At 41.7% G+C, this 109,291-nt stretch overlaps 3 protein-coding genes across 4 annotated transcripts; all 3 read left to right on the forward strand.

Annotated features, from left to right (window-relative positions):
* Positions 1-34,293: 34,293 nt before the first annotated feature.
* Positions 34,294-48,274, forward strand: MCM2 (minichromosome maintenance complex component 2). Its single transcript, XM_031956218.1, has 16 exons — positions 34,294-34,458; positions 36,132-36,376; positions 37,203-37,378; positions 37,805-38,065; positions 38,663-38,882; positions 39,320-39,527; positions 40,504-40,638; positions 41,082-41,273; positions 42,827-42,920; positions 43,328-43,578; positions 43,728-43,854; positions 44,782-44,894; positions 45,654-45,902; positions 46,615-46,797; positions 47,070-47,225; positions 47,335-48,274. The coding sequence occupies exons 1-16, from the start codon at positions 34,453-34,455 to the stop codon at positions 47,443-47,445; spliced, it is 2,727 nt and encodes a 908-aa protein (XP_031812078.1). The 5' UTR covers positions 34,294-34,452; the 3' UTR covers positions 47,446-48,274.
* Positions 48,275-49,311: 1,037 nt separating this feature from the next.
* Positions 49,312-86,151, forward strand: PODXL2 (podocalyxin like 2). Of its 2 annotated transcripts, XM_031956227.1 has the most exons (9): positions 49,312-49,512; positions 58,169-58,402; positions 69,374-69,652; positions 76,406-77,226; positions 77,593-77,667; positions 79,717-79,873; positions 80,986-81,047; positions 83,284-83,463; positions 84,700-86,151. In XM_031956227.1, exons 2-9 carry the CDS (start codon positions 58,237-58,239, stop codon positions 84,910-84,912), a joined length of 1,953 nt encoding a protein of 650 aa, XP_031812087.1. In that variant the 5' UTR covers positions 49,312-49,512; positions 58,169-58,236; the 3' UTR covers positions 84,913-86,151. The 2 variants fall into 2 exon arrangements, with proteins under 2 accessions (XP_031812087.1, XP_031812093.1); XM_031956233.1 differs by lacking the exon at positions 58,169-58,402 and having other exon boundaries at positions 49,318-49,512.
* Positions 86,152-95,830: 9,679 nt separating this feature from the next.
* On the forward strand, positions 95,831-108,921 carry ABTB1 (ankyrin repeat and BTB domain containing 1). Its single transcript, XM_003762485.4, has 12 exons — positions 95,831-96,294; positions 100,003-100,065; positions 100,963-101,018; positions 101,439-101,583; positions 102,110-102,269; positions 102,601-102,646; positions 103,264-103,380; positions 103,497-103,615; positions 103,774-103,872; positions 104,340-104,507; positions 107,101-107,301; positions 107,484-108,921. Exons 1-12 carry the CDS (start codon positions 96,239-96,241, stop codon positions 107,688-107,690), a joined length of 1,437 nt encoding a protein of 478 aa, XP_003762533.1. The 5' UTR covers positions 95,831-96,238; the 3' UTR covers positions 107,691-108,921.
* Positions 108,922-109,291: the final 370 nt, after the last annotated feature.

Below are 109,291 nucleotides of genomic sequence, written 5' to 3' on the forward strand. Positions count from 1 at the left end.
TCAGTTGTTCAGGGCCGATCATTTTATGCCATTGCCATTGCTGGAGCTGTGCACAGTGAGCTTCCTGTTCTTCTCGCTCATTTTGTATCAGTTCATATAGGTCTTGCCATATTTTGATTTTTGCTTTGTCTTTTTTAAACTGTTCCCACTCACATGCATACATATATTGTATTTAACTTATACTTTAACATATTTAACATGTATTGGTCAACCTGCCATGGGGGGAGGGAGGAAGGAGGTTGGAGAAGGAGGGGAAAAGTTGGAACAAAAGGTTTTGCAACTGTCAATGCTGAAAAATTACCCATGCATATAACTTGTAAATAAAAAGCTATAATGAAAAGAAAATAAACTGTTCCCACTCATCATTTTTTATAGTATTCCATCACAATCATACACTGAAACTTGTTCAGCCATTCCCTAATTGATGGGCAACCCCTCAGTTTCCATTTCTTCACTGCCATAAAAATCTGGTCTAGTGAGAATTCACCTAGAGTGCCTATTTCTTAAGAACCAAGAACTTCCCTATGAGTACTCACTGCGCTTCTGCTTTCTGGATTTCAGAGTTGAAAGAAACTTCCGAGGACATGAAGGAAACAAAGTACTATTGAAAAGTTATAAGATTTAGCGCAAAGCAGCTTTTACACCACAGAATGTCAGTTTGTCCAACTCCCTTAATTTAAAGATGAGTAAATTGAGACCCAGAGAGCAAAAGCAATTGTCTAAGGTGTCAGGATAAAAATATAAGAACAAGGATCAAACCAGATCTGAGACCCTAGTGAAAGGTATAATTATCCCACAGAGTGAGGAGTTGCAGAGAAATAGAGCTGTGAAGGAATTTCCAGAAAAGGACAAAGGGAAATCCCTCTGATGCTAATCAGGAAAGCCCATCAGAAAGGATTAGTCATTAGGAGGCACTGAGAGTCAAAAGATAATTTGGTAGGAAATCTGCCTCAAGGTACTTTCTCTAAACAGGGATTTCTGCATGCATGGGAGCTTTGCCTTCACTTTCCCATCACAGACTACGGGTATCACATACAGCTAACCCTTCTTTTTGTGCCCCAGTCATGTAGGATTCTGGACAGTGTGGGTGAAAAACACCTGTCCCTCTCAACTCTCCCCCTTCACCCCATTTCTCCCACGTCCAATTCAACCATGTCACTGCTTCCAATGTGCCTGCTCAAATTCTCCTTCTCTCCTTTACAGACTTCTCTTTATGTTTGACCTTGACTGCAGACAAATGATATACTGGAGAGAATGTTAGAGCTGGCTTCAAACTCCACCTTAGATACTTACTAACAGTATGTCTCCGTTTCCTCAGCTATAAAATAAGGAGAAACAATAGCACTCTACCTTGAAAGGTTGTTGTGAGGATCAAATGATACAATGTCTCTAAAGCTTTGTACAGTGCCTGGAACACAATAGGAAATTAATAAATGTTTGTTTCCTTCCTATATGTTAAATGAGAGGGTTGGTCTTAAAGGCTTTCAAGTTTTCTTCAAGTTTTAAATCTCCAGTTTTAGGAACCTAAGCTCTTTCCCTCCTTTGACTCCAACACCTTCCAGCAACACGCTTCCCTGGACTACATTCCTTCTATTACTAAATGCATTTTCTTTCACATCCTCTGACTCATTCCTTTACTGTTGGGGAGTTGGAATATCCCTTGTTTCCCATTACCATTTCTAGACTTCTCCTTCAGACACTTGCTAGCTGTGTGACCCTGGGCAAATCACTAACCCTGGTTGCCTCAGTTCCCTCATCTGTAAAATTAGCTGGAGAAGGAAATGGTAAAGCACTTCAGTATCTTTGCCAAGAAAACCCCCCAAATGGGATCACAACTGAGTTGGACACTGCTGAAAATGATGTGAATTCTAAACCAGCTTTTGTTGTTAGCATAGAATAAAGTGAAGATGACAAAAATCAGCTCATATGAGCTCCATCGTTCATCCATCCATCCTGTCTCCCACCTCTGAGACTATCATGATTTGCCTGATCAATCACACCTGGCTCCACCTTTATCCTCCTTAGCTTCTCCCAAACTTCTCTTCTTACTCCCTAGACTCTGCCCCCAATCACCTATCCCCTGAGACTTTTAAAAATCATTTTCCCCAAAAGCACAATATTGCTTAACCACTATCATTATGCTTGATGATATTTAGTTAAGTTCACGAACTATTTCACATAAGAAATGGGAAACCTTTGTAACTTGTGATAGATGTCTATGACTTGATTTCTTCATGTCAATTGAACTATTATGCTCTCCCAAATCTACTTCATATTTCCATTTCATATTATCACTTTAAAATGAGTGGACAACAAGAAATGCTTAATAAATGTTTGTTGATTATTAACTGACCTACATCATTCCACTTTACCCACAGACAAAGAGGGCCATACCCTTGATTCCCCCATATGTGTCACACTTGTCAACAATCCTGAAATTCTTTTAATCAGTTACTACCTCTCATGTGGTTTTATCTTTTCCTATGCCTTATTCCTTTATAATCTTTGGAAATTCAAAAATATAAATGAAAATGGCAGGGCTCAGACAAATCTGGGGCTAAAAACATTCCAGGCAAAGTAACATATTCACAGACTAATTGATTATAGTAAGTTGAGCAAGTACTTTGCACTGCTCTGCCTAGAGACAGAAAGTTTGCTCATGAAAAAGGCAGTTTCCCTGAGTCTAATCTACCTGCAGCTCTTTAAAGGAATGCCAAGTTCTAAAAGTGAGCTTAGAATCCTGATTACACAGCTGTCTAAACTATGCTTTCACCTTTTCTTCTCTCATTTGTCAGTCACTTGTACTCTGGCTTCCAAATACATTACCCAACTGCAACTGTTCTAAAAATTACCAGTGTTCTCTTTTTTCATTTTCATTTTATTTTTCAATTAATAAGCATTTTTCTCTCTCCCACTCCAAAACTTAAAAGAAAAAAGAAAAACCCATATAAAATATAAATATATATATATATAAACACACACACACCTACATGTACTCTATGTGTGTGTGTGTGTGTGTGTGTATAATCAAGTAAAACAAATTCTCACCAATGATGATGGAATCTCTTGTTTATTTATAAAGAGGACCAGTGACATCACAGGGTAATGCCTTGACTTACCCATGAATACGGTTTAAGTGATCTCCTCTTAATTGTCAGATCCGATGGCCTTTTCTCATTTGGTACCTTTCTTGACATCTCTATATTTGTCACTGCTGACTGATCTTTCTTCCTGTATACTCTTTTCATCTCTCTGCTGGTTCTTCCCCTGCAGGTCCACCTATATATTCTCACTCCTTTGCTAGGTCATCAGCCATATCCTTTCTTATAATTGTGAATATACCCCAAGACTCTGTCCTGCTCTCCTTTCCCATTCTTTGTACATTTTCTCACTTGTTAACCTCATCAGCTCCCATGGATTTTAATGATCATCTCTATGCAGATGACTCTTAGATCTATGTAGCCAGTCCAACTCTCTGTCCTCAGCTCCAGGACACTGGACCTTGAGTCAGAAAGATCTGAATTCAAGTCCTACTTCAAATCTTTACTAGCTATATGATCCAGGCAAGATGCTCTACCTCTCTCAGCCTCAATTTCATCATCTATAAAGTGTGGATCATAACACCTATTTCGTCAAATTAATATAGGAAATAGTTGATGTAATATATGTAAAGAAACTTGAAAACATTAAAACTCTATATCAATGTTAGCTATTTTTATTATGTGATTATTATTATTACCATCACAAACTATTAAACATTTTGAACTGAGCATCTCAAGCACATGTCTAAAACAGAACTCACCATCTTACACAAATACACACACATTTCTTTAGAACTTTTTTCTTTATTAATTGTTTTTTTCTAGTTATCATGTATATTAACTTTTAAAATACACACTTCTTTATGAATCATGTTGCAAAAGAAAAATCAGAACAAAAAGAAAAAATCATGAGAGAAAGAAAAAAAAGAGAGAGAGAGAGATTAAGTCTCTTTAGTTCTTTTTCTGGATGCAGATGTCATTTTTCTATCCACTGAGAAGAACCAAATCTTTCATAGTTGATCATCCCATAACTTTGCTGTTACTGTGTATGATGTATTACTGGTTCTGATTGTTTTGCTCAACATCAGTTCATGTACATCATTCCAGGCCTTTTAAAAATCAATTTGTTCATCATTTTTTATAGAACAATAATATTACATTATTTTCATGTACCACAACTTGTTCAGTCATTCCCCAATTGATGGGCATCTACCCATTTTCCAATTCTTTGCCACCACAAAAAGAGCTGCTACAAACATTTTTCCACAAGTCCTTTCCCCTCCTTTATGATTTCCTTGGGTTACAGACCCAGTAGTGGCACTGCTGAGTCAAAGGATATGTCCTTTGGACATAGTTCCAAATTGTTCTCCAGAATGGTTGAATCATTTTCCAACTCCATCAAAAATGCATTAGTGTCCCAGTTTTCCCACATCCCCTCTGATATTTATCATTATCTTTTCCTATCATCTTAACCAACCTGAGAAGTATGAAATGGTTCCTCAGAGTTGTGTTTCTCTATGGTGTTTCCTTCTTTTCTCAAACATGATGGTTCTCTGGGAGCAGGTTTCTCGGGGAGGTTCTAGAGGCAGCCTTCTTTTCAGTTTAGTTCAAAGTAATAATCACCTCAAATGCAGTCAGGAGTTAAAATCCAATCTTTGATTGTCTCTTCCAAAATAGCACGGTAAGCTTTCCTTGATTCTGAGAACTCTTGTTGCTTGTCCTTTGTCTCTGCCAGCTTCAGCCTCCAGCTCTCTATAAATCTTGGTTCTCCTCTTTTCCACCGACTGACTCCACTGACTCAGCTCCTTTTATGCTCTTTTAGAGGTGTAAACTCAAAGGCTGACTCCTCCTCCGAGAGTGGGATTATGGGAGGTGTAACTTGTGAATCTCCCGGATTTGTGAACTTTTAATGTGTGAGCTCTAATGTGTAAACTCTTTTAAAGGTGTGATCTCTAATATGTGAACCAATTACATAAGCATTGTTTCTATCAACTCTAATGAGTTGTAAGGATTCTAACATTTCTCTCTAGTCAATAGTGATTTGGAGAATTTTTTCATATGAATATAGTTGGTTTTCATTTCATTATCTGAAAATTATTTGTTCATATCCTTTGACCATTTATCAATTTTGGAATGACTTATATTCTTATAAATTTGGCACAGTTCTTTACATATTTTAGAAATGAGATCTTTATCAGAAATACTGGCTGTAAAAATTTTTTCCCCAGCTTTGTACTTTGCTTTTATTCTTGTTTGTGTTGTTTTTGATTGTGCAAAGACTTCTTAATTTAATGTAACCAAAGTTATCCATTTTGCATTGCATAATGTTCTCTAGTTCTTCTTTGGTCAAAAATTCCTCCCTTTTCCAAAGATCTGATAGGTAAATTATCCCTTGCCCTCCTAATTTACTTATGCCATCACCCTTTGCCTAAATCATGTCCCCATTTTGACCTTATTTTGGTATGAGGTGTGCTGAATTTCTGACACATTATTTTTCAGTTTTCTTAGTTCCTCCACATTATTTCTGTGAAATAATGAGTTCTTGTTCCAGAAGATGGAGTTTGGGAGTTTATCAAATGTTAAATTACTATAGTCATTGATTATTGTGTCATATGTATCCAACCTATCCCACTGATCCACCACTCTGTTTCTTACCCAATACCAATGGTTTTGATGGCTGCTGCTTTATAATATAGTTTTAGGTTTAGTACTGCTAAGCCACTGTCCTTTATCTTTTTTTTTTCATTGATTCCCTTGATAATTTTGACCATTTGTTATTGTTTTTTTCTATTTCTATAAAATAATTTTTGGTAATTATGATTAGTGTGAACAAGTAGACCCCTTTAGATAGAATTGTCATTTTTATTTTATTAATTCAGCCTACCCATGAGCAACTGAGATTTTTCCAGTTGTTTAGATCTGACTTTATTTGTGTGAGAAGTGTTTTGTAATCGTATTCATATCATTTCTGGGTATGTCTTGGCAATTCGACATTTTTTATCTTGTCTTATGTTTTAATCTTGTCTATAGTTATTTTAAATAGAATTTCTCTTTCTATCACTTGCTGCTGGACTTTGTCAGTAATATCTAGAAGTGCTGATGATTTGTGTGGGTTTATTTTATATCCTGCAATTTTGCTAAAGCTGTTTATTGTTTCATGTAGGTTTTTTGGATGATTTTCTAGTATTCTCTAAGTATATCCTCTTGTCAACTACAAGGAGTAATAATTTTATCTCCTTAATACCTATTCTAATTTCTTTCATTTCTTTTTCTTTTCTTATTGCTAAGGTCAACATCAGGAACTTCTCTCCATTACAAATAATGTTTGCTGTTGATTTTAGATAGCTACTGCTCATTATTTTAAAGAAAATTCCCTATGCTGTCTAGTGTTTTGAAATAGGAATGGGTGCTGTGTTTTGTCAAAAGTTTTGTCTGCATCTATTAAGATTATCATATGATTTCTGTTGGTTTTGTTATTGATATGATCAATTATAGTAATAGTTTTCCTGATATTGAATCAGCCCTACATTCCTGGTATAAATTCCACTTGGTCATAGTGTATTAATCCTGCTGATAAGTTGCTATAATCTCTTTGCTAATATTTTATTGAAAATTTTTGCATCAATATTCATTAGAGAGATTGGTGTGTCATTTTCTGTCTCTGTTTTGGTTCTTCCTGATCAGTACCATATTTGTGTTATACAAGGAATTTGGCAGGATTCCTTTATCTATTTTTCCAAATAATTTACATAGTACTGGAATTAATTGTTCTTTAAATGTTTGAGAGGTTTTTCTTAAGGAGTTTAGTGATGGATTATTCAATTTCTTTTTCTAAAATGTGATTTAAGTAATTTATTTCCTCTTCAGTTAATCTGGGCAATTTATATTTTTGTACATATTCATCCATTTCAGTTAGTCAAACAGTTGGGCAAAATAGGTCCTAATTATTGCTTTAATTTCTTTTTCATTGGTGGAAAGTTCACCCTTTTCATTTTTGATGCTGGTAACTTTTTTTCTTTTCTTTTTCTACTCAAACTAATCAAAGAATTATTTATTTTGTTGGTTTTTTTTCATAAAACTAACTCTTAGTTTTATTAATTAGTTCAATAGTTTTCTTAGTTTCAATTTTATTACTCTCTCCTTTGAGTATCAGAATTTCTAATTTGGTATTTAATCGGGGGAGGGAGGTTAATTTGTTCTTTTTCTAGCTTTTTTAGTTGCATGCCCAATTCAATAATCTCCTATTTTTCCATTTAATTCATGTAACTATTTAGAGATATAAAATTTCCTAAGAATTATTTTGGCTGCACCCCATAAACTTTGGCATGTTGTCTCATTATAGTCATTCTCTTGGATGAAACTATTGATTGTTTTTGTAATTTGATATTTGACCCACTCATTATTTAGAATTAGATTATTTAATTTCCAATTGGGTTTTAGTCTACTTTTCCCTGATCCTTTATTGACTATAATTTTTATTGTGTCATGCTTTGAAAAAGAAGCATTTATTATTTCTGCCTTTCTGCATTCGATTGTGAGATTTTTATGTCCTAATACATGGTCAGTTTTTGTGTAGATACTATGTATTGCTGAAAAAAGAGTGTATTCCTTTATGTCCCTATTCAACTTTCTCCAGAGAGTTATCATATCTAGGTTTTCATTAATCTCCCTAGTTTCTTTCTTGATTATTTTGTGGTTAGATTTGTCTGATTCTGAGAGGGCAAGTTTGAGGTCCCCCAATAATATAGATTTGCTGTCTATTTCTTCCTTTAATTTTTAATATCTTCTTTAAGAATTTGGATGTTCTACCACTTGGTACATATACACTTAATCATTATTATTTCATTGTTTATGGTACTTTTTAACAAGATATGGTTTCCTTCCTTATCTCTTTTAATTAGATCTATTTTTACTTTTGCTTTATCTGAGATCAGAATTGCTACCTTTGCTTTTTTTGCTTCAGCTGAAGCATAAACATGATAAATTCTGCTCCAACCTTTTACCCTTATTCTGTATGTATCTCTCTGTTTCAGATGTATTTTTTGCAAATAACATATTGTAGGATTCTGTTTTTTAATTCACTCTGCTATTCACTTCTGTTTTATGGGAGAGTTCATCCCATTCACATTCACAGTTATGATTACCAGCTCTGTGTTTACTTCCATCTTATTTTCTCCCCTGTATATAATTTTGTTCTCTTTTTCCATCCTGTCTCTTCTTAGTAGTATTTGGGTTTTGGTCCACCTCATCTACTACCTGTCCTATCTTCTATCGCCCCTTCCCCTTCTCTTACCCCTTTTTTCTAGTGTTTCTGCCCTCCCTTCTATTCAGCCTCTCCCTTTTCTTTCCCCTTTCTCCTCTTTTTCTGTTTGATTAATTCTACTTTTCAAGATGTTAATTTCTTCTGTGGACCTTTTTTTTTTTTTTTTTTTTTTTTTTTTTTTTTTTTTTTTTTTTTTTTTGCATTTGGCGAATTGTATTTTTTCTTTCCCTCCTTTTGGTCACATGTAGGGTATTAATTCTTTGAACAGATGGCACAAGGCTAGGGATGATCTGGGTATAGAGATAATCTCTCAATTCAAGGGTATGATGTCACTGTCAGACCCTCATTGAAATATTCTGTTCTTTCACTAATTGTTAACCAGGCAGGATTGATTCTCACACTGGGGATCACCTACTCTTCAAAGGATGTATTGTGAGCCTGACATGATTGTCTTTGGTCTAAGAGAGATGGCCAAATGACCATCCTTTCATTAATAAAAATACCACTCTTATTAATAAAATGATTAAATTACCCAGAAATCATGGGTCTTGAACCTTTTTAATATCCACAAAACAACAAGCAAAAAATATTTTTACTAAATATATATGTATGTAGCACACACACACAAACAAGGAATATATGGGATAAAAAGAAATATAGCATTCTACCTAATTTCAATTTGGCCCATGCTGTTGCATAAAAATCCCTTAACTCTACTTTAATCAATTTAATCAAGCAAGCAAACATTTATCATACTAAAATTCAAACAGCAGACTTACCTATCCAAAAAGAACAGGGATTGCTAGATTTAACTCAAAATCAGCTCCTGACAGCGAATTGTTAAATTTTCAGTGTGATCATTTAAACTTGGTAAATGACAAACTGCTACAAATCAGAACTTGATTTATTATCTTGTTGGTTGCTTAGAATTAAGAAAGTGATAGAGAAAATATTAATAATTTTTCCCGGAAAGTCAGTTATTAAACATTTACCAGCATACCACTGAAAAGAGATTCATTAAAAAAATTATTCAAAATATCTAATCAAAGATTCAAGAAGTCTGGAAATGAGAGGTGCTGCAATTCTATAAATCTGCATCCAATTGGGGGTGATTCTGTAATAGATCCTAAGATAAATTTCCCAACTGTCCTTTCTTTCCCTTTTTAAAAAAGTAGTATTTGATTTTTCCAAATGCATACAAAGATAGTTTTCAGCATTTATCTTTGTAAAACCTTATGTTCCAAATTTTTTTCCTTCTTCCCACCCCTTCTCCAAGATAGCAAGCAATCTGATATAGGTTAAACATGCACAATTTCTTCTAAACATATTTCCATATTCACCATGCTGCACAAGAAATATCAGATAAAAAAACAAAAACAAAAACAAGCAACCAAACAAGAAAAAAGGTGAAAATACTACGTTCTGATCCACATTCAGTCACCATAGTTATTTTTCTGAATATGGATGGTACTTTTTATCAAAAGTATATTGGAATTGCCTTAAATCACTTCATTATTGAAAAGAATCCAATGTGTCACCCAAGTGTTCTTTTGAAAGAGAGAAAGTCCCATTTCTGACATGCATTTAAGATGTTCCCTCCTCCTCAGGGGCTTCCACGTAGATATCGATGAAGAATAAAGGGCTATAACCATCATTTCCAAGACTATGATTTTGACTTTTGGAACACAATAATTGGTTAAAGGGAATGAGAATTATAGGATTGAAAAGTCTTGCAATTTATTCGAAGTTGACCACAAAAGGAGTGGATTATATTAGTCCATTAGTGAATCAGTCAATAAGCATTTATTTTAAACACTTACTATGTCTCAGGCATAGAATAGTGGCTGTATAAACCTAAGTGAACATCTATGGAGTCATAATTGGGGCTTCTTAGCTGGTTTGGGATGTAAAATTTTTTAAAAAAAAAGTGGGAAGCAATTAAAGTCACAAACATATACAGCATAGTAGCCAATTAATATGAGCATAAGTCTTCCAAGGGATCTTTGTCCCTAAATTGCTTATCCTTGGTTATTCTCACAAGTAAGGATCAAAGGCTCTCTGATAAAAACGCTCAGTTTTTTCGCTTGGGATTCTACAAAGGAATGTTAACTCAGATCCTGTAGGGAAAAAGAAATAAATTTCCAGTCTACAAAGATCCTAACATAAGGAAAAGACCTCAATTATTAATGTAGCTAATGTATAAATGTGTTCATGTATATTTATTTTGGCTAGCAAACAAATATGAGTTTATCTGCATTCCAAAGGAAAGAGATAAGGCTTGCAATTACAAAATTCTAAAAAGCAAACAAACAAATAAAGACCTAGGAAAGGAGAAAGCAGATTTAAAGCTTTCATAGCATAAGGTGGGCTATACTACCCACTTTGTAGGCCTATTGTAAAAAAGATTCCTATTCAGATTAGATTAGATGACTTCAAAAATCCCATTTGAATTTGAAATTTTATTCTATATTATTTTATAGCCAAACTCCTTATGGGGAAAAAAATCATCTGAAAGATTGGCTTTCATTTTCTCACCTCTTATTTGTCTCTATGCAGTCAAGCTTTTGCTTTAACCATTCTTTCTAAGATTACTATAGCTCTGAGGACTATCTCCAGTCATCCTGATCTATATCTGGCCACTGGACCCAAGTAGCTCTGGAGGGGAAAGAGAGTCTGGTGACTTTGCACAGCCCTCCCTCACTTAAATCCAATTCACTTATGTCATGGCATGTCCTCCTTGATGTCATAGTCCTTTTCAAAAATGAAGGACAAACAACAACTGGATCTCTGAAATGCTTGAGATGATGGCCTGTTTGCCGTTATTCTAATTCATCTCCCCAAAAATTTTAACACCAGTCCTTCTTCTTGGGTACTGTATCCTCCTTTGGTATCTAAGACACTGCTCTCTCCTGGTTTTCCTTCTGATCTCTGCTTTTCTTGTCATTCTTTTTTTGGATCTTAATTTTTTGCTCTCTAGGTATGGGTGTTTATGAAGAACTGGATTCAGCTCTGGCCTCATATCCTTGCTTGCTTGTGACCCTAGGTAAATCACTTAATCTTCTACCTGCCTCAATTTCCTCAACTGTAAAACAAATCTGCCTCCTAGAACTGGTTTGAAGATTAAATGAGATTATATTTATAATCTCATTTATTTATTTATCAGCCTTATTTATAAAAGGCTAAACATAGTACCTGGAACAGAGTAGGCACTTAATATAGGTTTGATTTGGTTTACTTTGGTTTATCTTTACTCTTTTTCAATCATCTCATCAGCTTCTTTATAAGCAACTATCATTTTTCTACCGAAAAATCATAAATCTATCTATCTACTTTTCTCTTCCCTGAATTCCAGTCCCACATTGTCAAAGGCCTGCTGAACATATCCAACTAGATGTCCCACTGCATGAATGAATGAATGCAAAAATATTAAGTGCTCCTTATGTGCCAACCTCCCTGCTAAGTCCTAGAGATACAAATACAAAATTAAGACAGTGTCTGCCCTCAAGGAACTTACATTCTAATGGAGTGCATAATATATAAAGGGAAATGGTGACCTAGGAAGAGTTGGGAGTCATAGGTATGATAATTGAAGCCATAGAGGAGTTAACTAGTATACGGTTTCTAGCCCCAATCACAATATTGATTTAATTCTGGCTCCAGAATTAGAGTGTAGTATAGGAAATGGAAAATGGAACGAGGGCATTTCAAATTGAACATGTCCAAAAGAAAACTCGTTAACTTCCACCTCAAGACCTCCACTCATCCAAACGTTTATATTCTTATTAAAGACACCACTGGCTTTCTAGTCTTCAAGGTTCACAATTTCAGTTTCCCTTATATCCAAATAATTTCAAAGGCATATTGATTTTTTCTTTATAAAATCTCAAAAAATAAAATAAAATCTTTCCCCCTCTTCATATACGTGGCCACTATTTTTGCTCATCATCTCTCATTTAGACTATTAAAATAGCCTCTACTTCTAGTTTCTCCGTTCTCCAATCCACTGATAGTATAGAGAAATGATTAGATGGGAACACACAAGACCATCTATCAATCCTGGTCATCTTAGAATTCACAAGCTGAGGATTCCACCTCTAATCCCAAACTTGGTTGGCAATAGACAATCTAGCATTTCTGATGTGTAAAGGCTTATCTGGCCCGTTTCAGAGCTGCTCACTCATTTTTGTTGTCCACTTATCATCCAAATTTTACTTGTTGCTCCAAGAAGCTATAGCATGTGCAGCAGCCACACCCTGGTAAAATGGGTTAAAAAAAAAAAAATCCCTATTTTGACAAGTGGACTAAGCCAGGTTAAAGATAACCAACAGGCCCCAAACATGTCAGTGGGTAAGGGTAATGTCTACTCCAAGTATGTGAAGACTTTTCCCAATGGAAAGGGTAGACACTGTAAAGTATTTAGAGCTTGGTCAAACTTCATAAAAGCTAATTGCATCCCAAGCCATCACCAGTCATCTTCGATGATTCTGGAAGAGTGAAGTTGACAGTTTTGTTCAACTCATCCTTACTTAAATCTATTTCACAAACAAGTCAAGACATCACATGGTGATTGGACCTTATTGGAGACCAAGAACAAACAACAATCTTACAAAAGCATGCATGTGGTAGAAGCAATATCCCAATTCCTCCTTGACTCCATACCCCCACCACGAAAATTATTTTGATTTTCCTTAAAATTAATCAAGGCTATCGTTGAAACTCAGATGACTCAGGCTGTTGTCATTTTTTCTCATTGCTTGGGTTGATGGACAATGGTGGCAAGGAGCTTGAAGAATCTTCAATGACCTTCCTTCTCCTGTTATGGCTAAATAAATCTCCTTTTCTTTACAGATAAATGATCTCTATGTGTCCCATTTTGTCCCAATATCTATCCTAAATGACATGGGGAATGAACTGAGTCAGGCTCACTCCAGAACAGCAGGTCTGGCCTTAACTAGCTCAAGAATCTTTACTCTTTAAGGTAAAATACAAATTTCTCAATTTAGTATTTAAAGCTCACCCACAGTTTCCCTCCATTCTTTCTTTCCAGGCGTGGGTCAGGATTACTTCAATTTTGTACATGTTAGAAGTAACTTCCACTTGGTGACCTTTCTTTTGGATTAGCTGACTCCTCCCAGAACTTCCATATGAAGGAGGTCACCCAAGCCAGCAATCTCTTCATTCCTTATCAGGCTGCACTCCTGACTGGACTTTTTCTAACACACCCCAGCATAGGGTCCCTTCCTTGTTCCTCCCCAGACCCCAATCTGCTTTTAATTTCATTTTATGTGTCATCTACTCCATCCCAATGTAAGTTCCTTTTTCTTTTTTCTTTTTTAATTGTTATATGGGATGATTTTCTGGGAAGGGAAAAGATACTTAGGATAACTATAATAACGTAAGAATTGGAAGACATCAATAAAAAATTTTTTCAAAAAAAAGAATAAAAGCTCCTTGAGGGCAGGGGCTGTCTTTCTGTTTGTATTCACAGTGCCTAAAAAAAATCACGAAAAACTGAAAATTGATTTTAATCTTATTTTTTTCAAGCACTTATGGTGCTTACTGTATGCCAGGCACTGTATTAAATTCTCTGAATAAAAATATAAGCAGAAAACAATTCCTGCCCTCAAGGACCTTACATTCTTTTTTTTTTTTTTTTAATATTTTTATTTAAAGTTTGGAGTTCCAAATTCTTTCCCTCCCCTTCACTCCCCTCTCCCTGAAAATATTAGCAATTGAATATAGGTTATACATGTTTTCATATTAGTCATTTTGTACAAGACTAGAATTAAAAAATGAAAGAAATAAAGTAAAAAATAACATGCTTCAGTCTCTATTCAAACAATATCAGTTCTTTCTCTGGAGACAGATAGTATGTTTCAACATTAGTCCTTTTGAAATTGTCTTGTATCATTGTATTGTTGAAAATAGCTAAATCATTCACAAATAGTATGCTCCAACATTAGTTCTTTTGAAATTGTATTGGATCATTGTATTGCTGAGAATAGCTAAGTCATTCACAAATCTTCATCTTACAATATTGTTCTTACCATGTACAAAGTTCTCCTGATTCTGTTCACTTCATTATGTGTTAGTTCATGTAGGTTTTTCCAAGTTTTTTCTTAAATCATCCTGCTTGCCATTTCTTATAGCACAATAATATTCCAATTAGGTAGCCCAGCTTGTTTAACTATTCCCTACTTGATGGGCAACCTCTAGATTTCCAATTCTTAGTCAACACAAAAAGAGCTGCTATAAATATTTTTGTACAAATAGATCTTTTCCCCACTTTTTGGGGATCTCTTTGGGATATAGACCTACTAATGATAGCGCTACATCAAAAGCTATATACAGCTTTATAGCCTTTGGGGCATAGTTCCAAATTATTCTGCAGAATGGTTGAATCAGTTCACAACTCCACCAATAGTACATTAGTGTCCAATTTTCCTATATCCTTCCAAAATTCAACATTTTCCTTTTTTTTTTTTGTCACAGTAGCCACTCTGATAAGTATGTGATAGAGTTATTTTAATTTGCATTTTCTTTTCAATAATTATTTAGAGGGAGGTAGAGCCAAGATGTCAGAGAAAAGGTAAGGACTTGCTAGAGCTCTCCCCCAAACCTTTCCAATATGAATTGACCTCAGGCCTCAGGCCATGGAAGAGCTCAAAAAGGATTTGAAAATCAAATAAGAAAGGTAGAAGGAAAACTGGGAAGGGAAATAAGAGTGAAGCAAGAAAATCATGGAAAAAAGAGTCAACAGTTTGGTAAAGGAGACAAAAAAAGTACCAAAGAAAATAACACCTTTAAAACAGAATAGGCCAAATGGTAAAAGAAATACAAAAATCCATGGTGGAATGCCTTGAAAAGCAGAATCGGCTAAATGGAAAAAGAGGCATAAAATTCACTGAAGAAAAAAAAACCTCCTTAAAAGTTGAACTAGCCTACTGGAAAAGGAGGTACAAAAGCTCACTAAAGAGAATAATTTCTTAAAAATTAAGATTGAGTAAGTGGAAGATAATGATTTTATGAAAAAGCAAGAAACACTAAAACAATACCAAAAGAATTTAAAAATAGAAGACAACATGAAATATCTCTTTGGAAAAACAACTGACCTGAAAATAGATTCAGGAGAGATAATTTAAAAGTTATTGGTCTAGGCTAGACATTCTCTTTCAATAAATTAAGGAAGGAGAGGATTCTGGGAGGATGGTGGAGCAGGTCATAAAACTTTTGGCTCTCTAACCTTCCTCTACAAAAAATTTACAGATCATCCCCTCAAGCAGCAGAAATAAATGGGGTAAAGCAACTGTTCTCCTAAGACAATTTGAGAAGATCCCAAGAAAACCTGACCTCCAGGGACTGAGATTCAGGTGAAGTGCAAACATTCCCCAGCAGATTCTACAGAATTAATAAACAACAATCCCTGGGAGCAGCTGGGTTGAGAGGTGGCTTCAGTCATGGAAGAATTCCAAAAGGACTTCCCAAATCAAATAAAAGTGATTGAGGAAAAATTAGGAAAAAAAAAGATTAATCCAAGAAAATAAAGAAAATTATGAAAAGAAAGTTAACTAACTTGAAATAAGGAATAAAAAACTTAAGGAAAAAAAATTCCATGAAAACTAGAATTGGACAAGGGGGAGTTAATGACATTCTAAGACATCGAGAAATCATAAAACAAAATCAAAAGAATGAAAAATTAGAAGTGAAAATGAAACATTTCATCAGAAAAATAATTGATCTGGAGAACAGATCAAGGAAAAATAATATAATAAGAGTCAAACTACCTGAAAAAATAATTTTACAAAAAGAACCTTGATACAATATTACAAGAAATTATTATGGAAAATTGTTCTGAACTTCTAAAACAGGAAGGCAAAGTAGAAATGGGGGGGGAGGGGGGAGGAAGGAAAAAGGAGAAATCTACCAATCACCCCTTGAAAGAAGTTCCAGGAGGAAATTTACAAGAATATCATAGCCAAGTTTCAAAGCTCCAAGGTTGGAGAATTCTGAATACAATGTGTAGTATTTATTAAATACTGGAAAAGGGTAAGATAGTCAATATTATTTATATTATTTAATTGATATGATATTAATAAATAAATTGACAGATATTTGTTGTTTTGTATTTTGAATTCCCTCATATTCTATTGTATACATGTTAATGAGTTTTTCTTTTTGTATTTTCTATTTAAATTTAACTAAATACATAAAAATAGGGATAGTAATTATGATCTCAGAAAAAGTTAAAGTTAAAAAATGTAATCAAAAGTAAAAAATAAACTACATTATTTCAACAATATTATTCAATATAGCGTTAGACCATTTAAAATATCTAGACAGTATAAAATATGTGAGAATATACCAGCCAAAACACACACAAATACCATATGAACATAAACATAAAACACTTTTTATACAAAAAAAAAAAATCAGATCTAAATCATTGAAGTAATATTTATTGTCCATGGATAGGTAAAACCAATATAATTTTTGATAATTTTACCTAACTAGTCCATTTATTCAATGTCACCCCAAATAAAAAATAAAATTTTCTGATATAAAATAAAATTTTTTTCTGGTACAAATAAAACCTATGTATCCAAGAACAGAAGGAATGCAGAAAATTGGAGAAAGATTCATAGGTAATCTCTCAGATAGATGTAACTGGGTTGGAATGTTGCTGTGGCATAGAAAATGATGAACTAGTTGATTTAGAAAAACATGGAAAGACTTGAACTTATGAAGGAAGATGGTATCCACCCTCAGAGAAACAGATGACAGGTAGAAATAAGCATAATACAGTCTTACATATATGTATATATTTATAGATACATATGATGACAGTCATTGTTAGGAATGATGTGAATTTTAACCGAGTTCATCTTGCTCTCATTATCTATCTTATCATGTACAAAGGAAGACCAAATCCCAGGGACTGTCTTGTCAGTTTGACTAAGGCATATTCAACTCACCAAATCAGATAAGGGACCTCTCTTAGAGCAGGCACACTAGGCACATTCTCACTCTATGAATAACCTTCATGAGCAAAGCAATCTTATTATCTTCATGACCATACCCTATTTCCTCTTGCCCCATCTTGCACTTGATGACATAGATATAAGGCCCATGCTATTTTGTTCTTCACAAACTTCTTCCCTAACTCTTGCCTCACTCTCTAGACCCCATCCTTATTCTTTACCTCTGACCTTTAAGTAGATCCCTTTCTCTCACCCGCTACTGCTTAATTATTTTGATTAGCCCATGAGCCTTTTCAAGTCAAGAAAAGGCCCTTGTGACTATGATAAGATTTGTTGTGAATTTTTTACATTGCAAACTGCTCTCTTACCACCTGATACTTCACTTTATGTATAAATATACATATGTGTGTGGATGTATATGTATATACATATATTCATATATATAAAAAGAGAGAAAGAGGAGCAGCTAGTTGGTGCAGTGGATAGAGCACCAGTCCTAAAGTCAGGAGGACTGAGTTCAAATCTGGTCTCAGACACTTAACACTTCCTAGCTGTGTGACCCTGGGAGAGTCACTTAACCCCAATTGCCTCAAAAAGAGAGAGAAAAAGAGAGAGAGAGGCATATATCTCCATGTTTAATAGCCTTTTTTAAGGGATGGGAAAGGAGAGTAAAAAAAAATTAAAATAAAAAGTGCACAGCAGAGAACAAAGGAGAACCAAGAAGGAAGCAAAGAAAAGTTGGGCAGTTTTGAAAACAATATATAGTACTTATTGTTGAGGTTCAAAGGAGACTCCAAAAAGATTGGGATTCCAGACCAGTGTTGTGAGATGTCTCAAAAGAATCTGCAGGCTCAGATCCATTTCCAAGTCAAGGAGCAAAGTTTATTATAATTATAATGCCAATTATAGCAGGCTAAGTTCCAAAAGAACTTAGCAAAGAATCGGGAGCAAGATAAATTTATAGGAAAAAGTTAGAGAGACCAGGTGCTTCAAGTCACTGAGATGCCAATTTTATGGCTAACAGGTGGATTTGAGGAGTGGTCTGGTATGCATCTCATTATTGTCACAGAAATTTTGTTATCAGTGATCAACAGATTGTTATCTGACAGCCAGTAATGTTTGTAGAACTACTGTACTCCCTAGGCCAGGGGAATTTAGGGTTATTGCTACATCTCCCCTGGAAACTGCATCCCATCATTTATTACATTGGTTTTCTTGAAATGGAAACTTATTGTCTTTTATTGAATTTTCTCCTGTGGTCTGCTGTGCACATGGCATGAGTTTAAAATTTTTTTAAAATTATATTTAGAAAAAAGGGGAGATTAGAAATAGTTTAAAAAAAAAATACCCTGATATTTTGGAACCAGAGAACAAAATAGAAATTAAAAGAAACTGCTGATTCCCCCCTGAAAGAGATCCCAAAATGAAAACTCTAAGATTATAGTCAAATTCCAGAGCTCCCCAAGTCAAGGAGAGAATATTTCAAGCAGCCAGAAAGAATCAATTCAAGTTGGCATTGGTTTTAATACTTTCCTATACCATCTAAATCCAGACTCCTTACCTTTACCTACATTCAAACTTCATCCTTCATCTACTTCAGCTTCATTCTGGAGAAACTTTCCTAAAGGTCAAATTTTTTTCATGTAATTACTTCCAGGTACTCAGGTAGCCTCAGGTCATTTAAATCTCATTTCTCTTGTTTTAATCTGTTTCTTCACCCTGTACAAGGTACAGGGGTATGTCTACTTGTTGTTGCTGTTGTTGACTGGTATTTTCAATTCTTCTTGACCCTTTTTGTGGTTTTTCTGGGCAAAGATATTAAGAGTGGTTTATCATTTCCTTTTCCAACTCATTTTACAGATAAAGAAACTGAGGCAAATAGAGTTAAGTGATTTGTCCATGGTCACACAGTATGTGTCTGAAGTTAAATTTGAATTCAGGTCTTTTTGACTCCTAGTCCTGTGCTCTATAAACACAGCAACATCTAATTGCCATCTCAGTAACTAAGAGTGTCCCATATTGCTTCACCCATCTTTTCAATTTCAAAAAAAAAAAATTATTATTAAACTAACTGAAGAACATATCAACTACTCTTTTAGCGAACAGCTAGTAAAACTTGACTTATTAAAGAATTTATTTTTAAAGACTGTGTTGAATTGATTGTTTTGTCTTAATGCACATTGCAAAGTCATTTAAATGAAATCCTAACACCCCCAGGAAGATTCAGATTTAGGACACTCTGTTCCTAAAGTCTAGATAGTGGCACATCATAATAAAATACAATTTTAAAACAAACTTCTCCTCCGATTTGGTATTGAATGAGATGAGGTGAGATCTTTCAAGACAGTTGTGAAAATCAAGTAGGGCTTCATTTATTTCAAAGTTTGAGTAGGCCTGAAGGATTTCAAGCATTAAGTCAAGGGCATACTTAAGGCCTCTCCCTGCTATCCTCCTGAGGGCATACTTAAGTCCCCTTCTTGTTATCCTCCCTATTTCAGTCAAATATGGGCAACTATGTACTTATTGGTCAAGTTCAATTTCTTGGGTAGTTTCCGAGTTTAGAATGTAAGATCCTCAGTCAATAAGGATGAGAGTCAGTGGTGGGAGGGGTTATTTGCATTAGGGATAAAAAGTGTTGACCCTGCCCCCTATAGTGTCTCCTCCCTTCGATTGTCTGCTCGATGGGTGGGATGGCGGATTCTCGAAAGAACGTATAATAAACTTTGCTTTGCTTCTAGATATCTCTCCTTTTTTTTATTAAATGTTATCTGAACCACACAGTTTCCTTACCTTATTTCAGTCTTAGATTGATCATGAAAACCCCCCTAAATCTATTCCGTTAGGGAGTTTCTATGTTTTTTCAGCTAAGAGGGAGATCTGCAAGATGAAGAACAGCTAGGTTATTGTGTGGGACAGTATGGACCACAAAAACAATCAGAGACTCTCAGAGTAAGAAAAAACAAAAAAGGGATTTATCATAATCTCGGGAGAAAGGACATCTCCCACCTGACAAGATATCAAAGGAGCACAAAGTAAAAACTGCAAAACACAAGATTAAATAGCTTGAACACAGAAGCCCCCGATGGTCCCACGTCCCCAGTTTGGGGGAGTCCAGGCTTATATTGCAGAAATCTAACCCAGAAATAAGAGAATTTTTTAAAAAGAGGTACTTAAATGCTAATTAAGAAATGGTGGGAAACAGGAGGGGACAAACACCTGCAACTTTTTTAGCTATAGCTCTATTTGCTATTATAAAGTTTCAAGTCACAATTAAGGTATAGTTTAAGGTTATATTCCCATAATGTTGAGGTGTAGACCACATGTTGCAGTCTACATTTGGGGTTCCTAAATGAAATTAGGGTTTAGTTAAGGTCTAGTGGCAGGTTTGGGGTACAGGGAGTCAAACAGTTCCCCTGCAACCCCCTTAGATTCAGCGCAAGGATACGGCGGTATATGAGGTCTAGAAGCGGCAGGGATTCCCAATAAAAGCATTTATTGGCCCAGAGAGCTAGATTAATAAAAGAGGTTTATTACTGAGTTTAGAAGTAGGAGATAGGTGAAGGTAGAGATAAGGAGGGCACCGGACAGAGGGTCCAGTGGACAGAGGGTCCTCACATGGCGACCATGTTTGGAATCTCTGCAAAGAGGGGTTCCCAGTGTGGTCCTTTTAAGTCAGAGACTTAGCTCGAGGGGCTTTGGGGTGTAGCCCCAAAGTTGGCTCAGATCCGGGTGGGGCTGGGACAGGTCCAGACCTTCTATTGGAATTCAAAGGGACCAGGATTTGTAAGTCAAAGGGTAATTTACATTAGCTAGGGGGGTTGGGAATCAAAGATTGGAATCTTTCCCGCTTCAATAAGTGTCTTCACTCAGTTAATGCCACACAGTTATTATTTCAGTGTCTTTGCAAAAAATAAAATAAAAAGGGATCATAAAAAGACCCAGAAACAAAGTAACCCTGTAACCAGGAATGTATATGATTGATATGTGTGACAAGAAATGTCAGGACTGGGATAATGTGATTTTTGCTTAAAGAATGTTGAAATACTGTTTTACAAAAAATATCTTGTGTACAGGTTTATAAAACCCCACCCACCACCCACTTAAGTCGAGTTGATTTAAGCAAAGCTGGTGCAGATTACTCCCATGGTCTGCAGCCTAATCCTGCAACTAGGTGGCAGCAGAATCTAGCCTCAGATACTTACTATCTATGTGGCTTTGGGCAAGTCACTTACCCCATTTGCCTCAGTTTCTTCCTTTGTAAAATGATCTGGAGAGGGAAATGGCAAACCACTCTATTATTCCTACCAAAAAAATCTTAAATAGGATCACAAAATGTCTGAGGAAACCTCTTCATTCTCATTTTCTGAACAAGGAGGAGCTAAGGTAACTCTCTTGCTTCCTTTTCATTCAAATGTCTATTAATTGTTTTGCCTTTGTTAGGGAGGGTCCAAATGATGTACGATCAGACCAATCAGAAGGAAGATACATCTAGAGTTTTAAGAGACCCTGTCAGCTCTCACTTTGGGTTCTTTCATCATTGAGAAAGGCCATTGACCCATCTTACTTCTAGCCTTGATTAATAAATTGATCATGTTCAAAACTATTGCCTCTCAGTTTACCTTGATTTGTAAAGGTAACAATAATCTGACAATAATCCAAATAAATGTTTATTGACTTGATTTGATTACCTTCTATTCTCCAGACCAGGCCTACATGTTGCTCCCTAATGTCATCCTTCTATCTCCCCTAGCCTAAATCTTGGCACAAGCTATCTTTCATCATTGGTATACACTCCTTCCTCATTTCCACCTTTTCAAATCCTTAGTTTGTTTCAGCATTCCCCTTTCTTTGTTAATCAATTAAAAAATATTAAGCCAAGTATTCTTAAGCCAGAGTCCACAAAGTGGTCCCTGGGATATAATTTTTTTTTATTTAAATCTTTTTTATTTTTCAAAACATATGTGTAGATAATTTTCAACATTCACTCTTGCAAAATCTTGTGTTCCAAATTGTTTCTCCCTCCTTCCTCCCCATTCCCTTCCCTAGATAGCAGATTATCCAATACATGTTAAACAGGTGCAATTCTTCTATACATATTTCCACAATTATCCATGTTGCAAAAAAAAAAAAAAAATTCAGATCAAAAATGGGAAAAAATGAGAAAGAAAACAAAATGCAAGCAAACAACTATAAAGAAAAAGTGAAAATACTATGTAGTGATTCACACTCAGTCCCCACAATCCTTTCTTTTTGTGCATCTGGCTCTCTCCATCACAAGACCATTGGAACTGACCTGAATATGGGATAAAATATTCTCTCTAGTTCGGTTTCCTTGGGGTCTCTGGGAGCAGTCTTCATTTCAGTTCTGTAATCAGCACAAGTGTAGCCAGGGATTAAAGTCCAAATCCTTTATTGTATCCTTGCCTGGGACCTGGGCCAGCTTTCTTTAGATCCTTCTGATGTCTTGGTTTCTGTGGGGGAGGCAGAGGGACCACCATGGTCTTCCCTAGTTCTGTTTCTGGCTGAGTTTGTCTGAGCTTATATGCTCTCTTATCATAGGTGTGAATCTTGTAGAACCATATTAAGTACTAAGTACACTTACTAAACTACCATTGTCTATCAATTCCACTTGTTTCAAGTTCAGAGTTCTGGCCCATAAGTGTTATAAACACTTCCTCCATAAACCTGGGTCATATTCTCCACAAATAAGAGATAGACAGGGAATATCAGTGGGAAGAATGTGTACACAGAATATACTAGTTGTGAAACACACACTTAGGGAACACATGCAGACAAGGAACTTGATACTCCTGGCACTACGGGGTCCCATTATTCTTTTTTCTCTCAGCTATCATAATGTTGCTGTCTGCTGGGTAGGTCAGTCAGCTGGACTTCTGATTGCCAAGGATAATTTTCTCTTCAGTCTATAGCTAGCTCCTTTCTCTCCTGTCAAGTATCACACTCCCCAGGGCTAACTTAATTTCTCAAATCCGTTCCCTGCTGGGCATTACTGGGGTAATATTTTACAATTTTGAGGTCCCCTGATTTTATTCTGTTCTAATAATGTCAATAATCCTAAATCTTCTGGTTTTGGAGTCTGCCTCAAGGACTTCCCACACACCCAATCTAAGAACAACAATCTGTCTGATTCTGAATAGACCACTCCTCAATTCATTGCTGACTGATAATCTGGTCCATGAGAACCAAATTCCGGAGACCACTCCTCTGGGCTATAGAATTGGCAGGTCAGTGATAGGAAGCTGGATAAATGTGTCTCTTTGCTTCTGTTTCCTTGCTAATTTCTTTTGGAACAGCCCATTTATCATTGATGGCAATACAATTACAATAAACTTTGCCCCTTGACTAGGAAATGGGTTCAAGCCTGCAAATTCTTTTGAGACACCTCACAACATCAGTCTATGACCCCAAACTTTTGAGGTTCCCTTCTCAACCTCAACATTATGTCTCCTTTTAGAGCAGTAACATCGATATAAAATGCCACAGGTGGCTTGAGGGGAAGATAAATCACACCCACTCCCCAATAATTTCTAGCATTTATGCAGCACTTTACAAATGTTATCTCACTACAACCCTGAAAAGTAGGTTCTATTATTTATTATTCGTTCCCATTTTACAGATGAAGAGACTGAGGCAGACAGCCAGTAAACTACCCTTCCAGAGTCATTCATGAGTCGGAAGTGTCTGAGGCGGGATCTGAACTCACGGAGATAAATCAGACATCAGGGCCAGAGCTCTGTGCACAATGGCACCACCTAGTGGCCGCTCTACTTCCTACACACCTTCTAATTCCATCAAGCTTGATCGACACCTTCTAAAATTACTTTGTATTTATCCTGTGTTTGTTTTTCATATTTGTCTGGGAAATGTTGACTACTCCACTGCCCACTTGTAAGCCTGAAAGCTACTTGCAAACAGATATTATTTCATTTTTACCTTTGTACAAGACTGTAAAACCTTGCATAGTTTGCACACAGCAGTCAATTAATAACCTTCTTGTTGAACTGAACTGATAGAGTGTCAGAGCCAGAAGGGACCTTTGAGACCACTTCATGTGACTTTTTCCTCTCCCTCTCTCCCTGTCTTTCTGTCTGTCTCTCTGTGTCTCTCTCCCTCTATCTCTGTGCCTTTCTGTCTCTCATCTTCTCTCTGTCTCTCTTATCTTCCCTCTCCTTCTGTCTCTATCTGTTTCACTTCCTCTTTGTCTCTGTCTGTCTGTCTCTCTCCTTCTGTCTCTGATTCTCTCTTTAAAGTGTAGAAAACTGAACCCCAGAGAAGGAAAAGGAAGTGGTTTAAGGATGCTTGTAACTCAAGGTCTGCCACTTAACCCAAACCCTGACCATTTCAGAGATATTGTGTTGCTTTTTAGATAAGGAAGCTTTTTGCCCTTAAGTATCTCTTGGTCAAGTTCTTTTCCATGTAAAGTTTTCCTGGAAGAAATCAGTTGAGACTTTTTCATTTTCCAGAGGAACAATATTTTGGGCAGAAGAAGGAGAAAAAAAGTTAAATAGAATTCTGGACACAACCTAATCTGATTGTTGTTTAGTCATTTTTCAGTCCTGTCTGACTCTTCACAGCCCCATTTGGATTTTCTTGGTAAAAATACTAGCGTAATCTGCCATTTCCTTCTCTAGTTCATTTTACAGAGGAAGAAACTGAGGCAAACAGGGTTAAGTGACTTGTCCAGGGTCATACAGTAAGAGCCTGAGACTGGATTTGAAGTCAGGTTTTTCTGACTCCAGGCCTGAGCTCTATCCACTATACTTCCTAGCTGCTCTCAATTCTCACATTGTCCATGTCCAAAAATGTATGCCTCATTCTGCATCTTAAGTCTGTCACTCCTCTGTCAGGAAGTGGATATAGCAACCTCATTATTATCATATATATATATATATGTGTGTGTGTGTGTGTGTGTGTGTGTGTGTGTGTGTATGGGTTTACACTTTTGTATGCCTTCAAAGAAATGTATGAGCTAAAATGATAGGCTGAGCTGAATGAGGGATAATCAGTGGACAGTTTATTAGCTCTATTGAAATCTATCCTATAAACAGAATCAAGGAAAGTCCCTAGTATGTTGGATGGTCATATTGCAATATTTATGGGATAAGGTGAACAAGAGTTGCTTAGAATGATCAAGCTACTTTGTAGGGAAAAGTATTCATAATGGTGAAATCCCAGATCCATTTGAATATTTGATTAATTTCAGTCAGTCAAAAAGCATCATGAAGTGTTTATTATGGTGACTCAGTGGATGGAATGCTGAGTCTGTGACCTCAGACATTCACTAGTTGTATGACCCTGAATGTTTGGCTTAATCCACTGGAGAATGAAATGACAAACAATTCCAGTATTTTTGCGAAGAAAGCCCATACAGAATCACAAAGAGCTGAACATGACTGAACAACAGGAATAATATACACTAAGTACTGTGGGCACAAAGAAAGGGGGGAAAAGAAATAGCCCCTTTCCTCAAAGTTAACAGTTTAAACTAGGTGACAAATCACCCTGTCTTTAAAGAATTCATATTTTAAGTGGAGCTATAGACTGGAGGAAGCTGGGTCCCACCACCTCCTTTGATTCCCAGCACCCAGAGTAAATTCCTCTAGGTATATTGTTCTCTATTTGAGCAGAAGTTTTATCTTGCTACTGTCTTGCTACTGAGTTTTTGTACATTCTTTGATCTCTTCTAATCTGTATAACTTCCCCCCTGTTTATTTTTTACTTTGATAAAGAATTTTACCAGCTATTTGTCATGGTCTTTTGTGTAATCATTTTGGTTGGAGGGAATTAAACTGGAGATAGGAAGCCTAGTGTTACCCTTCCCTTGACAGGGACGGGTAAAATGCTTTTTATTCTGAATTCCTTTTTGTGCTGATATTATGTTAGATAGATACATTTTTAGTCCAATATCTTCTTGACAATAGGAAAGTATAGAAAGGACCAAATAACTGTTGCTGATCTGGAATCCCATCTGACCTTCCCTTGCTATCCTACTGATAATATAGGCAATGGACCTCCTCTGTTCCTCACAGAGAGAAATGATTATTTCTCCCTCATATTACTAATAACTTATTAAATTAGGCTTTTTTTTCTAGAAGCCCATGGGTTACTCAGTCTCTGAAAGACTTTGCTGATAATGAGATTAAATTAACTTTCTCCATAATCTAGTTCAGACCCCCTCTCAGCTTTACAAGGAATTTAATCTAAGGTGGGGAAGCCATTTACTCTATCACTTCCTAGCTGAAGCTCTAACTAAAGAGGTTTTGAGGGCCATTAGGCTATTTTGTGTGTGTGTGGCAAAGCACCTAGTGCTGATTTTATTCCTGCTGAGATTTATAAGGTAGGGGTAGAGGTCCATTGTTCATACAAAAAGTGCCTACAATTTTCCAGATTATATGACAAGAGTAAGTTATACCGCAGGAGTTTCAGAATGCCTCTATTGTTCATCTGTATAAAGGAAAAAGAATGTACGTCCTGTGACAATCACAAAGAGGGGTCTCTCTTTTAGTCATTGCTGACAAGATTCTTGTCCTTGAGTAGCTTCCTTAATAGGCTGATTCTAAACCTGGAAGAAGGTCATCTACATGAGAGACAATGTAGCTCCAAAAGGGGCTGAGGAATAGTTGATATGGTGTTTGCTATTTAACAGGAGAAATGCCAGAAGCAGAATGAGGACTACCTGTATACAACAATTGTAGATCTGACCAAGACCTTTGACACTGTCAGCTTGAGGGCTTATGGAAAATTATGGCAAAATTCGGTTTTCCGGGGAAGTTCAGCAGGATAGGACGTCAGTTTCATGATGGCACGCTAGGGTTCTGGACAGCAGACAATGCTCTCAAGCTTCCCCGGCCACCAATGGAGAAAAACAAGGCTGTGTGCTTTTTAAGCTTCCATGCTTTTTAACATGATATTTTCTTTCTTCCTTTTTTATATAAAACTTTCTATCTTCAAAATATATGCATAGATAGTTTTCAACATTCACCCTTCCAAAACCCTGTGTTCCAATTTTTTTTCTCCCTCCCTTCTCCCCCCACTCCTTCCCCTAGATGGCAAGTAATTCAATATATGTTAAATATATGCACAATTCTTCTATACATATTTCCACAATTACCATGCTGCACAAGAAAAATCAGATCAAAAAGACAAAAAAAAAAGCATGATATTTTCAGTCATGATGTCAAACGCTTTCAATGAGGACAAACATAGCATCCAGATCAACTACCACACTAATGGTAAATTCTTCAACTTGAAAAGACTACAAATGAAAACTAAAGTGGAAGGAGTGTTGATACATGATATTTTTTTGTTTGCAGATGATGGGGGACGCAATGCAGCCTCCAAAGCCGAGATGCACCAAAGGATAGATTCTCTGTTACTTATGCTAATTTTGGCCTAACGATTAACACCAAAAAAAAAACAAAAAACAAAAAAAAAACAGGTGATCCATCAGCCAGCACTGACCATCCACCAGTGGAACCATCAGTTACAAGAAATGAAAAAGTTTTTAATGCTGTGAGTAAGTTTACTTACATTGGCAGTATACTTTCCAGGGATATACACATTGATAATGAGGTTGACACACACATTGCCAGAGCTAGCTCAATGTTTGGGAGGTTAGAGAAAGTGTGGGAGAGGAGAGGTATTAGACTGACTACCAAACTGAAGCCTTCAGAGCCATTGTGCTGAGCTCATTGTTGTATACCTTGGAACCTGGACAGTACATGCCAGGAAACTGAATCGTCTCCTTTTGAATTGTCTTAGGAAGATTCTGAAGATCACCTGGCAGGAGAAGGTACCAGACACTAAGGTTCTTTCTCAAACTAAACTGCCCAGCATTCCAATTCTTCTGCAGAGAGCACAACTCTGTTGAACTGGCCACATTGTTCTAATGCCAAATGTATGCTTGCCAAAAAAATTATTTTATAGAGAACTCACACAGGAAAAGTGCTCACAAGATGGTCAGAAAAAGCAATACAAGGACACTCTCAAGTTCTCTCTTAAGAACTTTAGTATTAGTGGATAGAGCACTAGTCCTGAAGTGAGGAGGATCTGAGTTCAAATCTGGTCTCAGACATTTAATACTTCCTGGCTGTATGACCCTAGGCAAGTCACATAACTCCAATTGAGACACTGGCACAGGGACTGCCCAACATGATGTACCCTCATCAAAGAAGATGCTGTGTTCTATGAACAAAGCAGAATTAGAATTAGCTCGGAAAAAACTCAAGTTGTGCAAAGTTAGAGAATCCACCCCAAGTGTTTACAGAGACTATTTGAGTCTGACCTGTGGCAGAACATTCAAAGCTTCTATTGGTCTGACAACCACAGTAAAACACACTAATTTGGTTAGTTAGTTAGTTAGCATTAGTTAGACATGGCGATGTCATTTTGATCCTCTTGTAGAACTAAGAATAACAACCAAGGACCAAGTATGGATGGGGATGAATTCTCTCATTAGATTGTCCAATGATGGGAAATTTAGAAGCAAATGACATAATGGCATTTATATTCCCCCAGTCTCTAATTAAAATAGGTCCACCTCTCATTGTAATATTTATTCTCTCTCATTAATTGTTAACCAAGCAGAGTTGATTGCCACCCTCAGGAACACCCACTCTTCCAAGGGCATATAAACTGTGAATCTACCATCATGATTGGTCTTTGGCATTTCAGAATGTCACTGATTCTTTTATTAATAAAATGTTAGCATTATTAATGAAATGATTAGAAACTATGCTTTTTAAACTTTTTAAATGTTATATCACAAACAGAAATCATATGAATAAAGGGCTATAGGGTGGGGAAAAAGAACATAATTAGACATAAACTTTATTTTAAAAAAGCTCATTGCTTGCTGAGTGGAGGATGGAAGGAATGGAGAGAGGATTGAGTCAAGAAGACGAGTTAAAAGCATATCACAGTTGTTCAGATTATGAACTAAGATGGTTTTTGTAAAGTGGAAAAGAGGAGACATATAGGAGACATATTGTAAAGGTAGAAATGATGAGGTTTAGCAACACTTTGGATATGAAGAGCAAGAGTAAAATTGAGTGGATGCCCATCAATTGGGGAATGACTGAATAAGTTATAGTATATGAATGCAATGTGCTATCATTGTTTTATAAGAAATGATGAGTAGGCTGATTTCATAAAAGCCTGGAAAGATTCTCATTGAGCTGATGCTATTGAGCAGAACCAAGAGAACATTGTATACAGTAACAAGATTATGTGATGGTCAACTAAGACTTTGCTCCTTTCAGCAATATAATTCCAATAGACTTGGGATGGAAAATGTCATCCACATCCACAGAAAGAACTATAGAGACAGAATGCAGATCGAAGTATCCTCTTTTCACTTTTTGCTTTGTTTTGTTTTGATTTTCTTTCTTGTGGTCTTTTCCTTTTGTTCTGATTTTTCTTTCCCAATATGACTAATATGGAAATATGTTAAAAATGATTGTACTTGTATATTTGATTGTATAAATGATTGTACTGTATAACCTATATCAGATTGCTTGATGTCTTGGGGAGGGGAGAGATAAGAGGAGGGAGAAAAAATTAGAACTTAAAATCTTACAAAAATGAATGTTGAAATTATCTTTATGTAATTGGAAAAATAAAATAACATATATAGGAAAAGTTGGAAATGAGGAATGTTTGGGAGATACATATGAGGAGTTCTGTTTGGGGCATGTAGGTTTAAGATGCCAATAGGAAAGACCAGCCAAGATGGCAGAGTAGGAGGAAGTAATGCAGCCCAACTCCCCCAACAACAATATAAACAAAGATGTCAGAGAAGCAGAATAAGGGGATTGGTATCTTGATCTTAGACCCTGGATTTGGTGGTCACAGCTTTGTTACTATAACCGTGGATAGATTCCTTGAAGAAACAAAGTAAGATTTTTTTTTTAAAGATGCTTTTGGGGAATCCAGTTTGAGATGTTCAAAAAGCATGTGGATATGAATGACTGTAGCATGAGAAAGAACAGAATTGAATATGTAAATCTGGGAATCACTTGCATAAAAATGATAATTGAAGTCAGAGGAGGTGATGAGATCACCAAGTAAGATAGTATATATAGTATAGAAAGAAAAAAAGAATATTGGGTAACATCCATAGTTAGTGGGCATGACATATTTGAATAACCAATGGAGCTGAAAAGAGAACAGTTATAAGACTCAAACCAGGAGAGATCAGTGTCATGAAAACCTAGAGAGAAGAGGCAAAATCAAGTTGGGGGGGGTGGTAAAGGCAGAAACTCACCCAATCTCTCCCTCAAACTGCTCCAAATGCCTTTAAATAATAACTTTAGGGCAGCTAGATGGTGCAGTGAATAGAGCACCAGCCCTGATGTCAGGAAGACCCGAGTTCAAATCTGGCCTCAGACGTTTAACATTTCCTAGCTGTGGGACCCTGGGCAAGTCACTAAATCCCAATTGCCTCACCAATAATAATAATCATAATAACAATGACCTAAGCAAATCTTAGAGCATCAAAAAAAACCCAAAATCAGAACAAAACATTTTCCAGCTGAAGGCAGTTGAGAAGGTCAGCAGAAAAGATATGTGACATCAAGGTGGGAGTCCAGTGTGCAGTCGTGCCTCAGGCCTAATCAATGCAGTGGGGGAGCAGCTCCAGCCTGAATCTGGCTCCAGCCAGAGGCAGTACTGGTGGCTTCCAGACCTCTCAGCTCAGAGACACCAAAGCAAATTTGGAAGGTCAGTAGAAAAGGTCTATGGAATCAGGGTGGGAGCCTAGGGCATAATCCCAACTCTGGCTATACCAGTGCAACCCCAGCCCTAGCTCCAGCATCAGCAAGGTAGGATCTCTGAGTCAGCAGCAGTATGAGGTTTCTGGACCTCTTAGCCCAGGAACACCAAGGAGGACTTGGAAGCTCAGTAGAGAGGGTCTGTGGCAATGAGGTGAGAGCCCAGCATACAATCACAACTCAGGTTCCTTCAGTGCAACCCTGGTCAGCAATCCCACCCCCCACAGCTCCAGAGCAGAACAGAGGGCTTGTGGTCTGGTTCCTAGAAGGAACTCTGAAAACAGTTGCACAAAACTGTTGACAATGCACCCTCCACCCTAAAAACAGAACCTTACTTTAACAAAGAGTTAAAGGGTGAGTGAAACTGACTCTGATCAATATTGGCTCAAAGAAGGGAAATAGGAGGGGAATAGGATATGGGAAGGGAGGGAGAGTGATAAAACAGAGGGGAAATTGGGGAAGGGAGGGAGTGGTCAGTACCAAAACACTTTTGAAGAGGGACAGGGTGAAAGGAGAGAATAAATACAATTAGCAATAGTAATTATAAAATGAATTTAGAAGCAAGTTTCTCTGATAAGTCCTCATTTTTCAAACATAGAGGGAACAAATTTACAAAAAATGAGAGCCATATTTCAATTGATAAATGATCAAAAGATATGATCTATGCCCCAAGAGTTATAACTTTATGCATATCCTTTGACCTAACAGCACCCCTCCTTGGCATGAATATCAAAGGAGATGGGGGAGGGAATGACCTTTATGTACTAAAAAATTATTCCTAGCAACTCTCTTCTCAGGGCAAAAAAAATCAGAAATCAAGGGGATGTCCATCAATTAGGGAATAAACTGTGGTGTGTGTTTATGATGGAATATCATTGTTCTATGGGAAATGATGAGCAGTATGCTCTCAGGTCAAAAAAAAAAAAGACAAACAAACCCGGAAAGTCCTCCATGAACTCAAACAAAGTGAAATGTACTGTATACAAAGTAATAGCAATGTTCTGGCATGATCAGCTGTGAATGACTTTGCTATTCTCAGTAGTATGATAATGAGAATACTCTGAAGGACTTGGATGAAAATCCTATCCATATTGATTGTGTTGGAATATAGATTGAGGTATTCTCTCTCTCCCTCTCTCTTTCTCATCCTTTTTTCTCCCTCCCTCACTACCTACCTCTCTCTGTAATTTAATTTCTCTTGAGGATTTTTATTTTCTTTAGAGTGGGAGATATGTTTTTTTTTTCCCCCACAATTTGACTTTTATGGAAATGTTTTACATAACTTCACAAGTGGTTTCTTAATTGTGGATGGAGATAAGGAAGAGAGCCTAGAACTCAAAAATTTTAAAAATAAATGTAAAAAAAATTTGTTTTGAATGTAACTAAGGAAAAATATTAAAGAAAAAAGAAAACCTAGAGAGGAAAGTTTATTATTGCATGAGTCTATTGACTAACCATTATCAATATATTACTAAGCAAGACAAAGAGACAACTTTTTATTGTAGCTCATTTACTCAGTGTGACACTCTCCATCAAAAATTGATGGAAGTATGTATCATTCACAATTTGACTAGTAGCATTCATATAAGACAAAGAAGAAAAGATGACTGCTTATGATAGAGCAATTAGTAATACAAAAAAGCATGCTCATTAAGGGAAATGTATATCACTAGCTACAGGAGATAAAGAAGGGAATGTGGCCTTGTTAGTATAGCTAGTGGTACTCAATCAAAAGGAACTATACATTATGTCAGACAGGATAAAGAAGGGTAACATTCCTTGGGCTGCTAAAGTCCTCATTTTGTAGGAATTAAGTCTTTTGTATAAATTAGCAGAGGGAAAAAGACACTGAAGGAAACCAGCTGTTGCAGCTGCTTCTGTAGTTTATGCAGAGGTCGTATGAAATCGAAAAAAGAACCAGAATAAAATTGAATTAGTTATGTCAGCTCCTAACGGACCACTTTTAACTATCAAAAAATCAACTTTTAATAGTAACCAGGAGAAAAAGTGATTGACAATGTCAAATACTGGGGAGAAGTTAAGAGTGAAAATTGAGAAAAAGCCATTTGATTTCATGATTAAGAATTTATTAGTAACTTTGGAAAGGGAAGTTTCCATTTAATGATGAAATTAGAAGCTTGATTATATAGAGTTTAGGAAAGAGTGAGATGTTTAACCTATATCAGATTGCTTGTTATCTTGAGGAGGGGGAAGGAGTGAGAACAGAGGGACAAAAATTTGCAACACAAAGTTTTGTGAAGGTGAATGTTGAAAACTATCTTTCCATGTTTTTGGAAAAAATAAAATAGCATTTAAAAAAAGGATAGAGAATAGAGGGAATAGAGATCCTAACTGTAGATTATTTTCTCATAGAGATTAGTCATCAGGGGAGAATATTGTGGGATTAAGCTATAGGCATGTTTATAGGTAGCAGGAAAGGAACTAGACTGCAAAGTGGTACAGTGGATAGAGTACTGGACCTAGAGTCAGGAAGACTTGAGTTCAAATTCATCCTCAGACATTTACAAACTATGTGACGATGGACAAATTACTTAACTGCTACTTTGCCTCAGTCTCCTTCACTGTAAAATGAACAGATAATCAACATCATCATAATAAGAAAAATTCAGATGAAAACAACCCTCATTTCATACACTGCAAATGACCATAGATGACAAAAAGAATAGGCACACTAATACATTGTTAGTAAAGTTGTAAATGACAGTCATCTAGGGAAACAATTTTAAATTATGCAAAAATCAAATGGCTAAAATATTTTTGCTATTTAAATCAGAGACTCCTTTACTGGGCTTACATCCCAACGAAGCCACTAATAAGAAAATCCCCAAATTTTTATCTGTTTTTGAGGAAATCAGATTTAAATCACTTGCCCAGGATCACACAGCTAGTCCTTGAGGGTGGATTTGAACTCGGGTCCTCCTGACTTCAGGGCTGGTGCTCTATGCACTGCACCACCCAGCTGCCCCCGTGTTCTTTAATTAAAAACAAAGCAAACAGCTTCCCCCGCAAGTCTTTCCTAGGCCGACTCAAGCAGGACAGGGGAGGCCCGGCAGCTGGAGAGGCGGGCCCAGGAGTCCGCGCGGGACCAGAGGCTCGCGAGGGGCGGGACCGAGAGGAGTCCAGGAGAGGGCCGAGCAACTAAGAGGGAGGAGGCGGGGCTTCATGCTCAGGACGGCATCGGATTGCTGGAGTAACTATAGGCCCGCCTCCCTCGTGCATATTGATGAGGTGCGGCAGGGAGCGTATTGATTATTCATGAGGATTCGCGGGCGCCTTCGGGTCACGTGAGCTTTTTCGCGCGAAAACTACTTGCCGGAGTAGGAAGGAGTCGTGGCTGTGGGTGCTGAGCTGAAGCAACTATGGCGGTGAGCGGGGAGGAAGATGGGGGCCGGGAGGCGGGGGAACGTGACCCGGGAGATCCGTGAAGCGGACTCGGGGGACTTTGGGGCATTTGGTGGGAGTTGAGGTGTATTTAAGAATAAAGAAAAGCTGGGAAGGGGGAGGGGGAGAAGAAGAAAAAGCTGCGCATGCGCGGTGAAGAGGCGAGGGGCCCGCGTGGCTCCTACGAGCCGGGTAGTGAAGGTTGTGCATTAGTTCTCCGGATTTCTTAAGCGCCTGTTGTTTAGGGCCCTGCAGTCATGAGTGGGGATGAGAGAACCGAGCCCAGTAGTAGGAGGTAGATGGGAGGTCATGATGGAGTGGGGGTTACGGTGTGCGAGAGAAGCAAGTATGGGTGCGGACGGGGACTGTGCCGGCCCTGCAGGAAGGGGTGGGGGTGGGGTGGGGGCGGGGCCGGGGCCGGAGGGAGATGCGGCGTGGGGGCGGGGATAGTGCTCTGGGACCGGTGGGGGCAGAAAGACAGGACCAGAAGCCAGCTCTTTTTCTCGAAGTCCCCGTTTTCCAAATAAATGTGCAATGAAAGGAGTCAGAGTTCAAGTGCTCTTGGCTGGCTTCCAGCTGGTTTGGGGCTGGGAGGGGCGGTCTCTCGGTCCAGCATCCTCGCTTTAGAGATGAGGGAGGAGGCTTAGTCCCAGAAAGGTGGATGATTTAAGGTCAGGCTGGTAAGTAAACAATAAATAGCCAGGATGCAAGGGAAGGCCTGTTGCCTGAACTCCAGATGCCAGGGTCTCTGATTTTTAATTGGACTTCAGAAGAGAATCAGTCTTTGCTCTCTTTGGAACTTAAGTCTGGGGGGGGGGGGGGTAAAGACACACAAGTGTATTAGAAGGATGAGGTTGCCTGGGAACCGAAGGAAATTCATGGTAGAGATTTTAGGAAGGCAGCAATTACACATTTATTAAGCACTTGTTAGATGAGTAGCCCTTTCTCACCCCTGAATTTAGGCAAAAAAGTTTCTGTTCTTAGGGAATTCTACTCTGGGTAAATGGATTTATGGATAAGTAATTACAAAAGACATCTAAGAAATTTCAGATGTGTGAGTAGGAGGGGAGATACTAACAAATGAGATCAGAAAAAAATCTCTTGAGGGTTGTGGTGTTTAAGCTGAGCTTTGAAAAGGGAGAGTTGGGAGATTCCAAGAGGCAGAAATCAGAAAGAAAGTTCTTCTGAGGCTTCCTAGAGGAGGCATTTTGAGTTGTACTTTACAGGATGGATAGAAATTAAACAGGTGAAGAAGGAAAGCATATGGCAGTACAACTATAGGGAATTGATGAAGGAGGCTTCTTTTGAAGAAGAAAGACCTCAGTCCCATGATTTAGACTCCTGGAGACTGCCCGGGCTAAGCAGAAGTGCCCCAATTTATTATCTTCCTTTCACTTTTCCCTCAGTCTATCTTCTCTGCATTGACAGGTTTTTTTTTTTCTTTCAAAAATATCTATCTAAAAGGAATTCCCTGTTTTGCAGGATCCTTTCCTAAAGTAAGAGTAAAGAAAAATTGTTTCCATCTACTTCAGCTCTCACCCTGTAGATCTTATTCTGGATCCCAGCTCTTGTGCCAAAGCAAGTCCTCCTATGAAAGCTTCCCTGTCCTTGCTTCTACACAGATGCAGCATTGTTGACCAATCTGGTCCTTTTTCAGGATTCCTCCGAGTCCTTAAATATAGCCTCATCTAGTCCAGCCCGAAGATACAGACGTGTCAGTGATGGTTTGACCTCCAGCCCTGGGCGAGGTTCCCGGCGTGGGGGCACTGATGCTTTGACTTCCAGCCCTGGGAGAGACCTGCCGCCTTTTGAAGATGAATCAGAAGGCCTTCTGGGCACTGAAGGGCTTCCTGATGAAGAGGAAGAGGATGGAGAAGAGCTTATTGGGGATGGAATGGAGAGGTGAGAGGTTTGGGGATAAAGGAGAATTGGGGATGAGAGGGTCAAGGCATTTGAGAATCATTCTAGACCTATTCTGTAGTGATGTAAGACTGACTACTCTGGTAGGATGTCAGAGGTTAGTTCTATTTATCACTGCTTTTTAGCAAGTTTCTTCCTACTTCCTCTCTTTCCTATTATATATGGAGATGATGAAACAACATAGTAGAATTTTTTATATGAAAACTGAGCTATTAGGGAAAATGTGTCTGTCTAAACACTTTGATCAGCAGAAAAGAAGGAACAGGTCAGTGAATTGGACGTGCGATTAATAAAAATTAGATAACCAATACATTTAAAAACTCAAACACCAAAAAGATTAATAAAATTGAAATAAAAATCAATTTTAAATAAAATTTTAAAAATTGGATCAATAAAATTGAAATATGTGGAGAGTTATTTCACTTTTGCTGAGATAATGTATTATAGTTATGGAGCACAAACTGCACTAAGACTTTTGTAACCCTGTATTTTGAGCATTAGGTTGTACTTAGGCAATCACATTGCTCTACAGACATCAGAGATTCTGTACTGGATTTTAGCAGTGCTCTTTTCATCCAGTATTCTTTCTCTGATAGCAGCATCAAAAGATGATGTGTGGAAATGCATGACCATAAAATGTTGAAGTTCTTTTCCCTAACTTTTAGTCATAAACATGTGTCTATCATTAAAGTGCCTTTGGCATCTCTGGGTGGCCCTAGGACTATCCACATGAGTCCTGTCTGTGATTTTAGCACGATGCTGTCTGTCTGTCCTCTGCGCTAACTGTCCTTGCTTCTGATCGCCCTAGGGATTACCGAGCCATTCCTGAGCTAGACACCTATGAGGCGGAAGGGTTAGCCCTTGAGGATGAAGATGTGGAGGAGCTGACGGCCAGCCAGAGGGAAGCTGCTGAGCGGGTGATGCGGCAGCGAGACCGGGAGACTGACCGAGGCTTGGGGCGCATGCGCCGGGGGCTGCTGTATGGTAAGTCCTTGGGGTTTCTTGCCTGGGTCCTTCCGGAGCGAGCTGTTCAAAGTGCTGGATTCTGTAATCTATCTCTTCCTCTCTTGGACTGGGAATAAAACCCTGGGGGGGAGAGGAGAAAGAAGGGAGGGATATGGGATTTCTGCCCAGGTAGGGAGACCTGGCATGCAGCAGGTTTCACCTCTTTTGGAGCCTCCATGATTTCCACAAATGTATTCCACATGTATTCACACTTTATGGTACCTCCGTTTGCCTCTCTGAGCTATAGGTTAATGACTGCGGATCACTGAAAAGCGGGATAGGTGGGTGTGGCGCCAGGCCCACTGAATTGGTGGTTGAGAGGGATCAATCTTGTGGAAGGGGGATGTTAATCAGAAGAGGGGAGAGATGGAGGAGGCTGACAGGCCTGTTCTTTCCATTCCTCAGACAGTGATGAAGAAGATGAGGAACGGCCAGCCCGGAAGCGGCGCCTGGTGGAGCGGGGCACAGAGGAGGGCGAAGAGGAGGAGGACATGATAGAAAGCATCGAGAATCTGGAAGACTTAAAAGGTCACACTGTCCGGGAGTGGGTGAGCATGGCTGGCCCTCGACTGGAGATCCACCATCGATTCAAGAACTTCTTACGCACTCATGTGGATGGACACGGTCACAATGTCTTCAAGGAACGGATTAGCGACATGTGTAAAGGTTTGTGGCCGGGGCTTCATTCCCTTTTCCTGCTCTCAGAACCATTTCTCGTCAGCTCTTTTTTCCTGTTTGTTATTTCTGTTTTCCCAACAAGATGCTATATTTAGCCTTATAATAACTCTTCTTAAAGATGAAGAAACTAGGACATGAGGAATTCCAGTGTGTTGTTAAAGCTCATCAAGCTGAAGGGGCTGGGTTAGACCTAGAATGCATGATTTCTGAGCACTCTTGCTTAGTGCTCTTTCTCCATGCTTGGTGTCCACCCCATTGTGGTCACTTTCAGATTAGGGCCATGTTTTCCCCAGCACTGGTAGAAGGACACCTTCCTGCTTTGCTCAGGCCCCTGGGGAAGAGCTGCTGGGGTCTACAAAGCCATTTCTGTGCCTCCCCCCCTTTCAGACCGCTCATCTGGCCCACCTGCCCCATGACTGAGCTCTCTTTCATATGTTGTATCTCCTAATTAGTGAGTGAGCTCTTTCAGAGCTGGAACTATCTGACTTTTTCCATTGATATTCTGGAACTTAACAGAGTACTTGCTGTTAGTAGGCACTTAGTGCTTATTCATCTATTCCTTCATTCATCTTTCCACCTCACCAGAGAACAGGGAGAGCCTGGTAGTGAATTATGAAGACTTGGCAGCCCGGGAACATGTCCTGGCCTACTTCTTACCTGAGGCCCCAGCAGAGCTCCTAGGGATCTTTGATGAAGCTGCCCGAGAGGTGGTGTTGGCCATGTACCCAAAGTATGATCGAATTGCCAGCCACATCCATGTCCGCATCTCCCACCTTCCCCTAGTGGAGGAACTTCGCTCCCTCAGGTGAGAAAGAGGACCAGGTACAGACCAGCAGTCAAAGCCAGGGGAATGGGTGATGGGGATTGCTTGGCAGTTCCTTCTGCCAGACCATCTGAAAGCTGGGTCTCTGTGGTACTTAATTCATCCTGTCTAGAACTGGATGGGATTGTAGGGCTAGTAACTGAAGTCTCATTGACTCTTTGGATCTTCTGGACCCTTGGGGAGTAAGGGAGGGGTCATCCAGTGGAAAGCAAATCCTTAACGAGCTCTATCTGTGCAGAGATAATTAAAGATCAGTGTGCACAGTTCTGCCCAGTAGGACGACTGAGGCTTTTGTTTTCTGGAACAGGATTCCTTTGTGCCCCGTCAGAGGACTGTCCCTGCCTTGGTCTTCCCTGAGAAGTGGCCCTGACCAAAGCCTGTGGCCTCTGAGTATTTCTTCCCTTTCCTGCTCTCCACAGGCAGCTGCATCTGAACCAGTTAATTCGAACCAGTGGTGTGGTGACCAGCTGCACAGGAGTCCTGCCCCAGCTCAGCATGGTCAAGTACAACTGCAATAAATGTAACTTTGTCCTGGGGCCGTTCTGTCAGTCTCAGAACCAGGAGGTGAAGCCCGGCTCCTGTCCTGAATGTCAGTCTGCTGGTCCTTTTGAAGTCAACATGGAAGAGGTGAGCTCAGGTGTCAAATCTCAGCCTTGGTAGGTGCTTCAGCAGATAGAGGTCATCAAGACCTGAGTTCAGATCCAACCTCGAACACTTAGTAGCTATGCCACTCTGAGCAAGTCATTTAGCTTCTGTTTGCTTTCAACTGTTTTCATTTGTAAAATGGGAATAATAATAATCCTTAATTCCCAGGGTTGTTGGTGTGGTTCAAATGAGAAATTATTTCTAAAGTGCTTAGCATAGGGTCTGGCCATAATAAATGCTATGTAAACATTAGGAGTTCATTTAATTATTTGGACATATCAATGTAAATATTCATATATACATATCTTGGCCAATTCCACAGGGATATTGGGATAAAATGAGATAATGGATATGAAAGAGCTTTGACAGATTAAAAGTACAATATAAGCAATATAAAGCATTACTATCCCAGAGGGGGAAGGAATGAGAATTGTCAATTACATTAAATATTAAGTACCTGCAGCATTCAAGGCACTATGCTCAGCACTGAAGGGAATATCCCTCAAGTAAGATAGCTAAACAAGTAAGTAAAATACAAAGAAGGATACTGAGTGCCCTCATGTTTTAAGGATGTGGGGGAAGTCAGACCATAAATCCTGAGGGTTTGGGAAGACTTTATGAAAGATGATGCTTTGAACTGAAACTTGAAGAATGGATAGAATTTTGATAGGCTGTGATGAAGAGGAGGCATTTCAAGTAGAAGGAATAGTGAATAAAGGTAAGGCAATGGGAAAATAAAGAGGTTTTAGGAAAATAGTAAGTACTCCAGTACAGCTGGAATATAAAATATATGTAGATGACAGAAGCTAAACAGGTAAATTGGGACTACAGAATAAACTTTGAATTTCCTATGGAGTTGGGACTTGATCCTCCCTAGGCACTGGGGAACAGGGCATTGACGTGACTAGAGAGTACTTATTTAATATTCTCTCACCGGAGTGTCCTTTGTCCTCTCTAGACAATCTATCAAAACTACCAGCGCATCCGAATCCAAGAGAGTCCTGGCAAAGTGGCTGCAGGCAGGCTTCCTCGATCCAAAGATGCCATCCTTCTTGCTGATCTAGTGGACAGCTGCAAGCCAGGAGATGAAATTGTAAGTGAGCAGGAGAAAGAGATGGCGCTGAGCCACCTTCACTTCAGGACCGAACACTGGAAAATGCAGAAGAGTGGGTACAGGTTGGAGGTTGAGGTTGGCTGTGGCAGTGTTGGTAATGGGTGATGTGTATATGTAAGTTGAACCAGTCAAATGAGGAAGCCTGGTGTGATGAGAATAGCAGAGGGGAACCTTGCTCAGACATTCATGCATTGAAAATTTAGGATAGGACAACTTATTTATTTGTACTCTTAGTAGATAAATAACTTGGATAATGTTTGTAGTTCTAAATAATTTTCTATCTTGGTACTTCAGGATTAGGAAGTTAGGGGGCTTAATGAAAAAATAATAAATTGATGAGGGCAGTTGTGGGCTGGGATCTAACTTTTATCCTTGCTCCTCTACTAGGACCATTGACTGCTTCCTCCTTTTCTCTCATCCAGGAGTTGACTGGCATCTACCACAACAATTATGATGGCTCCCTCAATACTGCTAATGGCTTCCCTGTCTTTGCTACAGTTATCTTGGCTAATCATGTGGCCAAGAAGGATGACAAAGTAGCTGTAGGGGAGCTGACTGATGAGGATGTAAAGACTATTATTAGCCTCTCTAAGGATCAGCAGATTGGAGAGAAGGTGAGTTAGGGAGAAATCTTGTTGTCTATCAGTTAGAATCTTTTCTCTAAATTACCTCGACCTCTCCTGACTGAGTCTTTAATTCTGGATTTGTCCTCTCCTCAAACTAGTCAGTGGATATATCAGATCTCAGGTGAACTGTGGGTGTGTCCAAGAAACCCCCAAAATAGGACAGGAATGTCTTGAGTTTCTGTGATCTGTTTTTTGGGACACATAACTGCAAATAATTTTATTTCCACTGTGTGGAGCTGATGCATCACCAAACCAGAGGAAGAGACCTTTGAAGGCATGCAGTGAGTGTCTGCAGGCTAAGTATATGCTGACTTGGAAGCTGGGACCTCTTGGGGTTCTAACTTTTGTTTCCTTGAAGTGCTCCCAGGATTGTTTGAAAAAATATTAGTGCCCAAGTTCTAGGTGTCATATTTCAAGATGCTTGTGTGAGATTCAAAACATTGGGTACATGTTCTCGGGACATGAGGGGATCACAGAATGTGTAAAGAGAATGTATCACAAGGAAGGTTAAAGAACCAGGGCAGCTCAAGGGAGGGGGGTATGGCACATCTCACTCTTGTAACATTTAGCATTAAAGACTCATTAGGGAGTTAGTGAGGTTACCTCATTCTAGGAAAGTTTTGCCTGTTAATATAGAATAATAAAATAGAAGGAAAAGAACACAGACATCATGAGGTTAGGGAATTCTCTACTTGGAATATTCAGCCTTCTCATGGCTATCTCCTGGCTTCCTTCGGGCAAGTCTCAGCTACTGGACCAAGTCTTTTTTTCTTTTCTTTTCTTTTTTTTTTTTTTTTATTATAGCTTTTTATTTACAAGATATATGCATGGGTAATTTTCAGCACTGACAATTGTAAAATCTTTTGTTCCAACTTTTCCCCTCCTTCCCCCCAATCCCTCTCCCAGATGTCAGGTTGACCAATACATGTTAAATATGTTAAAGTATAAGTTAAATACAATATAAGTATACATGTCCAAACAATTATTTTGCTGTACAAAAAGAATGGGACTTTGAAATAATGTACAATTAGCCTGTGAAGGAAATAAAAAATGGAGGCAGACAAAAATAGAGGGATTAGGAATTCTATGTAATGGTTCATAGTCATCTCCCAAAGTTCTTTCACTGGGTGTAGCTGGTTCAATTCATTACTACTCTATTGGAACTGATTTGGATCGTCTCATTGCTAATGCACCAAGTCTTTCCTACTTCCCCTTAATTACAATGTGCCCCTGTAAGGCATCCAGTTTAGACTGTCTCTCTTGTTTGTACATTGCTGTTTGCATGGTATCTCCCCCGATTATATTATAAGCTCCCAGCAGAAGCTTGCCTTTCTTTGTATTCTTAATGCTTAGGACAACATATGGCACATAGATGGCACTTTGTGTGTGTTTGTTGACTGACCGACTGACAATCACTCTTCAGAATTGCTTATTAGAAATCACCTGTCAATCTAAGGTTGCTTTTCTGGATTAAATAAGAGCTTTCAAGGACTCTAAAGATGCTACTGCCTCTTGACTCTTACACTGATTGATTCCTTCAGGTTTTTGCTAGCATTGCCCCTTCTATCTATGGGCATGAAGACATTAAGAGAGGCCTTGCCTTGGCTCTTTTTGGAGGAGAGCCCAAAAACCCAGGTTAGTGGTAATGGACGATGGGGCTGGCTTGTGGCTTTTTCAATGCTAACTCTCTTCTCTTGTAATTATTTTAGTGTGTGTTTTATTTAAGAGTATTCTGATATGTGACAGATTTGCAGAAGTAAATGTTTCGTAGTTTGCAATTTGAGGGTCAGGACATGTGTTCAAAGATAGCATGTGTTGACCAGGATTCCCTCTTCATACCCTAACCAGAAGGATCTGAGTGACAGCCTCTCCACTTTCGTGATCCTCTTTGTTTTTTCCATCCACTGGTTATCTCAGTGGTATCTACTCCCTCTTTGAACCCATTGCCCTCCTGACTCTACAGCAGAGTGAGGAATTGGTGACAATTCAGCTGTCTGATGAGTCTAGTTCTTGCCCAAACATTTATCCCTTTCTTCTCTCAGGTGGCAAGCACAAGGTGCGAGGCGATATCAATGTGCTCTTGTGTGGGGATCCTGGCACAGCCAAATCTCAATTCCTTAAGTATGTGGAAAAAGTGTCTAGTCGCGCCATCTTCACCACTGGTCAGGGGGCCTCAGCTGTGGGGCTCACTGCTTATGTCCAGCGGCATCCTGTCAGTCGAGAGTGGACCTTAGAAGCCGGGGCCTTGGTTCTGGCTGACCGAGGAGTGTGCCTGATTGATGAGTTTGACAAGGTAGGTGCTTGGGCTTTTGAAGGTGTAGAAATACCTTACAGAGTTCTTGGCTTATGGGGAAAGATCTTGGCTGACCCTACAGAGATTGGTATAGGAAAAAATTGAGAGAACAGGAATGTGGACTAAGCAGGATGCTTGCCTGTGTGCAGATGAATGACCAGGACAGGACCAGCATCCATGAGGCCATGGAACAGCAGAGCATCTCCATCTCCAAGGCCGGCATCGTTACTTCCCTGCAGGCCCGCTGCACTGTCATCGCCGCTGCCAATCCCATAGGTACGAGAACACAGTGGGCAGGAATGGCTCCTTTTCTGGGATTGTGGGCTTGACTCCTAGTAAAAGGCCATGTCGACAAGAGGCTGCCTCAGTGTCCTAGCCCCATGTGGCCTGTTCTCTGGTCTGTACAAGTATGAAGTAGATAGGGGCTCTGTTCCCCAGGTCTGGTTTGGTAACTGCTGATAGGAGCTGCACTGAAGCCAAACTAGAAATGTAAGTCCTTTATCAACATTGAGCTTCTTAGGATTCCTTTGTGGGAGGTGCTGTCATTATGCCCATCTCACTGAAAAAGCAAGCCCCACCCCTTGAGTATTTGCAAAAAACGATGTTTCTGGTACCTCATTAAACCCATTTGAATGTATTATTTTGTAGCAAGGAAAGGTTAAGTAATTGGAGAGATGTTCAAAGTACTTGGCTGAGGTTGCACCAGTAAAGATGGGGCTATTGTCTAAATTAATTTGTAGATTTAATATAATCAAATCAGTAAAAGTACTTTTTATATTTATACATTTGAGATCTGTTTTTCAAAAAAAAAAAAGATGAAAACGGCATGAACTAAAAAGATAATCTTAGGGTCTCACCTGAACAATTATATTTCTTTTGGCATCTACACTCTGCTCTCTTTGTAATTGTGGAAGAGAAAAGGCAGGTCCACACTGTCTCACAGAGCAAGCATTTGGTCTCCATCACATCTTTTTATTAGTAGCTTTCCTTCCCTGGGAAGGAGTTGTACTCTCTGAATATTTTTCTAGGGCATTCAACCCTTACAGAAATAGCGCATCTCCCTTTGTTTTTGCGATATCTATTTGCCCCGTGGACCATTATGTCCTTGTATTTCCCTTGGTCTGGAGAAAGCATTTTGAAAGCTGAGTAGAAGTATAGAGCCTTGGGACAGTAAGAATTAATTGACTCACCCTTATGTTACAGGAGGGCGATATGATCCCTCATTGACCTTCTCAGAAAATGTGGATCTCACAGAGCCCATCATATCCCGCTTTGACGTCCTGTGTGTTGTGAGGGACACCGTGGATCCTGTTCAGGTATAAAATGGCTGTGCTTCATGAGATTTGAGCAGTGAGGCTTAATTATTAATAATGAAAATTCAACATTTATGTAGTACTTCATAGTTTATGAACACAGTGTTTTCCTCATAATCTTGTGAGATGAGCAGCTGCAGGTAACAGCCTTCCCTTTTTTATAGATTCACTGAGGCTGAGGAAGGCTGACTGACTGACTGACTGAGACACGGCGCTTGTGTTGTAGCCAAGATTCAGATCAAAATCTTCTGACTCCAGACCCCCTGCTCTTTCCTCAAGAGTTTTTTCAGACTAGGGGTTCTTAACATTTTTTGAGTTGTGGACCTCTTTGGAAGTCTGATAAATTGTGTTACCCCCTTGTTAGAATTATGTTAAATGCAAAAGGCAAATTGAAGAGGAAATATTAAATTTAAATCAGTGGTTACTAAAAATAAAGATGTAATTTTTTTTTTTTATTCAAGTTAACAACTTGAATAACTAAATCCTTTGGGACTCCAGAGATTCTAGGAAATGAACCACTCTTATTCCTCCTTTGGCACGAGGATGGTGCTTGGAGATGTGGTGCAATGTAACAGTAGTACTGAGCTTCTTGGGAAATGGATGATCAGATTGGGGATACCATTCTATTGGTTGCCCTCTCAGGACCATTTCATCTCATTTCTCCTATCCAGTTTCCTATGATTAAGAGGATTGGATGACTTGCTACAAGATATGAATTTAGAAAAGCAGTGTCGTAATGGACCTTTTTCTTCCCCTCGCCAGGATGAAATGCTGGCCCGCTTTGTGGTTGGCAGCCATGTTAAACATCACCCCAGCAATAAGGAAGAGGAGCTAGCCAATGGCAGGACACAGGAACCAGCCCTGCCTAATACATATGGTGTAGAACCCTTGCCTCAGGAAATACTGAAGAAGTATATCATCTATGCCAAGGAGAAGGTCCACCCAAAACTTAACCAGATGGACCAAGATAAAGTTGCCAAGATGTATAGTGACCTACGGAAAGAATCCATGGTAAGAACCCCAGAGAGTAAAATTTAGACTGGGAAGAAAGTTCAATTCAGCAGGTATTTAGCAAGAGCCTAAATGTGCTAGGAACTGAGTATATAAAAACAAGTAGTCCCTACCCTTGGGATTATATTCTACTGGAGGATACCACTATGAAGATATAGACAGAGAAGCAAATAATAATTTGAGGAGAAAAAGCTAGGAGAGGGGGCATCTGAAGTGACCCTGAGAGGAATCTGGAGATCCTAAGATATGAAATGAGGAAGAGCATTGGGACAAAAAGCCTGAATGAAACACACAAAAAGGTGATGTATTGCTAAATTGGGTTGGCTAGAAGGAGAATGTAATAGTGGATTCAAATGTAACTGGGAAAGATTTAAGTGAATACAATGGAACGTAGATAATGTTAATATGTGATTTTCTAAGTCAATATTTAGCCCAAAGTGATCCCTTTCTACTTCATTTTGATACTGTTAGAGTAGGTATAAAGAGAAGCAATATGAATTCAATCTGGAAAGGTAGAGCTGTTGTCATTTCATATGAAGGGTTTTAAATGCCAGGCTCATTAATAATATGAGCCTACTTGTCACCAAGGTAGTTGGACAAGTGGGCAGGGAGTGTTTCTTCAGTTTCTTTGCTATATTGTACTTCTTTAAACTGTAACTCTCCAGTGGGATTTTCCTCCAGCTAAAGCCTGAACATGATCTCTCTCTGGCAGGCCACAGGCAGCATCCCCATCACAGTTCGACACATTGAATCAATGATCCGAATGGCAGAAGCCCATGCCCGCATTCACCTTCGGGACTATGTGCTGGAAGATGATGTCAACATGGCCATCCGGGTGATGCTAGAGAGCTTTATCGACACCCAGAAATTCAGCGTCATGCGCAGCATGCGCAAGGTGGGATGCATTTGTGGGTTTAGATAAGAAAGTCAAGCCAGTCCTGCCTGAGAAAGAATTCATTAGAACATTGGGGGACTTGTGCCCCTCAGGTGGGGTCCTTAACTGCCCCAAACTGCTCTGCTCAGTGGAAGCCAGACTGGTCTCACTGTTGTGAGCAAGTAGAAAAGGCGAGGACAGGGGGACATAGCAAAAAAAAACTTGTTAATGGGGAAATAATGTAGAAAAGTGGTTGAGAGCACATGGGTTTATATTATCTTTGCTCTTTGCAGACCTTTGCCCGTTATTTATCATTCCGGAGGGATAACAACGAGCTATTACTCTTCATCCTGAAGCAACTAGTAGCAGAACAGGTGATCTACCAGCGCAACCGCTATGGTGCCCAGCAAGACACTATTGAGGTACCTGAGAAGGATCTAGTAGACAAGGTAGGAACTAAAGACAGGCATTTGCTGAACTGGATCTTAGGACCATATTTGGGGAGCATGGGCTGTCATATAGCATGCTTTAATTCCCTAATACCTCATCTTTTTTCAGGCTCGTCAGATCAACATCCACAATCTTGCTGCTTTTTACGACAGTGAACTCTTCAGGATGAATAAATTCAGTCATGATCTGAAACGGAAACTTATTATCCAGCAGTTCTGAGACCTTGGACCACTGTAGCTAATCATGCACTTTGCTTCTGGAAGGTCAAGTCACCATTGAGCACCCTGTTGCTTTGTGCCTTAGGGAGACCTCACCCAAGAGCTTTGTTAAGTCACCAGTGGCTGTGGGAGAATAGTGGAGTCCTTTTGGTTTGGGGTTTGAACAACTTAATTTGACCATCAGGGTCTGTAGTTCTGTTGGTCACTGTGGTTGTGTTATAGAATGGTCATTTTGTAAGTTCTCTTCCTTTGCTACTTCAGATGCCTATATTTTGTATATTTTTTTCTAGCTTCTCTGAAGCTTAAGCTCAAGATCTTGTGATCTAAAAAAAGAGTCCTTCCTATTGATTTTGGTCAAAAAATTTTTTCATATGTAATATTCTGATGGCATGAGAGACCCTGGCCCTGCCCTTAGCTGACTGGCCAGATGAGGTAATTAGGATGGTTTCCTCCCCTCGTGGTATTTCATTTAATCATCTTCAGTTCCTGCCATCTTTTGATTAATGGCAGTTACAAGTAAGTTGTAAAGACTAGCACATGCCACTTGAAGAACCATGCCTCATTCTCATCTAGGGAGGTAAATGTCTGCATAAAACAAGCCAGAAACCTGGCAATGTAAAGTGTCTAATTTTGACCCCACCTGGCTTTCCTCAACCGAGGAGAATCGAACGGCAAATTGTGACTAGATTATGTGATCATAAGTGCCAAAGGTTCATCTTTGCCACATCTTCCTTTTCCCCTCCCAACTGTTTCCTTTTTACCACTAGTGTTTGTACATTGCGTTTTGTAGTTTTCATTTTGCAAAAGATGATTAAAGTGTTTACTTAGAAGTGCTGGTGTCTTAGTTTTACTTACCGGCATCAGAGCACAGTAGAAACAAACTGGAAAGGTGACCTCCCAGTCCTTAGTCTCCTCCCGAGGTGGAGCCTGCTGCCCTCAGCGCACCATTGGGGGCCGCACCATTCTGGGGTCCCATGAGAAGGTGAGCACAGAGAGAAGTGTCCCGCCGGGAGTTGTGAAGCTGCGGCTGAGCCTCGGTTTGTTTATTCGTGAAATGGGGATAGTGTTTGCAGCAGTTGCCTCGCTGGGAGTTAGGGACGCCGATGAGACTTGGCTTTTTAATTCTGAGCATTTCTGACATATCTTAAAACACTGCGTTCCTCCGCTGGGGAAATCCGTGGGGAAGGACCCTCAGTCCCTCACCAGTGAGCTGCAGCTTTTCTGGGCCTTCCTTTGCTCACCTGCGGTAAGCGTGGACCGGCCGGGCCCTTTGAGCTCCAAACCTGAGTGTTCGAAACAAACTGACTGGGACCGCGCCGCCCTGTTGGAGGGCAGCGCCGCGGAAGCCCTGGGCATCCTCCAGCTGCGTCCCCATTTTGCCAGGGGGCCGGGGGCACCCGCAGGATTGCTCGGAAGTCAATTCGGAGCCTCCGGGAAAGGCCGGAGCCGACCTTGCACTGTCGGGCTGGCCCCGGGCCCTCCCCAGCGGACCAGCCGCCGCCGGGTGCAAGCCTGACGGCGGCCAAACAAGCCATCCCCTGGCCTGGGGGGGTGGGGGGGCCCTGCCCCCTGAATTCTAAAAGCAGGCCGGGCTTACCTCGTGGCCACCGTTGGAGCGCTCCTGTGCCCCCGGCCCGGCTCATGCGCTATTCCCGGCTCTACCGGGCCGAGGGGCGAAGGGCGCACGCGGGAAGGCCCTTGAGAGATGCGGGGCGCGTGGAACGGGCCTCGGCGCCTGATTGGCTGTCCCGATAGAAAAGGGCGGGGCTGGGCGGAAGGGGGATGGTCGATTTCTTCAGCACTTGCTTCCTTCCGGTCGAGGGAGAGGCACGCGGGCCGGCAAAAGAGAGAGGGAAGGAAGAAGGGGGCGGGGTCCTGCGTGAGTGACATTTCCATAGTCCTATCGCGCTCGCCCGGTGGGCCCCGCCCTCCGCGCTCGGTTACGCCCGAGGCGAAGCTCTGGGGTTGCTGCGGCTGCAGGGGAGGAGGGCGCCTGGGGCAGCTGCGGGAGCCGAGTGAGGCTGCACCATGGGCCGGCTGCTGCGTGCCGCCCTGTGGCTGACCTGGGGTGAGTGCATGGGGCCTACGGGCGCGACGTCGGAGAGGCCCGAAGAGAAGGGGGGAGGGGACAGTGGGAGGGGGGAGGGTCGGGGAGAGACCTGGTGCTGATGGACAGCGCCCGACTGAGGGTGTGTGTGTGTGTGTGTGTGTGTGTGTGTGTGACATTTGTAGGAGATGCGTATGTGCGTGTGGTGCGCGTGAGGTGCCGCTGTACCGGGGGGCGTGTACGCGTATGTGTGTGACTCGCCGCCGGCCAGAGCCCCTGCGTGGGGGCACACGCGCGCGTGTGTGTGACACCGCCACACGGGGGGGGGGGGGGGGGGGGGGGGGGAGAAGGGGAGGTGTACGATGGCGCGGTGGGTGTGACGGACACGGTTTGCAGGGGAGTGTTTGTGGGACAGGGAGTGTGTGACGCTGCTGGGCAGCTCCGGGCGCCCTGACACAAGCCTGTGCGAGGCTGCACGCCGCAGATCTTGCGGGCTGCCTCTCACCGAGCATGGGTGCATCGCTGTGGGGGGCGGGAAGGGAGGCGCGCTGCTGGCCAGCGCCCGAGCGCCCGCCCTGCGTGTGTGTGCGAGTGTGCGCGTGCGCGCGCGTGCGTGAGTGTGTGCGAGTGTGCGTGAGTGTGCGTGTGTGAGTGAGTGTGCGCGTAAGTGTGAGTGTGCGTGTAAGTGTGAGTGTGCGCGGGTGTGTGTGTGAGTGTGAGTGTGCGCGCGTGTGTGTGTGAGTGCGCGCGCGTGTGTGTGAGAGTGTGAGTGTGCGCGCGCGTGTGTGTGTGTGAGAGTGTGAGTGTGCGCGCGCGTGTGTGTGTGCGTGCGCGTGTGAGACAGGCAGCTCTCTCTGTCTCCCACGCGGCCCCGCAGCAGAGGGTGCCCGAGCACGGTGGCGGCCGGCGTGGGTGACACGCGGCCGGACAGCCCCACTTGGCTGCCTTAGGGCAGCGCGTGGCTCCGGGCGGCTCGGTCCGTGCGGCCGCCGCTGCGGGAGGAGGGGGACGCACAGAGACTCGCCTCGGAGCCAGGCTGTGTGTCTCCCGCACTCCGTAGAGGCTCGGGCCGGTGACACGGGGGTGTGACCTTCTGGGAGAAACTCTCGCTGGTGCCGGACAGCTCCCGCCCCGCGGTCCTCCCTGGATGTCCGGCCGCGCAGGCCCCAGCCCGGCCTGCTCCTGGGCGGTTTTTACACAAAGAAGAAAGGAGGGGGTGCGACGGGACTTAGCGACTGGGTCCGCGTTCAGTGGCCGTATGCATGTGCAGACATGCAGATCCTGTGCCGCTTTGCAGTTTTCAAAGTGCGTTCACACGATCTCGCTTGCTCCTCTGGACAGCCTCCTGAGGGGCCTCACTTTTACAGGCGAGCCAAGGAAGGCGCGGGGAGGTCGCATCTCTTTTGTAGTCACGGGGGCGGTCAGCGTGCGAGATCTCCGGGTTTCTAACTCATTCCATCATCATTTTCCATCACACCGGTTCATGCGCTGAGCGACGGGCCTACATGATTGCCACACGAGGGCGAAAGCTGTGCCTGTGCGCGTGTTTGTGTTGCACGTCGGAGCTTCCCTAGCGGCTTCCAACACAATTAGCACTGTCTGTGAGACAGGCCGCGCTGCACGTTATTACATGGTCATCCTAGAAGGGCTTAAAAGCGGGCCTGCGTGTGTCCTAAATGCTGTGGAATGACTATTTTAAGGTACTCGCTGCTCTGGTCTCCTTCCTGTCCCACCGACTGCACACCGTCTCCTGCATTAGCCAAAGGAGGCTTTGCAGAGAAATGTAAAACAGTAGAATAAACGCGTTCTCCGTTCCCCCCGGGGTCCTGTCATCCTGACTTGGTGGTGATGCTCTTTCACCGCCCTATTTTGCACCCTCAAGCAGGGACATCCTAAGGGAATTGATGTATTTTAATCAGTGTCTACCAAAAAGGTGATTAGAATGAAATGGATTTCAGAAGCATTGATGGAAAAATAGAAACAAGATACGCTGTTGACTGCTGAAGTCAGGAGCTGATGACTGGGACTGCATTTGTTATCTGGGAATGAGTTGAAGTTTTTTCTATTCTATCTCCTCCCCTCTTCTGTCTGGCTAATCAGCTAGGTATTCAGCTTTTTAGGACTGTTGCTTGGAAGAAATCTGCATAGGATCATTATATGATCCAAGATTTAAAAGCGATCTCAGAGACTGTCTATTCCACAAGGTCACATCAAGTCTCAGAAGCAGAATTTGAACCCAGGGCCTCTGATTCCAGAATCAGTATTCTTTCTTTTGTACCAATGTCCTTTCTCTCAGCTTCTTTTACTCTACCCACTCTGACAAGAATCATAAAGTAACAGAAAATTAAAAGTGCTTAGGAGTAAAGAAAATCAACCAGAGTGAAATCCTGAAATATCATACTGGGTGTGGTCTTAATTAAGGCAGATTAATTATTAAGTGTGAAAGTAATTATACTTAGAATAGTTACCTCTGTGCTACTATTTTGGTGTAATCTTATTCTAGGCATTTTTGAAGAGAGAGGACTCCCATCTAATTACCTAAATAATTACCTACTCTCAAGGTCTTTGAAAATATCAGGGTCTATATAAAGGCAAAATAATCATCATAGAAGCAAAATAATGAAAGAAAGTGTGATGCTTCCTAGAGAACATATTAACAAAAAACTAGAGATAAAAAACCAAAAAAACATTCTCTTACACCCTTTTCCCCCCCCCCCCCCCCCCCACCTCTTTCATTCAAGTTGCTTCAAAGCCTATGGTTATCTCAAAACACCCAAAAGAGATCGCAAAGAAAGCAGGGAAGGAAAGAGAAATGTTGCCGAGAAACTGACTCTCCTTACTTTACAGGTGAAGGAACTGGGTCAAGGAGAAGGAAGTGACTGGCCTGAGCCTCCACCTGTCAAGAATGGAACAGAAAATATAGTTCCCACAAGTCCTTCAGATGCACATTCAATCCTGAATGTTCTATAGAGGATTCAATGACCATAAAAATAATGGAATTTTTAGCGTTGTGAAAAGAACCTCAGAGGTTATTGAGTTCAACACATGACTGATATAGGAATTCCTGCTGCAATATCCCTCACAAATAGGAATTCAGTTTCCATATGACAACTTCCAGAGATAGGGAAACCTAGTGCCTCCTGAGGCAGTCCATTCTACCTTTGGGCAGCTCTAATAGTTAGGAAGTTTTGTGCTGGTATTTAGCTAAAATCTCTCTCTCATTTTGTCGCTGCTTCTTATTCTGCTTTCTAGGGCCAGCAAAAGAAATCTAATCCTCTTTCACATGTAAATCTTTCAAATATTTGATATATGTCATGTTGCCCCCTAGTTTTATCTTTTTCACATTAAAAATCCTCAATTTCTTCAATGCTTATTTCATGGCTTTCAAGTCCTTCATTATCCTTGTCATCCACCTCACAATATGTTACAGTTTGTCATTATCTTTTTTAAAATATGTTATCCAGAACTGAACATATACTCTCCATGTAATCTGATCAAGAAAAATTATAGTAGAAATATAAATTTCTTTGCTCTAAATATTTCTATTAATGTAGCCTAAAATTATTAGGAGTTTCTTTTCCCCCCCTCTCTCTCTGTACTCCCTTCTCCCCCTCTCTTCTCTCTTTCTCTCTCTCTCTCTCTCTTTCTCTCTCTCTCTCCCCCTCTCTTCTCTCTTTCTCTCTCTCTCTCTCTCTCTCTCTCTCTCTCTCTCTCTCCACACACACACACACAAACACACACAACTTCACCCTGTTGACCAATAATGAATTTGTGGTCCACGAAAGCCTCCAGGTCCTTTTGGATGAAATGTTTTCAAACAGTTTTCTCCCATGCCATATACTTGTACAATTAGGTTTTTAGATCATTACATTTATTTATTTTTAATCTGAACTTCATAAACACCAAAGAAAAAATCATTCTCTCCTCATGGTACAACAAAAAAAGAAGATTGTATATGAAATGGAAAGTTGAATATACATTTGTATGTTAAATATACTTAGGTTTTTTAACCTAAGGATGAGCTTTTATGTTTATTATTTTTAATGTTATTAAATGAAATTTTATCATCCTATTAGAAGCTTTCTAGATATTGTTTCTATCATTCAACATTTTTTTCCTTCTCATCTACACATTGAATTAGCATACCATTTATACTAAATTGTTGCTAAAAATGTTAAATTGAGCAGTGCCAAGAATATAGTGTTTCTTTGCACTAGAAATAGTCCTTCAGGTTGACTTCCATCCATTAAATGTCTTGGGCTCACAAGTGAGCATGTTTTGTGCTCACTGAATCAATTCCAAATCTACCAAATTAAGGATCACTTAGTTCACACCTTTTTCTTTTGTCAGCAAGGATGTTGTGAGAAAGATATTTTGCCAAATGTCCAATGAGACTTTCTAAAAAGATGGGAGAAATGAATGGTTCTTCCTCATTTATTCACTAAATCACTCCACAAACATTGATTGAATGTCTGCTGTGTACAGTCAGCATATAAAGAATATAGCATATATATATATATATAAAGCATATAAAGAAAAATATGTTTACAATATAATGGGAGAAACATAATTTGTGTAAAAACAACTAATCCAAAGAATGACATTCTAATTTTTTTTAAAAGAGTTATATCAAAATAGTTTGGTTTTACTAAGGATGAAGAGATAACTTTGGGCTGGTGAGACTGAAGGAGAAGATTTCTTAGAGGAGGTAGTACCTTTCAAAAATGCACCTTGAATGATTGTATAGTAATTAATTCTCCTACCCTCACCCCCTTCCAGGAAATTTGCCTAGTTTTCCTTAAAAGATATAAAAATTGCCTTTAAGATATAATTGGCCTATGTGACTTTGGGCAAGTCATTTAACCCCAATTGCCTGAGCAAAAAGAAAAAAATATATATATAATTGACTCATTGGATAAAAGCTTGAGCCATTGATGTGGCCACCTGAGTACAAAACATCCAGGACATGAAGGGCTAGAGCTCCTTTCTCTGCCTTGTGATTACAGACTATCAACATGAAACACACTGTGAATCTATATCCAATTGAACTGATGCTTTATCCTGGATGGACTATTCCTTGCTTTGACTGGCCTTCTCCTGCCATGGTTAGGTAAATTTCTTTTTGCTAACTATTAGATGGATTACAAGAGTCTCATTTCGTTTCTGTTTCAGATCTAAACTACCATACGATTAGTATAAATCAGGTCCATCCCATGGCAGATGGTAGATTTTCACTAGATGGATATGAAAGGAAAAGGACATTCAAAGAAGCAGAAATAACATGAACTAAGGTATATAAGCAGGAAAGTGTGTTAAGCATTTAGTACATGTGAAATAGTTTGGTTCTCCTGGACACAAGGATTTGTTTAGAAGAGTAATGGAAAGAGGAAACTGGTAAAAAGGTAGGTTTGGTAAAGATTATACAGAAAATTAAGTGTCAAGTCAAGGGGTGTGGCAAACAGGTAGCCACTGACAGGTTTTTTTAATTTTATTTTTCCATTTACATTTTTGTAGGCATTGTTGTTTTCCTGTTTCTTATTGTTGTTTTCTTATTTCACTCTTCTTTAGTTGTTTTCTCAACTTTTTTTTTCAAATCTTTTGCTTTCATTGTTTCTTATAGTATTAAGAGTGTTCTGTTGCATTCATGTGCCATATATAGCTTCCAAAATATGCTATTATGAATATTTTGGTGTTTATGGAACATTTCTTTCTATCTTTGACATATGTGTGTATATACACACCATCTACATATGTATATTCATATACATACCTAAAAATACACATCTCTTTTAAGTATAGGTGAAATAACCATATGCTATATTTAATATGTATAATGTAATATATAATAATATATATACACACCTAAAAGTAGGATATCTTAGTTAACAGGAAAATTTTAGTAAATTTTTGGCACAGTTCCAAATTGCATTCCAGAATGGTTGGACCATCTTATAGCCCCTCAACAGCAACTATCTTCTGTAGCCCTTTTAACAGGGGTTGTTTCCATTATTTGTCATCTTTGCCAATTTGCTGGATATGAGATAAAATCTTAAATTTTTTTGATTTGTATTTTTTCATTATTTTTAAGTTCTCTATATAGTGCTTCTACTTTTCTCATTCTCTTCTAAATTCAATTCAATCTGGCTTTCCAATATCATCATTCAAATAAAACTATTTTTTTCTCCAAAGTTACCAATGATCTCTTAATTGCCAAAACTGATGGCCTTTTCTTAGTCTTCATATTTCTTGAACTCTGCACCATTTGACACAGTTAAATCACCTCCTATATACTTTCTCCTCTCCAGGTTTTTAGGACATTGTACTCTCTTCTCCTCCTATTCTATGACTATTCCTTCTCAGTTTTCTTTGCTGAAGTTTGTATGTCATACCCACTAACCATGAGTGTGTCCGTATTTCCCTTTTCATTCCATACCATCTATATGATCTCTTTACTGTCTCTGTCTCTGTCTGTCTCTCTCCATATATATATATATATATATATATATATATATATATATGTATATTTCCAATCTATTGCTAAAACTAGTCATTTGTAACTTAAAAACATTTTTCCTATACCTCTTCTCTCCACTTCTATTCTGCTATCCATTCCCATGTTCACCAAGACATGGTAAAAACTTAGTTTAGGCCCTCATCATCTCTTGTTTTGATTATTGAAATAATCTAGTTGGTCTCTTTCTCTAGTCTCTTTCTTTTCCAATCCATCTTTCACTCAGCTCCCAACTTTAGGACTTTAAATTTAGGTATGATCTTGTCATACACACTTCCCACCCTTTTAATGGCTATTAGCTTTACAACCAAATGTAAAGTCCTTTGTTTGTCTTTATAATTTGGTCTCCTTATTCCTGTATTTTGACACTTAACTCTCTGTGCATGAGATGATCCAGCTACTTGCACCCTTACAAGTAACACTCCCTTTTTTGTGCCTTTGTCTTTACACTAGCTGTCTCTTATGCCTGATATGTTTGTCTTATCTCCACCTTTATCTCTTACAGTTTCAAATGCTTTTCTCATCCCTTAGCTACTAGAGCCCTTTCCTTCTAAGATTACCTCTTATCTATTCAATATATATGTATTTTATATGTATCTATTTCTTTACATGTATTAGAGTATAAAATTCTTGAGGATATAGACTTTTCTTTTTGCTTTTTTCCCCTACCTCCCAAAAGTAGCACATAATAAGCTTTTAAATAAATGCATATTGGTTGACTAAAAATATGAATATTATACACTACTTGCCTTTTAAAAAGTATATTTCAAATTTAACAATACTCACACTACTCTGCTTAATTGTATCCTCTTCTGAATTTCCTTTCTCTTTTGCATATTTAAAATTGTCTCATTTTGACATTTGAGTCATTTTCAACCCTTAGTATCCTCTCACATTTCTATTATCTCCAAAAAAATGACAGATTTCCCTTGTTAAAAAAAAAATATACATGGAAGAGTTAAAAACAATCTACATGTTGGCCATATATAAAAGCATATCTTATTCTGCATTTATAATGCATTACTTTTCAAAAGGTAGGAAATATAGTTTATACTCTCAGAGTTTTCTTTTTCTTTTCCAGCCTTTATTTATTTTCTTCTTTATTTGATTGTTTTAGTTTTTCTATTTATACATATATATTAACTTTTTAAACACATTTCTTTATGAATCATGTTGGGAAAGAAAAGTCAGAACAAAAGGGAAAAACCATGAAAAAGAAAAAAAATACAGAAAAAAGTGAATATAGCATGTGTTGATTTACATTCAATTTCCATCTTTCTTTTTCTGGATGTATATGACATTTTCTATCCAAAGTTTATTGGGATTGTCTTGGATTCTTTCAGAGTTTTGATTGGTTAGAGCTCTTAATCTTTGAATGTTGTTTTCTTTTACAATATTATAATCATTGTTTTCCTCTTTCTTCACTTTGTATCAGTTCATGAAAGTTTTCCCAGGATTTTCTAAATTTATGTCTTTTATAAAATTTCTTAATTTTTCAATGCATTAATATATGTAATTTGACCATTTGATGGACATTACCCATTTGATGGGACCAGTTTATTTCTAGTCCTTTGTGCCAACAAAGAAGGCTGCTATAAATGTTTTGAACTTATGGATACTTTTCCTTTCTTTGATCTCTTTGGGGAATATACCACTAGGTCATAGGGTATATACAGTTTAGTGCCTTTTGGAGTATTTTTCCAAATTGTTTTTCAGAATGATATAAGCAAATCAAAACTTCACAAACAATATATTAGTGTGATTGTCATCCTATAGCTGCTCTAACAATTGTGATTTTCCTTTTTTGTCATCTTTGCCTATGTGAAATGCAACTTCAGAGTTGTTTTAATTTATATTTCTCTTATTATTGGTGATTTAGAGAGGTTTTCTTTTTTTTTTTTTTTAATAGCCTTTTATTTACAGGTTATATGCATGGGTAACTTTACAGCATTAACAATTGCCAAACTAGAGAGGTTTTCTATATTATTGTTGATAACTTGTATATCTTTGACCATTTATATATTGAGGAATGACTTATTGGAGTAACAGTCTGATCATAATATTAACAGTAATAGGACCATAATTTAGAAGTTAAAGGGACCTTAGAGGTCATCTTTTTGTCCAATCCTTCTCTTATTTATTTGTTTGTTTGTTTGTTTTTTACAGATGAAGAAACCAAGAGTTAGAGGGATAAAGTGACTTTCCAAAATGACATAAGGCCAGGATTTGAATCCATGTTCTCTGACTCTGAATGCAGTAGTATTCTTTCTACTATATATAAAACGTACTTCCCTATTTATTGTCCATACTGCACCTCGTGTGCCTGTTGCTCTTCCTTAGAGACAGGTGCATGGAGTACAAAGATCTTCATCATAGAACTTTCAAGGAATTACTGTTCAGGTATGCCTAGTAGATATAAAACCATCTAAGATGTATTTGTTGCAGGCTTTTCCCCCTTTGATATTTAGTCTGGAGATTTAGCCAGAATGATTCACCTGGAATACTGTAATGTCCAAGAGAAGGGATGAGCTTGTTCTATGTGACTCTAGAGAGAAGAACTAAGACACGGGGAAAGCTAAAAAGTCAGATTCTGGGTTAGGATAACAAAGAATACCACTGAGTTGATTTTATTATTGATTTATTGAACATTATCATCCAGATTTAATTTCCATTTTCTTACTTCTTTGCCCTGGATGACAGTTGTTCAAAAGGAGGACTGGCATCTGAGTGAACTGAGCAGTATAGGTACACATTCATCTACCTTGTGTCCTGAGAGTTCTGGGGAGACCAGCACAGAGAAGGGAAGGGGGAGAAAGGAGAGAGAGAGAGAGAGAGAGAGAGAGAGAGAGAGAGAGAGAGGCAGAGACAGAGAGAGAAAGAGTGACAGAGAGAAAGAGAGAGACAGAGACAGAGAGAATGGATAAAGTATTCTACACAAGAGAGGCAGGTAAGGGAAGAACTGGGCCTGGAGGCAGAAAAGCCCCAAGTTCAAATCCAGCCTCAGGTACGTCCTAGTGATGTAACCTTGGTTTTCCTTCGTTTTTTTTTTTTTTTTTTTAGCTGTAAAATGGGGATAATAATAGTGTATACCACATGAGGTTGTTTTGAAGATTTTGACACTATATAAAAGCTTATTCTCTTCTCTATAAACTTACTAGGGATTCTACTAAGTGCTGAGGTATCCAAAACACGACAATCTCTGCCTTCAAGGAGCTTACATTCTAACAGGTGAAGACAAAACATCAAGGGGAGCTGGAGGTGGGGAAGAATGAGAAAAGAGGGAAAGAAAGGAAGATACCCACAGAGGGGCAAGGCAATTTATTTTTGCTACTCAGTGCCAAAATAGCTTTTATTCCTCCCTTCTTTCTTTCCCAGTAGCTAGGATTTGACCAGAGATATCATAGCAGGCAAACTGTTAATATGATATAGTTTGTGTCAGAGTATGTGTTTAGATGGGGTTTGAGAATCTTGATTCCAGATACTATGGAAAGTAACAGCATTTAAAAATATTTTTTGTTTATTTAATTTTATTGTTTTCTGATATCCTGTAGAGCCTCTTTTTTTTTCTTTTTCTTTTCTCCAGTTGAATGTAAAACAATAGTTTTTTTTTTTGTTATATATGTACATTCATTTTTTTTACATATTTCTATATGACTCATATTAGGAGAGAAAAATCAGAAAAAAAGGGAAAAACCACAAGCACGTATTGATTTATATCCATAGTTCTTTCTCTTTATGTGGATGACTTTCTACCCAAAGTTTATTGCAATTGCCTTGGATCACTGAACCACTAAAAACACAAGTCTGTTATAGTTGATCATTACACAATCTTGCTGTTGCTGTGTACAATGTTTCCCTTCTGTTTGTTTCACTCAGAATCACTTCATGTAAATCTTTCCAGGCCTTTCTAAACTCAACCTGCTCATCATTTTTTATAGGACAATAATATTTCATTAATTTCATATACTATCACTTATTCAGCCATTTCCTGATGGGCATCTACTCAATTTCCAATTTTTTAACACCCTAAAAAGAGCTATTACAAACATTTTTGCACATGTGGGTCCTTTTTCCTTTTTTGTGACTTTTTTTGGGATACAGACCTAATAGTGGCACTGCTGGATTAAAGGTTGTGCATACTTTGATAGCTTTTTGGGCTTAGTTCCAAATTACAATCCAGAATAGTTGAATCAGTTCACAACTCCACCAACAATGCATTAGTGTCATAGTTTTCCCACATGTTCTCCAACATTTATCATTATCTTTTCCTGTCATCTTTGTCAATCTGATAGGTATGAGATGGTATCTCAGAGTGTTTTAAATTTGCATTTCTCTAATGAATAGTGATTTAGAGCGTTTTTCATATAACTATAGGTTGTTTTAATTTCTTCATCTGAAAATTATCTGTTCTTATCCTTTGAGCATTTATCAGTTGGGGAATGAGTTGTATTCTTATAAATTTGACTCATTTTTATATATTTTAGAAATGAGGCCTTCATCAGAAACACTGGGTATAAATCTCCCCGCTTTCTGTTTCCCTGCTAATCTTGGCTGGCTGCATTGGTTTTGTTTGTGTAAAACATTTTCAACTTAATGTAATCAGAGTTATCCATTTTGCTTTTCATAATGTTCTCTAATTCTTTTTTTTGGCCACAAATTCCTTTCTTCTCCAAAGATCTCCTAATTTTCTGATAGTATTACCTTTTATGACTAAATCATGTCCCCATTTTGATCTTATTTTGGTATGGGGTATGAGATGTAGGTCTATGCCAAGTCTCTAACTTACTATTTTCTAGTATTCTCAGCAATTTTTGTCAAATAGTAAATGCTTATCCCAAAAGGCAAAGAACATTTTACAAAGAACTGAAGAAAAGGCACAATATTTTTCTTTCAGCTATGGTTCAAGTAACTGCTAAGTATGCAAAAGTGGTTTGTTTGATTTCCTTCTTAGCAGAGGAGAAAAAAGGAGACTTGAGAAATGCTTCTCCGTTTTTCCAGGTTGTGAGAGAGGGTAAAATGTTTTTTTGGGGGGGCGGGAAAATTAGAAGGAATTTATGTAGAAAGAACAAAAAAGATTTGAAGAAATAGAAAATAATCTCTGTGTTAGAGATTTGGAAGGCAGAATATTATAACATGAAAAAGAAGAGAAGCTAACTATACATATGCAGTTATCTCTGCAAAGAGAGGAATTGGACCTTCTGGGATATGCAGAGGTGTGCTGGAGCCAGCTCAAATTGACTTATGAACAGATTATTAAATTTTCAATGTGAGTATGTACAACTGGCAAAAACAGGCTGAACTGGCTGGATTTATTGCTTTGTTGATTGTCTAGACTTAAGAAAGTGATGAGGGAAATGTTAATGATTCAAATTAAATTTTAAAATGTATTATGACTGCATTTTTTTGAGAACCAATTGTTAAACGCCTGGAGGGAGATCAGCCAATAAGGGTTAAAGGGAAAATATATATGTAGTAGTGATTAGTGACTTCTATGTGAGAAATACCCAAGCTGTTTTTTGTTGACTTGACATTAATAATTGATGTCTGCCATCTTCCCAGCTTATATATCCAGGACATGATGAAGAATTTTACAGGACATTTGTAACTTGGTGACTGATGCTGATTGCGAGAAATATAGGTGGGGGCAAATAGCACTGCCAGAAGGAATTGAAAACATATTTCTTGAGATGATGAAGTGTTTGGCAAGAAGGTGAAGATCTCCAGGGGCACAAGTGAAAATTTCCCCACAGTTACTAGTTGAAGACTGGAGCTTTGAGAAAGAATGGCAGATATGGAAAGTAAACTGCTGATATGGAGTCTGAGAACACAATTCAGAATTTTTATCACAGCTTAAAAGAGAATGGTAATTGGTCTTTGATTGGGGATGAGAACAAGAAGGTAAAAACAGTAGTAGCTACAATATGGTAAAAATAGCATTAGAAACATATATTAATTTTTAGAAAATTAACTCCAAGAAAGGAACCAGAAATAAAAACTGACAACCTTAGATTTGTGCATACAAATGTCAGAAGGATGGGTGACTTCTGGAGCCTAACCTAAGAATACAAATTTTACTTCATAGATACTACTGAGATAGTAAGATAGAAATCAGAACTAAAATAGATCTTGGGAAGATTAGACTTTTTTCTAAAAGAACAATTTACCCACCAGCACATACAAATGCTTATTGCATTCCAGGTACTGAGTGTTATAGATGCAAATAAAAAGCAAAAATGGTCATTGCCCTCAAATAACTTAATTCTAATATTGGAAATATCATATTTAAATGAGAATATGTAAATAAGATCAACATAGCATAGTTTGAAAGTAACCTGAAAGAAATGCCACTGGCAATAGGGAAGGAGAAAAGGCTTCACCGAGGTGTTGCTTGAACTGAATCTTACAGAAGTCGGGGATTCTACAAGGAGGAGGTGAGGTGGGAGAACATTCCAGGTGCAGGAAACAGCCAGTGCAAAGTCATGGAGACAGAAAATGGAAGGTTGTGTCTGAGGAGGATGTGCACCACTATGGCTGGCTCGTACAAAGTGTGGAGGGGAATGCAATGGAAGGAGAATGAAAGATTGTCCAAGGGATGAGGCTGTGAAGAGATTTCAGTATCAAAGAACTTTAAAAATTGATCTTGAAAGTAATAGGGAGTCACTGTAGTTGATTGAGCAGGAAGATTATTAAGTTGGGCCTATAGCTTCAGGAAAATTGCCTTGGAAACTGAATGTGGAATGGATTGGAATGGGGAGGGATTTGAGACAGGAAGGGTGGCAGCCTCTGCTGTGTATTACTGAGGGGCAAGCTGCCTTTGGCCCTTATCTTGAAGTTACATTTCCCACACACACACACCAACATTCCCATATCTTTCAAGTGGTGGAGAAAATATCAAGGAGCACTGCTATCCTTAATCTGATTATGAGATTGATAGAATGTAAAGAATGACTAAAAGTGGATTTTTTAAATAAAGTAATGCAGTAGGGAAACAAATCCTATGTCACTGTTCAAAGTGACAATGATGGTTAACAATAATAAGAAATGAAAACTATCTAACTTATTTTCTTTCTATTTTTCTGCCAAGGAGAATGATGTTTGGACTAACAAGGATGAAACAAAAATGATTAATGGGAAATTGAAACCCATTTTAAATGAGATAGCAAGGGAAGAATCTAGTTGTTTTCAAGGTGTAGCTGAAGAAGTACCTTGTAGGGTAGTGAAGGAAACCACCAATCTGGTTGCTGAGCTACTGGCAGCCATCTTTGAGAGACTGGGAAGAATTAGAGAAGTACTACAAGTCTGGATAAGGATATATGCCCCAGTTTTCAAAAATAGGAAGAGAGTAGAATCTATGAATTAATTTGGTGAGATTCAACTCCTAACAAGCATTTGGGGTGTATTCTTTTAAAGTTACTTTTATCTTTTTTATTTAATATTTTGTTTTTTTCCAAATTATATGTAAAAATGATTTTTAATATTTTTCCCCTCAGATTTTGAGTTCCAAATTCTTTCCCTTCCTTCCCTCCTTCCTCCACTGAGAAGGTAGGCAATTTGATGTAAGTTATTCATAGGGCATATTATTAAAAAGATAATTTGTTATTATCCATTTATAAATGAAAGCTGTGATCATTAAGTGACAGCTTGGCTTCACTGATAGATCAAGTCACATCAATTTAAATTTTTTTTTTTTTTAATGTAACCAGATCAGGGGAATGCCAAAGATACAGGAGAGCAGTTAGAATGGTAAAAGAGCCATAAGTTCATACCATATTAGGATAGATTAAAGAAACTGGAGATGGTTAACCTGGAAAAGGAAGGTCTGAAAATGTGTTAGCTGTGTTTAAGTGTCTAAAGACACATTGAAGCAGGACTAGATTTATTCTGCCTGGCTGCAGAGGCCAGAACCAGGAGCAAAATAAGACTTGCTCTCCTGAAAAGCTTGCTTCCAATTCAGAGTTTCCAAAACCAGAGTGGGCTGCTGGATGACCACTTGTTGGATGTTTTATCAGGAGAATTCTTTTAACAAAATAATAATAGCTGGCATTTATGTATCACCAAATTTAGGCCCAGCACTGTATACTATGCCACCAGTACAGCTATGGAATAGACTAGATTGCTAGTGAGGTCCTCTTCTAAGATTCTGTAATTTTCTGATCTCAACAGGCTAGAATTATAGAGTTAATGAAGATATAGGGAGAGATTAATCAGCAAATCCCAGAGCAATTGAGTCCCTCCTATCCACAGCATGAAATCAAAGGATATAATAGGGCAAGTATCTTTCAGATTTATTATATAGAGAGCGAAATTAAGAATGGCCCATTTCTACTCTGTAAAGGTAGAAATCCCCCTCAGACTTTCATGGGCCAATGTAAAGGAAATGTAAAGAAATGTGTATGCTACTACTACTATGTTCATGATCCAAAGAAAGCAAAGAAAGAAGAAAGGTCCACATATATAAAAGTATCTGTAGCAGGGTTTTTGTTTGTTTTTTGCTAAGATTATTGGGGTTAAGTGACTTGTCAAGGGTCACACAGCTAGGAAGTGTTAAGTGTCTGAGGTCAGATTTGAACTCAGGTTCTCCTAACTTCAGGGCTGGTGCTCTATCCACTGCACCAACTAGTTGCCCTGCAGTTCTTTATGTGTGTGGAAACTGAGGGAGCACCTATCAATTGAAGTATTGTTAGACAAATTATGGTGTATAAATATGATGGAATAATATTGTGCTCTAAGAAATGATAATGGGGATGGTTTCAGTAAAACATGAAAAGTGTCAGTTCCTCAATTGTAAAATGGAGACAGTGATATTACTTATATCCCAAAATTACTTTAAGGAGAAAATGAGGTCTTTGTAAAACACTTTGCAACCCTCAAATTACTATGTAAATTCTAGCCATTTGTTGTCATCGTCATCATCATCATCATCATCATCATCATCATCATCATTATTATCATCAGAATCCAATATATGAAATGATGTAGATGAAAGGAAACAAAACCAAGAGAACAGTTTATGCAATAACCACAATATTACAAAGACACACAACTTTGAAACACCTAGGAATTCTGATCAACATAGTGACCAATCACAATTTCAGAGGAATTTTATGATGAAACATGCTGCTTATCTCCAAATAGAAAAAAAGATGGAGTCAAAATGCAGGATGAGGTATATATTTTTTGTTGATATAGCCAATGAGGGAATTAATTTATTTTGCTTTACTATACATATTTGTTATAGAGCTTTTGTTTTTATTGCTTTCTCAATGGAGGGAATTTGGACTTGAAAATAAAATGAAATTGAATCTTTAAAAAGAAGTGTTCACACTTCCTTACCCTTTAGGAAGGGTGAAGATGTTCCTCAATCAACTTGTAAGAATTATATAGGTGATCTCCTATAGCTAGCTGAAGGATCTCTCCTGCTCCATAAAAAAGCCTTAAAAAGGCAAGCCAAATTTCTCTGGACTCAATTAAGAGTTATCATTATCTGATATTCAGGAAGAAACAACCCAAAGAAAGGACAGAACTCTTTAGAAGGAATAACACTTGGCCTTTTATCTTGCACTTCTTCCTAATATAAAGGAGAAACTTTCTCTCACCTCCCATCAGCACTGACAACTGAACAGCTGTCCTAGAAGAAGATATAATGCTAAAAAGAGAGAAAATCCAGGGAGGTTGTAGCACTGTGTTAAGTTGTTGAGAGGAGCAAACCCAGGAATCCCAGAGTGACATGCCTAACAGAAACATTGAGGGGAAGCAGTTTTGGGGTGTTATTTTTTAAAAAAAGACATCAGGACACTGCCATGGTGGAAGTATAAGTTGCCTTGGCCATGCGTGTTTCCTCCTTATATACTTTTCCAGTATTGTACCTATTGGGCTGCCCACTCCTTCACATATGTTTTGTATATTTGTAGGAAAGTGCACCCTAGGGTGATGAGGGCAATTTTTTAAAACTAGGTCCTTAGTAGACCATTTTAGTAAATGATTTTGACTTTAGCAAAGTATTCTAAATTAATACTGTGGCATGGCAGCCACTATCACTAATGTTATCTTAGGCTTCACTAAGAGCTCTAATGTCCATTAAAAAACCTTCTCAGGGCTAGTCAAATCATATCTAAAATATTATGTTCAGTTCTGGGGACCCTACTTTATGAAGGACATTGACAACCTGGAAAGCATACAGAAGAAGGTACCCAGGATGGTAAAGATTTGAACTCAGGTAAATGAGTCTTTCTAACTGCAGGCCCAGTACTTTACCCACTGGTCCACGCAGTAGTCCCTGGGTGAAAGTAGAGAAGCAGAATTAGCCTCAATGTGAAGAAAAAGTATCACATGTGAGGAACTGATTAGAGATACTGAAGAATTACAAGGTGATGAGCTCTTAAAGGCAGCTAGATGGATAGAGCAATGGATCTAGAGTCAAAAATACTTGAATTCAAATCCAGCCTCACTAGCCATATGGCCCTGGGCAAGTCACTTAACTCTGATTGCCTCAGTTTCCTCATCTCTAAAATGAACTGGAGAAGAAAATGGTGAACCATTCTAGTATTTTGCTAAAAAAAAAAATCCCAAATGGGGTCATGAAGCGTTGGCTACAATTGAAAACAACTCAACAACAACAACAACATTTGTACTCATTGGAACTTTGATAATTTCTGCCTGTGAAGGGTAGAGACATAGTCATTTGAATCTTAATAACACAATGTGGAATGATTGGGGATGACTTGATTGGTTCAGACTTCTAAAAAATTTTCATTTTCCTTTCTCCATATTTGTTTATTTATATACTAAGGGTCTAGTAAAGTGGTTAGTACATAGTAAATATTTAACAAATGCATGTTGGTTAATTGAAAACTTGAGTTTTCTTATTCCTTTGTCTTTTCTGGGGAGTTGCTGAGAAAGCAAGAGATATAAAATGGAACCTGAATCCTGAGACCTGGGGAGGGATAATGGTGGGTAAACAATCTGTGCATGCATATAACCTCCCCAACTCCTTTCCTCCCCAATGGTGGGTAACAACTGTTTCTGAGACATAGAAGCACATGGGAATTGGATACATGCTTGAATATATGCAGCCAAGAATGCATGACCTTCAAGTTTCTAGATTCAACCTAGGTAAAAATGGAGGAAATGGTAACCTCTCCGCCTAAGAGATACCAGGTATAAAGAAGGGAACCACATGGTCCAAGGACCAGGAGTTCCTGAACCAAATTGTCTGGAAAAGTGTCAAGAGTTCCTGAACTTCAGCCTCCTGAGCAGTGTCATCCTTGACAAATTCAAGAGTTTGGGGAGCCAGAATTCCAGAGACCGAAGGGGCATGGGAGTGGTATGGGCAATACTGGCCTATTGAATAGAAGAGAATCCATATGATCACTCACATACCCAATTGAGGAGTAGCAAAGGACTAAATCTGTTATACAGGGGAGCAAAAGAACTAAACTCTCTCTTGTTATTTTGAGTTATTTGGGACAGCATATTGGAAATGAAATTTCCAATAGGAAATAGGTCACCTCTTTAGCAACTTTTAATTTTGTCATCCTACTTAGGGAAAATTCAACTTGTAAAGTTTATACCATGACCCTAAAAGTTTTCTTATTGCTCTCAAGTCTGGGACTTGTTTCCTAAAAGTCTTCCTATAGGTTCATAGGCTCTTTTGGACCATCTGTGTCCCCTACTCTTACCAATTATCATAGCATAATAGATTTATAGCTAGAAGGGGATCTTGGAAATCATTTAGTCTAGGCTTCTGGGTTTACAGAAATTCAGTGACTTGCTTGGCAAGGATTACAGAATAAGGAAAAGAGCTGGGTTTTGAACCCAGGTTTTCTGCTTCCAAATACAGGACCCTTTTTATTGTACCATATTCCTTACATTGTGTTCAGCATCCTAGCTTCTAGAGCAATAGGGATCCAAGAGACAGAATTCTATTTTCTCTACACCACCTCCATAGCTATGGAACCCACTCATGTAGTCCAGATAGGGAAACCCCTTGGCATGCTGGGAGTTCCATTTCCTTTTCCTTAGGAATTCAGGGAAATGATAAAAGTAAACTTAGTTCAATATAATCTCTCCCTTCAACAGAATCCAGAGGGTCAGCAGCTCCCTCATTCTACTTGGCAATGTTATTCTAATAGAATTGGTCCTTCTTGATCCTCAGAAAAGGAAAACATTCTTTTCTCTGAATCTGACCTGCAGGTTATCTCTTTGAGTCTCATGTTACGGGCAGTCTGTAAATTAATTTAATAGTTCCTCATGCTTTGAAGACAAAGAAAGAGGGTTTTTTTGGGTAACTGGTTTTTGCTTATGTCCAGAGATCTATACAGAGACTTCATACATAGATGGTAGATGGGGAGTATAAGATATAAAATGCTTTACAAAGATGAATACCCATACTCCCACAGTTAAACAAAGGAAGGAAGGCCAAGGGGATCAGTTTTCACAAAAAATTGGAATTCCTGGCATTGAGAACTCATGGGAAAGAGCCAACTTTTGACTTTCATCAGCTATACCCAGAAAAGACAAGTCAGGTAGTTTGGAGACAAGAAAACAACTTATTCTCTTGTAAAAGATTCAGTGAGATCCCTTCTGATATCATCTTCAATCAGCTTCCTAGTCTGCCTCCATCTATCACATTTTACAGAGGAGGGCACTGCGAACAGAGGTGAAGGGCTTTAGCCAAGATGGTTGATAGTGGAACAGTTCTCATGTAATAAAACAGACAAACTGTTACAGTTTATAGTTCCATCTTTAAAAGGAATGAAAAGACAAACAATTGTTGGGGCCTTACTAATTTGTATATTACACTGAATAACTTGCAAAGTGAATCCTAGAACCATTCATCAGTTTGTACTACAATGCTTTGTAAGGAAGATATTCAGGATACTATTCAGCTAAAATACAGAGCAAGTTTTAAAAAGTAACCAATTTAGTCACATCTTTGATCAGCAGAAAGTCCTGGGGAGACATGACTATGGATGGGGTTAGTCTATGATTCAATATTCCTTCTCTTTTTATCCTTCCACACACACTAGCATAATTTCTTAAGCCTCATATACTCTTCTCTCTTCCCAAAAGAACTGAATAGCCATTTTCAGGGACTCGCTAGCCCTGCCTAGAGAGACAAAGGAGGGCCAGCATTTTCCTGTGCCTCAGTTGTACCATCTTTTCCCCTATCCTCAACCCATTCCTCACCCACACCTATGCAGATCTACTCTTTGCCTCACTCCAGTCTTCTCAGATTCTGTTGACGGAAGACCAAATAAGGATATTGATAAACTTGTGTAAAGTTTGTGCTCAAGTGATTCTTCAGTTTAAGTTCCCCTTTTCTGTCCCTTCCAAACTCTTAGGGCTTCTTTTCTTTTTGGGTTTGCACAGGTGTGTCCTTGGGTATGTGCCTGATAGGACTTGAAGAGCCTGGCCCTGAGGGGCTCACTTCTACCTCTTTGTTGGATCTCCTGCTGCCAAGTGGACTGGAGTCAGTAGACCCAGTTGAGCCAAGTGAGGCTATTGGGCCAGGAGTTGGGTTGGGAGGCCCTGGATCAGGCTTCACCAGTGAAGAGAATGAAGAGTCCAGGATTCTGCAGCCACCACAGTATTTCTGGGAAGATGAGGGAGAGCTAAATGACTCCACCTTGGACCTAGGACCCACTGAAGGTAACTTTTCTCCAATTAACACTAATTAAATGCTAGCTTTGTGTTTGGCATGATTCTAGACAAAGGTGCAAATGTCTTAGTCTCTTGAGGTTATTATAATCCACATTTTCCCATACCCTATACCAAATTTTTACTGTCAGAGTTATGTAGAGGTCCTGTCCCTCCATGTGCACTAAATGTGAACCGCTTCATCTACCTTTGGCAGTCAAGTGGTGACAAGGACAAACATAGGGAAGCTTATGTATTATCCTTTCATAAGAATTAGCTCATTTTAAGCTTAAAGCACCAATATAATGGCTCCTAAGGTCCACTTTATTTTATTCTTTTTCACTTCAGGAGATTATTTTGGATGAAAAAATTCTATGTTTATTCACAATTCTTCCAAGCTCCCAGTTAGGAAATTTTCTAACATTTAGGCAGAAGTTATACATATTTTACATTTGTATATATCCCTAACTAACCTATGGCTGCTTGATAGTTGAGATAAAATGCAGTTTTATAGAAATAAAGAGTAGATTATTTTAAAGTGTTAGTAGATAAACAGGCACCAGAGGGAAAAACTGGGGAAAAAGCCAGCCTTATCTGAGGACATCTGTAGTTGGGTTTTCTGCTCTGAGTTATCTTTAAAACCAATACATCTTGACATCGCCTTTACAGTTCAGTTCTACCACTGATACTCCAACTTCTTGGATGAATGTGATTCTGATTAGTTTGATAATTTATAGATGACCCTGAGTCATGGCCAAATTTCTTCAACCTTTCTAAATACTATTCTTGTGTCACTACAGTTTGAAAGACTTTTCTACACTTAGTCTAAGGCCTATAAAATTGATTGGGCATCTGATCACTTCAAGTGGGGTAAGTTTGAATAAATCCACTATCCCACCCTTAAACTTGGATACAGGATTTTTTTTTTTCTGCACTGGGTTTACAAGACTGCATGCCTAGCTGTCAGTAGTGTTCCAGATATCTGTGGTCATGGAGGGTACCTTCCCTAGGTCTGACATAATCTTTACTCCCAGAGACACTCTGAGATTTGGAGAATATGAGCCAGCGTGCTTAGCAATTCACATGAAAGATTTAAAAATTACTCACAAAGTATTCCTCAGCTTGTTCTAGCAGCTGTGCAAATGTGCTTGGTTAGCAAGAACTCTTTATAGATTTTAGGCTATTGAAATTCTAGAGTGGCAACTTGATAAGAGCACTGGGCCTGAGTCAGGATATGAGAATTTTGGATGCACTGTCTACTAAACCTGGGACTGACTCTTAAGTCCCTCTCTGGGTGCCAGTTTCATCACCTGGACAATGAAGATGATAGAACTTGTAGTATTTGCTTCGAAGGGAGAGATTAAAAGGAGTACCCACCCAATATGGGCTATAAAATGGCTGGATAAATGTGAAGTATTATTAGCCTGAGATGAAAACCCTCTTAGAAGACCCCCAAGAAGAGGAAAATCCAGTGTTAAAGCTGTGTTTCTTTTCTCTTTCCCCCCCCTACCTGAGGGATCTACTTTTGAGAAATTGATGAGATGGATCTTTATCTTACATTATGCAAAGTTCTTAATCTCTGTCTCTTCCTACTTTCTGTTTCTTCTTTCCCCCCTTACCTTATAATCCTCTTATTTCTATTGCTTAATGTCTCAAATAGATTTCATATGTGTAAACAACACATACATATGAGGACATATATGTATGTACATATGCAGACACTTTAATGGCTATGTGTCTGTAGGCTTATATTCATATATCTGTCTTTCTGAGTCACTCATTCTCTTTTCCTGAACATTTCATAAAATCTCAGAGTTGTAAAGGACTTTAGGGAACATCTAATATAAACTCCCTCTCAATGCAAGAATCTATTCTATGGCTTCATAACATGTAATCATAATACTTCTGGTGTCAGGTAGCTTGTTAACTTTCTGAGAGGTTTATGCTATTGTTGTCCAACTCTAATACATGGCACTATGGAGAGAACACTGGCTTTGGAGTAAGATCCTGGATTCCAATTCTCACTCTAATGTTTACAATACCATCATGACTATGAGTAAGAAGTCCTCGTTTCCCTGGGTGTCAGTTTCATTATATGTAAAATGAGATTGAACTAGATGTTCTTGGAGGGTCCTTCCAGCTTTAAATCTAGAGACCCAACATTTTTTCAAATTGTTAGAAATTTCTCCCTCATACTGAGCTAAAATCTGTCTCTTGGTAACCTCTATCCACTTAGGCTCTATCCTTGGTAACCTCTATCCACTCTATCCATGGATCCACCTTAGTTTGCTTTCAGTAGTTACACAAAATCAGAATGTCAGATCTAAAAGAGACTTTATAGATTGACTAATGTTAATTTGATCTTCCTATTGATAAAAAAGTGAGACTTATAGATAAAGTGACTGGGCTCCATTTGGTTTTGTTTTATCTTGGTTTTGGTTGGGTGAGCCTAAAAAAAAAAAAAAGATCTACTCAAAATAGTCCTAGGAGGATTTTTTTTTTTTTTTACTTCTGTAGTTCCTAAAGTTTTTATATTTTAAGACAATGTTTTAACTTTCCTTTAAAATATCTTCTCCAAGAGAATTTATAGTTACTTAGAAGTTTCTGAAAAGAATAAAACTGAGACTATAGTTTTCAAAGTCCATATGTTGTCTCTTTCAGATGATGGACCTTTGTGTGAAATCAGCTCTGAAGTCCCTTCCATCCTAGTCATTTCTTTTTCAGGCTATAAACATCCTCAGTTCTTTTAATTATTTCTCATCTGAGAAGAGAGTGGCAACTGCTAGATTCTAATCTCAACTCTGCTACTTATGCAGACCTTCATTTCCTTCTCAAGTCATCATTCTCCCATCTCAACTTGAGAAGCCTCAAGTTTAAAGCCATGCTTTAGAAAAGCATTTCCTGTTGTCCTTATTTTCAATGTTCCTGAGCAAGTAGAAAACCAATGCTCATCATGTCTTCTATCTTCTTTCTTCTTAGGGACAGAATCCGGACTTGATTGAGAACACATTTAAAAACAGTCTTGCTAGGGCGAAATTATTGTCATTAAGCTGATTTGTATATTGTAGGCTCTTAATGTGGTTTTGAATTGAATTAGACCATTATCATTATAATTGCATAAAATTAAGCCTGGGTTGGCCCAAGCAATTCTCCACATTGGAGACTAGTGGAAATAATAAGTTTAGAAAAGTAGGATGTCTCTGTTTTTAGAGCAGTCTCACCCAGCCCTAATACCTTCCACCTTACCACTGGGAAGGAGTAAGGTATCAGAGAGATTTCTTGATGGCTGAATGGATAAACGAATGAACAAACTTTTTAATCTTTATCTGCAGACTATTTCTTTCAGTCTCATCATATTCTAATCTAGATGTAGTTATACTTTTAGCCATAATTAGAAGTGACCAAAGCTTTGCTTTAGGGCCCCAATATCATGGATAAAAGAAGAGGCCATTTCCTCTTTGGGCACTAAAATGTGCTTCTTTCTTGCAGCTCTCACCATGCTTATGGCAATCATCATTTGCATACCTTGCCCCACTGTTCACTCTGGGCCAGTGATTCTAGAGCCCCAGAAGGATCAGTGGAGTTGTTAATGCTTCTTTCAGTTCAAGTAGTTTCAATGTTGGCAGCATTTATTAAATGCTTTCACAGGGCAAGGTGCTATCCTGGACCCTGGACATGCAAATGCAAAGGGAGAAACACTTCTTGTCTTCACAAACCTGAAATTGTACCTCAGAAGCTTGTTTTTCTAAGAGGTCAAAGTGGGAAGGTGAGCAGAAGGGCTAGCCCACAGGCTTCTCAGAGAAACAGATCCCTCAGTTACAGATGTCTGTATCCCTCTACATATTTACTCTAGTCCAGTCCTTTCACTTTATAGCTAAGGAAACTGAGGCCCAGTGATATAGTGATTGAATCAAGGTGAATTAGAGGTGGAATCAGAACTAGAAGCCAAGTCTTCTGTTCTTTGATGTCAGCAAAGGATCTTGGGTGAAATCACATGAGTAGGAAACAAGGCTAGGCCCCATAAGGGGTGGCCAGGGTCTGGATTCCCAGGACTCTTGATGAGATTATGATAGTACAGCCCTCAACTCCCCTCTATTCTTCTACTTCCTATACTGCTTCAAGAAATAATTCTAGGGGCAGCTGGATGGCATAGTGGATAGAGAACCAGACCTGGAATCAGGAGTTCAAAAGTGGCTTCAGATACTTAATACTTACTACTAGCTGTATGACCCTGGGAAGTCACTTAATCCCAATTGCCTCTCAAAAAAAAAAGGAAGGAAGGAAGGAAGGAAGGAAGGAAAGAGGGAAGGAAGGAAGGAAGGAAGGAAGGAAGGAAGGAAGGAAGGAAGGAAGGAGGGAAAGAAGGAAGGAAGGAAGGAAGGAAGGAAGGAAGGAAGGAAGGAAGGAAGGAAGGAAGGAAGAAAGAAAAAGAAAGAAAGAAAAGAAATTACTCTAGACCTATGGAAGCAAAAATGCTTGTTTTGGAACTTAAAATCATATGCTACCTGGCTCTTCTTCTCCAAGACCTCTCTTCTGCCCTATTTGCTGGTCCTCATAAGGACCTCCTAACTTCCTGACTTCCTTCCAAGACTCAGCTCAAATCTTATCTTTTGTGGAAGGACCTTCTCAGTTCCCCCCAAACTCCCTCACTTCCTATCACTTTCTATTTACGTGGCATATATCTTGTGTATAGTCATTTATGTGTTGTCTCTCCCATTAGCAATATGAATCCTTAAGAGTTAGGATTCAGTTCCACAGCTCTTAGCACATGTCCGGCACATAATAGGCATTTAATAAATATTTGTTGATTGATTAACATCTTCCTTCCTGTGGGCATGCTCACACAAAATTACATATACATATATAAACATACATACATGTATACATGCCCACCCACACTCATAATTTCACAATATAGTATTAAACCAAAAAAAGAGTAACTATTACTTGTCTAATTGCATGTAGATTTTTAATATATGCATATGATGTCCAGTGGAAACTGCAGTGGGCTCATGACTCCATGTTCCTCTTGCTTCTTTTTGCCCAAGAATCAGAAAATGCTTTCTGGCTTTTGCCAGGCATTTGGCAGTAGGGACTCCTTTAAAGTAATAAAGCCAATAACTGTAAGTACTTTGGATAGAGTTCTGGAGCTTTACTCTTACAAACATTTTATTGATAGCTTTGGTTTTTACATCACTTAAATTTCCCATGGAACCCCTTCTCCTTCTCCCAGAGAGCCTTCTATATAACAAAGAATTTTTTAAGAAAAAAGAAAAAGAAAAAACAAACAGCAAAACAGATGAATACATTAAAAAATTGGAAAATGTATATCATTTTTCACATTTGTGGACCTTCTGGTTTTATAAAATAGTATAGGAAGATGTCTTCTGTCTCTTTTTGGGTTATACTTATACTTGATTATTTTGTAACATTCACTTTCAGTTGTTTTGTGGTTGTTTTTTCCATTTACATAAAATGTTGTAGTCATTATGTATAGTCATCTTGACTGTCTATAATTTATATCGGTTGATGTAAATCTTTCCATGTTTCTCTATATTCTTTGTTCTTAACAGCACAGTAATAATAATGTTCATAAATCATCACTTGTTCCCATTTCCCAAGTGATGGGCATTTACTTATTATTGTTCTTTAAAGTACAGAAAATGTTGTTATAAATATTTTGGCATGTGTGGTCTGATTCTTTATTCTTAACCAACAGAAGAATAGATTTTTTAAAACTGGAGGCTAATCATTATTGCTTTTCACAGTTTTAGGAAATGGTATATAGAATAGGCATGTCCATGGCTCCTCTCCCAGGAACCAACAATTTAGTACATCATTGGATCCCAGGTTCTGGATCTGGACCTGGAAGGGATCTTAGAGGTCATCTAATCTACAATTACAATCACAACTTAGGTTACTGAAGTCCAGGAAGCTTCTATAATCACATATATATATATATATATATCCTATAATTTCAAGTTTGGCAGCCCCCTTCTAATAACAACCACTCTGGCCTTTGAGACTTTGTCCCTCTTAATTTGTTTTGGGGAATAGGCTCTTAGAAATGATCCAAGGGCAGATGGAGTAGTCTTACCCAGATTTATCCTAATAGTAACTTGAGAAACTGTAGATACTGAAAACCCATTTCCAAATGTCTATACAATATCTCTACTTGAATGATCCAATGTCACTTCAAACTCAACATGTCATCCAAACTGAATTCACAATCTAACTTAAATCAGTACTTCCTTATAGTATTCATTTTATAGTAGGATCCCCATCAGTCTCCCAGTAACCTGACTTCTGAATCTTAGAATTATCTTTTGACTCTTTTTCTCTCATTTGTCCTTCACATTAAATCAATTATTAAGACATATTTCAGTCTATCCCTACTACTTCCACTTTAGTTAGATTCTCACCACTTCATCTCTATTATTGAAGCAGCCTTCTTGCTAATTTGCCAGTATCTATGTGCCCCATTTTTAATCTTCTATTTCTTCATACACATCAGTGAGGTTTTTCTTTTTTAAATTCATAAAACCTTGAGTTGTTCCTCACCACCTATGAAATAAAGTCCAAACTTCATCTGATAGTCAGAAATGTGACCAAATATATCTCCTATTAGTCCCTAAAATGATCCTTCCACTCTGATTGAACTGATCTTTTCTCTGTTCCCCAACAATATTTTCTACCTTTCTTTTGTAGTATGTTATATTTAATAAGTTAAACATGAATGAACTAACCTTTTATCTCTATCTTCAGATTATACCTTTCCACTCTCACCACAGAAAGCAATACCAGGAGAGGACAAGATCCAGGACCAAGAAGTTCTAAGCCTCTCTTCTCCCCTGCCCACAATGAATCTGGTTGAGCCACCCTGGCATAACCCTCCTGAGGATTTAGATGAAGAGGAAGAAGAAGAAGAGGAAGAGGAAGAGGAAGCTGAGGAGGAAGAAGAGGAAGAAGAAGAACATGAAGGGGAAGAGGAAGAAGAAAAGGAACTAGAAAAGGAGCAGGAGGAGAGATTGCTTCCAGTGAACGGTTCCCAAGAGACACCCCAATCTCAGGTCCCTGGCCCTCTTTCTACCAGCAGTACCCCACCTGGTTCAGTGCCAGAGACTCCCAGAAACAGACATGAAGATCCTGTGGACCAGGGTGTGGAAGTGGGGAGCAGCATGGAGTCAAGCTTATCACCACTTCCAATCATCCCAGCCACAGTGGCCCTGGATAGCCAAAACTTTACCAAACAGGAGGCAGAGACAACTATGGGAGTGATAGAACAAGATATAGGACATTCAAAGGAGTTAGAAATCCATGGGAGAATAGATGAGGAGGCTACAGTGGTGACAAAAGGACCGCTGGTCAAGCAAGGAGATGAGTTTCCTTCATTATCACCTTTTCAAAGAAATGTGCCATCTGGGGATTCTTTCCACGCTAGTATCTCTGACTCTCCCACCCTGGATTTTACTGGAATAGATCTCACATCCTCTGCTGCTGCCACAGGGCAACATGACCTTCCTCTTCAAGTTGAGGATGGGAAGGCTCCTGGGGTACCCACCAGAACATCCTGGGACCCAGCTCAGGTAATATGAATGGGGTTGTTGACTGGGAAATGCTGGGTTTCTGATAGGTTGATCTAACATTACATAATGGAACTTTCAAAAATCCACTCACAAAGATTGGCCACTGGGGTTTCTTACAGGGGAGCTTTGATTTTGTAGAAAGAAATCTTTTAAATAAGTAAGTAACAGCCAAGAGACAACAAGAAAGTGATATTTCTGCTCTGAAAGACCATCTAGGAATATGCTTCATGGCAGGCTTATGGTTTGGTGAGGTGGGCAGACTTCTACTTCAGTACTAATGGCTTCCTACAGGATACATGCCTAAGTTGGCATTCAGGCTGTCACTCTGTTCCCTACTTTCTCATTTTTCTCTCTTTCAATGTCCAGGTTATCTGCAAAGATTGGAGCAACTTAGCTGGAAAGAACTACATCATCCTGAATATGACAGAGAACATAGACTGTGTGAGTGGTGGGTCTTGCACAAGGACTTAGGAGAGAGGGCTTACCTCAAGATGATTTGGAGGCACAGAACAGAGCAAGTTGGGGATTTGGATGGGGATCAAGAGAAGGCGGCAAGAAGCAGGCTATTGACATTCACCAGTCTCATTGACAAAAAAAAAAAAATTTATTTTTAAAAATGTTATTACCTGATTCATTCATTTTGCTAAATAGAATTAACAAAGAATTACATCATTCACCCATTTATTCATTTGAACACCAAATCTAGTTGTTATTTTAATGATGTTTTTATTGCATTTGAAAATACAAAGTAATTTGTAATGGCATTTGTTTTCCTTCTCTTTGCTTTAAGGGGCACATTTGAAGCGCTAATCCACCATATGTATCCTCAGGGCCAAGGGTTGGTTACACCTACTCTAAGTGGTTGCCTTTGGGATAGTGGGAATGAATATGAAGATGGAGCCCACAATGGGTTGCTGGGCAGATGACACATAAGTAACAAAGTACTGGACAGTCATAGGGGGTCACAAGCACTCTGAGGGGCAGGCATAAAGAAGCTAATGCTACTGGGGAATGGGATTTCATAAATATGTTTCTGAAGACTTTCCATTTTGGTGGGAACTTTGGGGAGAGGAGAGTGGCAGTGTTCTTACAACTCCACCCCTCGCTTGCAATCATTTATGATCCCCCATCTGCCAACCAGCCTTGGCTTAAGAGTCCATCCTTGTCTCTAAGTCCTGTGAGGTTTCCACGAATGGAATTCCCTGTCACTCACTCTAGGAAGGTGTCAGTTTTCCTCGAATGGTCTGCAGAGAGAACCTTCCAGGCAAGCTGGACCTGAGTGGTGAAGAGAACCCAAGCTAGATGGTGAAATACGGTACTTACTCCTTTCCCAGCTCTCGTTCCCTCACTTGGTTGGCTGTGGGGCTGCTAGGTGCCATTTGTCCTTTCTGTCAGCTTTTTTAGGGGATTGACAGGACAATCCTAGGAGCTCTTTAGAGTGGACATGTCAGATTGGTTGTTGTCAAACTGTTTCTGAGAGCCTCCAAGTCTGCCAAGCAAGCATCCCTCTCCCTTCCTAAATCCAGAATCTAGTTCTCTCTTCCCATTAGGCCAGTAAGAGTCTCAGATTTTTACCTTGGTAAACAAGAGGGATGATCAGGGCTCTGAATCATTTTGGTGACCTTTGAGTTGGCATGGCAACAGTGGCAGCAATATCGGTAAGAGAGGAGAAAGTAGGGATTGGGAATTGGCAGAGAAACCTCAAGGGACAGATCAGAATTTAATGTCACGTGTGCCTTCAGGCTCTTTCAACCCAGTCACAAGGCACAGGAGACAGATGAGCATTCTCATCTCACCTGGCTACTCTCTTGGGGAAGAGACTGGAGTAGATCCATTAGGGAGACACATAGAGATTGTGTTAAATGGAAGGGAAAGACTTCCTGAGAGAAATAGAAGACCTATAGTAGAGGGATTGAAGAAGTGACAGGACCAAATAAAAACATTTGTAGAACTTGAGGATGGGAACTCCCAATGGGAGAATATGGGTTACTTGTCTCTATATAGGCTGGACAACATCCATCCATCATCCATCCATCCATCCATCCATTCATATTCACTCAACCAGCATTTTATAATTCTATACTGCGTCTAGATCTCTGCTGGGTATTGTTAGTGATATGGCAATAAATAAGACAGTCCCTCTTACCAAGAAATCCAGGACTGTCATCAATATATGTTTAAGGCCTAAGTGAATAGCACAGACAACTTATTGCTGTGAGTTCGAAGTATGTCAGAGCCTGATGCCAGACTTCTCTGATGCTTGTGCTCATGGTGGTACTTCCCCTACAATACAGAGATAGGGCCAGGGAGGGGACTGTGCTGTGGGCTAATTGACCTCCTTCCAGCAAATATGACAGGTTTGCATGATGCAAAGCCATTGAGCAGAGTTTCTAAGGGGAAGGATAGAGGGAGATAGGTCCTGAAAATAATGTCTCATTCACAGTGGCTTTGTTTAGCTTAGGTCTTAGGGAGATCTCATCTTTTTGGCAGGAGGTATTCCGGCAACACAGAGGGCTTCGGCTCCTGGCCCTGGTAGAAGAGGTGCTGCCCCGGCAGGGGGACGGGCGTCCTGGGGACTGGCACATCTCCCTGAGCAAACCCAGTGAAAATGAGCAACATTTGCTGATGACCCTAGTGGGAGAGCAGGGTAAGTGGTTAGAGCTGGGAATGGAGCAAGAGTTGGGAGGGCTTGGGAGAAGCTATGTGTAGTGGGTGGAACTGAAGCTGTGGAAGAAGAAGCTTTTGCTCTTCTCTTTTTCTTGTGCTTAGGCACAGACCTCAGCAGGAGTCCCAATTCACTTAGAAGGCTTAGCATCTTATTATGATGCCTTATAAAAACAACAATAATTTGGCCAATTCAGGGCGCAGGAGAGTCTTCACTCAGAATGAATTTCAAAATAAAAAAAATGTAAAACCTTGGGTTTGTACATGTTCCCTTATTTTAGGGTTTTTGGAGGAGGTAGAAGAGAAGTCACCAATGAGATTGTCAATCTTATATTCAGGGTTCAGTCTGGGAGTTCTAAAACCTTGAGGCTATAGGGAAATTTCATAAGCCCAGATTTTGAGCTTATAAAGAGAGAGAAAAAGAAGAGAGCATACATTATAAAGTTCATTCAGACTCATAAAAACCTGCTTTCATAGACAGAAAGTTGGTCTCAAAACTAGGAAAGCCTGGAGTCAAGTCATAGCTCTGACAGATACTGGTTGGGTGAACTTGGGTAAATCATTTAACTTTAAGTTCTGTAGGCACTGTCTAAGACTTTAAGTTGAAGAGAAGGTGCTGATCTGTACTGGTACAGATGATAAGCAAGAATTCCCTGTACCAGCAATCCTTCATCCCTAACCCAGAGTCATAACTAGGTTGGGACAACTGAGGCTTTTTCTAGGTCACTGAAAGTTAGAGTATGCAGACATCATTTGTCCTCCTTTAGCCTTATAATAACAGCTCAAATGAATTTCTGCCCTGGACTGCTCCCTGCCCTGGTGGTGCTCTCCAGGTTCCCCATTTCATATGTAGAAATATTTACAAGGAAAGAAAGACATTTAAGTAAGAGAGAAGCAGTTTATAGGAAGAATAAAAGGGCAATCTGTATAGAGGGAAAAAGGTGTGAATGAGGAGTATGTAGGTATATAATAGAGAGAGACTTCAGCAGGGTTAGAGGGGAAGCCATGGCTAAAAATGGATGGAGTCTAATTTCCTGCTGATGTAGAGCCCCGGGGGCAGAGGCAATATTGACAATTCTTTTTTCTTTTCTGTAGGGGTGGTTCCAACTAAAGATGTCCTTTCAGTTCTGGGTGACATCCGGAGAAGCTTGGTGGAGGTAAGAGCTTTAGAGCCTGAGTGGCCTCTTTAGTATTGCACAGTCATGTGGACAAGGGCCTTCCCAGTAGACATACTTAGGTACCTGCCTACACATTTGTGATTTGGGGAAATAAATAGCTGCCAGCTTCAAAATATAGTCTGACTGGCCCTCCTGTATCTGAAATTCTCACTATCAACCTCTATTTTAAGAATCTCTTGGAAGAGCTGGTATTTTAGCTAGTTTAAGCCTGTCTGTTGCCTAGGAGATACTTACACATTCCTACTACATACATTAGTAGAAATTATATATCCTAAGTCATAATCTTCTGCTATACATTGTAACCCAATAGAGAACACTTTGGAAATTCGAGGGGGTGATAACTATTTGGTAAAATACCCTTGGCAGCCAACTTTAGGGCCAGGCAGGAGTAAGGTATGTTAGAGAAATGAGGGAGAGTGATGAGTACGTAAGAAAGACTTTGTGGACCACACCATTTGGCTAAGAATCAGCCCTAATTCCTGGAATGGACAGAGAAGGTGTTGTCTTCACATGCAAAGCCAACATTTCGTTCCTAGATGAGGCTCTTCCTCTAATGAACTTCCTCTCAATGAGTCCCAAGCCAAACATTTCTAAGGATTGTTTTTTACAAAGATTATAGCTGGAGATTTTTCAAACCCAACAAATGTCAATGGAAGATTGAAATGGAAGATCTTTCTATCCCATTTTATTTTGTTATTTTGCTCTTTAGTATCTTCATGAAGTAATAGCTGTTTATTTTTTAATCCTATTCTTTCTCAATTACATTAATTTTAAAGAAGACAGTACCTGCTTTCAAAGAGCTTACAACTTCAAGGGCAAAATATCACAAGGTCAAATAAGTCTAATGAGAGGTAGAATGTGATCCAGGTGACAGGAAGGTCTAAATATGATGCTCTAGGAAATTGGAGGAGTGTGAGTATCAGAAAATACTATGTGAATACCAGAGGAAGGAGAGTTGAGAACAGGTTCATTTCTAGTCTCATAAACTAAAGGATGGGGACAGGTGGGGAAAGGAGAGAGGGAGGACTGGCCTACTCTGGAGGGAGGAAGCACTAGGGATAGACAACATAGGGACCCCCCAGGGTGGATACAGTTCCCCAGAGAGCAAAACAAGGGGTACCTCTAAGTATTATTTTTTTATAAATGCTCACATTTTGTTCCAGAGTATTCCAATCTCCATGGCACCTACTATTTATTTGTGATAAGTCAAATTGTACATGTCATGGAGAGGCTCAAAATCTCCAGTGGATAACTACATATGAAGGTGCAACTTTTGATAGAAGGGAGCCCAATTTTCTAATCTTTGCCAAGGACATACGAATGTCTTTTCACATAATCAAGAACTGGCTAGACAAGAACTAGCTTTAGCAGCAAACAGTTATTGCTTTATCTCATTTTAAAAAAAGAAGGGATGATAACCGTGGAGTTATGCAGTCTAGCCCAGTAAGAGAGAATCAGAAAGGAAGCCTTATTTGGGACTGAATCTAAGGATAAGTTCTTTCTTTCTTGAGTTTATTTCTTAATAACGTTCACTTTCCCCCTCTTATTATGGGCTGCCAGGCTCCTCATTATTTAGTTTTTGGATGCCTAGAAGAATGAGACATCACAGACATAATCCAGAGCCTGAGGATTCACCAACAAAATAGGATACACACACAAAAAAAAAAGATACACACACACACACAAATAGGATGTCACAAGAAGATTGATTGAAGGAATGGAATACTTAGTCCAGAGAATTAGTGGGAGGTCTTGAGAGTTGTCTTCAAGTATGTGGAAGATTCATCAAAGGCCTTAGATCAGAACTAGGAACAATAGGAAGAAGTCACAATGGGATGGTTTCAGTTGGATGAAAGTCAGAAAAAAGTTGCTATCAGTTTGTATCATCCAAAAGGAAATGGGGTGCCCAGGAGGCAATAAGCTACCTTTCTCTAGAGGTCTTCAAGCAAAGACTAAATAGCCCCTTTTCTGAATGTTGTATATTTAGGAGACAGTAGGACTGGATGGTTTGCATCTGACTCACCTCTGCTTTTCCCAAGGATTCCTGGCTCCTCCCAGCCTCTCTCTGCTCTCTGACTCACTTCTGCCATTGACTAGTCACTGGGAGGTCATTCTGGGGGTTCACCCCAGAATAGCTAAGCAAATGACTCTGGTGCATCCAGGGAAAATGCCACCATTGTTGGGGTTTTTTTTTATCCTCTTGCCTCCCCTTTAGATTGGCATCCAGAACTACTCCACTACCACCAGCTGCCAGGCCCGACCAAGCCAGGTCCGGAGTGACTATGGAAAGCTCTTTGTTGTTCTGGTCGTCATCGGCTCCATCTGTGTCATCATCATCGTGCTGGGGCTTATCTACAACTGTTGGCAGCGTCGCCTACCCAAGCTCAAGAACATGGTAAGGGATCAGAGTCAGTCATGGGTAAGAGACCATGAGGACAGGCAGAGGATAGGACAGAAGACAGAATGGGGGTAGCTAGTGGGGAAGGCGATGGCCAGAAAAGTGGCAAATGGGCTGAGGGCAGGCTGCTCAGTCATGGGCTAGGGCTAGGGAGAATATGATCCCTGTTCAGAGTGACCAGTGTGGGTGAGGATTCAAAGATGAACCAGCAAAGAGCTGACAGTGTGGTTGAAGAGACAAGGCTAAGAAGCAGGGGTATATGAGCATCACGTGAGATAGCACTGTGAAACCCTGTATACCTCGATAGCAGGAGTCATGAGAGCTTCATGGAAGAGCAGGCATTCAAGAATTTGTAATAGAATTTGGATAGGGAGTGAGGAGGCAAGAATGTGAACTAGCTTTTTCTCATGGCTGGACATTCTCCTCTCCCACCTCATGATAGTTCACGTGGTTGATCTTTTCTATCTGGCTTCTCTGAAGTAAGAGTTAGAGCAAGATGGAGAGAGTGGATACTTGGGCTCCTATGTCCCTCTCATGATGAGCAGAATCCAAGCTTACCAGGAAAGAACTGTTTGCAGAGAAGGGGCTACAGAACTCAGAAAAGGCTAGTTTGTCCAGAAGGGGAACTGGTTCTGACTAATCCAGGTGGGAGTATAAGAAATGGGAAAAGAGGAAATGCCATAGAGATGGGGTTCAAGTTATAACCAAGATTAATTCTAAGGGTCCTGGGAAGAGATCTAAGCTTCCAAGATTTCCAAAAGGGGCAGGAGGAAGGGTGTTACATTGAAGCCACTCCTTTTATGGTCTGAAGAATATAATTGAATCCAAAGGCCTGGCTATAGGTCAGGTGGTCCCAGGCAGTGCCATTTACTATCGAACCTGTTCCAGTCTCCTCTTCTCCAGGCACCTCTACCTCTATAGAATGGGGATAATTGCCATTCCTGCCTCACAGAGTTGTGGCAAGGATCCAATTAGAGACTAGTGTATGGGAACTGTTTTGAAAAACTATAAAGCACTATCCAGAGGAGGGTGCTGTAGGTGTGGTGGTGGGAAGTTTAATTACTCCTGGACTGTGGGACAAGAAAGATACAGGCCCTTGCCAAGAAGACTGTACTCCACACCTGACCAGGGATGGCTCCTCCATCTTGTCTCCTCAGAGGTTTGAGAAGCATTTGAGGGAAATGTTCTTTGAGCCTCTTTCTAACAGTTTTGATTTTCTTATCTCCTTCCCAGTCCCATGGAGAAGAGCTTCGTTTTGTGGAGAATGGATGCCATGACAACCCCACATTGGATGTGGCCAGTGACAGCCAGTCGGAGATGCAGGAGAAACAGCCCAGTCTGAATGGGGGCAGCACAGTCAATGGGCCTGGAGGCTGGACTGTGCTGATGGGGGGCAAGAGAGACCCTGAGGACTCTGATGTATTTGAGGAGGACACACATCTGTGAATTAGGTTGGGGGATCGGTCCCCTCCCTGCCCTCCATCACTACCAGGCACACTCCTTTCTTTCCATCCTAGAACTTGGGACCAGAACTCTGGACAAAACCAGAATGATATTGCTGAAGGTGTGAGTGGAACATAGTCAGGCCAGGTTAGGTATGTAGCAGAGAGAAGTACCCAATTCTGTCCTGCTTTAGAGGCAACTCTCTATTATTCTGCTCAAATCCACCACTAGATCACATCTTTCTCCCTTCTTCTAAATCACCTCTCACCCTTCCCTCGAAGCCTGGCATCTATCTCTTTGCTGGCCCTGTGCATCCCAAGCAGAGAGCCGATGACCTGATCTCCCCCCATCTCCAAGGTGGGAAACTCCCCTTGTTTAACTCTTGATTGATGAGGTGAAGAAGGGGCCCAGAAGGAAGAACACTGGATGATGGCAGAGGTTGTGTCTGAACCTAAAATATCGGCTTGAGCACCTGGGACAAAGAGAAAGGTCACCCTTCATTTTTTGTTCCTCCAGAAAGCACCACCAGGAAACCCGAATAAGCTGCAGCCCTTCCCCCCCACTTCTTTTCTCGGCCTCAGTCTCCAACATCTTGCTTTGGTTAACCCCAAAGCACAGACTGAGTGGGCCCAAAGCCTGCTAGGGATTAGGGCTATGCAGCCCACTCTGCTTCTCACAACCTTAGCACGACAACCCCCCGTTGCCCTTCTGCTGTGTGGAGTAGTTCCTGGTCCGTACCCCAAAGCTAGCACATGATGTTGCCCCTCCTTTGGGAGCCTCCCTGTCCCCAGCTAACTCCGGAGCCACTATGACTTCCCTTGGTCTAAGCAGCCAAGGTCTGAGAAGCAGCCCACAAAGCCTGCCCATCCCGTTTCCCCAAACGTGGGTTAGAGAAACAGCGCTTCACTTCCGGCCCCCCTCGATCTCTTGTGCTGTTGCCAAGTTGACTTCTCACGTGCTATTGATCGACCTCAATTTGCTGAGGGGTTTTCTTCAAAATCCCTGCTTACCCCCCAGTAGCAGCAGTGATTTATTCTAAGCTCTTCAGGGCAGGCATCGAGTGCGTTTCCCCTGAGGCTCGAGGCAAGGTGCCTGCGGGTGGAAGCGGCTGTTAGGTAGTTATGGGGGGTGGGAAGGGGGAGGAAAGGGCGGACGACATCCTCTCCCCGTTCCTAGTCGGCTCTCCTCCGGGCACCGCGGAACTGATTAAACTGGCCCTGGGTTAAGGACGCTGAGCAGAAACTGCCTCCTGTCCCTTTTCTCCTCCGCAGCTAGGTCATGTCTAGGCCCGTGAAGGGGTCGGTCGCGATAGCAAGAGCCGGCCTCGGCCAGAGATGGGGACCGCGCTGCCGCCGCTCCCGGAGCCCAGGTCGGCTAGAAGGGCAGCAGCCGCCGGATTGTAACTGTGGGAGCGGGGCCAGGAGAACACCGAGGAGGCGGGGTCAAAGAGCCAGGAGCCAATCAGGAGAGGCCCCGCCCTCCAGGGCCAGAATGCGTCGTCACTCGCGGGGCTGCGCATCCCGACAGCCGGGCCCCGGTTGGGCTTGGGAGCAAAGTGGGCTAGGGGTGTATTGTCTTGATTCAATAGCGGGGACTCATCTGTGAGGCCGACACGGAGGGAGGGGGCGGCGCGGAAGCTCAAAGGGAGCGCTTGAACACTTCTAAAGAGAACGTCAACTCACGTCACCCGCCTAGGTCTGCGCATGCTCATTTGGTCCTAGCTCCCGTTCGGTAGCTGCGCATGCTCAATTGAACAACCCTCTCCCCGAGTCGCGTGCGTGCGGGCTTCTGCGGGCTTGAGGTGGGCCACTCTCTCCCCAGCTGTACTCCGCCCAGCAGCCCTCCTGGTGATGGACACGGGCCGTTGTTTGTGACCCCACCCACCCTCGGAGGTGAAAGCAGCTCCAACCCTCGGGGAGGTCCGACTTTCGGAGAGAGCGCTCGGCTCAGAAGAGTCAGGGGAGCCGGCTTCAGATGCAGTCACAGACTGGCGGTGTGATTTGAACCCTGTTGAGGGTGAGACACCCCACCAGCGTTTGGGGGTCCTCAGGCCGATGCCGCAGGTTTTGCGAAAGAGTTCGCAGTCCCAGGCTCCAAGTGAAGCTTTGGCAAAAAGAAGTCTATTGACACCGAGGGGTTCTCCGGGGAGCGGGGCCCCTGGTTAGGAAGATAGCGGGGAATCAAGGGACAGATTTTAATTTTATTTGGTCTCCTGTAGCGCGGGCCAAGACGCCGATCTCCCGGTGAACCTAGGGTAGTGTGTAGGGAGGAATTTCCAGTTGGATTAAGGGTGGTGATTAATTTAGAAGCTTCCCTTGGCCAGGTGAATTAAGGGTGGGGGTGGGGGTGGGGGTGAGCCAGAACTAGAAGATTCCGGATTTTCTGACCCAGCCCTCCACACAAAGATCAGGGGACCAAAGAGTCCTATTACATCACTCTGCTTTTCAAGCCCAGCAAAGTCATAGAGGATCCAAGCTGGGAAAGGATCTTTCAAATAATTTCACTCCCTCATTTTATAGCCAAAGAAACTGAGACACAGAGAATCGATTTGTCCAAGGTAACACAAAGAATCAGTAGAGAAGGGACTATATTTTCAATTCAAAGCTTCTTCCAATTCAAGAGATTTTCATAAAATACGCACACAGTGAAAGGCATTGTGGCTACCTAGACAAAAATTGAAGTAGCTCCCTGTCAAAGGGAGTTACTTAATTCTACCTTGGCAAACATTCTTTTGGATAAAGAAGATATGTCTTCCATTGTCTCCAAATCACTTTTAGTTCTCTGGAAGAGCCACAGAGTATTCTATTGTTTGGAAACTGGGAAACAAGACCATGTTCTCTTTCCATTCTCTTCATTAACTCATTCATTTTGAACAGGTCTTGCTAGATTCATTTTCTTTTCCTTTTTTTTTTTTTTTTTTTTTTTTTTGAACAAAGTTATTAAACTAGTAGACCAAGGGAATGTTCATATGGAAATGTGTCTGGATTTTAACAAAACAAAATCTCTTAAACTATTCTCATAGGAAAGATGAAGAAATGTGAACAGACAATAATACAATACAGAAGAATTTGGAAGTAATTGCCAAAAGACATTGGCCATTGGTCTCCAGAGAAAGTGTAATGTGCTTTCGAGAGCACCTGAGTTGGGGTACCAAAATATACCGTGCAGACTAGCTCTCTGTAGGACCTCCTGATCAGGATCAGCCTGAGTATCTGATCTTAATGGAGGAGTGCAGGAGGCAGGAGAGCCACCAGGAGGATGGTCAAGAATGGAACGTCTCATTTCCAGTCTTTCTCAGGCCTTATATGCCTTAGTAAGATTACATCATTACAGCATACTGAATATATGTGAACTAGAGAACCATTACATCACCATACTAAATACCAGGTATATATGTGAATAAGAGAAACATTATCTCATTATCTCATCAGTTTCACTGAGTTAACACCTTTCAAGTTCTCCAGAGTTCTGGCCCTCTAAAAGAAAGGACCTTTCAGATCTGTACTTAGTTTTGGGGTTTTTTTTTTTGTTTGTTTGTTTTATTTTGTTTTTACATTTTTATCAGTAGCTTAGACAAAGGCACAGATGACATGCTCTTTGACTTTACAGATGATACAAAGCTAGGTGGGACTATTGACACACTTAGTTGGATCCTATATGTCAACTCAGTGTGCCAATAGTCCAACTTAATTGACCTATAGGATCCTTGGTTGGGTCAGTGGAAGGTCCTCATAACAAATTCTGGATTTGATCATGATGCAGGAAAGATTCCAATCTTTGATTCCCAACCCTCCTAGCTAATGTAAATTACCCTTTGACTCACAAATCCTGGTCCCTTTGAATTCCAATAGAAGGTCCGGACCTGTCCCAGCCCTACCCGGATCTGAGCCAACTCTGGGGCTACACCCCAAAAGCCCCTCGACCTAAGTCTCCGACTTAAAAGGACCACACTGGGAACCTCTCTTTGCAGAGATTCCAAACATGGTCGCCATGTGAGGACCCTCTGTCCACTGGACCCTCTGTGAGTGCCCTCCTTATCTCTACCTTCACCTATCTCCTACTTCTAAACTCAATAATAAACCTTTTTTATTAATCTAGCTCTCTGGGCCAATAAATGCTTTTATTGGGAATCAGCATCGCTTCTAGACCTCATATACCGCCGTATCCTTGCGCCGAATCTAAGGGGGTTGCAGGGGAACTCTTGTTTGACTCCCTGTACCCCAAACCTGCCACTAGACCTTAACTAAACCCTAATTTCATTTAGGTACCCCAAATGTAGACCTCAACATGTGGTCTACACCTCAACATTCAGTTCCTAACCTCAACATTTGGTTCCCTGACGAAACGAACACCGGAAGCTAGATAATTTGGCAAAAAACCGAACCCCAACCTTTTTGGGGCACTCAGAACCAATCTGGGTTTTGAGCTGTTCAGGCAATATTCTTCTGGGAAGAATCTGTGTTCTTTCTTTCGTCTCTCTCTCTCTCTAAAGATAGTGGGGAGAATATCTGCGTTCCGTCTCACCCTATTTGACTTTCAGGTGAAAAAGGCCTCTATTCTTACCAGGCAATCCGGAACTCTGGATAAGGTAAAAGACTTTTTTCTTTCCTAATCTTGCAGTGGACGCCCAACGCCCTCGGGTCGGGCTTGGGTCGTCGGTGGGAGCTCTAAGCTCTGGCACAATTCTTGAGGAATTGCTGCGGTTTGACAAAAGGCTTCTTTTGTCGGCTCTCTGTCTCTAAGAGATAGGAGAGAGGCTGCAAAGATTTGGAAAACTAAAAGTTTTTTTCCTGTCCACAATCTAGACACTCCCCTGCCTCTAAAATCTTTCCTGGAGCAGATTCTTTACTTGAGGAAACTCCCTCTGTCCAAATCCTTTCGAGAGACAAAGGCCCTTCCTTTGCATCTCAATGCATTTCTAACTAGAAAGCCCTGCTCTCAGACAGGGACTCCAAGACACGAGAGGAAGTGTCTCTTTAACACCCCTCCAGACCAAGGAGACACATGGCCATTCTGGTGACCCCACCCTTCTGGGGGTCCCAGGCCAGTGCTCTTTGATCTGTGCTGGGGAGATAACCGGAGAAATGTAAGAGGAGCCGTGTTTGAGCCCTTCTCCCACTCCACTGTTAAATGCAATGGAGTTTCTAATGGTCAGGCTCCAGCCACGAGGAGAAAGGTCTCTGACTTGGGGTGAAGTTAGAGAATGTCTCTGCCTACGGCTGCTACTCCCTGGACAGGGGTGAGCGGTCTCTCCTTCAGGTCTTGCTCTCCCAGCAAGATTTGGGGGCTTAGATGAGCTGCCCCGCCCTCAAGTTCCTGAGCGGAGTCGCCAGAGGAGCCCTCGCCATTCGGGACGCACCGCGCTGGGTAAGATGGCATCTCTTTCTCCCCCACCCTCGCTCTGGCCTTTCCTCCCCCTCTTCCATGGAGTGGGGAGTGTAGAACTCGAGGCCTGTTTCAGACCTCTCCCATGTGGCTTGGCAACCTGCCATTTAAATACTCCTATCCTGTCCCCTTCTTGGGGTAACTATACAGTGGGGATTAGATTGGGGACTCAATCTTAAATCTTCTCAAATCTCCGGAAAGGTTTTCACCAACTTTTAAAACAGAATTTTGCTGGCAATCTGAACTACCTGGCTCTTAAAGCCGCAGCTTCCAGCCCTCAGGAAGCGTGCTCAGCCCATACATTTTAAATGGGACTCGGTTTCCCTGATTTGGTCATCCTGTGTTAGAGCAATGCCCCCTCCCGGCACAGCCTTTTAACTGTAGAAGCCTCAGAATTATGCTTTTGCATGGAGGCTGTCTACAAAGACAGGGGATTTTAAACTGCTCTCGGTTTTTTTCTTAGCTTCAGGGCACTACTTAAAACCTTTTCTCAGCTGCTTGTGGAAAGATAACCTAGGTAAACCAGGCTAGGTCTGTCTCTCTCACTTTCCTACCTAACCCTACAGGTGGGAACTCTTTTGCTCCTAATTTTCTGTCCTAAAACCTTTTGCTCTTAGCACACTCTGTTCTATTTTCTGGATTGGCGTTCTATGTCCCTGCCAACAAAAGGTTCTTTTTTGGGCTCCAACCCTGGCCAGGTTGCAGCTTCAAGAAAGACCTTTGGAATGATGGCTGGGGAATAAAATTCCAGGTCGAGGCAAATTAAATTCTTTAGAAGATGGCTCTTTTTTCTTTTCTCCCCTCATTCCTTGACTGCAGCAAGAAATGAGTTAATGGGAGAAACTGAAGCCATTTAAGAATTCGGTGAACGCCTTTAGGAAAGAAGTCTGTCTTTCCTGTTCTTTTCTCAAGCTCTCTAGACTTGTACCCTGTGTCCCTCCCCCATTCCTTGAGACACTTCGGCTCAGGGAGCCCGGGGGCTATAGAATATGCATACTGTCTAGAGTTAAGTGAGGAGCTATTGAAGTGGAGATCACACCCACTCCTACTACACCACACCCACTCCTAGCACACTTCTCCACTACCTTTCCCTTAATGATGGTGAGGTTTCCACTGAGGCAAGCCCACCACAGCACCCTTCTATAATGGGGGGCGGCTCAAAGTCTCGAGCTAATTTGAGCTTGCTGGCAGACTCCGGGAGTCTTGGGGAAATTAGTTGCCTACGAGACGTCGTAGGGACGAAATCCTGGTTTTTCTTTGGCAAACGGCCTTCTAGGAGGCCCTTTGTGACACCTTCTAGAGACGTCTATGAAGGTTACGTTATAGAATGGGAAAGTCTTCGGGTTTGCAATGAATTGGCTTCCCTCCTTCATCCTTGGAGATTTTAAGCTGTGTCAATGCACTGGGCTTGAGAAAAATGCCTTAATCTCAACACCTGAATTCTGAATAGATTAGCTGAATTCCAATCTCTCTAGGGACAAGTCCATCCTTTAAAGTGCTTTTTTCTTTCTAATCCTGGGACTGATTAACACTTGTGCCCTCAGGCAAAAGCAGCGAGCCAAAACACACCCAGCACACTTGTCTCTTTTAAAGCTGAAAAACTGAACCTAATGAAACCTAGGACCCACCCACCACCTCAACTTTTTCGGGGTCCAAAACTCATGTTTCTTCCACTCTGCTGCTAAAACCTGTTTGTTGGTTTCCCTTTACCTCCAACCTGAGACTCTCGGCTCTTTTCTTCTCAGGGCAACTTCTGCCTCATCAGAGCAGAAGCGCCTTTTAATACAAATCTCTCCCAGACTTAGGCCTGTAGGTGTCCCAGAAACTGTCCGAGGAGACCCCAGTCTCTGTCCTGAGTTCGAGCAGGAGGAACACTGGAGAAACTGCGTCACACCACAGGGGCTGAATTGGTCTCCGGCGTCCTGCTCCCCGGTAGGGAATTGGGGTCTGGCCCTGTTTCCCCTTTTATCCCAGGACAATCCCAACACCTCAGGGGCCGGTAAGCTGGGTTGGCAGTGCTGAGATACTTCTAACACTCCCTCTGACCCCTTCTACCCCTCCCCCATAAGAGTGGGGAAAGTGGGGGGAAGGCTCAAGGTCTTTGCTTTTTAAGGAACCAACTCTTTTTAAAAAAAGGCAGCACAGTTAAAAGATTTCTAAGAGCTTAAATTGCATTCTTATCTTGACTAGAGATATAGGCCTCTTGCCTACCCTGACTTCTTAGTCCACACCCTTTAATACCAACCCCAGGAGAAATTAGCTTTCCTGGAAATTAAGAATGAAAGGGCTAAACTCTAGGCTACTTAACACTTTTACTATAGACAAATAATCTTTTGCTCCCAGCATTTTTTCCTACTTCTCCTTGTTAGATGGGTTCTTACAGGCAGCCTGATGCATTTCCTGCTGCATCTCCATCCTGGAAGACACCCCGGTTTTAACCTGCTCCCGAGATCTGGGCTTCAATCTTTGGACTCGCAACTGCCCTTTAGCCTGAAGAACATGGGACAATGACTGGAAACAACTGACCGGGACAAACACCCCTTAGATGCCCTGCTGCCATCCCCAAATCCCACACCTCACGCCTCACCTCCTGGCATGAACCCCAAATCTCTACGACCCTTGCTAGCTCGAAGCAGTTAAGAGATCAGCGCCCCTTTTCCCACATGCCTTTGGAGGTGACTTCTTGAGGGGGGGATGAAGAGGGGACCCCTGACTTGGAAAATCCTGGAAGGAGAAAATCTTCAATTCTGTCTCAATAACTGACTTTGCTCCATGTCTTTTTCCTTAAATGAATTTAAGTTCCAACTGCTTGAGGGGGGAATGATGCAGGAAAGATTCCAAACTTTGATTCCCAACCCCCCTAGCTAATGTAAATTACCCTTTGACTCACAAATCCTGGTCCCTTTGAATTCCAATTGAAGGTCCGGACCTGTCCCAGCCCCACCCGGATCTGAGCCAACTCTGGGGCTACACCCCAAAGCCCCTCGACCTAAGTCTCCGACTTAAAAGACCACAATGGGAACCTCTCTTTGCAGAGATTCCAAACAAGGTCACCATGTGAGGACCCTCTGTCCACTGGACCCTCTGTCCAGTGCCCTCCTTATCTCTACCTTCACCTATCTCCTACTTCTAAACTCAATAATAAACCTCTTTTATTAATCTAGCTCTCTGGGCCAATAAATGCTTTTATTGGGAATCAGCACCGCTTCTAGACCTCATATACCGCCGTATCCTTGCGCCGAATCTAAGGGGGTTGCAGGGGAACTCTGTCTGACTCCCTGTACCCCAAACCTGCCACTAGACCTTAACTAAACCCTAATTTCATTTAGGTACCCCAAATGTAGACCTCAACATGTGGTCTACACCTCAACATTCGGTTCCTAACCTCAACAATCAGAGAAGAGGGGAAATAGGAGATATTGTTCCCAGAGCAATTTGGCAGAAAGGCCCCATCCAGGACATCGTGGGTATATGGGAGGACAGTATAAGAAGAATGCACTTCCCTACATTGTAGAGATACCATATTCCTGGACTATCAAGAAGAAAAGGAAATACAGTCAAAGAAACAGAATCTAAAAAGATTTTAAGAGATGAGAATATTGGATTGAATCCAATGAGATGAAATTCAATAGAGATGAATGTATACACTTGGATTAAACAAAATCAACCTCAAAAATATGAGATGGGGAAGGGAGAGGGAAGGGAAGGAGGCATAGTAGGACAATTATTTGTAAGAAGTTTTGAGATTCTTGTGGCCTTTAAATTCAAAATGAGTCAGCAGTATGATACAGAAGCCCCAAAAAAACAAAAACAAAAATTCTAATGTGAGCTTGTTTTCCATATATTTAGAATATAGTGATGATAATCCCTCTGCCCTCTGTTCTATTCAGATAACAGCTGGAACAATGTGTTCAGCCCCAAGTACCAGTTTTAATAAGGATATTGTTGTAAGCTCCTTGAAGGCAAGTATTTTTTTGTATCCTCAATGCTCAAAGTGCATAGTCCACAGTAAGTGCTTGATTGATAAGGTAGAGAGTACCCAAAAGAGAGCAATCCTTACCTGAAGGAACTATGACTGCTTAGCTTGGAGAAGTCTCAGGGGAACAGGATAGTTATCTTGAGGTATTTGAAGGGCTGTCCTGTGGGAATTGGTCCCAGAAGGACTAATTATAATAAGACAGAAATGGCAATGCCAAGAAGAACGTCCTAACAGTAAGAGCTATCCCAAATTGGATCAAGCTGGCTTGGGAGGTTGGGAGAGCTCTAAAGAGAATCTGGGTGACTAACTGACCATTTCATAATGGGTCCAAGTTGGACCAGATACCAGATTACTCCCAGCTTCAATTCTGATTCTTTGCCTCATCTTGCAGCCTCTCAGCTAGAGAGCCAAGGGAAGGCCTCAGCATTTCCATCTGTCCCCATTTTACCCCTAAACCACCAAATCAGGCCTTTACTGGAGGTCAACCTCAGAAGCTTCCTTTGTTGTAGTGTGGCCAGACCCTGAACCTTCTTTAAGGTCACCAAAGATTACCTAGTGCAGACATACCCACAACATGGACAAGTGTGTCTAAAGTGGCTCTGATATGTCAGTAGCCTTTCCTGAACTTTCACCAGGTATTTTGTTGCAGTCACCTTTATCCTACCATCCTTAAAGCTGGCCAACTATAATTTCAGGATCCTGGACATAGAGTATGGATCTCCCTAACTCAACACTTTTTATTATGATAGAAAGCATATAGACTGGCTGCAGCTTCACTACCCATCAACTGTTCCATTTTGGACACACTGTTTTACCTGAATTGCTCGGAGTTTCCTCATATAGAAAATGTGGGGGTTTGGGCTAGATAATTCTAAAGATCCTTTCAGCTCTAACATTCTATGAATGAGCTTAACTTGACTGCCCTGGCCCTCTATCATTTAGAGATTGATTCCTCTGAGACCTCGCACTTTGGGGTCCTTTTAGTGACTGGAGAATGGGTAATAAATACCCTGGAAGGAATTAGTTGAAATCCAGCAGAGCCCGCGGCCCTTTAAATGGGAAGGGGAAGAGGACCTCTAAAACCAAATGTCAATCCCCTACCCAGGTCAAGTCCCCAGGTGGCCAAAAGTCCACCTTCTGAGAATCCCAGCCCGAGGTTAGACAAGTTCTCAGCCCTAGGAAGAGATGGTGGGAAGGGGAGGGTCTTGCGTCTTCGTAGAATTAATCATTAAGTGTCTACTTAGGGCAAAGGCTACATTAGGAAGTGGATGAGATACAAGATAGCAACAATAAACACTTATTAAGCACACTCGGTCCTCAGAGGAAGGATACAAAATAGCCGCAAAAAACAATTCCCTAAGACGTGCAGTTAAGTTCAGCGTCCTAGCCTTAAAGCTTAGCCCCTGTGGCTTAGTCAGTGCTTTGGCCGAGGCCCCAGAGGAATCGGGGGACGGTGGATTGGCGGCTGGGAGGGACCACAAAGGTGATCGCTCTCACTATCACAGGCGCGTTAACAGGCCCAGAGAGGTTCAGGAACTCGGCGGAGCCCCGGTTCGAACCCGAGTGCTCTGGCAGCACGTCTGGCAGTCCTGCTCCCGTCCTTAGGAAAGGAGCTGAAAGCCTCGTGGAGGCGGGGGCTTCCCTTCCGGCCCAGGCCGCGCAGCCTAGAACGCGGCCGCAGCGGCCGCTCCAGAGCCCGACGGCGGCGGGGCTCCCCACACCTAGAACCCGGCGTGCGGGCAGTGGGTCGTTGGTCCTCGGGCCCCAGCAGCCGCAGCGGCCGCAGCGGCCGCCCCGCCCCGGGGGCGGAGCCGGGCCTTGGGGCCTGCGGTGTTTACATCCGCCCCGGGACTGGGACGAGGAAGGGCCGGGAAAAGGGAAGGGCCGCCGCCGCCTTCGCCGCCGCCAGAGTCTTCCCGAACCCCCGCCGAGCCCGAACCCACCGGGTCATGAGCGCCCCGGGCCATGGACACCAGCGATCTCTTTATCAGCTGCAAGAAAGGAGACGTGTGCCGAGTCCGGTGAGGGAGGCCGGGGGTCTGGGGGAGCGGAGGAGGGGAACGTGGGGGCGAGGCAGGTCTGCAATGGCGGGAGGATGGGAAAAGGGGGCATCGGGGACGGGAGGTGCGAGGGGCGGTGCGCGATGAGAGGAAGTGTGCAAAGATTGGGAGACGTGGGGGGTGGGAGAGTGTAGGAACGAGGGCGATGGGGGATGGGATCAGGTGTGGGATGGAAGCTGGTGCGCGGAGAAGGGGGAATATTTAGAGAGCGTGGTTTGGGGACGGGGAGAGGCGTGCAGAGATCTGGGGAGCCAGGACTGGGCAGAAGTGTGGCGAGGAGGAGGAAGAGTACGCAGAGGGAAGGTGGGGAGGGTAAAGGTGAAGAGATGCGGGGAGGTGGGGCGAGGGAGGAGCACCGGAGAGTTTCGGGGATTGTATGTTCCAGGGGACACATGGGGAAGGAGGGTGACACCGTAATGCGGCGTGTATGCTGAGAAAGGGCTGAGGAATATGGATGGGGGAGGGTCTCAGAATTCCTTTTGGCTGTGCCTTTGGGGTGCAAAGGCAACACTGAAGAATAGGGGTGAGGGGCACACTAGTAGCTCCTGAGGGGCCTCACCATAGCAAAACTCCATAAACTCCATGGAGGCAAAGAGGATCATGGGCTGTATTCTTCCCCAGAGCCAAGGTGAGGGCATATTGATAGCTCAGTGTGTTTGTAAGCTAGAGAGTAAATGATGGAGGGGAGGGGGGGAGGGAGAAAAAGAGGGGTGAACAGGGGATGAGCTCCCCAGCCAAATTTCTGCCCTCCACTTCTGTTTTTTGTTTTTGGGGAGGGAGAAGAGCTGTGTTGTCCTGTAAGGGAATTCAGGGCCCAATTTATGCAACTAATAGAGGTGACCACCTCAATATATCCTGAGAATTAGGCCTGTATAAAGGTGAGATCCACCATCAGTACTATCTTGTTTCCTTCCTCCCTCTGCTGGCCTCCCAGAGCACTGCATGAAACTGACCCAAGGAGCACCAGAAGTCTGTTGTTTCTATGACTTTGCCATTAATGCCCTGTCCACTGCAAGTATACCCACCTGCATGAGCCAGGTAGAATCCCGGCAGCACCTCTAAACCTGACACTGGGCAGACCTCGAAGGAGGACCTTCTAAGAAGGACTCAGTTTCTAGGTCCATTAGTACCCTGTATGTATACAAACTTGTATGAGCCAGGTAGAATCAAGGCAGAGCCTCTCCAAGCCTGAGGTTGGGCCAGATTTCTAAAACGGTCTTTCCAAGAGGGACCTAATTCCTGGGGAATTGGAGGGTTTCTGGTGGAAGAGCACGGGAACCTGAGATAGGCCTTTTGGACACAGAGCAAGAAGGCCTGGGGGTAAGGGGAGAGTAGTGTTCCAAACTTAAGTAGGAAAGGCCCCAGAGGAGATCTTTCACCCTGGTTCATCACCTGGCAGTCTGAGGTCTTGCACAGTGGGATCATCCTCATGTATGAAAACCCTACTTCTTTGGTAGCTCTAAGCCAGGCTAAGCTATCTTCTCCTCATAGGAAGCTTCCCTGATTCACTGCTAAGGATCTAGGAAGATGGACTATCCCAAACTGGGAATCTCTACCCCAGACAATGCTACCTTCTCACAGGAAGCCTCCCTGATTCACTGCTAAGGAGCTAGGGACATGGAGTATCCCAAACTGGGAACCTGGGGTTGGGGGAGGGGGTGTGCCTAATGCACTATTCCCCAAGGAGAAATTTTGGCTGATATGCAGATGATTTCCTCTCTTGCTTCCCTAAGGGAAAATGATCATTGCTCTGGAATTCATTTCTTTGCCTCCTTCCACCTAGCCTATTTATCTTTCTTGCCTTAGGGATCCATTTTTGAACCTCATGTTCCTGTCCCTGCTTCCCTCTCCCTCCTCTGAGTCTGCTTCATCAGCTATTTCTCTCCCTCTAGCAAACCCAGTCACTCCCTGTCCACTGACTTCTTTCTCCAAATTGTCCCAAGTCTCTATAATGAAAAAAAAAAGTCTTTACTCCCTGCTGCTCTCCTTTTTGGTATTCCTCTTTCTGGTCTCCACCAGATTTCTTAAGAAATGGAATACATGCTTTGCTTCTATTCACTTTTTTTTCTTACCCTTTACAATCACTGGTCTTAGGACTATTTTCCATGGCACCAGTGACCACCTACCCACCTCGAAATCACTGGACTTATTGGCTTTTTCTCAGTTCTCCTCATCCCATACCTTCCAGTTTCATTGATACACTCTTCTTGAAACTGTTCTCCTCTGTCTTAACTGCACTCACCTGGTCTCCCAGTTATCATTTGCTGTTTGATTCGCTTTCCTGGCTTCCTGTCCCTAAGCTTTTGGCTTCCTTTGTCCACTTCTGTCTCTGGATTCCTTGACTTGATGTTCTATTTCCTTTGGTTTCAGTCCTCACCTGTATATAGATAACTATATAGTAACCGATAGTGATATTGAGGCAATAGAAAGAAAATGAGACAGCATTGTGTGGGGAAAAGATTTCAGACTCAGAAGCAGGGAAGGCCCCAAATCAAATAGATTCCAGACATTTAATTTTTCCAAACCTCAATTTCCTCACCTGCAAACAATAATAGCCACTGGAATACCTAAAAGTCTGTTTTTTGTTGTTGTTGTTGGGTTTTTTTTTTTTTTCCTGAAGCAATTGGGATTAAGTGATTTGCCCAAGGTCACACAGCTAGGAAGTGTTAAGTGTCTGAGGTTTCATTTGAACTCAGATTCTCCTGATTAGAAGGCTGGTGCTCCATCCACTGGGCCACTTAGCTGCCCCTTGAAGCCTGCTTTTGATACCTTAAAGCAGGAGTATCAATTTCTCATAGAACTGGGGCCACTAAAATATATATGAGGATCCCTTCAGGCCACATATTAAATGAGCAAACCACATGTTAATAATGTCTATTCTATTTTATTGTTTTATGTGTAATTTTAATTATTTTGTCAAATATTTCCCAGCATCTGGTTAGGGCAAGAGTAGGCCCTGTGTTTGAAGCCTCTGTCTCCGAGGGCCTCTGAAGCCTCAATTGCTGTTATCCTTTTTGGCACACTTGTGATTTTAGTTTTTGAAGAAGTTTCTAATGAGACCTTGAAGCCTTGCTGGGGGCACTGACATGGGAAGTGACCTGTCCAGAATAATATGCAGGGTATGTCTTTGCAGGATTTGTGTCTAGGATTTCCTGATCCTGAGCCCCTTCCCTTCCCCCACTGGGGGTTCTAACCATTCTGTAGCTCTTATTATAACTTTGTCTCCCACACCATCTTCTCCCCAGCATTTCAGGCCTCTTTTTTTCCAATTAACTTCTGAAAATTTCCTACTCATCATTCTGCTGGGATTGTAAGTTCAGCATTTCTCAAATCAGGCTTAAGTTATTCTCTGAAATCAGCTCTTCCTTCCAACTTCCCTATTTCTGTCCTTTGGTTCCCTCCCTTCTTTCTTGCCCTCCATAGCTAATCAGTCATCGAATCTTGTAGATTCTTCCTTCAGGATCTTGCTCTCATCTACGTCCATCTTTTCTGTTCCCATGGCCATTATCTGTCCTGTGAGAAGAGGCCTCTTCTCGAGTCATTCTTCATTGAGCCCTCCCCTCCCTCCCCCAGTCTCATGGATCAGTGGAGTTCCTTTTCTCCTTTAGAGAATGGATGACTTCCACTGAAGAGGCATTAATCACCCTTTGCTTTCTTCTTTCCACTCAGGTACCTTCTGGAGCAGAGAGATGTGGAGATCAATGTCCGGGACAAATGGGACAGTACCCCTCTGTGAGTATCTCCACCTCCCTTAGGGGGGAAGAAGCCCCCTATCTCATATCAGTCAATCATTGAGCATTTATTAAAGGGTAGGTACTGAGGATGAATACAGAGAATGAAACAAGCCCTACTCTAAAGATCCGATATTTTCATCAGGCATATATGTATATATACCCAGCACAAATGGAAGGTGAATAAATAAAGATTTATACCGTGCCATATAAGGGAAGGAGGGCACTAGTGGGTAGTGGGTGATGGAAGATGCTTGAGCAGTGTCTTAAAAGAAAAGGAAAGATGATTTGAAGTAGAGGGAGACATGGCAAGATGGCCAATAACAAGTATGGGATTAAGAGATGAAGTCTCATGTCCTGGGAACAGCCTGAAGGCTGATAAGACTGGATTGCAGAGTGAGCAGGAGAAGAAGGAATGGCTGTTGGGATGGAAAGATAGGTTGGGGTCAGGTTTGTAGGGCTTTAAAGGCTAATTATAGTTCCTCTTTTGTGCTTGAGGCAACAGGAAACCATTAGAGTTCAATGAATAAGGAAGAAGCATGCTCTGGGGAGGAAGGATGGGAGGCCGAGCTAAAAGCTGGGTTCTTGAGGAGGGGGCTGGCCATGGGGGTGATTCGATTTCTAGAGCTCTTTAAAGGCTGTGGCACTTCTTTTAACAGTTGTGAGGCAGGTTATTGAAGTGTGATGTTTCCGCCCTTCCCCCCACCTCATTTGAGAGCTGGGAAGACTGCTACCAGCCTAGTCAGTGGGAGAGGTGGATCTGAACTCTGGCCTCCTGGAGGCAGCTCCTGCTCATTCCACTCCCTTATTGATGCCTTTTTGCCCCAATATGAGGGAAAGGAGGGGCAGAATGTGCTATAATGAACTCTGCAGAGTGGATTTTTTTTTTCCCTCACAGATATTATGCCTGCTTGTGTGGACATGAGGAGCTTGTACGTTATCTCCTGGCCAATGGTAAGGACAGGAAGGTGTGTGTGTGTGTGCACAAGCGCTCCCTGGGGAGGGGGTGGGGAGAGACGGACCCTTTGAGGTTGGTTGGACCCAGATGCTAGTGGGGGCCGCTGGAGACCTTTCTCTGTCCTTCTCCTGCCAGCCTGGGGCTGTGTCCTGGGGAACTGTCCATCTGTATGCGGGTCCTGCCTTTTGCTTTAGCCTAAATCCTGATGGCACCACCTCCTTCTCACCCTGTAATAACTCCATTTGGGGCTTGTTGGAGCACATGGCATTTATGCCTGGACCCCCACTGAAGGGCTGAGAAAGGAGGAGGTCCCAGGGAGCCTTGGCTGGGCTGGAGGGGGTCTAGAGTGGAGCTGGGGACTGGGGTTGGTTGGGCAGAGGGCAGGAAGAGTAGGCTCATTTTGCCTCATCCCTCAGGTGCCAGGTGTGAAGCTAACACGTTTGACGGGGAGCGCTGCCTGTATGGAGCGCTGAGCGATACCATCCGTCGCGAGCTGAAGGATTACAAGCAGATCACCTCCACTCGAATGCAGAGGGATTATTATGATGACTTCCTGCAGCGGTGAGGGGCTGGCGGAGGGCCTAGGGCTGTGGGAGCCTTTCTCCCTTCTCTATGACAAAGGAGGAAGAGGAAATGCAGGGTCATCAGCCCATTTGGGCATTTTAAGGGGCCTCCTTTTCACCTCAGAACCATCCTCGGGCCAAAGCTCATCGTGCCATTTCCCGTGGCTATGAGGAGGTCAAAGAGTGGCAGACGTCCCCACGCCAACTTGAGATTTTTTTCTAGATGTCCTCTCAAGGCATAAAATTGGAAATTTGAGTATCATTTTCCCTCATATCAGAGACTAAGCTGTACAGACTCAAAAAGAGCCAACTCACGGGCTTGGGAGTGTTTGGGGGAGATAAGCTTCCTCCATCCGCTGTCCTGTTTATAAATCTTAGGTCCTGGCTCTGAAAAGAGGGATCTGCAGGGCTTGGGGCCTGAGGAGCGGACAGGGAGGGGTGGGGGAGATCATAGCCACTTCCCCCTCATGGCCCATGGCCCCCTCCCCCTCCGTGCCCCTGCCCACCCAGCCCCCTCCCCCCAGGCTCCTGGAACAAGGCTACCAGAGTGACATCGTGTTCATCGTCCATGGGAAATCCTTCTGTGCCCACCGATGCATCCTCAGTGCCCGAAGCAGCTACTTTGCCAACATGTTTGATACCAAGTGGAAGGGGAAAAGTGTGATTGCTCTCAAACACCCACTGGTATGTCCTGGGCCATGGTCTTGAGAACTCAACCTCTGGGCCACGAAAGGGGCTGCCCCTAGACCTCAGACACTCAGGAATAGGATGTCACATGGTCTGTCCTGGGTGGGCGTCTCCTTTCTGTGGGATCCTGGGCTCCTTTCCCACCCCCATTGTCTCCAGTCCACCAAGGCTTTGATGGTGAACATCGGGGTGCAAAGACTTAGAGGGGAACTGTCGGTCTGGCCTTTGGAGAGGGCATACTGAGGAAATATAAGGTGTCCTTCCCAAGGGAGGGGAAGGGGAACAATGAGCTCCCATGGTGCTCTGACTTTTCCTTTTTTTCCCACAGATCAATCCCATGGCCTTCGGCTCCCTTCTGCAGTATCTCTACACAGGTGGCCCCTCTCCTGGGGGCTGGTGATTGGCAGAGCTGGGGTGGCTGTGGTGGGGTGGACAGAACTCATTTATCTCCTATCCATTAGTTCATGTCTGTCCATCCAGCCCATTTAAGAGATGGGCAACAGTCAGAACTCATTCCAAAGGACTTGGTAACCTTAGCCTCCAGTTGTGAGCATTTGGGGATTAGGACAGAGTCCCTTATGGGACGTTGGCCTGAGAACAGAGTTCAGTTTGATGGTCTGCCCCTCCTCCTTAACCTTGAGTAAGTTTTTGCGTTGAGAAGGGGTTCCCTGCACTCATGCGGTCCCTTACCCACAGTGTCCCTGGGCATGCTTGTGACTGCGGTCACCTCCAGGTGTGTCCCCTCTTTCTCTATCCTGGATGACTCGGTTTCCTAGGGGGTGGATCAGAGACAAGTCCTACTTCTGGCAGCTCTGAGTTTCTGAAATTTACTGATGAGGGGACAGAGGCAGGTTGCTGTACAGCCTCCTTGTGTTTAGCAAGTTAGCGACGAGGCCAGGGGTCCTTCTGTTCTGAGCTTTGCCCCCCCGCTCCTGCCTGACCAGGAAAACTAAGTATCCCTCTGAACGCCAGCCGGCTCCTCTCTCCGCAGGTCGCCTGGACATTGATGTGGAGCATGTGAGTGACTGTAAGAGGCTGGCCAAGCAGTGCCAGCTGCAGGAGCTCATCACCGGCCTGGAGACCAAGTGCAAAAAGGCCTACGAGTTTGGTGAGTCTCTTCGGCCGCTCCGGGAAGCACGCGGGCCTGGGGTGGCACCGGATCAGCCTGTCTGGCAGCGAAGCTGGGAATAGAAACAGAAGCAAGCTGTGCTCTTCCTTTGGCAGTGGCCTCCAAGCCAGGGACCTGTGTGAAGGTGCTGACCATTGAGCCACCCCCTGCCGATTGCCGACTCCGGGAAGACCTGGCGCTGCTGGCGGACTGTGCCTTGCCTCCAGAGCTCCGGGTATGTCCAGGCCCCCTTCCAAAACCCTGAGGGTGGGATGTCGAGGTTAGTGCTGCTTCTGAAAGCGCCCTGACTTCTTTATTCTGGGGCTGGTATTGGGACCTCAGCAGGCAGGGGCTCCACGGGCTGCAATCCCAGCCTTCTTCTTGATTCCTCAGGTGGGCTTCGGAGAGTTACCTTTTGACAGCACCGACAATTTTAGCAGCTGTCCCGATGTCTGCTTTCGTGTGGGAGATTACAACTTCTTATGTCACAAGGTGCCCACCCCTAGATTGGGGTTCCCCAAGTGTTTATTAGCCCTGTCTAGAGCTCACCCTATCCTAGTTTCCAAAACCTGTCCCTGGCCTCCTAGTCCTTCCCCAGTCCCTACTCCTTCTCTTCCTTGACCTCACCTCGTTAGGTCTTGTGGCGCTTGCCTGTTCCCAGACCCTTTACACAGGCTCCCTGACATTAGGTCCGTGGTACGTGGAGAAGAGGCCAAGGTTGGAGTTTTGGTGAAGACTTTGGAGAAAAGACCCGGACCCTTAGGGATAAATACAGGCAGTGTGGGGGGAAAGAGCCAGCCTTGGCAGCAGGAGGTCCCAGCCTCTGACCAGTCACTTAGCCTGAGGGTGTTGGGCTGGGCACTCTCCGGAGCACCTGCAAGCTCCCAGTCTGTGGTCCTGTGGTCGCACGGGGGGGAGGGAGGGGTTCCCTGCAGGCTGACCTCTCCTCGCTTCCCTAGGCCTTCTTCTGTGGCCGCAGTGACTACTTTCGGGCCTTGCTGGATGACCATTTCAGCGAGAGTGAAGAGCTGGCAGCTTCTCCTGGCCTCCCTGCAGTCACCCTGCATGGCATCTCCCCTGACATCTTCACCCGCGTGCTGTACTATGTGTACAGTGATGACACAGAGGTCAGGCTCCCCATTCTGTAGGCATTCCATTTCATTACACACAAGCTGGGTTCGGGATGCCCGCTAGCTGAGTGCGGGGAAGGAGACAAAATGAATATGAGGCCCTACTCTTGTGCAAGGGGGTTAGTACCTGGAGGGGGGCGGGAGCAGAGAAGACATACAGGTAACTGGGTGTGTAACAGGAGACTGACCCTCTGTGGGGGGCAGATATTGCTCGTAGGGGAGAATGGATGTTCACACTAGACCTTTGAGGAAGAGCCGGACCATTCCTGAGTGACAGAAACCCTGAGCCAAACCATTTCCCCCACAGCATCTCCAACAAGTGACCATCCCACCTTTTCTTGAAGCCCTTTGGGGATAGGGTGTTCACTACCTCTACAGCAGCTCATGGCACTTTGGGACAGTTCCGAAGCTTAGGAATTGTGCCATCAAGCTAAATACTCCTGGTTCTTTCAGCCAGTATGACTTCAGATGGCTCTATTTCAGAACCCATCGTTGTCCTCTGTGCCCCCTGCTGGGCATTCTCTCAATTACTGACATCTTTCCTAAAATGTAGCACTCAGGATTGAGAAATGGCCTCTCGGAGTATTCTGACCACAGCTAAGGAGCCTAGAATGTTTGTCCTTCCCTCACTTGGAAGCTACAGCCTAAGAAAGCCTTAATTGCTCTGGTTGCCTCATCACCAAGCTTCCAAGAAAGCCCCGGCTTTCCTTTAGATGAGCATCTGCTCTTTAGCTGGGCTGTTCTCATCTTGTTCTTGTGAAATTTTTTTCTGAATCCAGTTTGATTCAACATTTATTAAGCACCTCAGTCGTGCTCAGCACTGTATTAGGCAGAGATTACAAAAATATGCTCATCTCTGTCTTCAACAAACTTACCTTCTACTGGGTTAAAAAAAATGTCATTGTCCTTTTCAATTAACAAGTTTTTATTTTCTCTCCCTCCTATCCCAACCCCAGATAGAAGGGGGGGAAAAAGTGTAAAAAATCCATGTAAAAAGTTTACATTTTACTTTACATTTAAATTTCATCTTTTTTTTTTTAATTAAAATTTAAATATCTTCTTCTTAGATGCTGCTTAATAATAGGATTATAGATCTAGAGCTGGAAAGAACCTTAGCGGCCCAGCCTCTTCATGTTACAGATGAGGAAACAGTTTCAGAGAGGTTAGGCCATTCACCTATGGTTATACAGCTAATAAGCCATAGCAGAGCTGGGAATAAACTCAGGTCCTGGGCCTCCCACTGTGCTTTGCTGCCCCCCAGTGTTCTAGCCTGTCATGAATTTTTTGGATCCTAATTCTGTTGCCCAGCGAGTTTGCCATCCCTCCCAGCTGTGTATTTAAAGATTGGATGGGCAAACCATTTATACCAATGGTTCTCAAACCTTTGTTTTCAGTGTCTATCCTATTACAAATTATTGAGGCTCTCTCCAAAGCGTTTTTGTTTATCTGATTATATTTATAGACATTTACCATATTGGTAAATTATCATTTGAATTTGTAGACCCTCTAAAAGGGTTTCAGAGATCCCCAGGATTCTCTAGACCATACTTTGAGAACCACTGCTCTATACCTTTAGCTAATATTTTTTAAGACAGAAAATTAGAACGAGCATAGATGGAGACATCTCTCCGAGTTGACGGAGAACCGTTGTTGACCAACTCTCTGGGTCTGATTGTCCAGCCAAGTCCAAGCTCACTTCTGACTGCCCTATTATCTAGTCCAGAAGAATAGCATGAGTGACAGTTATATATAATGCTAGCATCTAGCAAACTGGATAGAGCTCCCTCCTCCTGTTTGTTGAATAACCCTGCAGGGAGATGGAGTTGGCTTGGCCATCCCTTTACTACTATATTCCAGAACTGGGCTATTTAGAGAAGTGAAGATGTAGAGGTGGGGAGGAAAGGCATTCTGGGTGAGGGCAATTGTGTCAGCGCTCACTCCAGCATGTGGAGCTGTGAACAAGGAGACCCCACACCAGGAACGCTCTTCCTCTTGGAAACTCAGCTCCCCTCAGTACTGTTTGAGTCCTTCCTTCATTTCTCCAGCTGATCCCGTTCTCTGAAGTTACTTTAGATTTGGTTTGGCCATGTTTGGAAATGAATTATCTATGTACTTGTTTCCATGTCAGCCTCCAAACCTTTAGGAGAATGTCCTTTGGGAGGACGAGAACAGACTGTTTCTATTTTAGTTTTATAACTCCAGTACCTGATGTGGAATTGGGGGAGAGGGTTAAATCTAAGGCATGTGCCTAGCACATAGTAGGTATAAATGATTATAATATGATTATTATAATTATTATATATGAAATATATAATGTAACATAATAGTATAATAATGTTTGTTTATAAATGGTTATTGATTGATTGAGAGAAGTCTCACCAGGTAGCCAGGGGCCGGATGTTACACTAAAAAACATGACATCATTCTGCCGTTAAAGCAGGGAAGCAGTCCTGTTAGGCAGTGCTTTGAATCACTTCCTCCTCCCTGTTTGGAGGGGCCTAGTTTGGGGGCTCTTTCAGTGGTCCTGCTGTGGGGGGATGGCGTTCTAGACGAGGGTCCCCACCCAGAGGCCACCCCGTCTGCCCTGCAGCTGTCTCCCGACATCGCCTACGATGTGCTGTGTGTGGCTGACATGTACCTGCTGCCCGGCCTGAAGCGGCTGTGTGGCCGGAGCCTGGCTCAGGTGCTGGAGGAGGACAGCGTGGTCGGGGTCTGGAAGGTGGCTAAGCTGTTCCAGCTGACCCGTCTGGAGGACCAGTGCACGGAGTTCATGGCCAAGGTCATCGAGAAGGTGGGCGCCGAGGCTGGGGGTCAGTGAGGGTGGGAGGAATCGGACCTGGGCCTCGGTGTGGCAGGCTCAGCACCAGCTGCTTCCTTGTAGGAGAGGTGGAGCTCCCCTGAGTGCCGTGTCTGCCCCCCCCCCCTCCCACCCAGGACTTCTGGCCAGACTCTGACCCTTTTTCCCTTCCCCAGCTGGTGGAACGGGAAGACTTTGTGGCAGCCGTGAAGGAGGAGGCGGCGGCCGTGGCCGAGCGTCAGGAGACGGATTCCATCCCGCTGGTGGACGACATCCGTTTCCACATCACAAGCAACGTGCAGACCTACAGCGCCATCGAGGAGGCCAGCCAGAGGCTGCAGGTCCTGGAGGAGCTCTTGGCCAATATCGGCCTGGACTGTTGACTTGTAGAGGCTGCTGCCCGGGGGTCCCGAAGGTTCCCTTCCTCTTTCTGCCGAGGGCTTGGTATGGCTTCCCCTTTGCTGTCGAGAAGCATCAGCCCGGAGGCGGGCACCCGGCCGGACTTGACGCTCTGGTGTCTGGACAGCTTTGTCTCAGCACACCCCTCCCCTGAATCTGGGAGTGTTGGGAGGGGAAGCACTGATTATATCCTTGGGGTTGAAAACCTCATTCACTATAGGTCTTGAATCTTTGTTTCTAGAAGCTAAGAGTGTGTTTTTCTGCTGGGCAGAGAAGAGAAGCGCCCATGAGGCTGACTTCTGACCACCTGTGTGTGGCCAAAGCCCTCCCTCCACCCCCGGCTGTGGGGCAGATGTGCTTTCCCCTGCTTTGGGCCGTGGGCTCTGCAGCTCGTGCTTTCTTCCCCAGCCTGCCTTACTCCGTCCAGGTTGTTGAGCTTTCCCCCTGGCCCTTTCACTGTGGGGAGAAGGAGGCTTAGGGGGCAGGATTGCCCCCATCCTGCCTCTGGGGTCGGGGCAGGACCTGTCTGCTGGGACCATCTTCCTCTGCTTCGAAGGACCGGAGAGTCCTGGTCCCAGGTGGTGTGCATCAGGGAACGTCCCTTCCCTCGACATGTGGCCCCTTGGCCATGGGCCGAGAGCCAGTCCCGTGGTCTCTAGCTTAGGCTCAGGCAGGTGGGAGAGAGACAGGTGGCCCTGCTGAGGCCCCCCTCAGGACACCCGAGGCTCACAGTTTGGAGCCCAGCTGAGTCCTCCTGGGGCCTTGTGATGGGTGCTTTCCTTTTGTTTTCTTAAAGCACAAACAGGTTTCTCCCAGACTTTCCTGGTGGGGATATAGGAGAGTGAGTTTTGGTTGGGATGAAAATCCTGGGAAGACTGGGATGTAGGGAAAACTGGGTTCCCCCAAGGACTCCAAGGCCAGGTAAAGCCTGGGGATTATGCTAATCCCAGAGAAAACTGATCTGGACTTGTGAGGAGACTTGTTCCCCCTCCCCTTCACTCCCCTTCCCCCTGCACTAGTTACTGGAGGCCTCCCCGGGTACCCTTGCTCAGACAGGACTGGAGAGGGGCTGGGGCTACCCAGCACCTTTCTCTCAGAAAAAAAAAAAAAAAAAGCCCAAACTGCAAGTTTTCAGAGCTAAGATCTATTCTAATATATACTATTTAAAAATAAAACAGAAGAGCATGTGTGCGGCAATAAAAATATATTTCCCTATGATTATCTCGGCGACGGCTTGTTAATTATCTGGGGTTTATTATATCTGGGGCTTGGCTGCGTTTTCTCATCTGTTTTATTTTGGAAGCTGCTCCCTGGGGCTCTGTCTTCCTCATTTCCCAGCCAAGATCTGTTTTCTCTGCCTCCAGCAAATCCACCAGCCTTTGAAGGCATTGGTTTCTCAGCTCTGATGGCTCATTGAGGCATCAGCTCTGGAGCTCTGGGTTCTAGGCTCCTGCTGGGTCCCAGCAGAGGGGATTGATGGGGTTGCTGGGAGAAGGTTGGCCCAGCTTGCTCAGCAAGGAGCCTCTCTCCTGACCCAGGACTGCCACAAACCAGCTTGGGGGAGAAGCATCAGCCACACTGAGGG

This window comes from Sarcophilus harrisii, chromosome 1 (genome assembly GCF_902635505.1).
Source record: "Sarcophilus harrisii chromosome 1, mSarHar1.11, whole genome shotgun sequence".
Classification (NCBI taxonomy): domain Eukaryota; kingdom Metazoa; phylum Chordata; class Mammalia; order Dasyuromorphia; family Dasyuridae; genus Sarcophilus; species Sarcophilus harrisii.

What these genes read in the sequence shown, in the direction of transcription:
- ABTB1 (XM_003762485.4), top strand. Translation starts at nt 96,239, where the DNA reads ATGGACACCAGCGATCTCTTTATCAGCTGCAAGAAAGGAGACGTGTGC. An exon ending in CCTTGCCTCCAGAGCTCCGG is followed by an intron (nt 103,616 to 103,773) that starts GTATGTCCAGGC and finishes TTGATTCCTCAG; the next exon opens with GTGGGCTTCGGAGAGTTACC. An exon ending in TGTACAGTGATGACACAGAG is followed by an intron (nt 104,508 to 107,100) that starts GTCAGGCTCCCC and finishes TCTGCCCTGCAG; the next exon opens with CTGTCTCCCGACATCGCCTA.
- PODXL2 (XM_031956227.1), top strand. Translation starts at nt 58,237, where the DNA reads ATGTTCTCTGACTCTGAATGCAGTAGTATTCTTTCTACTATATATAAA. An exon ending in GACCCTAGTGGGAGAGCAGG is followed by an intron (nt 79,874 to 80,985) that starts GTAAGTGGTTAG and finishes TCTTTTCTGTAG; the next exon opens with GGGTGGTTCCAACTAAAGAT. An exon ending in TACCCAAGCTCAAGAACATG is followed by an intron (nt 83,464 to 84,699) that starts GTAAGGGATCAG and finishes TCTCCTTCCCAG; the next exon opens with TCCCATGGAGAAGAGCTTCG.
- MCM2 (XM_031956218.1), top strand. An exon ending in TTGAAGTCAACATGGAAGAG is followed by an intron (nt 39,528 to 40,503) that starts GTGAGCTCAGGT and finishes TGTCCTCTCTAG; the next exon opens with ACAATCTATCAAAACTACCA. An exon ending in TCATGCGCAGCATGCGCAAG is followed by an intron (nt 46,798 to 47,069) that starts GTGGGATGCATT and finishes TGCTCTTTGCAG; the next exon opens with ACCTTTGCCCGTTATTTATC.